Here is a 119,912-nt window from a genome sequence, read left to right as displayed (position 1 = left end):
CTGTATTAAGGAGAGATATTGGATTGTATGACCCTACCTCTTCTGGACCTTTACCCTTCTTATGTATAACTGTAATGAATGCTTCGTCCAAAGTAGAAGGGAGAGCTCCATCCTCATTGGCCTGAACCAACATTTTGTGCAGGTAGGGAGAGAGCATGTTGCTGAATGTTTTATAGTATTCACCAGGGTATCCATCTGGGCCCGGGGTCTTGCCACTCTTTAGAGATTTAATTGTTTCTCGAATTTCATCAAGAGATATTTCCTTATTCAGGAAGTTAGAATCTTCCTGGTTCAGGGCAGGAAGATTACAGTCCTCCAAAAATGTTTGCATAATTAAGGGGTTAGGATCCGTTTTAGATGTATATAGAGTCTCATAAAACTGCCGGAATCTGTCATTGATGTCTTTGGGGAAGAGAGTAATTCCCCAGATGCAGATTTAACTTTGAATCATTCGGTCACTCACATTTTTTCGAAGTTGTCTGGCAAGTAATTTGTGTGGTTTGTCACCAAACTCAAAATATTTTTGCTTGGCATAGAGAAAAGATTTAGCAATTTTAGCTGAGGGAATCTGATTATATTCAAATTTTAAAGAGGTAATTTTTGTATGTTTCTCCATAGATGGGTGGCTAGCATTCTCGCTATCCAGTAAGTGAATTTGTCCCTCCAGTTCTTCCAGTTTTCTTCCTTTGCCTACTCCTGGCAGCCTGAATGGAGATGATACAGCCTCTCAGATAAGCCTTCAGTGTTTCCCACAATATTGCTGAGGAGGTCTCTGTGTTGTCGTTGGTATCAAAGAAAAATTTAATTTGGTCTTTAAGATATTCACAGAATGTTGGTTCTGTGAGGAGCTGAGGATTCAACCTCCAGATCCTCTCGTTTGGTACAATGTCACCCAATCTCAGGGAGAAGGTGAGTGGACTGTGGTCCGAGATGATAATATCATGATACCTCACATTATAGGTATAGGGGAGTAGTCTAGCATCCAACAAAAAGTAGTCAATTCAAGTGTAAACATTGTGAACATGAGAGTAAAAGGATTATTCCCTACCCGTAGGGTAAGCGATCCTCCATATATCAAATAAATTCAATTTTTTTATGTAGGTATTCAAGAATTCGCTTGAATAGGAGGTAGGGGTTCGCCAGGTAGAGGATCTATCCAAATATTGGTCTAGCACACAGTTAAGGTCCCCTCCAATGACCAGGTTAGTATGGGAGATATCTGGAATCAGGGCAAGGACTATTTTGAAAAAAGAGGGGTTATCAATGTTTGGCCCATAGATATTTAGTAGAGTTACTGAGGTAGAGTGGATTTCTCCTATTACGGTCACATACCGACCCTATTTATCCGCAATAGTGGTTTTATGTAGAAAGGGAATTCCTTTCCATACCAGAATCGCTGTGCCTCTCGTTTTGGCAGATAAGTTAGAGTGATACACTTGCCCCACCCACCTACACTTAAGTCTGCTATGAAAGTTATCCTTCAGATGGGTTTCTTGCAAAAATATAATATCAGACGAGAGTGCTTTCAAGTGGGCTAGGACCTTGCCCCTCTTAATTGGTTCGTTTAAACCATTGACATTCCAGGAAGTGAATGTAAGCCCCGCCCTCCTCTCGTTTGTAGTTCCTATGGTGGCCTGCATACCATGTAACTTAATAAAAAGGTAAGAAAGCGCACCAAACCATCACGATCAGCATATGTAGCACCTAAACCCGAGCAGTATCCAACCCACCCCTCCCCCTGCAAGCACCTTTACCTTTACTTTACCCCTAATTTCCCCAACACTTACCCCCCCCCCATCAACCCACATTTAACAGGCATGCACAAACAGGAGTGAAAAAAAGGAAAAATAAAAATAAACACATTGTCTGGCCGATGCCAAAAAAGCACGGCGCGACCTCGAACAAGAGGTAAATCAAAAATAAAATCCCAACTATACGTTCACCTCTCACGATCCTAGAACTTCTACTAACATATGAACTGAGGAGGTTCCCACGAATTAAATGTTCAGTTGGCATCTAATAAACCTAAACAGAATAAGTTGCAACTTAAACATATTGCGCATTTAAGCGTCATCCTGGGTTAATCCCAGAGATAAGCAAGATATAGCCTCAAGATTATATTGCTAAGCACTGCCGGTCAAAAAATAAACCATCCGCAACTGACATAGTCAGCCGTACCTTTACATACTGTGGGTCAGGAGATCGGAACAAGGATTTACTCAATTTAAAAAAAAAATATATATATATAGATACATACATATACACATACATACACACATATATATATATATATATATATATATATATACATACATACATACATACATACATACATACCCACACAAAAAATCATATATAAAAATATATATTTAAAGAATATGTATATACATCCATATGCACATATACACATACAAACATTCATACCCCAGAATAACAATCTACACTGATTTAAAATATACACATACATAATACTAAAATGCTAAGAGAAAATAGTAATAAAGTACAAATAGTAATTATATGTATGCACACCTACACAGACATAAGCACTACAGAGGGCTGGTGGGACTCTAGTCGGGAGAGCGGCCCACGGCTAGACAAAGGCAGAACGGCACAAAACATCAACTTGCTAACCAGGTGTCTGCGTCTGCCCCTTCCCAACCATCACCCCCAGTCACCTGCAAGCAATACATCAATGGTATGGTAGTAAGAATAATGTAAGGATTGTGAAATAAATAACGAAACAAAACAAAAGTGGGGGAATATAAGTAAATCCATCCGAAGGTGTCAGTGATCAAACCTGGAAGTAAAAATATGCATCGCTCTGAGCACAACCGGGATGAAAGTGAATTTAACGTTAAATGAGAGCTCTGACCGCCATCCATTGGTCGGCTCAGCGTCTTACATGTTCGGTAGCCCTTGTTGAGCCCGTTTAATACGGTTTCACCCAATATGGTATTGTATGGATTCGAGTCCATGAGCAGACCCTAACACGCAATGACAAGGCACTCTAACCTGTACGGGGGATTGGTGTATATCCCCGGATAAACTTCTCTGCGTCCAAAACTGAGGAGAGCCAAATCTTCTCACCGGAAGGCGGGGTAATTCTTAGTCTTGCAGGGAAGAGTAAGGCTGGGCGAAGATGGAGTTTGTAGAGTTTGGTCATGACATCTCTGTAGTCGGCGCGGTGATTTGCCACATCGGGCGCATAATCCTCATAGACACGGAATGGATGCCCTTTATGTGACAGGTTGCCATTCGAGCTTCACGCAGGATAAGATCCTTGGTCTTGAAACTGTGACAACAGATGATTACTGGGCGAGGAAGTTGGCCCGGTCCAGGCACTGGGACAAGGGAGCGATGTGCACGGTCCAGCTGGGGATCTGAATCCAAAACATCCGATCCCATTGCATCCTTCAATAGCTTGGCGAAGAGGTCGGTGGCCGCCTCTACCCCCTCTGCCAGACCAACAACGCAAAGGTTATTACGTCTGGATCGGCCCTCCAGGTCCACCACTTTCACAGAAAGCCTCTGCACACTATCCTGCAATCCTGCTCTGGAAATGCAAATGCGCTACGCTAAATGCTAATAGTATTAGTTAAAACTCAAAAGTTCATTAAAATACACATGCAGGGTATCAAATTAAAGCTACACTCGTTGTGAATCCAGGCAACAAGTCAGATTTTTAAAATGCTTTTCGGCGACAGCATGAGAAGCTATTATCTGATAGCATGCACCAATACACTACAACAGAAAAGCACAGCAGGGGACGTAAACAAAATAATTAGCATTTCGGCGTTACACAAACCGCACAATAAAATAGAAAACAGTCATTACCTTTCACCATCTTCTTTGTTGGCACTCCTAGATGTCCCATAAACACTATTGGGTCTTTATTTCGATTAAATCGGGCCATATAAAGCCAAGATATCGTTATATGTAGACTGTGTGATAAACGAAAAAAACAGCGATTTCACAACGTAACGTCATTTTTTAAAATTCAAAAAGTAGACGATAAACTTTCACAAAACACTTCGAAATACGTTTGTAATGCTACTTTAGGTATTAGTAAACGTTAATAAGGGATAAAAATCATCCATAGGCGATGTAGAAATCATTAGCTGTCGTCTTGGAAAAAATTTCAGGAGAGAGCTCTTCCGGAATGATCTGGGTGGAGACCGGAGGTAAGTCGTGCCCCTCTTTCGGTTCAACCAAGAATCAAAGATGATTCAATTCACAAGACTCTAGACAACATGGGGATGCTGTGGGAGTTGAATGCTCGGTCTTATCTAATTCGGCTCACTGTTAACAATTGCTGGAAGTGGCGCAAGGATATTTATTTCCATTTTCTGTGATCAGGTTTTCCTGCGCTTTCCGATGTAACGCACGTTATGTAATAGCCACAGTCGTGATTTAACCAGTTTTAAAAACGTCCGAGGGTTTCCTATCCACACATTCTAACCATATGAACGTACTATATTCCTGGCATGAGTAGCAGGGCGCTGAAATGTTGTGCGATTTTTAACAAAATGTTCAAAAAAGTAGAGGGTCGACTGAAGAGGTTAAGATCCTCAGCTATAGCAACACGTAGCTCCCCCAAAGCCCGGGTAAGTTCTGTAAGTGTCACGTTGTTGCATGTGCCTCCCGCCATGTCTGTCTCGTTGTTTAGTGTGGAGTAGGCCTCCGCTGTGGATTTATTGTCCTTTGGTCGCTTATTACTCTGCATTCTCATATAAAAAGTTACAATCTTGTATTAGAAAGAAACATTTGTTGTAAAAAGTGCCATAAAGTAGGTTAAATTAGATTATTTCGCAAAAAAGTTGCGGGAGCCTCTCACGCACAGCCGTTCACTCCAACATGCTAGCTCCGCCCTATATATATAATTTTTAATACGTCAAATCATTTGGGGGGTATATTGTAAACTAATTTAATAGGCTATATTGTTTTATGGGTGAAATGAAAAGTTGTGTCATCTCTGCTTTGCTCAACTGAATACAATGTATTTCTTATAATATAATTGTTGTGGTAGGCTGAGGCAAATTAGCTTCATTATCACAGTGGCACCTCCAAGTGCACCTCCAAGTGCCACTCAGACCTTGTGGGAGAAAAGTATCTGGAATTCATATTGTGGTAGTAGATGTGTGTGTATGTTGAAGCTAAATCTCCCATCGTCCCCTGCTTCGACATTTCACTACCTAGATAACAAGGATAGGAACTGCATAACACTGTTGAGATTTGGCCAAGACATGAAAAGTAGCTTTAGTCTCCCCTCGTCCTCTATTGAAAACAGATAGACCTCTATTCAATTTGATCGATTATTAATGTTTAAAAATACCTAAAGTTGTATTAAAAAAGTAGTTTGAAATATTTTGTCAAAGTTTATAGGCAACTTTTAAAATATTTTGTAGTGACATTGCGCATTTTGGAAGCAGTTTTTTTCTGGATCAAACGCGTCAAATAAATCGACATTTTGTATATATATGGACGGAATTAATCGAACAAAAGGACCAATTGTGATGTTTATGGGACATATTGGAGTGCCAACAAATGAAGCTCGTCAAAGGTAAGGCATGTTTTATATTTTATTTCTGCGTTTTGTGTAGCGCCTGCAGGGTTGAAATATGCTACCCTCTTTGTTTACTATTGTGCTATCATCAGATAATAGCTTCTTATGCTTTCGCCGAAAAGCCTTTTTAAAATCTGACACGTTGGCTGGATTCACAATGAGTGTAGCTTTAATTGAGTATCTTACATGTGTGATTTAATGAAAGTTTGATTTTTATATCAATTTATTTGAATTTGCCGCGCTGCAACCTCCTAGAGAGGTTAAGGTGGTCTCTAGGTCTTGGTTGGCTCGCTCTCACTGACCATTAGTTTAGGGATGGAATCCGGATGACAGGCTGGCCGATGACACAATTTAAAAATATATATATTTCACCTTTATTTAACCAGGTATGCTTGTTGAGAACAAGTTCTCATTTACAACTGCGACCTGGCCAAGCAAAAAGGAAAGCAGTTCGACACATACAACACAGAGTTACATGGAATGAACAAACATACAGTCAATAATACAGTAGAAAAAAAAATCTATATACAGTGTGCAAATGAGGTAAGATGAGGGAGGTAAAGCAATAAAATAGGCCATGTTGGCAAAGTAATTACAATATACCAATTAAACACTGGAGTGATTGATGTGCAGAAGGTGAATGTGCGAAGTCAAGATACTGGAGTGCAAAGGAGCAAGATAAATAAATAAATACAGTATGGGGATGAGGTAGTTGGATGGGCTGTATTACAGATGGGCTATGTACAGGTGCAGTGATCTGTGAGCTGCTCAGGCAGCTGGTGCTTAAAGCTAGTGAGGGAGATATGAGTCTCCAGCCTCTTTGATTTTTGCAGTTCATTTCAGTCATTGGCAGCAGAGAACTGGAAGGAATGGCGGCCAAAGGAGGAATTGGCTTTGGGGGTGACTAGTGAGATATACCTGCTGGAGCGCGTGCTATGGGTGGGTGCTGCTATGGTGACCAGTGAGTTGAGAACAGAGAATTGTAGATGACTTGGAGCCAGTGGGTTTGAAGTGAGGGCCAGCCAACGAGAGCGTACAGGTTTCAATGGTGGGTAGTATATGGGGCTTTGGTGATAAAACAGGTGCAGAATGCCTTCCAGAATCCTGATCGTAAACCATGTCTACCGGGAGTCCATGGATCCGGAAGACATGCTGCACCATAAGCTGGGCCGTCTCCTTGGCAGAAGGTAGTTTGGGGAGAGGGATGAAATGGGCGGCCTTGGAGAACCGGTCGACTACCGTCAGAATGACAGTGTTGCCATCAGACGAAGAAAGCCCATTGACAAAGTCCAAAGATATATGAGGCCAGGGACGATGATGAACCGGTAGTGAATGCAGGAGGCCAGGAGCTTGCCGTGGAGTCTTGTTTTGAGCACACACAGTGCATGCGGTGATGACGTCAGGGACCATTGTGGGCCATCAGAAACATTGTCGAAGGAAGGCTAGTGTACGACTGGTTAGCCTGGATGAATGAGCCCATGCCAGGACCTGGGACCGGACTAGGTTAGGGACAAACAGCCAGTTAGCCGGGCCCCCTTCAGGTCCAGGCTGGGAGCGTTGCACCTCGCAAACCAGGTTCAATACCCCCATCCACAGTCGTAGCAAAGCATGATGTAGGGAGAATGGTTTTGGAAGTCGAGGGTGTGGCAGAGGAACTGTATAGGCAGGAGAGAGCATCAGGCTTCATATTATTAGACCCTGGACGGTAGGAATTGGTCAAGTTGAATCTGGTAAACAGGAGGGCCCACCGAGGCGTTTGGCTGAACGGAGATATTCCAGTTATGCTGAATGGCTGTTCTGCTCCTTCTAGCCAGTGCCTCCACTCCTCCAACTCCATCTTCACTGCCAGGAGTTCTCGGTTGCCAACATCATAGTTCCTCTCAGCAGGATTGAGATGATGGGACAGTAAAGCACAAGGATGAAGCACTGGGAAAGGATGGCCCCCACTCCAACATCCGAAGCATCCATTTCCACCACAAAATGACGCGAGGGGTCCGGATGGAAGAGGATGGGTGCTGTTGTGAACCGATGCTTCAGGTCCAAAAAGGCTTTGTTGACAGCGGGAGACCATTTGAACGGTACCTTGGGGGAGGTGAGTATCGAGAGGGGGGCCGCCGGGGTGCTGTAATCCCGAATGAAGCGGCGGTAGAAGTTTGCAAACCCAAGAAACCGTTGCAACTGCATCCTGGACATTGGTTGACGCCAATCCACCACTGCTTTCACCTTTCCAGGATCCATCTGAACATTGCCCTCAGCAGTGACATATCCCAGAAAGGTGATAGAAAAGCAGTGGAACTCACACTTCTCAGCTTTCACAAGCAATTGGTTCTCCAGGAGGTGGTGAAGGACCTGTCTGACATAGAGTACATGTTCTTGGGCAGATCGGCAAAAAAAACAGGATGTTGTCCAGGTAGACGAACACCAACCGGTTTAGTATGTCCTGAAGCACATCATTGACCAAAGCCTGGAAGACTGTGTGAGTCCAAATGGTATGACCTGGTACTCATGTCAACTGGCTGTGTTGAAGGCTGTCTTCCCCTAGCATATCTGAACCAGGTGGTAGGCATTCCGAAGGTCCAACTTGGAAAACCTGGTAGCCCCCTGGAGAGGTTCAAACGCCGAGGAGAGGTAGGGGGTAACGATTTTTGACAGTGATATCGTAAAGTCCCCGGTAGTCAATGCACAGGCCTTATCCTTCTTCTCCACAAAGAAAAACCCTGCGCCGGCAGGAGATGCGGAAGGACAGACGGCCCCAGTGGTCAGAGACTCCTCTATGTTCTCCTCCATAGCTTTGGTCTCTGGTCCGGACAGCGAATACAATCGACCCCGAGGTGGTGTATTGCCTGGGAGAAGGTCAATGGCACAATAATAAGGATGGTGTGGGGGGGAAGGGAAGTAGCACGTGCCTTACTGAACCCTTCCAGGAGGTCATGGTATTCAGTAGGAGTAGCAGAGACATCCACAGTCTTGCTAACATCCTGAGGAGGACAACTTAGGGAAGGCTATGGTCCTTGACAGCAGTGGGAATGGCAAAAAGGACTCCAAACCAGGATGGAGCTTGTGGTTCAGTCAATCACAGGATTGTGTTTTTGTTGTCATGAAAATCCCAACACAAATGGAACATGGGGAGATGCAATGAGGAGGAACTGTATTGTCTCACTGTGGTTACCAGAATCCCGTAATTGAACGGGCACAGTATTATGGGCGACTTCCCCTATAGAGCGGCCGTCCAATGCCCCAGAATCCATGGGCAGAGAGAGAGGCTGAGTGGGAATATCAAGCTCCGAAGCTATCGTGGCATCAATAAGACATTCATCAGCCCCAGAGTCAGTCGGACTTAGATTGGTCTCCCCACAGCACAAGAGCGAAAAGGGGTGTGCGGGTGATGGGAATTAGGGAACTCCCAGTCTGACTCACTATAGTACTGGTACCCACTAGAGACAAGGAGAATGGGGCTGGTAGCTATAAAATGTCCTGGCCCTCCACAGTACAGACAACAGTTATTATTTATCCTCCGTGAGCGCTCCCAAACTGATAGTCCCAACTGCATAGCCTCAGGAGTATCCAACTCACCCGTCATAGATTCACGAGAGAGCTCTGGTGACTTTGAATCCTCTCGGAAGAGCTGTCTTCGGAAACTTCCGGATTCCATAGGAGGTGAACGCACTATATCGGGTGAATGAGTGTGCCCGAGACCAGACCTGCTCTCACTCTTGCTTTCCCTTAGGCGTCCATCAATTTGAATGGTTAAGGTGATAAGAGAGTAGAGATCCACCGGCAGTTCCCGATCAGCTAGCTCATCCTTTACCTCAGATAATCCGTGCAGAAAAGTATCAAAAAGAGACTCCGGATTCCAGGCACTCTCGGCGGCCAACGTGCGAAAGTCCACCGCATAGTCTGCTACACTATGGGAGTTGACGTAAGTCAAGCAGTTTGCTGGCCGCTTTTCTCCCAGATACTCAAAACTTCTCACCTTTGCCATGAATTCCTCCAAATGACAGCAAATGGCAGATTGTTGTTCCCAAACTGCTGTAGCCCAGGAGAGCGATTTTCCCGACAGTAGCATAATTATATAAGCTATCGTCGATCAGTTTGAAGAAAACAAAGATGGCTGTAAATCAAATCAAATTTGATTTGTCACATACACATGGTTAGCAGATGTTAATGCGAGTGTAGCGAAATGCTTGTGCTTCTAGTTCCGACAATGCAGTAATAACCAACAAGTAATCTAACTAACAATTCCAAAACTACTGTCTTCTACACACAAGTGTAAGGGGATAAAGAATATGTACATAAAGATATATGAATGAGTGATGGTACAGAGCGGCATAGGCAAGATACAGTAGATGGTATCGAGTACAGTGAATACATATGAGATGAGTATGTAAACAAAGTGGCATAGTTAAAGTGGCTAGTGATACATGTATTACATGGATGCAGTAGATGATAGAGTACAGTATATACGTATGCATATGATATGAATAATGTAGGGTATGTAAACATTATATTAGGTAGCATTGTTTAAAGTGGCTAGTGATATATTTTACATCATTTCCCATCAATTCCCATTATTAAAGTGGCTGGAGTTGAGTCAGTGTCAGTATGTTGGCAGCTGCCACTCAATGTTAGTGGTGGCTGTTTAACAGTCTGATGGCCTTGAGATAGAAGCTGTTTTTCAGTCTCTCGGTCCCAGCTTTGATGCACCTGTACTGACCTCGCCTTCTGGATGGTAGCAGGGTGAACAGGCAGTGGCTCGGGTGGTTGTTGTCCTTGATGATCTTTATGGCCTTCCTGTAACATCGGGTGGTGTAGGTGTCCTGGAGGGCAGGTAGTTTGCCCCCGATGATGCGTTGTGCAGACCTCACTATCCTCTGGAGAGCCTTACGGTTGTGGGCGGAGCAGTTGCCGTACCAGGCGGTGATACAGCCCGCCAGGATGCTCTCGATTGTGCATCTGTAGAAGTTTGTGAGTGCTTTTGGTGACAAGCCGAATTTCTTCAGCCTCCTGAGGTTGAAGAGGCGTTGCTGCGCCTTCTTCACAATGCTGTCTGTGTGAGTGGACCAATTCAGTTTGTCTGTGATGTGTATGCCGAGGAACTTAAAACTTGCTACCCTCTCCACTACTGATCCATCGATGTGGATAGGGGGATGTTCCCTCTGCTGTTTCCTGAAGTCCACAATCATCTCCTTAGTTTTGTTGACGTTGAGTGTGAGGTTATTTTCCTGACACCACACTCCGAGGGCCCTCACCTCCTCCCTGTAGGCCGTCTCGTCGTTGTTGGTAATCAAGCCTACCACTGTTGTGTCGTCCGCAAACTTGATGATTGAGTTGGAGGCGTGCGTGGCCATGCAGTCGTGGGTGAACAGGGAGTGCAGGAGAGGGCTCAGAACGCACCCTTGTGGGGCCCCAGTGTTGAGGATCAGCGGGGTGGAGATGTTGTTGCCTATCCTCACCACCTGGGGGCGGCCCGTCAGGAAGTCCAGTACCCAGTTCCACAGGGCGGGGTCGAGACCCAGGGTCTCGAGCTTGATGACGAGCTTGGAGGGTACTATGGTGTTGAATGCCGAGCTGTAGTCTATGAACAGCATTCTCACATTGGTATTCCTCTTGTCCAGATGGGTTAGGGCAGTGTGCAGTGTGGTTGAGATTGCATCGTCTGTGGACCTATTTGGAAGGTAAGCAAATTGGAGTGGGTCTAGGGTGTCAGGTAGGGTGGAGAGGATATGGTCCTTGACTAGTCTCTCAAAGCACTTCATGATGACGGAAGTGAGTGTCGTTAAGTCGTTAAGCTCAGTTACCTTAGCTTTCCTGGGAACAGGAACAATGGTGGCCCTCTTGAAGCATGTGGGAACAGCAGACTGGTATAGGGATTGATTGAATATGTCCGTAAACACAGGGGCCAGCTGGTCTGCGCATGCTTTGAGGGCGCGGCTGGGGATGCCGTCTGGGCCTGCAGCCTTGCGAGGGTTAACACCTTTAAATGTTTTACTCACCTCGGCTGCATGTTTTCGTTGCAGGCCGTGTCAGTGGCACTGTATTGTCCTCAAAGCGGGCAAAAAAGTTATTTAGTCTGCCTGGGAGCAAGACATCCTGGTCCATGACTGGGCTGGTTTTCTTCTTGTAGTCCGTGATTGACTGTAGACCCTGCCACATACCTCTTGTGTCTGAGCCGTTGAATTGAGATTCTACTTTGTCTCTATACTGACGCTTAGCTTGTTTGATAGCCTTGCAGAGGGAATAGCTGCACTGTTTGTATTCGGTCATGTTACCAGTCACCTTGCCCTGATTGAAAGCAGTGGTTCGCGCTTTCAGTTTCATGCGGATGCTGCCATCAATCCACGGTTTCTGGTTAGGGAATGTTTTAATCGTTGCTATGGGAACGACATCTTCAACGCACGTTCTAATGAACTCTCACACCGAAACAGCGTATTCGTCAATGTTGTTATCTGACGCAATACGAAACATATCCCAGTCCACGTGATGGAAGCAGTCTTGGAGTGTGGAATCAGCTTGGTCGGACCAGCGTTGGAGCCTCCCGTTTTAGTTTCTGTCTGTAGGCAGGGATCAACAAAATGGAGTCGTGGTCAGCTTTTCCGAAAGGAGGGCGGGGCAGGGCCTTATATGCGTTGCGGAAGTTAGAGTAACAATGATCCAAGGTTTTTCCCGGCCCTGGTTGCGCAATCGATATGCTGATAAAATTTAGGGAGTCTTGTTTTCAGATTAACCTTGTTAAAATCCCCAGCTACAATGAATGCAGCCTATGGATTCCAGTTTGCAAAGAGTCAAATAAAGTTCGTTCAGAGCCATCGATGTGTCTGCTTGGGGGGGAATATATACTGCTGTGTTTATAATCGAAGAGAATTCTCTTGGTAGATAATGCGGTCGACCTCTTCTTACCAGAAAGATGTTTGTTTCTGTCGGCGCGATGCGTGGAGAAACCCGCTGGCTGCACTGCCTCCGATGGCGTCTCTCCAGTGAGCCATGTTTCCGTGAAGCAAAGAACGTTACAGTCTCTGATGTCCCTCTGGAATGCTACCCTTGCTTGGATTTCATCAACCTTGTTGTCAAGAGGCTGGACATTGGCGAGAAGAATGCTAGGGAGTGGTGCACGATGTGCCCGTCTTCGGAGTCTGATCAGAAGACCGCCTCGTTTCCCTCTTTTACGGAGTCGTTTTTTTGGGTCGCTGCATGGGATCCATTCCGTTGTCCTGGTTGAAAGGCAGAACACAGGATCCGCGTCGCGAAAATCATATTCTTGGTCGTACTAATGGTGAGTTGACGCTGATCTTATATTCAGTAGTTCTTCTCGGCTGTATGTAATGAAACCTAAGATGACCTGGGGTACTAATGTAAGAAATAACACGTAAAAAAAAAAAACTGCATAGTTTCCTTAGGAACGCGAAGCGAGGCGGCCATCTCTGTCGGCGCCGGAAGTACAAGCTGTAGCTCAAAAATAAGTGAGCATTGAGAAAGAAAACCCCAGCAGGTATCAGGATTCCCCGAATATCGCTCTAGAGGTGGTATGGGGAATCGGTATAGGCTGTACAAACTGACCACAGATAGGGAAAAAATGATTGGGTATTTCAGAGGTGGCAGACAGTCTGAACTAACTTCCGGATTTGCTCCATAATAGCCTTTAACACATGGTTGTGGTGTCCCGTCAAGGCATTGAGCCCTTCCAAAAGGCCATGGAGCAACTCTTGATTTATCCCAATGGTGGCTCCCTGCAGGGAGACAGCTTGGTGGAACTGGTCCAAGTCTGCTGGGTCTGTCATAGCCAGTTCATACTATCATGACACTAGGCAAGACCCAAATGCAGACACAGTAGGCAGATAATAAATCCAAAGGGGATAGGCAAGATAATTGTTGTGGACAGGCAAAAGGTCATAACCAGATCAGTCCAGGAGGTAGAGAGTGACAGGCAGGCTCGAGGTCAGGGCAGGCAGAATGGTCAGGCAGTCAGGTAAAGAGTCCAGAACAGGCAAGGCTCAAAACCGGGAGGACTAGGAAGAGGCAAAGCAGGAAAACGGGGAAAACGCTGGTAGGCTTGGACATGCAAGATGAACTGGCACAGAGAGACAGGAAACACAGGGATAAATACACTGGGAAAACAAGTGACACCTGGAGGGGGTGGAAACCATAAGAAGCACAGGTGAAACCGATCAGGGTGTGACTTTGGGAGCGATTACAGCTGTGTCTGGGTACGTCTATAAAAGCTTTCTACACCTGGATTGTGCAACATTTGCCCATTTTATTATTTTCAAAATTCTTCAAGCTCTGTCATATTGGTTGTTGATCATTGCTCGACAATTTTCAGGTTTTGCCATCGATTTTCAAGTGGATTTATGTCAAAACTGTAACACGGCCACTCAGGAACATTCCCTGTCTTCTTTGTAGGCAACTGGTGTGTATATTTGGTCTCCTATGGTTTAGGTTATTGTCCTGCTGAAAGGTCAATTCATATTTTCTCTAGGATTTTACCTGTGCTTAGTTCCATTCCATTTTTTTCTTATCCTGAAAAACTCAGAATACAAACATACCCATAACATGATCACCACTATACTGGATATGGAGAGTGGTACTCAGTAATGTGTTGTGTTGGATTTGCCCCAAACATAACACTTTGTATTCAGAACAAAAAGTGAATTGCTTTACCACATTTTTTGCAGTATTACTTTAGTGCCTTGTTGCAAACAGGATGCTTTTAAAAAATATATTTATATTCTGTACAGGCTTCCCTCCTTCCCCTCAGTCAATTATGTTAGTATTGTAGAGTAACTACAATATTGTTGATCCATCCTCAGTTTTCTCCTATCACAGCCATTAAACTGTTGTATCGAAACTAGTTGAATCTGTGTTTGAAATTCACTGCTTGACTGCAGAACCGTACACATAGTTTTGTGTGTGGGTATAGAGATGAAGTATTTCAAAAATCATGTCAAATATTGTTGCACAAAGTGAATCCATGCAAGTCCCAGACACCCTTGTTAAGCACATTTTAACTCCTGAACCATTTTAGGCTTGCCATAACAAACGGGTTGAATACTTATTGACTCAGGACATTTCAGCTTTAAATTTTAATTAATTTGTACACATTTTTATTTTATGCAGGAAAACTGAAATCCTGTTTTTTCGACTTTCTACCAGCATGTCACTTATGGAACTAGAGGGGGAAAAACTCTAGATTACTTTTACTCCACACACAGATGTGCATACAAAGCTCGCCCTCACCATTTGGCAAATCTGACCATAACTCTATCCTCCTGCTTACAAGGAAAAACTCAAATAGTAGGTACCAGTGAGGCTCTCAATACAGAAGTCATCCGATGAAGTGGACACTAAGCCACTTCATCATTCAGTCTACCACATTAGTCAACAGCTTCATTAATAAGTGGATCACAGGCATTGTCCCCACAGTGACTGTACATATGTACATATCCCAACCAGAAGTGATGGATTAAAGGCAACATCCTCACTGAACTAAAGGCTAGAGCTGCTGCTTTCAAACAGTGGGACACTAATCCGGACGCTTATGAGAAAGCCCGCTACACCCTCTGACGAACCATCAAACAGGCAAAGCAACAATACAGTACTAAAGTCCAATCCTATTACACCACCTCTGACGCTCATTGGATGTTGCAGGGCTTGCAAACTATCACGGATTAGGATTACAAAGGGAAACCGAGCCGCGCACTGTCCAGTGACGCGAGCCTACCAGACGAGCTAAATACCTTCTATGCGTGCCTTGAGGATAGCAACCCTTTACTATGCATGAGAACAGCAGCTGTTCCGGACGACTATGTCATCATGCTCTCTGTAGCCAATGTGAGTAAGACATTTAAACATGGCCGCAGGGGCAGACGGATTACAAGGATGCATACTCAGTGCATGTGCTGACCAGCTGGCAAGTGTCTTTGCTAACATTTTTCAACCTCTCCGTGACTCAGTCTAGTATCTACATGTTTTAAGCAGAATTCCCAAGAACTCCAAGGTAACCTGTCTAAATGACTATCGCGCCGTAGCACTCACATCTGTAGCCATGAAATGCTTTGAAATGCTGGTCATGGCTCACATCAACACGATCATCCCAGACACCCTAGACCCACTCCAATCTCTATTGTACTCCACACTGCCATTTCCCACCTGGACAAAATGAACACCAATGTCAGAATGCTGTTCATTGACTACAGCTCATCATTCAACACTGAGAGCCCCTCAGGGGTGTGTGCTTAGTCCCCTCCAGTGCTTCCTGTTCACCCACAACTGAGTGTCCACGCACAACTCCAACACCATCATTATGTTTACAGACAACACGACAGTGCTAGGCATGATCACCAAGTACGATGAGACAGCCTACATGGAGGTCAGAGACCTGGCAGTGGGATGCTAGGACAACAACCTCTCCCTCAACATCAGCAAGACAAATGAGCTGATCATGGACTACAGGAAATGGAGGGCTGTGTACACCCCCGTCCACATCAACGGGGATTTTGTGGGACAGGTCGAGAGTTTCAAGTTCCTCGGTTTCCACATGACTAAAGAACTATCATGGTCAACACACATCAGCACTGTTGTGAAGAGGGCATGATAACGCCTCTTCCTCTTCAGGAGGCTGAAAAGATTTGACATTGCTCCTCAGATCCTCAAAAAGCTCTACAGCTGCACCATTGAGAGCATCTTGAATGGCTGCATCACCGCTTGGTATGGCACAAGGTGCTACAGAGTGTAATATTGATGGCCCAGTACATCACTGGGGTCCAGCTCCCTGCTATCCATGACCTAGATACCAGGCGGTGTCAGAGGAAAGCCCTAAAATTAGGGGACACCAAAGTCATAGACTACGGCAATCGGTACCAATGCACCGTCTGGAACCAACCGAACCCTAACAGCTTCTACCCCCAAGCTATAAGACTGCTAAACAGTTAGTTAAATAGTAAACCAATAGTTACCTGGAATATCTGAATTTACCCTTTTTATATACACTTTTTATATACACCGTTCAAAAGTTTGGGGTCACTTAGAAATGTCCTTGTTTTTGAAAGAAAAGCACATTATTTGTCCATTAAAAAAAAACATAAAATTGATCAGAAATACAGTGTAGACATTGTTAATGTCGTAAATGACTAGTGTAGCTGGAAACGACCAGATTTTTTATGGAATATCACTCCTGTGTTCCAATGGCACGTTGTGTTAGCTAATCGAAGTTTATAATTTTATAAGGTCAATGATCATTAAAATACCCTTTTGCAATTATGTTAGCACAGCTGAAAATGGTTGTTTTGATTGAAGAAACAATAAAACTGGCCTTCTTTAGACTAGTTGAGTATCGATTACAGGCTCAAAATGGCCAGAAACAAATAATTTCTTCTGAAACTCGCCATTCTATTCTTGTTCTGAGAAATGAAGGCTATTCCATGCAAGAAATTGCCAAGAAACGAAGGATCTCGTACAACACTGTGAACCACTCCCTTCACAGAACAGGGCAAACTGGCTCTAACCAGAATAGAAAGAGGAGTGGGAGTCCTCGGTGCACAACTGAGCAAGTGGACAAGTACATTATAGAGTCCTCAAATGGCAGCTTCATTAAAACTTCTTATGGCTGCAATCCCGTTAACGTTATCGATATGACAACAGCCAGTGAAAGTGCAGGGCGCCAAATTCAAAACAACAGAAATGTCATAATTAAAATTCATCAAACATACATTTATCTTATACCGTTTAAAGGTAATCTTGTTGTTAATCCCACCACAGTGTCCGATTTCCAATATGCTTTACAGCAAAAGCACCACAAACGATTATGTGAGGTCACCACCAAGCCACAGAATAAACACAGCCATTTTTCCAGCCAAAGATAGGAGTCACAAAAAGCACAAATAGAGATAAAATTAATCACTAACCTTTGATGATCTTCATCAGATGACACTCATAGGACTTCATGTTACTTAATACATGTATGTTTTGTTTGATAAAGTTCATATTTATATTTAAAAAATCGGAGTTTACATTGGCGTGTTATGTTCACTAGTTCCAAAAACATCCAGTGATTTTGCATAGCCACATTGATTAAAACAGAACTATTCATTTTAAATGTAGATGATAGTACAAGTTATACACATGGAATTATATAAATATCTCTCTGTCACGCCCTGGTCGAAGTATATTGTGTATGTCTTTATTTATTTGGTCAGGCCGGGGTGTGACATGGGTTTATTGTGGTCTGTTTTGTCTTGGGGTTTTGTTAGGTATTGGGTGTGTGGCTTAGTGGGGGTATCTAGCAAAGTCTATGGCTGTCTGCAGTGGTTCTCAATCAGAGGCAGGTGTTTATCGTTGTCTCTGATTGGGAACCATATTTAGGCAGCCATATTCTTTGAGTGTTTTGTGGGTGATTGTTCCTGTCTTTGTGTTTGCACCAGATAGGGCTGTTTCGGTTTTCACATTTCATTATTTTGTAGTTTCTTCATGTATAGTTTTTTCCTTCATTAAAATATCATGAATCATCATCACGCTGCATTTTGGTCCGACTCTCCTTCTCCACAAGAAAGCCGTCACACTCTCCTTAATGCAACCGCTTTGTCAGATTTTTAAAACTTTACGGAAAAAGCAAACCATGCAATAATCTGAGACGGAGCTCAGAAAAATTAGCCGCCATGTTGGAGTCAACAGAAACCAGAAATTACGTAATAAATATTCCCTTACCTTTGATGATCTTCATCAGAATGCACTCCCAGGAATCCTAGTTCCACAATAAATGCTTGATTTGTTCGATAATGTCCGTTATTTATGTCCAAGTAAATACTTTTGTTAGTGCGTTAGGTATACAAATCCAAACGCTCGTGCAGGTTGAGCATTACATCGGACAAAAACTTCAAAAGGTTATATTACAGGTCGAAAAACATTTCAAACTAAGTATAGAATCAACCATTGGGATGTTTTTATCATAAATCTTCAATAAAGTTCCAACCGGAGAATTCCTTTGTGGCTAGAGGAGCAACGGAACGCAGGTCGATATCATGTAGATGCGCGTGACCAGGAAATGGCTCTCTGCCAGTAACCTGACTCATTCAGCTCTTATTCAGTCCCAAAACACAGTAGAAGCCTCAATCAAGTTTTGAAAGACTGTTGACATCTAGTGGAAGCCCTAGGATGTGCAACTGCATTCATACCCCACTCTGAATTCAATAGGGCCTGGGTTGAAAATTGACCAACCTCAGATTTCTCACTTCCTGTTTTGATTTCTTCTCAGGTTTTTGCCTGCCATATGAGTTCTGTTATACTGACAGACATCATTCAAACAGTTTTAGAAACTTCAGAGTGTTTTCTATCCAATAATAATAATATACATATATTAGCAACTGAGACTGAGGAGCAGGCCGTTTACTCTGGGCACCTCTGGGCACCTTTCATCCAAGCTACTCAATACTGCCCCTGCAGCCATAAGAAGTTAAAGAGTATACGCTAAACACAATTTTCAACGTCAGCAGCGAAAAGGCGAATTCGGGATGCTGGCCTTCTAGGCAGAGTTGCAAAGAAAAAGCCTAACTGGAGTAACTGGAGGCAGGAAAGTCATACACAGGAGAGCAGAACTAGGTAATAGCCGAGGAAGTTTAATTGCAAAACCAACAGCATAAAGGAATAGCAAACATGAGTACAAAACCCGACGCCCACCAGTAAACATGTGCACAAGCACTTACAACAAACAATTCCACACAAAGACATGAGGGAACAGAGGGTTAAATACACAACAATTAATGAGGGAAATGAAAACCAGGTGTGTAGGAAAACAAGACAAAACAAATGGAAATGAAAAATAGATCGATGCTGGCTAGAAGACCGGTGACGCCAAACGCCGCCTGAACAAGAAGAGGAACCGACTTCCATGGAAGTCGTGACAATCTCAGACTGGCCAATAAAAATAAAAGATTAAGATGGGCAAAAGAACGATGAGAGAAGTGCTACACCTGCTGGAGAGAGATTGTAAGACAGAAATAGTCGCTATATGCGTGCTGTACGTTATGGCATGACACATCATGATGTAACGGAGGGTCCGTTTTTTCAACTTTTCTCCAATACTATAGAGCCATTACCATGTTGATCAACACTTGAATAGAAACATAGTTCACACCCCAGATTTTGAAGTCAACACAGTCGCTACAGTCCCATTCATTTTCTTTGCAGCCTCGTTTGAAAGTCGCGGTTACGCACATTTGTACGGAATTGGGTGAGTTTACATTATACTTGATGCACCATGTAAACCTCCTTCAATATGGCAGTCTGCCTTTGTGACAACATATTATCCAAGGCCAGTGGTTGATTGGATTGCGTTCACTCAAACTCATGCTCTCTCCTCCCTGTCAAAGTCTCCCACACTATTATCAAAACTAATGTGAAAATTCTTACACAGGGACACTCGAAGTCAATCTTGAAATGAATCATTGTTTATTGTCAGTGCGCTGGAGAGGTTCCAACCAACTCAATGCACCATAGTAGACGTGTCAATCAGGAGCTCTGCCTGGACAGTCGCAGCAGTTGTCTTATATAAAAGTCATATTTTCATGATTTTAGCATATTTAATTCATCATTACCGTTGTGTTTCGTTCATGTGACAGACCAATACTGGTTAATAACATGTGACAGACCAATATCTCATGAGGATTCTTCTCTCTAAGGTGAGACCTTGAAACTGAGATATATTTAGTTTGTTCTCAAAACAAGGTCAGAGCGTTCTGCCAAATTGCAGCTACTGATAGTGAGGATTTGTACAGTCATCCACTTGCATGAACACAGAAATTAGTTATAAGAAAAGCACATGGTCTTCTTCAGATAGTGTTTCAGTTCGTGTTTTTAATGTTCAAAGTGGATGGCCCTTGATAATGTCTCTCAGCTGAGCCGCCACTGTCCTATACAGTCCATTATGTCTTGTCCATTTTACCACCAGTACACCAGCAGCATGAGAGAAGATGGGACAGAATCTCTCCATGCTCACTCCAAGTGGACTCATGTCGCACTCCTGAGAGAAAAGGCGGTTAATAGCTTCGACTGCTGTGTACAGGTTGCTGGCTCGGACTCAGGTCTCAGGGTAGAAGTGGTGAAGGCTGAGCGCCATTTTCAGCCAGTTAGAGGGGGTGTTGAGGTTCAAACTCTGTTCTCGACCGAATTATCTTTCATGCATCTAGAGACCATCTCTGGTCACCTTCGCCATAACCTCGAGAGAGGACAGACCAGAAGAATAGTTTGGTTTAGAATAACAACACATAGATGGCTTATATTGGCTTATATTCCCCTATCATCTTGCCAATCTCACTGCAGCGTTATAGTTTAGGGAGTCAGAGGGCTAATTCTTAGGGACAAAAACCAACCATCCAGCAGACCCAATCTGGTGAGATTTGCTATTGAAGCAAGAGAAAAACAAATGAAATAAAATAAAACAACAGCAATACAAACAAAACAAAACAACAACAGCAATACACATATCACTCGAAGTGGGGAAAACTTGAAGTAATTGTCATCCATTACAACATCTCTTTTTTTCCTTTTACAGGCAGGCATGTGAAGAAAATCAATTTGCATATTTACCAAACGGCCCCAGGGGACTGGTAATTCCCGCTTTGGACTCATGACTCACATCATGATTCATGCATCCTAAAAAAACAACAATTAAAAAATCAACTAATTGGAATAACAAATCAAATTACAGTTGAAGTCAGAAGTTTCTATACACTTAGGTTGGAGTCATTAAAACTTGTTTTTCAACCACTCCACTCTCTTGTTAACAAACTATAGTTTTGGCAAGTCGGTTAGGACATCTACTTTGTGCATGACACAAGTCATTTTTCCATCAATTGTTTACAGACAGATTAATTCACTTATAACTCACTGTATCACAATTCCAGTGGGTCAGAATTTTACATACACTAAGTTGACTGTGCCTTTAAACAGCTTGTAAAATTCCAGAAAATTATATCATGGCTTTAGAAGATTCTGACAGGCTAATATACATAATTTGAGTCCATTGGAGATATACCTGTGGATGTAATTCAAGGCCTACCTTCACACTCAGTGCCTCTTTGCTTGACATGATGGGAAAATCAAAAGAAATCAGCCAAGACCTCAGAAAAAACATTGTAGACCTCCACAAGTCTGAAGGTACCACGTTCATCTGTATAAACAATAGTATGCAAGTATAAATACCATGGGACCACACAGCCGTCAAACTGCTCAGGAAGGAGAAGCGTTCTGTCTCCTAGAGATGAACGTACTTTGGTGTGAAAAGTACAAATCATTCCCAGAACAACAGCAAAGGACCTTGTGAAGATGCTGTTCAAGAACATTTTGTGAAAATGTGTTTTTCAGTACAAACCGTTCCCCAATGTAACAAACGTTCAAGAGAACTGAACACACCCCTGATGTGGTGCATAGTTGGAACAAAATCCTGCAGCAAAATCCTGCTCTAGGGTCCTGTGGAGAAACAACCTCTGTTAAATATTGTAAAACAGCGTTCTTCTAGGGCCCATATTCTCAAAGCATTTCAGAGTACGGATAGTGATCTAGGATAACCTCCCCCTTGTCAATGTAATTGTACTCAGTGTGAAGGCAAAACTGATCCTAGAATCATTAGTCCTACTCTGAGATTATTTGTGAATTTGGGCCCTGGCCTGTGTCGTGGAAAATTGCAAGATTATGTTTAATGCTTGTATTACATTATAATAGTTGTTACATTTGACAGAATACAGTATTGTGTGTGTGTGTTCCACTGAGTTTGGGCCTCTATGAGATAGCACTGACAGAAGAGATGTACGATGTCTTTGGATAATAAAGCCTAAAGAGCATTCCAGATAACATGAGGTAATGTTATTGTGCTATACCGTACCAAGGTGAGAACGGGTTCCAGTTTGGAGTAGGAGGGGGCCAGACACTGGTCTTTACAATGAGAACTGTTGACACAGCAGTAACTGTCTGCTATGTTTTATAGATATATTTCATACAAATCTGAACCTTTGTGAACCGTTCCTAAGATCTGTGGTTCGTTATGTAAGTTGAGAGGGGTGTATCTTGGCTATAAAAGATCTTTGTACTTTTCTGGTGGTACTTTTCAATGGTTCATTAGAGATAGCGCATCATTGAAAGTCAAAGGGCTATTGCAAAGCTCTTATTAAAAATATGTAGTTTAAGTGTAACTCTGAATGCTGTGTGAAGTTTGTAACTCTCTCCTCATTTGGTAAAGCAGAAAAATGCCACGACATTTGGCGACGGGGATGGGACGTGAATCTTCACTCGGTGACTCCTCCTGAAGATCTGGGCAAATCATGCACGAGGGATCCCTCAAACTTGGGATCTCAGGGAAACCACACTTCAGGAACGAAGCAGATGGACCCACCTTTGATCTGAGAGGCAGCGAGCCCAGTGTATAAAACATCTCAAACTTAGTATTTTTTAAGAAAGAGGTGAGCGAACCGCACTTGAAGTCGAGTTTTTAAATAAGCCTCTGTTACGTATGCTCTGAGTGTGTATTCCTTTGTGCTGGGGGCACCTTGGAGGCGTAAGCAGGGCCGAGTCAGCGGAGGATGATCTGAGAGTCAGTCGACTCAAAGCCACCTATCATTGGTCGGTTGCAGGCGACCTAGAGCCGTCCGGACACTGAATTGATCACAGTGGGGATTTGTGCGGTCTGTGGGGGTGATGGGCCAGGGTGACTGTGCGTTCTGTGTGAAACACGATACTTGGTGAAGCCCTATTTGGAAGAAGGACCTCGTTCTGAAAGTGTCTGTGTGACTATCTAAGTGACCCTCAGAGGTGGTGAATTCCAATTATTTTAAATGTTCTAGCCAGGTATGCCCTGGGTTACTCTGTGTGAGTATTTTGTTATGGGATCACTCGGTAATCTTTGTAGGAGCGTTCTGTGTGAGCGCGGTAGGATGACTGTGTGAGTAACCTTTTAATTATGTTCTGATGTTCTGTGTGGACATCTGACCAGTTCTGTGTGAACCTTAAAAGGTCTGTGAGTACCTAATAATTTCTTACGTTTTATATGGATTCTGAGAATATATGAAAACATGATAAATTGTATGTGTGTAAAGTGATAACGATGAAAGTAATGCTGAATAAACAAAAACATGAATAACAATGTACTTAGTCAGTAACTTAATTAACTAGCTAATGAAACACTCATGTAAATGTGTACAAGCCTAATCAGCCAAAGTATATGAAACCAATACGGCCTTTTGCAGGGAAATTAGGAGGAGCATTTTTTCAATACATCAATAAACAGGCAGGGTAAATTTTGGGAGAACAAAATTTTTCAATAGTCAATTACTAGCTAGTCTTTAAAATATAGCTACCAATTATGTAGTTAGTTATTATTTTCTAGAAACCTAGCCACATTCCACTTAGCTAGCTAACTAAGCATTTCGCTACACTCGCAATAACATCTGCTAACCATGTGTATGAGACCAATGAAATTTGATTTGATTTGTGCTAGCTAAGGTGAACTCTGATGGTGGGAGTAAGCTAATATTAGCTAGCTTTCTCCCAGCAGTTTCAAGATAGCTGGCTAGTTAAAGCATTGAGGACATACTGTATGCGCAGTACAGCCTTACCTATGAATCTTGGTCCATTATATGGGGTATCTGCCTATTTATTTTTTTACCTTTATTTAACTAGGCAAGTCAGTTAAGAACAAATTCTTATTTTCAGTGACGGCCTAGGAACAGTGGGTTAACTGCCTGTTCAGGGGCAGAACGACAGATTGTACCTTGTCAGCTCGGGGGTTTCCGGTAACCTTCCGGTTACTAGTCCAATGCTCTAACCACTAGGCTACCCTGCCGCCCCAAAATGAAGGTAGTCGGGGCGGCAGGTATCAGCCTACTCGGACACCCACAGAACACCTCTGTGAAGAGTGTACACTTATACAGTGCCTTCAGAAAGTATTCAAATCCCTTGACTTATTCCACATTTTGTTGTGTTACAGCATGAATTCAAAATGGATTAAATAAACATGCTCACACATTACCCCATACACGTTATCATTTTTTTTGCACATTTATTGAAAATGAAATACAGAAATATATCACACCTCTGAGTCAATACATGTTAGAATCACCTTTGGCATTGATTACAGCTCCAGCAGGTATATTGCACTGGTCATCCACAAAGCCAACACTTACTTTGGCCGCCTTTCCTTCCATTTATCTGCTGCCAATGACTGGAACGAATTGCAAAAATCTCTGAAGCTGGATTCTTATCTCCCTCTAACTTTAAGCATCAGCTGTCAGAGCAACTTACTGTACCTGTACACAGCCAATCTGTAAATAGCACACCCGTCTACCTCATCCCCATAGTATTACTTACCCTCTTGCCCCTTTGCCCCCCAGTATCTCAACATGCACATCATCATCTGCACATCTTTCACTCCAGTATTAATGCTTAAATAAAATATGCACAATCGCAAATACCACTCAAATGGACGGCAGTTCATTAACAACATATTGCAAGCGGAACATGGCAAATGCCGAGTGTCATACTCCAAAAATCCTAAAGGTGTCAAGCGCGCTCCACCGTTGGATTTCATATGGGAAATGGTCACAAAGTCAGGTCTCAAGGGTGAAATCTTCAAAATCCCCCCCCCAAAAATTGCGATTTCATTTTTAGTCAATTATGCATATGTAGTAAACATTTGGACATACATTTGTATTATTTTAATGATTTTGTCCATAAGGCCTATGTTTTGTGCATTTGCCATGTATGATCATAAGAAGTCAGCCAGAGCCCAAAAGTCAGTGAACCATGTCCAAATGGCATAAGAAATGTCCAAATGGCATATATAAGTGTTGAAAGTACAAAATCAAGATGTTATGTCCATTTGCCATATTTGATCATAGGAAGTCGGCTTCTGAACCCAAAAGTCAGTGAACCATGTACAAACAGCATATTTAATTTCGATTGGAATAATGGCTCTCTCTGTATTTTACGCGACAGTCACTATGGGAGCCATCAGGTGACTACTTGCGCAATGTAGCCGCTTACAGGTATTCTTCAACATAAATGCGTAAAACTACATCACAATGCTGTAGACACCTTCGGGAATACGGAATACGGAGAAAGAGTAATCTGGTTGATAGCCCATTCACTGCTCAATAGGGACACATTGACAACCTGCAAAATCAAATACTTGTTCTCCCCACTGTATATGTTGATTTCATTCCGTCGCTGTTTGTAACTTCCCTGGTAGGTTGACTGATAACCTGAACCAGGTTGCAGGTACTAGTTTCAGTTGGAAGCTTTTTCTTGAGTGGGCAGCTTCATAAAAGCCAGAAAATATACCTCTCTGTTTATATCACGTACATTACCAAGCATTTCACACGTTATCCCGATACTGACTGTTAGCACTTGGTCTATAGCAGCTTCCCACCATAATGGGATTTAGGTGAGGCAGATGAACCTGTAGCCATATTACTTCAACAGTATTTAACATGAGATCCATTAAGCTTTACAGGAATGTAGTTCTGAATATAAATGGCAACACCTCCACCTTTGGCATTTGTGTCTTTTCTGTAGATGGTATAACCATGTATTGCTACCACTATATCAAAGGTATTATGTAAGTGAGTTTTTGAGATTGTCAGAATAGTAATGTGATCTGTTACTAACAAATGATTGATTTCATGGACCTAGTTTCTAAAGATACATATGTAAACATGGGCTATTTTTTAGCACTAAACTGAAATGCTTGATTGATACTTTTCGGAGAAATGCCCTCTGGTCTGATGAAACAAAAATATAACTTTTTGGTCATTATGACCATCATTATGTTTGGAGAAAAAAGGGAGAGGCTTGCAAGCCGAAGAACACCATCCAACCGTGGAGCACGGGAGTGGCAGCATCATGTTGTGGGGGTGCTTTGCAGCAGGAGGGACTGGTGCACGTCACAAAATATATGGCATCATGAAGATAGAAAATCATGTGGATATATTGAAGCAACATCTCAAGACATCAGTCAGGAAGTTAAAGCTCGGTCACAAATGGGTCTTCCAAATGAACAACGAATGGATATTATCCAAATGGATAATGACCCCAACCTTTTACAGGCCCACGAGAAGCAGATGGAGATGACTTCCTTGGCAGGCAAATTCCAGGTAGCACACGCCATTCGGGTTAGGACAGATGACAAGGCGGGGATACATTGGTCAGGCCCAAGCGGTGTCCAGCCAAAGGAGTTGAGAAAGGGAAGGTTCTAATTTGCGATTTCCCCATAAGTTTGAATAGAATTGAAATTTGCTTGCTAATGACAGCCATTTCTATAATCTTCCGCAAGAAAACAATTGGAACTCCGGATTGTCAATATTGACCCGGACAAGAGTGTAATAAACACAGCTTCTACGGTGCTGGAAACGTTCGCTAGCTATTCCAGGTGAAGTGGGTTCCATTGCAACCTAGCTAGTTAGCTAGCTAGTTGGTAGCAGGTGTTGACACGAACAGTAATGACCAAAATAGAACTAAATAAACACAGGCTGAAACAACAGGTCGAGGCGCAGGTGGTTACCAAATTCATGACAGGAGTTAGTGGAGTTCGTGACAGTAAATGACGTCGACATGGGAGAAGGAGAGAGTGTAGATGAAGGGAATGAGACAGGTGAAAATAGGATTTTAAAGCCTTGAGAAAATTGAGAAATGGATTGTGTGTGTATGTCTGTTACGAATCCTTCTCCCCCAATTGCTTAGTTTGGCTGGGCGGCCAGCTCTAGTGTTAGGAATCCCTTTGGCCCGGCAGTCTAGAGGGGATGGTAACGAGACCCGTAACATAACTCATGCAAAGTGTAACAGTGACAAAGTAACTGTGAGAATGAAATAACCACAGACAACTATGTTACCGTCAAACACTCAAGGTTTATTTCTAAACACACGGTAAAGGGGGGCAGGAAAAGGGGCTGAGCTGGACCCAAGGAAAGGAATAATAAGCATCCAAAAATACCCTTAAGCTAGACTAGCCTACTTCAATACAGCTAACTAAGTAACCCAAAATACAGTGGGTGGTCCACTCAGTTCTAACTAGTGATTTTAAACAAAGTTTGTTTCATCAAACAACATAACAAAAATAATACTCATAGGTGGGGACAAAGTGACATGGAGGTGCTCAAACAAAAGAGAGCTCAAAACATAAAGAGAGGGAGATTGAGAGACATAGTAGGAGAGAGTGAAACACAGACAGATGGCATTGACCGAGAGATTGAGCTCTAGAGGAAACATGGGACAGGGTTTTTAAACCAAGGGAAGGGGATGTGATATGGTAATGGAAACAGGAGGAGGTGTGTCTTCTGATTGATGATTGATTGGTGACTGATTGGGGAGTGATGATTGCCACCTGTGAGGGGAGAAGGAGAGAAAGAATACACACACAGGATACACACAGACACGCAGGATAACTGTATCCGTAACAATGTCTTTCAGAGGGTGAATGGGCAAGACAAAAGTGCCTTTGAACTGGGTAAGGTAGAAGGTGCCAAGCGCACCGGTTTGGTGCATCAATAACTGCAACGCTGCTGGGTTTGTCACGCTCAACAGTTTCCCATTTGTTTCAAGAATGGTCCACCACTCAAAGGACATCCAGCCAAATTGACACAACTGTGGGAAGCATTGGAGTCAACATGGCCAGCATCCCTGTAGAACGCTTTCAACACCTTGTAGTCCATGCCCCAAGAATTTGAGGATGTTCTAAGGGCAAAAGGGGGTGCAACTCAATATTAGGAAGGTATTCCTAATGTTTTGTGCACTCAGTGTATACAACAGAGAGAGATGGGAGGGAGGAGAAAGAGGTAGGGAGAGAAGGGGAGAGTGAGGGAGGGAGGGAGGCAGAGAGCGATAGGGAGAGAGAGAGATCAAACTAACCTGTGCTCATGTCAAACTAATTTTGCCTCTGGGGGGCATTCAGTCTTCAACGAGGTCCGGAGGGCCGCACTGAAAATGTATTATTATTATTTTATACTCAAACCACCCGCAGCCTGGATTGGAGCCCTTCACGGGCTCAAACTCTGTCAGACTTTCACTCTGTGACTCTGAACCCAGCTGGAAGCCGGGCAGTTCACACACATCATTCTTTCTCTCAGATCTCGTTTACAAATGTTGTAATGTTGTCGACAAACACACAACTGTCACAATCTCTTTCCTGTTGTGTACAATAGGTAAATGTACATCACATCTCACCAATGTGCATTAATTCGGTATAGGTATTGACGGATCAGTGAATCTCCACAGAGTGGTAAACCAGCATAGCAGCAGTAGTAGCAAGAATGTGGTTGCCATGGAGATCCGGCAGGCCAATGAAATTCACCGAATCCAAGCTAAAGAAGGGAGCTAAAGACAAGCGATGGAGCCAAAGCAGGTGGCTGCACTATGTTTGGGGAGAGAGACAGCTCTGAAGTGTAAATTATAACAATCCAGGCTAGAATCCTGCTATTTTGGCCCCCCAAAACACTTCTCCCATTCTCTCTTTAAACAGTGGTGTAGTAAAGGAAGTAAAAGTAGCTCAAATAAGAGTGGAAGTAAAATGGGGTATTAAAATTGTATTTGTCACATGCGCCAAATAAAACAGGTTTAGACCTTGCTTACTGGGGTACAATTGATGTGCATATCAATGTTCCAAAACATGAGACACTGACTTTATCTGATTATTAATCCCTTGATCCCAAATCAACCCCTGCATCTGAGAAGGTTGGGTAGATGTAAGCAACATTGTGGTAGCCTCTGGTAGACTAGGTGGATTTGTTGCCATATTGCAGACACCTATCCAGTCATACACATAATATAAACAAGTGACTGGGGGGTAGCGTCAAGGGCTTTATTTGGGAATCTACACTATATGGTCACTACATAGTCTACTCATACAACCTATATTCTATGACATATATTTTCTCTTGTGAAAATGATGGTTTTCATTGATGTCGCCAATCACCTTTATCATTCTAAATGTAATGCCATGTGATGCACAGGCCAGACCTACTGCTAGGCTTTCTCTTACACTGTCCATTGAAGTGTAGCCTACTTTATGTAGGAAGAAGAACGTTTGGAGTGGCGATACAGTGCTTCTGTGTTTTCTACTTTTTAAAACACTTATAAGTTTTATATTGTTAAGACACACATGTTATACCTTTAAAACATTTTGTTTTAAGTGTCCATGGTGTTAGTGCAGTTCTTAGCACACCATTTTTGGCTGGATTTTACTGTCTCCTGGAGATAATGTTAGTATGCTAGCCCAGGCTAGGTCTGACTCACGTAGCCGGGACCGTCGTTTCTGACCCGAGTATAAGCATGTCGGACTCCTGTGATTTGGAGTCGAATCTGGAAATAGATGGTAAAGCCATAAAATGTGAGACCTGTGCTATGTTCACCGTAGTGAAAGAGGAAGAATTATACACTTGGGAAGTGTACACAACTCGTTGTCTCAAAAGACTGGATCATTTAATTACAGAGGAGAGCAGCTTTAGCCTGACTCAACTCAACTGATTGCAAAACCCACACTAATGTAAAAAAAAAAAATCCAGCAAAATCCTCACTTATTGACCGAGTTCTGACAAATAGCCCGCACAAGTACTTGTCCAGTGGAGTTTTCTTATCATTTTGGGGGGTGGATCTCAGTGATCACTGTCCTATTAGATACCAAACAGATGAACACTTATCCTTGTAAAGTATGTATTACTCAGATGTGTCCTCTATCAGCTGCAAGCTTGACCCTGAATTAGCTCTAGAATTGTTATCATCTATTTGTATCTCTCTGGCAGACAAACACCTTTAAATAGAGCAAATCCCTGGTTCACTATAGAACTTTCAGATCTTGTTATGATGAGAAATTAGCCCTGAGCCAAGCTTAGAAAAACTTGACTGATTGGCAGCAGCTTTTCAGGCAATTGACAAATATATGCACCTCCTCAATGAAGAATTCTAAATCATGCTACTTTCTAAGTTCTATCTCAGACTCTGCTGATGATCCGTCTCACCCTAATGCACTGAATTGTCGAAATTAATCTCACTCCCTGCCTAAGCAAGTTATGTCAGGGTCTAGCATCGTTACTGAAAAAAAGGAGATAAGTGCTGCTTTTAATTAACATTTTATCTCTGCAGACCCTTTATTTGAATTAAATTGTGTTTTATTTGACCCTGATCAGTCAATCGACTGCTCTTCCCTCTCTCATCCTCTAGTTGGTATGATGGAAGATCTGTCAGATTCTAGTGAGTCTTTGTTTTCATTTCAAGAACTCTCTTCTTCCTGACACCCTGCTTTAACATGTCAATCAGCAGTTGCTGCATCTATTTTTCCCCAATGTTTGTAAACAAAGTAAATATAAAGAAACGTTGTCAACCCTCAAAACATGGTTAAAAGTATAATGTTGATATCATGGATGGTCAGTCCTTGCATCCATAGCTCTCTCTATTAATGCGAGTGTTACATTTCTCCAGTCCCATCCCTCAGCTGTTTACTGAAACCAGGTGGGGAGGATGCTTTGTTATTTTTATACTGCTGATGGGCACTTTAAGATTTATGTAATCAAAGAAATCCACTGGGGCTGATTGACTTGATCCTTTCTTGTTGCAGCTTTCTGCTCCCCTAATTGTGGAATCTTTGACACATGTTTAGCCTGACAATTATCTCAGGTGCTATCCCTAGGGTCTGGAAGGCTGCCCTTGTGATCCCTCTCCACAAAAGTGGTGACCCCTCTGGCATAATTATTGCTTGATCTCTAAAGTGTCTGGCCTAGAGAAAATCTGTGAATCTTTTTTTGAAATTGGCCTGGGTTTGGCAGCCTGCATTTGTTTAGAAAACAACCTGACAGACCGGACACAATGTGTTTCTTCTGATGGTGTTAAGTCAGGTTTCCTTGATATTACTAAAGGTGGCCCCAGAGGGTCAATTTTGAGCCCTATACTTTTTACTGTCTATGTAAACAATTTTGGTTTGTCTGTAAGAAACTGTAACCTCCACTTGTATGCGGATGATACCATTGTCTATTATGTTGCCCCTTCTGTTGACAAGTATCTTTCAGAACCACAATCTGCCTTTTCTACTTTGCAGAAAGCCATTGTTGAACTGTAATTGGTCATTAATTAATGCATGTAAAACTAAGTATATGTTATTTTCCAAAAAGCATATATCTGATGATTTCTGCATACACTTATGGGTATCTGTATTGACGAAAATCAAAAAAATGTCATAATAAGTCAGTGAAGGATGTTCTTCGAAGCATATGGAATTGTTTTAAGATGGTCATACTATGGATCATTCAGCTATTTGATTTAGAATTTTAGGATCGCTGCAGCTATCCCCCCCCCAAAATATAAAACAATTATTTGATAAAGTATTGCATTTAGGCTTTACTACAATAGCCCATAGAAACACATTCATACATTTGATAAACAGACAGTCCCCCAAAAATATAAGTAAAAAGGTTTTCAATTGTCTGTCCTATATCTAGGAGCTGTAAGAAAGCTCAGGAAATATTTTAGTTTTTGGGACACAAAACGACCTCCATACTTCCGTTACGGGTTTACCTTCAGGTGAGTTCCGTGACAGTTGTGGGGAGCGAGAGTCCATTCGGACGCTACAGACCTTTCCGTGAGAAAAACAACCTTTCCTGGTCTGACAAACAGTGTTGTAGCTCTGCCACTTTCCACCGCAGATGTGTAAGACCGACATAAGCAGAATGGGTGGATTGAGACGCAGCCAAGCAAAAAAACGTATAACTTTTAAACTGACAGATTTTGATGGGGATTTTGTTATTATTATTATTATGTTAATGAGATTATTGACACACAGGTGTGTCAATAGACTCTTAGGGATGTAAGTTAAGAATTAAAATGGTCTTCCTTTATACCAGGTATTCCCAAACTGGGAATGCCGTTGGTGGTACGCCAAATAAAAAATGCACATTTAAAAAAATATATAATAATAAAGTCTTCACATTTTTACACAGTACATTTATATTTTCCAACGGGGCTATACATTTGGGTGAGGTTTTTTCTCTCACCTGAGTAGCCTTGTTTCACTGCCAGAAATAAAATTAAACCATCTAGTGTTCAGCGAAATAACAACACAATGTCAAATACAGGTAGCCTAGTCAAATAATTAACATCCAGTCACATTAACCGTTACTCTCTCGTGGAAAACCTTCACTCTTGCGCAGACATTTAGAAACTAAACATGACAATTTGAAAAATAAGCCACGTGTCACACCTTGATCTGTTTCACCTGTCCTTGTGATTGTCTCCACCCCCTTCCAGGTGTCGCCCATCTTTCCCATTATCCCCTGTGTATTTATACCCGTGTTCTCTGTTTGTTCGGTGCCAGTTTGTCTTGTTTGTCAAGTCAAGCAGCTTTTTTGTTCTCAGTCTCTTTTTCTTGCCCTCCTGGTTTTGACCCTTGCCTGTCCTGACTCTGAGCCCGCCAGCCTGACTACTCTGCCTGCCCCTAAGCATGATGACCTGTACCTCTGCCCCACCTCTGGATTGTTGACCTCTGCCTACCCTGACCCTGACCCTGCTTGCCGTCCGGTACCGTTTCCCCACCTCTGGTTTTCTGACCCCTGCCTGCCTTGACCTGTCGATTGCCTGCCCCTGTTGGAACATTAAACCAATTCAACATGTCTGCATCTGGGTCTTACCTTGATTCCTGATACCACGGGAGTTTTTTGAGCGAGAATAAAGATGACTTTCGAGTAGTAAGACATGTATAAAAGCAACAGATACCATTAATAAGAAGGGGCTAGAGGCGTCTTATATGGTGAGCTACCGAGTGGCTAGGACAGGCAAGCACCATACTATTGTGGAGGACTTAATTCTTCCTGCTGCCGCGATATGGCTGGGACAATGCTGGGGGAAAAGTCCCAAAAATCTATACAGACAATGACTTCATCAAACAACACTGTTTCACCACGCATCAGTGTTATGGCAGGAGGTGTTTAGAAACAATTACTGCTTCGCATACAAGCCAGTGAATTATATGCATTACACATGTATGAGTCAACAGATGTGGCGAGCCTGGCACAGTTCCTGGTATATATCTGTTACGTTTATGGGGGGTCAATTAAGGAAGACATCCTCTGCAAATCACTGGAAACCAGGACAACACGAGAGGATGTTTTTAAAGTACTGGACAGCTTTGTGACATCAAATGGACTTTGGTGTTCAAGATGGGTTGGTATCTGTACTGATGGCGCAAAAGCCATGACAGGGAGACATAGTGGAGTGGTAACGTGTATATTGTATTTCAATGTGTGTTGTTGTATTATACAGGGCTCATCTGAAAAATAGATCTTGGTCTCAGCTTTGACTCCCTGTCAAAATAAAGTAAAACACTTTTTTCCCCCAATTGTTTCCAATTTATGAGTGTAAATACTGTCCAATCCCGATCCCTTTCTATATGGAGAATAGCATTTACACACCAATCGCGCAAGGGTGACTTTGTTCGTATTGGCATTTACTTGATGCCATTAATCTCCCCATATTTGTTACCAATACAGCCCTGCAAATTATATAATAAGTCAAAACCGGTAATGGCCTTTACTCATCATTCAATTTATGCACTCAAAACCCACTCTTCAGTTGACAATATATTGATATCAGCTTGTATAAAGAAATAATATGTCAGTGGCAAAGTGGTTGAGAGAGAATCAATCTAGCAATCTCCGCTTGTCGATCACACCATGTCGAAAATCTATTAATATGTTTCTGTATTTTTATAGGTGGTATTTGCTATTAGCATTTTCAGCACTGTGTTCCTGGCTGTCCACATGTATTCTAAGCAATCGACAGCAAACATTTTACTCTAAACCATAAACACTGTATATGTAGAGAATCAACCAGTGAGATTCATACCTCGGGCAAAATTGTAATGAAACCCAGTAATATGTTAAGTACTTGGAGTACACAACATGTAGAGTTAGACTGACTCTTTCCCTGTCTTCAACTTATAAATATGGTGCTCCAGATAATTGAGAGACAGTTAATGTGTGTTTAGATCTATCTTGTCTCTGCTTCATCTGAATCTCCGACACTGTGATTGGTCTAAATTTAGAACATATGAGAGGAGGGCAAATGAGTTTTCCGTCTCTTTAAAAAGAACAGTTGGAAACAACTTAAAAGGCTGCTTCTCAGCGTGTTTGTTGTGTAACACTGACTGACAAGCCTCTTTGCATTTAGTGTTTAATGCTAACTCTGTGTGAATGAGTCACGGAGAGGACAGTCTGAAATGATGAAGTCCTCACCCGGGATGACAAATCCTCTTGTTTTGGCTTTGAGAAAGTCACATTCAAGTCCCACAAAATGTTTGAACGCTGTATGGTTACTAACTGGATTAAAACAATGCAACCCTCACCCAACAAAAATAGATTTTGGATTATTGAAAAAATATTTCACAGGGGTGTAGATGGTACAATGATTATCTATTTTGCTTGTTTATTGCTTGTTGTGTCAAATAAACTGAAATCAGGCAAATATTTTTGAATTTATGAAAATAGGAAGTGCCTGAGGTGTTTCTACATTTTGCTTCCTTTAAAATTGTAAGTAACATGTAAAGGTGTGTTATTATGGGTGTAATGTTGAGATTTGAGTTCAACTCCCAGCTGAAGAAGGGATGGAGTTGAGTCGGAGGGTTGTTGATGCAGCTGCTCCTCTCCATATCTTTCTGCCTCGCTCTGCTGCCTGTATCAGCCAACCAGACCGAATACTAATGATGATGTCAAGTCAAGTGTTATCAAGTGTTAATCAAATGTTATGCTGCTGTGGCAGTACTATTATGGAAAGCCATTTTACCATATATTAATGTACTTTCTATGTCAATAAAAAAAATGTATCATCGAATTATTGATAAATTATACTAAAGTATTCAATGTAGTATTGTTGCACACTTTATTGTGGTATACTGTAGTATGCCTATTTACTGCAATGTTTTTGCAGACGTTACTGTAGTATGCTGTTGTGTTTTAGTGGACATGAATTACTATAGTAATTTTGTTTTATTATCTTTGACATAGAAGTCGGGGCTTTCTCCTTGAGCAAACCTAATGGACAAATATTAAAAGAGCACATTTTCCATAACTTGTAAGTAGGTACATGTAGGAGTCTGAATAGATAGGTTCAACGCTTCTACTTTGTTTAATAACCTGCATTAAATATGAGCATCTATACAGTGTGTAGTATAGTATTCTACAGTTTAATAAAGTTTACTACATAATTCTAAAGTAAGTATTGTACTATTCTATAGTAAACTATAGTATTTTTTATGTGGGTATGAGGGTGTTAAAAGTGATTTATTTACATACATAAAATTATCTTATTCATGGAATGATTTCCAGCTTTCCACTGTGACACATCCGATTTGTTCAATAGGTTCCTATTTACAGTACAACACATCAATTTTGTACATGATTGTCATTGAACAGTAGATAAATAAGTTATTATAGCCCAAATACATTTATTTGTAGGCCTACCATAGTACACATCACGGTATACTATGGTAAACTATAGTACGTACACTCTGGTAAAATTTGTTATTAGACAGTCTATTGCAATTTAGTGCAAAATTCTATAGTACAGCATGTGCTATTCCAGTTTCTCAATCGTGCAGCAAAAAGAGTTCACAAGACGCAGAACTCTGTGGTCATGTGCAAAACGATAAATGCATTTTCAAAATGTAGTTGCCTTCTCGAAACATAAATACATTAATCAAAAATATATTATACAATAAGAATTGCAAATGCATGAATCAAATTAACACAACTGCCAGCAAAAATATTAACACAACCATACTTACAGACGTAGGATCTTAATTTGATCACTCTTTTGTTGCTGAGAATTTTCCTACATAGAACAAAATGCTAACTTGTAATGTATTCAAGGTTTAAAAACGATTTTAAAGTTTGTAATTTCCACTTTAAAATGTCAGACTTGATTTGCCCTAACGAAAACTGGATCATCCCCTGCAAAGAAATGTCCATTAATTATAATCTACATAATAATTTACATTTCTGGTTTGCTGCAGGATTATTTTCCTGCTGTAGCAAACTGGTTCAAATTAAGATCCTACATCTGTATCTCTTGAGTCCATCTAGACAAAACAGAAAGTAAATCAGTGTTTTAAAAATTCCAGGATATCAATACATTTTCTTTGCAGTCACTAAATTATGTAATAAAAATTGGAACTACAACTATTCAAAAAGGTGTAGACTTATGGGAAATTACTCTGCTTTTATGCATATTTCACCAAACAATTTCAAACACATCAAATAAATTATTATTCCTGATATAAAATACAAAATAAGTACATTGTGTGCAGGATTCATTCATAGGTATCATCACAATCCAATTACAGGTATTCAATACAGGGGAAGCAGGGTAGCCTAGTGGTTAGAGCGTTGGACTAGTAACCGGAAGGTTGCAAGTTCAAACCCCCGAGCTGACAAGGTACAAATCTGTCATTCTGCCCCTGAACAGGCAGTTAACCCACTGTTCCTAGGCCGTCATTGAAAATAATAATTTGTTCTTAACTGACTTGCCTACATTTAAGTCATTTAGCAGACGCTCTTATCCAGAGCGACTTACAAATTGGTGCGTTCACCTTAAGACATCCAGTGGAACAGCCACTTTACAATAGTGCATCTAAATCTTTTAAGGGGGGGGGGTGAGAAGGATTACTTTATCCTATCCTAAATAAAGGTAAAAAAATAAATGATAGTGATGCACCGATATTACATTTTTTGCCGATATCTGATATTTTCCTTGCCCAAAAACCCGATACAGATACCGATACCGATAACCGATATTTACAATTTTAGCGGCCTTTTAAGCATTCTAGAACAGTTAAATAGTTAACACACACACATGGACGCAGCGGTCTGAGGCTTCACTACAGTCCCTGGTTCAAATCCAGGCTGTATCACATCCGGCTGTGATTGGGAGTCCCATAGTGCGGCGCGCAATTGGCCCAGCGTCGTCCGGTCCGTCATTGTAACTAAGAGTTGATTCATAACTGACTTGCCTTGTTAAATAAAGGTTACACACACACCACACTGACCAAAAGGTTATTTTGTTGGCATTTACGCATGTCCCCATTACCAGTAAAACATAATCAAAACCTATTTATTTCACTTACTTGCTGTGCTGTTTCAGTGTTCATTTGTTCAGTCATTTCATTCTCAACCAGGATTTCCATGGAACGCCGTTTGGGGCTTTGTATGTCAAAAAAGAGTATTTGGCATGTCAAATAACATGACACCTGTTTCAGTAGCTATAGTTAGCTAGCTAACTAGCTAACTATATAGCTTGGTGTCATCATCTAAAATAACCCTAATTTATAAGATAGATCTTATTTGATTAATGGTGGTCGGACCCATCTATGTGAAGCTAGCCACAAAAAGGATTAGTCACAATAGTGGATAGCCTTCAAAATAAAAGTATGGCACATCACTGTCAATTACACACTTTATTTTGAAGGCAAACCACAAATTCCACTATTGTATCTAATCCTTATTGTGGCTAGCTTCACACCAAATAACACACAACACATACTTAGGAGTAACCCAAAGTTACGTAGAAGTAACCCTTCATTTTCTGCATGTCTGCATGTTCGCAATATTACTAAAAATCATAACAATTAGACAGTCCCTATTGTCACGCAAAATCATCCCATCATCCCATCATCCCAATATTTTTATGATGAAACATTTTAATAAATGTTTTATTTAACCTTTATTTAAGCAGGTAGTCTGAGAACCACGGTCTGTTTTGCAGAATCCGTACATGAACACATCAATAAACAACAATTACGCTATAAATAGCCTATCTATATACACATTAATTACACAATACATGAAAAGCAAACAAAATATGAAAGCAAAACCCAATCATATGAAACAACACGTTCTTCAGCAAAAAGAAAGGTACTACAGTGTGGAGTGTATTCTACAGTATAGTATAGTGTAATCTATAGTATAGTACAACATTTTATAGTAAGCACTACACAATCAAGGGATACTACAGTGTGGAGTAGAGTATTCAACAGTATACTACAAAACATGACAACATCAAGATGACTTGCAGACAGTGGGTTCATAACAACAACAAACATTGTGTACAAAAAAATATAGATTATGTTTCAGGAAACTAGGCGTATGTCACGTGTCACTACTTCACAGGATAGGCATTTGAACCTAAAAGTTGTTGTTTTTTAATCAAAATACGTTTTGGGGAATAAAATTGTAACATTACGAGCCCAGTTGGTTTAGCCACGGAAAAGTAAGGAACCTTCCCTCTAGCCATGATTGGCTGAGATAATGGGTGGGCTGGAAATTCCGAGAGATGAGTTCGGATTGGTCTGCCAAGTAGCATGCTTCTGTCTATAATATGAGCTGGTCAGCATGTGTAGGTAATCCTTTTTCTAACGATATGACTTAGTTAAACTGTGAAAGTGTTGGTCTCCACTCTCCGGAGGAACGAGTTTTGAAATCAGTGGAATTCCCAGTGGAATTACAATATGATATAGCTAAGGAGATGGAGAAAATTCTGGCATTTGATTGAAAATATTCAGAGAGTATTGAAAAAAGAACACATAGAAGGCTGTTGTATAAAACACCTGTCTCCGGATTACATCTTCAAACTAAGGATAACCATGGCATCCGTGACAGAGGGGGAGAAGTGTCCATCCATGTATATATGTAAGAGACTAACTACCTCCAGATATTATACGTTTGTCAGAAAGTCGTTTTCATTTCAAGTTATAACAAATGATAGTCCCCACTAAGTGCAAACCAGATGGGATGGCGTATCGCTGCAGAATATTGTGGTAGCCATGCTGGTTAAGTGTGCCTTGAGTTCTAAAATAAATCACGACAGTGTCACCATCAAAGCACCCCCACACCACCTCCTCCATGCTTCACTGTGGGAACCACACATGTGGACATCATCCATTCACCTACTCTGCGTCTCACAAAGACAAAGCAGTTGGAACCAAAAATCTAACACCCCCACACCATCACACCTCCTCTTCCATGCCTCACGGTGGGAGCCACTCATAAGACAAAAGGACAGATTTCCACCGGTCTAATGTCCATTGCACGTGTTTCTTAGCCCAAGCAAGTATCTTCTTCTTATTGGTGTCCTTTTGTAGTGGTGTCATGGAGCAATTTCCTCTGAACAATTGTTGAAATGCCGACCGTATTACCTCCCAAGAGAATTGTCTTCGGGTTATAGTCACAGCCATGTATATTCCCCGTCAAGACGATTCCATGATGGCACACAAAGAACTACATTGGACTTGTTGCAAACTGGAAAACACATATCCTGAGGCAGCATTTATTGTAGCTGGGGATTTTAACAAAGCAAATCAGAGGAAATTGCTACCGAAGTTCGAGCAACATATTGACTGTAGTACTCGCACTGGGAAAACATTGGACCACTGCTACTCAACTTTTCGAAACGCCTACTAGGCCCTCCCCCGCCAAGTCTGATCACGACTCCATTTTGCTCCTCCCTTCCTATAGGCAGAAACTCAAACAGTGTCACGCCTTGGTCATTGTATTTTGTGTTTTGTTAATAGTTTGGGTAGGCCAGGGTGTGACATGGGTTTATATGTTGTGTTTCGTATTGGGGTTTGTAGTAATTGGGATTGTGTTGATTAGGGGTGTGTCTAGTTAGGCTTGGCTGCCTGAGGCGATTCTCAATTGGAGTCAGCTGCTTATCGTTGTCTCTGATTGGGAACCGTATTTAGGTAGCCTGAGTTCACGTTGTATTTCGTGGGTGATTGTACCTGTCTTTGTGTATGTCACCAGATAGGCTGTAATTTGTTTCACGTTCCGTTTGTTGTTTTGTATTCTCCCAGTTATTTCATGTATCGCTATTTCCTTTATTAAAACACATGAGTAACCTACCCGCTGCATTTCGGTCCGACTCTCTTTCTTCCACAAACGAAGAACGCCGTTACAGAATCACCCACCTCTCACGGACCGAGCAGCGTGTTAACAGGCAGCAGGAGAAGCGAAGAGAGGACGTTATGGATATCAATGGCATGGAGTATACTACCTTGGGAAGAAATCGACAGGTGGGCGGCCGATCCAGAGCGAGTGCAGGAGCCCGCCTGGGATTCCCTACAGCAGTGCGAAGAGGGCTACAGGCTAATGGAGTCAAAAAGGAAAACACGGCGACGCAGAGCGAAAACCGAAAGTAACGGGGGAAAGCGCAGAGAGAGAGTGGCTGAGTCAGGAGTCAGACCTGAGCCTACTCTCCCTGTTAATCGTGAAGAACAGTTGCAGTGGGAGAGACTGCACCATTTGGAGATTTGGACATGGGAGGAGGAATTAGACGGTAAAGGACCCTGGGCGCAGCCGGGAGAATATCGCCGTCCCAAGGAGGAAATAGAAGCAGCTAAAGCGGAGAGGCGCAGGTATGAGGAAGCAGCACGGCGACTCGGTTGGAAACCGGAAAGTCACCCCAAAAATGTTATTGGGGGGCTAGAAGGGAGAATAGTTATGCCAGGTAGGAAACCTGCGCATACTCCCTGTGCTCACCGTTGGGCTAGAGAGACCGGGCAGGCACCGTGTTATGCTATGGAGCGCACGGTGTTTCCAGTGCGGGTGCAGAGCCAGCTGCGACACATACCAGCTCTTCCTATTGGCCGGGCTAGAGTGGGCATCGAGCCAGGTAAGCTTGGGCAGGCTCGGTGCTCAAGAGCTCCAGTGCGCCTGCACGGTCCGGTCTATCCAGAGCCACCTCTACACAACAGTCCTCCGGTAGCAGCTCCCCGCACCAGGCTTCCTGTGCGTGTCCTCGATCAAATACCACCAGTTCCAGCACCACGCACCAGGCCTTCAGTGCGCCTCGCCTGTTCAACACAGCCAGAGCCTTCCTTCCCTCCTACGCTGTTGGAGTCTCCCGCCTGTTCAGCGCAGCCAGAGCCTGTCTCCTCTCCTGCGCCGCCGGAGTCTCCCGCCTGTTTAGCGCAGCCAGAGCCTTTCTCCTCTCCTGCGCTGCCGGAGTCTCCCGTCTGCCCAGCACCGCCAGTCTATCCAGCGCCGCCTGTGCTCCCAGTCTGCCCAGCGTCGCCAGTCTGCCCAGCATCGCCAGTCTGTCCAGCGTCGCCAGTCTGTCCAGCGTCGCCAGTCTGCCCAGCGTCGCCAGTCTGCCAGGATCCGCCAGAAGTGCCAGTCTGCCAGGATCCGCCAGAGGTGCCAGTCTGCCAGGATCCGCCAGAGGTGCCAGTCTGCCAGGATCCGCCAGAGGTGCCAGTCTGCCAGGATCCGCCAGAGGTGCCAGTCTGCCAGGATCCGCCAGAGGTGCCAGTCTGCCAGGATCCGCCAGAGGTGCCAGTCTGCCAGGATCCGCCAGAGGTGCCAGTCTGCCAGGATCCGCCAGAGGTGCCAGTCTGCCAGGATCCGCCAGAAGTCTGCCAGGATCAGCCAGGATCTGCCAGGATCTGCAGAGAGCCAGTCAGCCAGGATCTGCCAGTCTGCAGAGCTGTCAGTCTGCATAGAGCAGCTAGATCCGCCAGCCAGCCAGGAGTTACCGGAGCCTACTACCTGTCTGAGCTTCATCTCAGTACTGGGCGTCCTCTCAGTACTGGGCGTCCTCTCAGTACTGGGCGTCCTCTCAGTACTGGGCATCCTCTCAGTACTGGGCTTCCCCTCGGTCCCGGGCATCCCCTCGGTCCCGGGCATCCCCTCGGTCCCGAGCTGCCTCTGTTCCGAGCTGCCCCTCTGTCCTGAGCTGCCCCTCAGTCCCGGGCTGCCCCTCTGTCCTGAGATGCCCTTCTGTCCCAAGCTGCCCCTCAGTCCCTAGCTGCCCCTCTGTCCCGGGCTGCCCCTCTGTCCCGGGCTGCCCCTCTGTCCCGGGCTGCCCCTCTGTCCCGGCTGCCCCTCTGTCCCGAGCTGCCCCTCTGTCCTGAGCTGCCCCTCTGTCCCGAGCTGCCCCTCAGTTATGTGGGGATCAGGGTGAGGACTATTAGGCCATGGTCGGCGGAGAAGGTGGATTATCCCAGGACGCGAAGGGGAGGAACTAGGACATTCATGGAGTGGGGTCCACGTCCCGAGCCAGAACCGCCACCATGGACAGACGCCCACCCGGACCCCCCCTATGCCTTTGAGGTGCGTCCGGGAGTCCGCACCTTAGGGGGAGGTTCTGTCACGCCTTGGTCATTGTATTTTGTGTTTTGTTAATAGTTTGGGTAGGCCAGGGTGTGACATGGGTTTATATGTTGTGTTTCGTATTGGGGTTTGTAGTAATTGGGATTGTGTTGATTAGGGGTGTGTCTAGTTAGGCTTGGCTGCCTGAGGCGATTCTCAATTGGAGTCAGCTGCTTATCGTTGTCTCTGATTGGGAACCGTATTTAGGTAGCCTGAGTTCACGTTGTATTTCGTGGGTGATTGTACCTGTCTTTGTGTATGTCACCAGATAGGCTGTAATTTGTTTCACGTTCCGTTTGTTGTTTTGTATTCTCCCAGTTATTTCATGTATCGCTATTTCCTTTATTAAAGCACATGAGTAACCTACACGCTGCATTTCGGTCCGACTCTCTTTCTTCCACAAACGAAGAACGCCGTTACAAACAGGAAGTATTCGTGCTAAGGTCTATTAAACGCTGGTCTTACTAATCAGAATCCATGCTTCAAGATAGTTTTGATCACGTGGACAGGAATATGTTCCGGGTAGCCTCTCAGAATAACATCGACAAATTCACAGATATGGTGACTGAGCTCATCACGAAGTGTAAAGGAGATGTTGTACCCACTGTGACTATTAAAATGGACCAAAACCAGAAATCGTACAGCATTCGTGCAAAACTGAAAGCACAACCCCCCACATTTAAAGGCAAAATGTCAGTACAGAGACAAAGTGGAGTCGTAATTCAACAGCTCAGACACAAGACGTATGTGGTAGGGTGTACAGACAATCACAGACTACAAAAGGAAAACCATGGCTAGTTAATATCACCTCTACCTTACCTGACACCCTAGACCCACTTCAATTTGCTTAAGGCCCAAATAGATCCACAGACGATGCAATCGCCATCGCACTGCACACAGCCTTATCCAATCTGGGCAAGAAGAATACCTATGTAAGAATGATGTTCATTGACTATAGCTCAGCATTCAACACCATAGCACCTTCCAAGCTCATCATTAAGCCACAGCTGGGTCCTGCACTTCGTGAAGGGCCGTCCCCAGTTGGTGAAGGCAGGAAACAACACCTCCACTTTGCTGATCCTCAACACAGGCGCCCCACAAGGGTCCATGCTCAGCCCCCTCCTGTACTCCCTGTTCACCCCTGACTGCGTGGCCACGCATGCCTCCAACTCAATCATCAAGTTTGCTGACAACACAACAGTAGTAGCCCTGATTACCAACCATGACGAGGCAGCCTAGAGGGAGGAGGTGAGGGCCCTGGGAGAGTGGTGCCAGGAAAATACCCTTTCACTCAATGTCAGCAAAACAAAATGAGCTGATCGTGGACTTCAGGAAAGCAGAGGGAGCACACCCCTATCCCCATCGACACTACTGCAGTGGAGAAGGTGGAAAGCCTCAAGTTTCTCGGCGTACACATCACTGATGATCTGAAGTGGTCTACCCACACAGGCAGTGAGGTGAAGAAGGCGCAACAGCGCCTCTTCAACCTCAGGAGGCTGAAAAAATATGGCTTCGCCCCTAAAACCCTAACTAACTTTAACAGATGCACAATTGAGAGCATCTTATCGGGCTGTATCACCGCCTGGCCCACAACCGATGGGCTCTCCAGAGAGTGGTGCAGTCTGCCCAACGCATCACCGGGGGAAGATACCTGCCCTCTAGGACACCTACAGCACCCAATGTCACAGGAAGGCCAAAAAGATCATCAAGGACATCAACCACCCGAGCCACAGCCTGTTCACCCTGCTATCATCCAGAAGGTGAGGTCAGTATAGGTGCATCAAAACTGGGACTAAGATTGTGTATTGTTGTGAACTGTTAGATACTACTGCACTGTTGGAGCTAGGAACACAAACATTTCGTTACACCCGCAATAACATCTGATAAATATGGTTATGTGACCAATAACAATTGATTTGATTCGAGATGTGTCTGTTTCTTGAACACTGTGAAGCATTTATTCTGGCTGCAATTTGAGGATGGAGTAACTCTAATAAACTTATGCTCTGCAGCAGAGGTAACTCTGGGTCTTCCTTTCCTGTGGCACTCCTCATGAGAGCCAGTTTCATCATAGCGCTTGAAGATTTTTGCAACTGCACATGAAGAAACTTTCAGTGCTTTAAATTTTCTTGACTGACTGACCTTCGTGTCTTAAATTATTGATGGACTGTCATTTCTCTTTGCTTATTTGAGCAGTTATTGCCATAATATGGACTTTGTCTTTTACCAAATAGGGCTAAATTCTGTATACCACCCCTACCTTATCACAACCCAACTGATTGGCTCAAACGCATTAAATATTACCTTTAAAAAGGCACACCTGTTAATTGAAATACATTCCAGGTGACTACCTCATAAAGCTGATTGAGAGAATGCCAAGAGTGTGCAAAGCTGTCATCAAGGCAAAGCGTGGCTACTTTTAAGAATATATGTGTCACGATCGTTTAAAGATGGATTGGACCAAGGTGCAGCGTGGTAAGCGTTCATGATTTTTAATACTGAACTGTGACAAAACAGCAAAATACAAAACCGAATGCAAAGTTCTGCATGGCTAGACAGCAACTATGCGAAAACACGAACAAAGTCCAGGTATTGGAGTGGCCATCACAAATCCCTGACCTCAATCCCATAGAAAATGTGTTGGCAGAACTGAAAAAGCTTGTGCAAGCAAGTAGGCCTACAAACCTGATTCAGTTAAACCAGCTCTATCAGGGGGAATTTACTTATTGTGGGAAGCTTGTGGAAGGCTACCCAAAACGTTTGACCCAAGTTAAATAATTTAACTTTAATTGAGTGTATGTAAACTTCTGACCCACTGGGAATGTGATGAAAGAAATTAAAGCTGAAATAAATCATTCTCTCTACAATTATTCTGACATTTCACATTCTTACAATAAAGTGGTGATCCTAACTGACATAAGACAGGGACTTTTTACTAGGATTAAATGTCAGGAATTGTGAAAAACAGAGTTTAAATGTATTTGGCTAAGGTGTATGTAAACTTCCGACTTCAACTGTAGCTCAAGTTGGGGAGGGGGGTTCACACCTAGCTTGGCTATTAGACAATTCTTTAGTAAAGGTTGAATAGTCTATAGTTTAAAACTTCTTAGGGCTGCTGTCCCTGTACAGGGATCAACATCAGCGGAAATTTCAGAGTGACAACTAATAGTACTCGATACAATTCAAACTTTCATTAAAACACACATGCAGGGTACTCAATTAAAGCTACACTCGTTGTGAATCTAGCCCACATGTCCGATTTTTAAAATGCTTTTCGGCGAAAGCATGAGAAGCTATTATCTGATAGCATGCAACCCCCGGAATACCCAAAGGGGACGTAAACAGAATAATTAGCGTAGCCGGCGCTACACAAAACGCAGAAATAAAATATAAAACATTCATTACCTTTGACGAGCTTCTTTGTTGGCACTCCTATATGTCCCATAAACATCACAATTGGGTCTTTTTTTTCGATTAAATCCGTCCATGTATACCCAAAATGTCCATTTATGAAGCCCGTCTGATCAGGAAAAAACTGCTTTCAAAAACGCAACGTCATTTTTTTAAATGAAAAAAGTTGCCTATAAACTTTGACAAAACACTTCAAACTACTTTTGTAATCCAACTTTAGGTATTAGTAAACGTTAATAATCAATAAAATTGATCACGGGGCGATCTGTATTCGATAGCAGCAAATCATGGTCCAAATCGCCCTTTCATAACTTCCTCTGAGGGACCCGAAGACAGGAAGTGCCTATTCCTCATCTAACCAAGGATAAACGTAAACTCAAATGCCGGTACTGGCGACATCGTGTGGAAGCTGTAGGCATTGTAAACGGCACGCTATCTATTTTCCCTTGCCATAGACAATACAGAGACTGGCGGAGGGATATTTTTTTTGTGTTTTTTTGTGAACAGTTTTCCTTGGGATTTTGCCTCCTACACACGTTCTGTTATAGTCACAGACATGATTTAACCAGTTTTAGAGACTTCAGAGTGTTTCCTATCCACACATACTAATCATATGCATATACTATATTCCTGGCATGAGTAGCAGGACGTTGAAATTTTGCGCGATTTTTGACAAAAAGCTGCAAAAATTCGCAGCTTCCTTGGGCTAGAATGTTGAGGGTTCGAAACCTGCTCCCTGCTTGTTTCATTACATTATTATGCTGGTCTCAAAGCAAATAGCCTGGATTGTTACTCCCATCTCATTCCTCGCCCTCTTCCATGTGTCATTTCCCGCCTGAGTGGCTCGCTTGTTGGAGTGCTGGCAGGATATGGCAGCACCTTCGATTGTGCGTCAAGAATTCAGCATAGCAAGTTTGTATGAAGGTCTGGTTATTCACAGGCGAATAGTAATATGCTCTAAACCGCTCTGGTGAAAAACAAACTTTGCTGCCCTGTTCTCAATCGTCCACATGGCTGGGAGAACCTCCTCAGATTAATGAAGATGAAGGGAGTTAGATATGCATAGGAAGTGTACTGTTTTCTTCTGTATATATGAATTACAAATCAGCCTTTAGTTAAATCATGTTTCTAGTCTATTGCATAGTTACAATGTGTAATCATTGATGTCCCAGGAGCGGTAAGCGATTTTCGGGAAATTAACTTAACGACAAAAAATATGCACAATAGATTGTCTCTACATTAACTAACATATTCTTTTCAATTGTAAATGTTTTGATTGACTCGTTATGACATTATAATAACTCACATTTGCTTCCACCGTATTGTTTTGTCAGCCATCTTTGCTGAAGAAAGTCACCAGTGGTGGGTGGCTCACGTCAAATTCGTCATTGGAACCACTCAATGTGATTGTCATATAAAAACCTTGGGACCCAAATGCATAATGAGTGCTCTAACTTCCCCTTGCGGTGGTCTGGTGCAATGACGCCGTGACGCTGGCTACCTCTATGTCCCGCAGTGTAAGCTCGCATCTTTTAAAGGAGGAACCACTGTAATCACGTCACCAAATAATTTATTAAAACACACTGTTTTGCAATGAAGGTCTACAGTAGCCCCAACAGCACTGTAGGGTAGCACCATGGTGTCGCTGAAGGACAGCTAGCTTCCATCCTCTTCTGGGTACATCAATACTTCAATACAAAACCTAGGAGGCTCGTGGTTCTCACCCCCTTTCATGACTTACACAATAAGTATGCTCTTGCAGCAGGAACTGACATATTGTCCTCCCAATCAAAGCATTAGAGGATAATCTAGTGTTGAAAGCTTAAGCTACAGCTGGCTAGCACCTACATTGCATAAAATGTGGTGAGTAGTTGACTTTAAAAAAGAGAAAGACAATAGCAGAACAGTTTTGAACAAATGCAATTTTTCTAAAATGAAGAAGCAAGAGAGAGAGAGAAACAGCAATATTTTGTGTTTATTTTCTATTTCTGCTTACTGCTAGCTAACTGTACACTGTACTGCGTGATTGTAGCAGGTTTACTGACGCGTTAGTTATAGTATCTATGTTGACTTGAAGTTAGCTAATATGGTGACAACCATGTAGGCTTTGTGTAGCGGTTAGTAGTTATGATATGAAGGTTTGGCTCTGAAAGGTTTTTTCACCTGGTCACAGACTGATGTGTTGTGCACTAAAGTCCACAAGTGAAGTGAAAAGATTAGAGGAGAGCGTGTAGATGCAAGAAGGAAATATCCAACGAATAAAGGGATAATTGTAATGGTTTTCCTGTGGTGAAGTAGAGGCGGACCAAAACGCAGCGTGGTTATATTGATTCATGTTTAATAAAAACAGATAAACATTAACACTACAAAACAATAAATGTCGAAAACCAAAAACAGCCCTATCTGGTGCAAAACACAGAGACAGGAACAATCACCCACAAACACACAGTGAAACCCAGGCTACCTAAGTATGATTCTCAATCAGAGACAACTAATGACACCTGCCTCTGATTGAGAACCATACTAGGCCGAAACATAGAAATACCCAAAACCTAGAAAAACAAACATAGACTGCCCACCCAACTCACGCCCTGACCATACTAAATAAATACAAAACAAAGAAAATAAAGGTCAGAACGTGACAGTACCCCCCCCCCCCCAAAGGTGCGGACTCCGGCCGCAAAACCTGACCTATAGGGGAGGGTCTGGGTGGGCGTCTGTCCACGGTGGCGGCTCTGGCGCGGGACGCGGACCCCACTTCACCATTGTCTTAGTCCGCCTTATTGTCTGCTTCCGTGGCCTCCTAACCACGGCGACCCCTCTAAATGACCCCACTGGACTGAGGGGCAGCTCGGGACAGAGGGGCGGAAGCTCTGGACAGAGGAGCAGGGGCTCTTGACTGAGGGGCAGGGGCTCTGGGCTGAGGGGCTCTGGCGCCTCTGGGCTGAGGGGCTCTGGCGCCTCTGGGCTGAGGGGCTCTGGCGCCTCTGGGCTGAGGGGCTCTGGCGCCTCTGGGCTGACTGGCGGCACTGGCGGCCCCTGGCTGACTGGTGGCACTGGCGGCCCCTGGCTGACTGGCGGCACTGGCGGCCCCTGGCTGACTGGCGGCACTGGCGGCCCCTGGCAGACTGGCGGTACAGGCGGCCCCTTGCAGACTGGCGGTACAGGCGGCCCCTTGCAGACTGGCGGCACAGGCGGCGCTGGGCAGACGGGTGGCTCAGATGGCGCTGGGCAGACGGGTGGCTCAGATGGTGCTGGGCAGACGGGTAGCTCAGATGGCGCTGGGCAGACGGGAAGCTCCGTCAACGCTGGAGAGGAAGGCTCTGGCAGCGCTGGACTGAGTAGCTCTAGTGCCTCTGGAATGAGGGGCGGGAGCTCTGGTAGCACCGAACAGGAGGGAGACTCCGGCTGCGCTGGAGAGGAGGGAGCCCCTGTAAGGATGAGCCGGAGAGACAGCCTGGTGCGGGGGGCTGCCACCGGAGGGCTGGTGCGTGGAGGTGGTGACGGATAGACCGGACCGTGCAGGCGCACTGGAGCTCTGGAGCACCCAGCCTGCCCAACCTTACCTGGTTGAATGGTCCCGGTCGCCCTGCCAGTGCGGCGAGGTGGAATAGCCCGCACTGGGCTATGCAGGCGAACCGGGGACACCGTGCGCAAGGCTGGTGCCATGTAAGCCGGCCCAAGGAGACGCACTGGAGACCAGATGCGTAGAGCCGGCTTCATTGCACTTGGCTCGATGCCCACTCTAGCCCGGCCGATACGCGGAGCAGGAATGTACCGCACCGGGCTATGCACCCGCACTGGGGACACCGTGCACTCCACCGCATAACACGGTGCCTGCCCGGTCTCTCTCGCCCCGGTAAGCACAGGAAGTTGGCGCAGGTCTCCTACCTGGCTTCGCCACACTTCCTGTGTGCCTCCACCCAAGAAATTATTGGGGCTGCCTCTCGGGCTTCCTTGCCAGCCGTGTTCCCTCATATCGCCGGCTCCTCTCTCCAGCTGCGTCTGCTCTCCTAGCTGCCTCCACCTGTTCCCATGGAAGGCGATCCCGTCCAGCCAGGATCTCCTCCCAGGTGTAGCAACCCTTGCCGTCCAATACGTCGTCCCATGTCCATTCCTCTTTGCGCCGCTGTTGCTGTTGCCCGTTACAACGCCGCTTGGTCCTGTTGTGGTGGGTGATTCTGTAAGGGATTTCTTCCATTGACGGAGAGGCGGACCAAAGCGCAGCGTGGTTGTTTTGATTCATGTTTTAATAAATCACTTCACATGAACAAACTAACAAAAACAAGAAACGTGAAAACCCAAAACAGCCCTATCTGGTGCAAAACACAGAGACAGGAACAATCACCCACAAACACACAGTGACACCCAGGCTACCTAAGTATGGTTCTCAATCAGAGGCAGGTGTCATTAGTTGTCTCTGATTGAGAATCATACTTAGGTAGCCTGGGTGTCACTGTGTGTTTGTGGGTGATTGTTCCTGTCTCTGTGTTTTGCACCAGATAGGGCTGTTTTGGGTTTTCACGTTTCTTGTTTTTGTTAGTTTGTTAGTTTGTTCTTGTGAAGTGATTTATTAAAACATGAATCAAAACAACGACGCTGCGCTTTGGTCCGCCTCTCCGTCAATGGAATAAATCCCTTACAATAATGGTGTTTATTTGTGGCTGCTATGAAAGTGAACTGTGTTTATGTGTGATTAGGGCTGTATTCATTCCTCTGATTCTGTTGAAAAACATTTCTTAAATGGAATGAAACAAAATGGGGATAAACATACCTGCATTTGTCCCATAGAAACTCTAGTTTGCAACTCTTGGACTATGATTATGATTACACCCTAGATCAGCTAGATGCAGGCAAGATTGTGCAAGGTAGTTTTTTGAATGTGTGTGTCACCTTGATTACTCAAATTTCTCTGGACCTATGCACCTACGTTGTAAACTTTCATTCAAAAGTTAGGTTGTAGAAAACTCATGATGGGTATGTATATGGAAAATGTGAGTGTCTTGAATGGTTAGAGGGAAAATGTTTCTATCATATAGTAGCCTTAATTAACCTATCAATGTAACATTGAGCTGTGTGAATGGAATATGAATGACAGTCATCCAATATTCATGCTCAATTTTTTTTTAGCACCCTCCCTCCTCTTAAACGGCACCAACCTCCACTGGTGTAGATGAAGGGGAGGAGACAGGCTAAAAAATGATTTTTTATGCCTTGAGATAATTGAGACATGTATTGTATATGTGTGACATTCAGAGGATGAATTGGCAAGACAAAAGATTTCAGTGCCTTTGAACGGGGTATGGTAGTAGGTGGCAGAAGTACAGGTTTGTGTCAAGAACTGCAATGCTGCTGGTTTTTCAGCCGTGTGTGTCATCAATGGTCAACCACCCAAAGTTTATCCAGCCAACTTAACACAACTGTTGGGCCAGCATCCCTGTGGAACGCTTTTGACACCTTGTAGTCCATACCCCAACGAATTAAGACTGTTCTGAGGGCAGAAGAGGGTGCAACTCAATATTAGGAAGGTGTTTCTAATGTTTGGTGGACTCAGTGTATATTACATGACTGCTCCTGTAGGCACACATCTGTCCCGTAGGCTCTGTATCTGTCCTCGTGCTCCTAGACCTTAGTGCTGCTTTTGATACCATTCGATCACCACATTCTTGGAAACCCAAATGGGTCTACACGGACAAGTTCTGGCCCGGTTTAGATCTTATCTGTCGGAAAGATATCAGTTTGTCTCTGTGAATAGTTTGTCCTCTGACAAATCAACTGTAAATTTCGGTGTTCCTCAAGGTTCCAATTTAGGACCACTATTGTTTTCACTATATATTTTACCTCTTGGGGATGTCATTCGAAAACATAATGTTAACTTTCACTGCTATGCGGATGACACACAGCTGTCCATTTCAATGAAACATGGTGAAGCCCCAAAATTGCCATCGCTAGTAGCCTGTGTTTCAGACATAAGGAAGTGGATGGCGGCAAATGTTTTTCTTTTAAACTCGGACAAAACAGAGATGCTAGTTCTAGGTCCCAAGAAACAAAGCAATCTTCTGTTGGATCTGACAATTAATCTTGATGGTTGTACAGTTGTCTTAAATAAAACTGTGAAGGACCTCGGCATTGCTCTGGACCCTCTCTCTTTTGACGAACATATCAAGACTGTTTCAAGACAGCTTTTTTCATCAGAAACTTTCTGTCCAAAAAGGATGCAGAAAAATGTGTCCATGCTTTTGTCACTTTTAGATTAGATTACTACAATGCTCTACTTTCCGGCTACCCGGATAAAGCACTAAATAAACGTCAGTTGGTGCTAAACACGTCTACTAGAATCTTGATTAGAACTAAAAAATGTGATCATATTACTCCAGTGCTGGCCTCTCTACACTGGCTTCCTGTTAAGGCTAGGGCTGGTTTCAAGGTGTTACTGCTAACCTACAAAGCATTACATGGGCTTGCTCCTACCTATCTCTCTGATTTGGTCCTACATACCTACACGTACGCTACGGTCACAAGATGCAGGCCTCCTTATTGACCCTAGATTTTCTAGGCAAACAGTTGGAGGCAGGGCTTTCTCCTATAGAGCTCAATTTTTAAGTCTTTATTGAAGACTCATCTCTTCAGTAGGTCCTATGATTGAGTGAAGTCTGGCCCAGGGGTGTGAAGGTGAACCGAAAGGCACTGGAGCTACGAACCGCCCTTGCTCTGCCTGGTCGATTCCCCTTTCACCACTGGGATTCTCTGTCTCTAACCCTATTACGGGGGCTGAGTCACTGGCTTACTGGTGCTCTTCCATGCCCACCCTAGGAGGGGTGCGTCACTTGAGTGGGTTGAGTCACTGATGTGATCTTCCTATCCGGGTTGGCGCCCCCCCTCGGGTTTGTGTTGTGGGGGAGATCTTTGTGGGCTAAACTCGGCCCTGTCTCAGGATAGTAAGTTGGTGGTTTGAAGATATCCCTCTAGTGGTGTGGGGGCTGTGCTTTGGCAAAGTGGGTGGGGTTATATCCTGCCTGGTTGGCCCTGTCTGGGCTGTATCGTCGGACGGGGCCACAGTATCTCCCGACCCCTCTTGTCTCAGCCTCCAGTATTTATGCTGCAAAGGTTTATGTGTCAGGGGGCTAGGATCAGTCTGTTATATCTGGAGTATTTATTCTGTCTTATCTGGTGTCCTGTGTGAATTTCAGTACATTCCCTTTAACTCTCTTTCTTTCTCTTTTTTCTCTTTTAAGACCTGAGCCCTAGGACCATGCCTCAGGACTACCTGGCCGGATGACTCCTTGCTGTCCCCAGTCCAACTGGCCGTGCTGCTACTCCAGTTTCAACTGTTCTGCCTGTGGCTATGGAACCTGACCTGTTCACCGGACGTACAACCTGTTTTCAAATCTCGCTCTCTTCCGCAGTCTCTACTGTCTCGAACTCTGAATGATCGGCTATGAAAAGTCAACTGACATTTACTCCTGAGCTGCTGACCTGTTGCAATCTCTACAACCACTGTGATTATTATTATTTGACCCTGCTGGTCATCTATGAACGTTTGAACATCTTGGCCATGTACTGTTATAATCTCCACCCGGCCCAGCCAGAAGAGGAGTAGCCACCCCTCAGAGCCTGGTTCCTCTCTAGGTTTCTTCATAGGTTCCTGCCTTTCTAGGGAGTTTTTCCTATCCACTGTGCTTCTACATTGTCACGCCCTGACCTTAGAGCCTTTTTTATGTCTCTTTTTGGTTTGGTAAGGGTGTAATTTGGGTGGACATTCTATGTCCTTTATTTCTATGATTTGTGTTTCTATGTGTTGGCCGGGTATGGTTCTCAATCAGGGACAGCTGTCTATCGTGGTCTCTGATTGGGAATCATACTTAGGTAGCCATTTTTGCCTTCTTTCAGTGTGGGTAGTTAACTTTGTTTGTGGCACTTAGCCCTGTTAAGCTTCACGGTTGTTTTGTTATTTCTTGTTTTGTTGGCGACATTTTATTGAAATAAAATGTACGCTCACCACTCTGCACTTTAGTCCACTTCCAACAACACCCATGACAGAACTACCCACCACCAAGGGACCAAGCAGCGTGGCCAGGAGGAGCAGGGATCCTGGGCCCGGGAGGAGAGAGAATGGAGGACATCTTGGACATTGGAGGAGGTTATGGCAGAGGACAAGACCCTGCCATGGAAACAGGCTGAAGTAGCGAGGGAGGAACGACTTCACTACCAGTAGTCACGGCAACGGAGCAGGCACGAGAGGCAGCCCCCTTTTTTGGGGGAGGCACACGGGGTGATTGGCGGAGTCGGAGTTTAGACCTGAGCCAACTCCCCATGCTTACCGTGGGCTGGTCAGGCACCGTGTTATGGGGTGATACGCACGGTTTCTCAAGTGAGCATTCACAGGCCGGTGTGCTGTATTTGCCGGGTCGAAGTGGGCATCCAGCCAGAACAGGTTGTGCCAGCTCTGCGCTCGAGACTGCCAGTGCGCCTTCACGACCCAGTGTATCCGATGCCCGCCCCACGCACCAGGCCTCCTGTGTGTCTCTCCAGCCCGGTGAGTCCTGTGCCTGCTTCAAGGACCAGGCCTCCTGTGTGTCTCCCCAGCCCGGTGAGTCCTGTGCCTGCGCCCAGGAAGAAGCCTCCAGTGATGATCCATGGCAAGATGCCTCCAGTTATGAACCATGGCAAGAAGCCTCCAATGATGATCCATGGCACAAAGCCTCCAGTGATGATCCATGGCAAGAAGCCTCCAGTGATGATCCATGGCACGAAGCCTCCAGTGATGATCCATGGCACGAAGCCTCCAGTGACGGTCTCCAGTCCGGGGCCCGCAGCGAGGGTGCCCCGTCTGGGGCCTGCAGCGAGGGTCCTCACACCAGAGGTGCCACCAAAGAGGGGTGGTGGAGCGGGGTCTATGTCCCGCACCAGAGCCACCACCGCAGATAGATGCCCACCCAGACCCTCCCCCATAGGTTCAGGTTTTGCGGCCGGAGTCCGCACCTTTGGGGGAGGTGTACTGTCATGCCCTGACCTTAGAGTTACTTTTATATGTCTCTTTTTGGTTTGTGTCTTATTATGTCTCTTATTTCTATGATTTGTGTTTCTATGTGTTGGCCGGGTATGGTTCTCAATCAGGGACTATCGTTGTCTCTGATTGGGAATCATACTTAGGTAGCCCTTTTTGCCTCCTTTCAGTGTAGGTAGTTAACTTTGTTTGTGGCACTTAGCCCTGTTAAGCTTCATGGTTGTTTTGTTATTTCTTGTTTTGTTGGCCACATTTTATTTAAATAAAAGAAAATGTACGCTCACAATGCTGCACCTTGGTCTACTTCCGTGACATACATCTGCATTGCTTGCTGTTTGGGGTTTTAGGCTGGGTTTCTGTATAGCACTTTGTGACATCGGCTAATGTAAAAAGGGCTTAATAAATGCATTTGATTGATCATAAAGACCTTCTCGAAGGCTCTCAACTTAGCATACTTAATTGTCTGCTGATGGTTGATGGGCTCCTAATTGTATTAAAACTGGTTAGAGGTAGGCTTAGACAACCAGAGCATTCACATGCCCCAATGGGGAATCAACAAGCAGTTGTCTGGACTTCAACAGAGCCTTGGAGTCTTCTTTTTCAAACACTTTGGTGCACAAGTATGTGATATATTTTCACAATCTTAGCACAAAATCAAAACAGATCAGAATGCTCATATTTCAAAACTGTAAGCACATTTTCAATAGACTGAGTATAACAAACAAATTCACAAAGTCATTTGTTCATTGTACCAAATCACTTTCAATTTGGATACATGTTCACTCTCAGTATCTGCAGATTTTCTTGTCATACAATTAGCTATCACTTGCTCAAAATGGATAGCTACTGAACCCAAATGATGTAGTACCTAGTTACTGTTTGTAGTTTGATAACTGCTGAACACTACATTTCTATATTTTATACCTCATAAATGTATCAAATGGACATCAATTTATGTTTATATTTTACTGTTACATTAAACTTTTGCTGTTTGGGGATGCTTTCATTTATACATAAAAGTTCATTCGCAGGTTAAATGTCAATATTAGTTTCAAGTTTCAATGTCATATTCACAAGTACAGTGAAATGCCTTTCTTGCAAACTGAAAACCCAACAAGGCAATAATCAATAACAATGTATTACTAGACAAAACATGAGAAATGAGAATAGGAAATAGACAAAGTAAGTAATTAAGCATAGTATATACAGGAAATATCATATTTACACTGGATTGGCAGCAGGAGATCAGAATAACAGAGTAGCAGCAGCTTGTATGTGAGTGGGTGTGTGTAGAGTCAGTATAAATGTATGTGCATATTATATAGGCAAATGATGGAGTGTTTGTGTGTGTTGGACTGATACTGTGTCAGGCCCTTGTGAGTGCAAATTTTGAAATAAAAGGTCAATAAAGACCCAAGGTTAACGTTTGGAGCCACTTAAACATATTGTGTGTGTTGGACTGATACTGTGTCAGGCCCTTGTGAGTGCAAATTTTGAAATAAAAGGTCAATAAAGACACAAGGTTAACGTTTGGAGCCACTTAAACATATTGTTTTCTTATTTACAATAAGAGTTACTAAAATGACACAGTACATTATTTAACGTTAAATTCAATTGGGCACAAAATAATCTGAAACGCAACCAAAACAAACTGAAAATGCATCCAACAATTTTGTCGAGTCACAAGCGTGATTTAGTCATTGCATGCTAGGACATACTAAACTTAACTAAATGTGATCCCTTACTGAGAAAACAGGTTTCTGGAAAACAGTTGTGCCAAATTAGTTTTGGGGCAAACTGTTGCGATACATTTTGTGACAACTTGTGAACTTCTGGCAAACAATTCTGTATGAATATGCAAACATGTTCAGGTTTTTGGTTACTGTGTGTTAAACAACATTGAAATGTATCTACATGAACTAAATCATATAACTTTAAAATAAACATACTTTTCAGAGAAAAAAAACCCCACACTAAATGTAGTAAATATATTCAACAACATGTATTCAATGTCTTTAACCGATTAAAATGAATCCAATAAAATTTGAAATCATCAGCATGGTAATGAAGAAAATACTGGATATTTCCCATATAAATTGTTTAAGCTACAACATTTACATGACAGAAATGTGAACAGTATGGGGATGTTGACCTTTAACCTCTTAAGATCCCAATACCGGGACAATTGTTGCTAACGTGCGCTAATGTGACTAGAATGACGTTGTAAGTAACAGCAATCAATGCAAGGTATAACCAGGGCTATAGTCATTCAGAGGAGTGACTCACTTGATGGATTCAGAGGGAATGGAAAACACAGGGTACGTTTGAACAAGGCTTCATGGGCTTTTTAGTGAGAGGAGTGTGTACCATTGTCATACTTAGGCTACTTAATAATATCACATTATTAAGTAGTCTAATTTGATCTAGAACTGGGCAGCCCAATCCTGGTTCTGGAGAGATTGAGATTGATTGACCTGAGAGAGATTGACCTGATTCGACTAATTAGCTGCTCACCAGGACTTTGGTTAGCTGAAACAAGTGTATCTACTCCTCCGGTCCCTTCTCTGTCAGCTGTAGCTTGTGGAAAACAGAACATTTGGGATGTAAAGAGAGGGCATTGGAGTGATCATCTACTGCCATCTAGTGGAATATTTAGGGTCCCCCTTCAGAATACTTCAGTGCTACAGGACAAAATAAACTGGTATCTGCTCCCCATCATTATAAATATCTGTGTATTTAGTCAAATAATGTATTACACTTGGAGTTAACACTCAACTACAAACTGTGAAAATAGACCATAATAAAGGAGGGGAAGCCACTTGAGATTGAACCGTAGACACCCAGACTGCAATAACCTTAGCCAGCAAACCTGCATCAATAAGCTTACAATCATGGAGTACATTTACATGCACACTAATAATTCGATATTAAACTGATTATGGCAGTTTTCCGAATATTGAAATAACCGTAAATCGGTGTAATTTCAGAATTGAAATAAGCATACGCTGATTAAAACACCTGGTTAATCTTTAAAATTATTAGGACATGTAAACAGTATATTAATCGGTGTTCCAGCAGTGTATTTGATTTGCGCATGTGCCAGCTTCAGTAGCGCAAGCCTCCCTCTTATGCATGAGTGAAGTATATTCAGAAAAACTGAAAGTATGCATCTTACAAATAGTTTTCACGTACAAACGTTTTATGTCCGGAATCAAATAGCCTTCGCAAACTGAACATGTTCACTGTGGTAGAGCATTGGTTTTGATTGCCGAATTTCTTCATTTATTTAAATCCCATCAGGTAGCCTCATTTCAGATGTATCCATGTAAACAGGATTATTAGTGATTTTTGCAAAGCTGACTATCAACAATACTTTTATTATCATTGAGCTGAGAATAATGTTACCAGTGCACTCCTCTAGTGCTAGAATGTTGAATAAAATCAAAATAGTTATTTCCCACTGGGGAACAGACAATTTAATATCTATTCCACATTGGTTCAACGTTGTTTCATTGAAATGACGTGGAAACAATGTTGATTCAACCAGTGTGTGCCCAGTGGGTTGGGAGGTGATTCTCACAGGACTCATTTGAGTTGTTAATTTCCCTCATCACAATGAACTAATGCCTCACTATCATCAGAGACAACACAAACGGAACGCATCTATCCAATAGGTGGCTCAGTCAGCAGCAGCCTCTTGCACTCTACGCCTACTAATTTTCAATGAAGTGATTGATCCTAGATCAGTTAGCCCCATTGCAGCGGATAGAATTTGTGTTTTTAAAAGCTCTCAAAGCAGTCAAAACAATTAGGATGTTTTGTGTAGATTAGGAGATGATATTTAGAGCCCCGTTTAAACCTGGTGCTAACAAGCACAATCAGAATGTGGACCCTGGAAAGATCAGGAAAGGTTACAAGTTAGAACCAGGTATAAACAGGGATAAAAGAAGAAACTCCAACATGCCAACTTTATATTTTCTATTGAAGTGATGTTTTGATCTTACCACCATTGTCAGACACTTATTGAAAACCTGAACATTTTGGCAAAGGGTAGGTAGGGGGAATTTTTAGCAAAGTTAACAAATTTTTGCAACTCTAAATGCCTGTCTCTGTAGACAACACTCCTGGGAGATGGGTGTCATGCAGGTTCACAATCCAGTCCGGCTCTAACACACGGTCCAGCTACTTACGTCTGAGCAGAAAATAAACTGCAAGGGCAAGGATTGTTGTATGAATGTCAAGCACTGACAAAATAAAAAAGTCACCAGACACAAGTTATCTATAAAAAATTAAACTCCTTTATTGTGTTCTCTTATATAAAATAAATACAAAACAGAAACATTGACACCAGGCAAGGGGTTAGGGTGTATAGTAGGCAGAACATTGAATTGTCAGAAGGATAGATAGATTGATGGCTGGACAGATGGATGAATGGACAAATCGATGCAATGAGGGCGGATGAAAACAGAAAGCACAGTCCTGTCAAGTCCCCCTCCCTCCCTGCCTTTTTGCAGTGGGCCTCTTCAGGGCAACTCAGTCTTATCTGCCACTTCGGCATGGCCAACCTCTGCCCCCCCAGGGGCCAGCAACGTCCTCCTGTTGTAGTGGTGATGGCCCTTCATGATGCCCGAGTTGTTGTTCTCGTTCAGGATCTGCTTCTGCTTTTGTCGGTTGAGCGACTGGACCAGGCCCAGCACCACGGCTGCCAGCGAGTACTGGCCCTGGAGCTTGCGCGGCTGCATGACGAGCGGGTTGGGCTGCACACGGCCCATCAGGAAGTGTGTGCGGATCTTGCCCTCCTGCTCGCTGATGCCCTTCACGTAGATCTCGCCACGGTACTCAAAGGCAAAGCCTCGCTCCTTCAGGATCAGGTAGGTGTCCTCAGGCACCTGGATCTTGCCACTCACGCCTGTGCTGTCCATGCGGCTCGACAGGTTCACTGTTTTGCCCCAGATGTCGTACTGGGGCTTCTTGGCGCCTATCACACCCGCCACCACCGAGCCATGTGCCATGCCTGCGAAAAAGAAGGAGGGGGAAGATGACGAAAATGAAGAGAAGGGGATGGAAAAGGAGGAAGAGGAAGAAAAATAGGAATATGAGATGATTGAGTGGAGAAGGGAAATCGAGAAGAAAGACGAGTGAGAGTTGTAGAAGAGTTAGCTCCAACTAGAGACAAAACTACAGTGTTAATGAATTTCATAGTCTATTCATTTTGAGTGGTTTCCAGGGAGGGAGCACTTGGGATTTCTTACCAATTCTTAGCTCAAAGTTGTTGAAGGAGTGCTTGTTGATCTCCTGGATGCTCTCGTTCAGGGCGATGGCAAAGTCGGCCAGCTCACACAGATGACCCCACTTGTCCTCGCATTGCTAAGAATCAGAGTGACATCAGAGAGAACCCAAACCAGATTGACAGTGCAAACTGAATCACAGATTGAGATTATCGTGTTACCAGTGTCAAATGGGGTCAGAATTACAGATTGAGATTATCGTGTTACCAGTGTCAAATGGGGTCAGAATTACAGATTGAGATTATCGTGTTACCAGTGTCAAATGGGGTCAGAATTACAGATTGAGATTATCGTGTTACCAGTGTCAAATGGGGTCAGAATTACAGATTGAGATTATCGTGTTACCAGTGTCAAATGGGGTCAGAATTATGCCACACACGATGATGTACAGATAAAATATACCCCCTCTTTAGAAATAAGGGTCAAGTTCTGCGTTTTATGTCTTGTTACACCTTGTGCACAATTTGTCCATACCTTTGTACTGCACCTACACATACAGCATGTACAAGGTAACAGCACAAATCAATGGTGTCAGTGTTAATATATAGCTTTTATGCAAGTCAGGATATGGCCACGAATTACTAAACCACACAATGTTGATTTTGCTCACTTGTTTTTCTGGTGACAGTCCGGAGACTGCCATGTATGTGCTGCCGATAGTCTTAATCTTCTCAATGTCCTGGAAACGTTCCTCACCAAGCAGCTACACAAAGACAAAGACCAACAGGGGAGAGAAGAAACACAAGTAGTCCATTGTTAATTAACTGTGCTCAATATCGCATCACCACACCAAAGGGTAAACAAGATTTGGTCAATCAATCGCGTGATTGATTGACAGAGTAAGCAACTCATTATACCAAACAACCCATTAGCAACTTATAAAGCAATGCCATATCACATAAAAGTGTTTCTTCATCCATCCACTGTGCAGCTTTGCAGCTGCTACCTAAATATGTGCTGTATCTTGGGGCAAGTTTCAAGTCGGGAAAAGGCACGTCTATTCCTGTCCAAAGAGGCGAGGCATTAGTCGACTGCAGCTGGTTTGTGTTCTGGCCTCGTTTGGTGACATTGACACCGTCCGTGAATAACACGGTTCTATGGCAGATTTAGAACACAATCTCATTGTCAGATACCACCCATTCCACCAGGATTCTCTGTAAAACTATATGAATAGATTAGTGAAAGCTCTCAAACAAATTTTTGTACTCTGTCGAAGCAAAGTGATACCTTTCATTTAAAACATTTCATACCATTGCATCTGACTAGCACAACTGTCAACTGCAAAAGCCCAAGAACATTTTTGAGTGGCTGGCCTTCCCTGCTTATTTTGATAGATTGACTAGCGAGGACCCATGCCAAATCTTTTCACTCCTGAGGGGGAATAGGAGTTGTTGTGTCCTCTTCACGACTGTCTTGGTGTGTTTGGACCATGACAGTTTGTTGGTGGACACCAAGGAACTTGAAGCTTTCACCCTGCTCCACTATAGCCCCGTCGATGAGAATTGGGGCGTGTTTGGGCCTCCTTTTCCTGTAGTCCACGATCATCTCCTTTGTCTTGATCACGTTGAGGGAGAGGTTGTTATCCTGGCACCACACTGGCAGGTCTCTGACCTCCTCCCTATAGGCTGTCTGATTGTTTTTGTTGATCAGGCCCACTGTTGTGTCGTCGGCAAACTTAATGATGGCGTTGTGGTCGTGCTTGGCCATACAGTCATGGGTGAACAGGGAGTACAGGAGGAGACTGAGCACACACCCCTGAAGGGCCCCTGTGTTGAGGATCAGCATGGCAAATATGTTGTTACCTACCCTTACCACCTGGGGGGCGGCCCGTCAGGAAGTCCAGGATTCAGTTGCAGAGGGAGTTGTTTAGTCCCAGGGTCCTTAGCTTAGTGATGAGCTTTGAGGGCAATATGGTGTTGAACGCTGAGCTGTAGTCAATGAATAGCATTCTCAAATACAATGCCTTGCAAAAGTATTCATCCCCCTTTGCGTTTTTCCAATTTTGTTGCATACCAACCTGCAATTTAAATTGATTAAACAATGTTTTTCATGTAATGGACATACTGTACACAAAATAGTCCAAATTGGTGAATTCAAAATTTAAACAATTACTTGTTTCAAAAAGCCACTAAATAAGATCTGTTGCAACCAATTACCTCCAGAAGTCACATAATTAGTTAAATAAAGTCCACCTGTGTGCAATCTAAGTGTCACATGATCGGTCACATAATCTCTGTATATATACACCTGCTCTGAACGGCCCCAGAGTCTGCAACACCACTAAGAAAGGGGCACTACCAAGCAAGCGGCACCATAAAGACCAAGGACCTCTCCAAACAGGTCAGGGACAAAGTGGTGGAGAAGTACAGATCATGGTTGGGTTATAAAAAACAATCTGAAACCTTGAACATCCCACGGAGCACCATTAAATATGTTATTGACAAAATGGAAATATTATAGCACCATAGCAAACCTGCCAAGTGAGGGCCGCCCACCAAAACTCACGGATCAGGCAAGGAGGACATTAATCAGAGAGGCAACAAAGAGACCAAAGATAACCCTGAAGGAGATGCAAAGCTCACAGCAGAGATTGGAGTATCTGTCCATAGGAACACCTTATTAAGCTGTACACTCCACAGTGCTGGGCTTTATGGAAGTGTGGCCAGAAAAAGGCATTGCATAAAGAACAAAATAAGCAAACACGTTTGGTGTTTGCCAAAAGGCAGGTGGGAGAATCCCCAAACATATGGAAGAAAGTACTCTGGTCAGATGAGACTAAAATTGAGCTTTTTAGCCATCAAGGAAAACGTTATGTCTGGAGCAAACCAAACACCTCAAATCACCCCGAGAATATCATCCCCACAGTGAAGCATGGGTGCGGCAGCATCATGCTATGGGAATGTTTTTCATGAGGGAAACCTGTTTCAGTCTTCCAGAGATTTGAGTTTGGGATGGAGGTTCACCTTCCAGCATGACAATGACCCTAAGCATACTGCTAAAGCAACACCCGAGTGGTTTAAGGGGAAACATTTCAATGTCTTGAATGGCCTAGTCAAAGCCCAGACCTCAATACAATTGAGAATCTGTGGTATGACTTAAAGATTGCTGTACAGCAGTGGAACCCATCCAACTTGAAGGATCTGGATCAGTTTTGCTTTGAAGAATGGGCAAAAAAAATCCCAGTGGCTAGATGTGCCAAGGCATACAGCTGTAATTGCTGCAAAAGGTGGCTCTACAAAGTATTGACTTTGGGGGGGGGGGGGGGGGGGGGAGTTATGCACGCTCAAGTTTTCCGTTTTTTTGTCTTATTTGTTGTTTCACAATAAAACATATTTAGCACCTTCAAAGTGGTAGGCCTGTTGTGTAAATCAAATTATACAAACCCCCAAAATATATTTAAATTCCAGGTTGTAAGGCAAAAAAAAATAGAAAAAATGAATACTTTCGCAAGCCAATTTAGGTGTTCCTTTTTCCACTTTCTTATTGGCTGCTTGCGTTACTTAAATAATTACATGTAATCTGTTATAGCACACATTAATTATGGGATATTGAAACTAAATACCATAGATGCTGTCAGCCTTCCAAGTAAAGACTTCTAAGGTAAGATAAGAATGATGTGAGTGCTAGCTTCAACTGTTCAAAACTATTTGTATGTTAGTGGGATAAAAATACACAAAAAATATATTTTTATTTGCATTTCAGAACTGTTTAGTTAAAGCTGCAAAATGTACATTGTTGGGCGACAAGACCAAATTCACATAAAAATGTTGAGTTATAGATCATTCTTACTGAAAGCAAGTCTAAGATGCGGTATCATTTTTGCATCTTTTACTTTCGGTTTTGTACACCAACTTCAAACAGCTGAAAATATTATATTTTTGGTTATGGAAAATATATATTCACAGCAATTTAGATGGTACAATGATTCTCTACACTACTGTATATTTGCTTGTTTTGTCACATAAACTGAAATTAGGCAAACCATTTGAATTTTTGCAACCAGCAAAGTGATTTCTGTATAGTGCAGTGCAGAGTACCTGGATACAGCCCTTAGCTGTGGTATATTAGCCACATACCACAAACCCCCGAGGTGCCATATTGCTATTATAAACAGGTTACCAACAATTTTTTTTTTTTTGTCATATCCGTGTTATGTGGCATTCGGCATTCAGGGCTCGAACCACCCGGTTTGCCACTGGCAGTGCTCCTCCTGCTCCTCCTTGCACAAAGGTCAGAGGTAGCGGTCCTGCTGCTGGGTTGTTGCCCTCCTACGGCCTCCTCCACGTCTCCTGATGTACTGGCCTGTCTCCTGGTAGCGCCTCCATGCTCTAGACACTACGCTGACAGACACAGCAAACCTTCTTGCCACAGCTCGCATTGATCTGCCATCCTGGATGAGCTGGTCACCACAGACCACTTTTTTGAGCAGTGTATATAGTCTCTTCACCCTGTCTAGCCCATTTACGATCAATGAAACAAAAAAAGTACTTTTTTGCGGGACAGTGAAAAGGACAATGTTGCAGTTCCCCACCTCGTCAAAGTCGGCAATGATCTCGTTGAGGAGGCGCAGACACTCCACTCCTTGGTTGTTCATCTCTGTTTGGGAGTAGAAGTCGGCAAAGCCCGGGATGGAGGCGAACATCACACCCACAGCATCGTAAGACTGGGAGTAAAGCTCCTGTGGAACAAAATGCAGACAATGTATGTTTAAAGAAAGAGGGACAGGGAAAAAGCCATTGAAAATTACATATAATGGAATTCTAACAACGTCAGGTAGTTATATACACTTATTTGGAAAAGGTCAAGGATGGAGGGGACATGTGATTTGCACCATAAGTTAGTGAGTAAACTCAGATATGACTAAGGAGTTAAACAGAGCAATTTTTCCATAAATATACTTTTACAATGGTAGAATTTTAATGGCACATCATGCCCCAAAAAAATGGCTGTGTTGGTTCTTGGTTTAACATTTTACTGCAGTGGGCTAAATCAGGGTCACACAGTGTTTCTTGGTAGTCTTCAACAAATCTACTTCGAAACAAAAGTGTAAACCTCACACACATGGTAATGAGAGTGTGTGTACCATGTCAGATATAGAGATATATGCTCATTTTTGAGTTTGCATCCCAATATGACATTTTATATACATCAAAGAAGACTGAAATATAACAAAACCGTTCGACAATGAAACACTGGATTTGTAATCATTAATTATAAATCATGAAAAGTATGAATGACATTCCACCCATGAGGCGATTTGGTAATTTGACTGCAGGAAAGGGTCTAAGTTCATTTAAGTTAGTCTTGTAGATTAACCAGTTATGCATTAGGGCATGCATTATTAATATTATTATAATAAAAATTTTGGGATGAAAAATGTTCCCGTTTTAAACAAGATATTTTGTCACGAAAAGATGCTCGACTATGCATATAATTGACAGCTTTGGAAAGAAAACACTCTGACGTTTCCAAAACTGCAAAGATATTGTCTGTGAGTGCCACAGAACTGATGTTGCAGGTGAAACCCAGATAAAAATCCAACCAGGAAGTGCCGCATTTTTTGAAACAGCCTCATGCCAATGACTACTTATAATCGCTGTGAATGAGCTTACGTTTTCCACGTATTCCCCAAGGTGTCTACAGCATTGTGACGTCTTTGTAGGCATTTCCATTAAAGAATGGTTGTAAGGGACCATATATAGCATGTGGTCACATGGTGTCTCCCGCAGAAAATCTTGCGTAAAATACTGAGGTAGCCATTTTTCCAATCGCTTCTATGAGAAACCAATTGCCTCGACGGATATATTATCGAATATATATGTTAAAAACACCTTGAGGATGGATCCTAAACAACGTTTGCCGTGTTTCTGTCAATATTATGGAGCAAATTTTGAAAAAAGTTTGGCATTATAGTTGCAGCATTTTCCGGTCGATTTCTCAGCAAAGCATGATGAAGAAACGGGAGCTTTTTCGCCTACAAAAAAATAATCTTTTTGGAAAAAAGGAACATTTGCTATCTAACTGGGAGTCTCCTGAGTGAAAGCATCTGAAGTTCTTCAAAGGTAAATTATTTAATTTGGTTGCTTTTCTTATTTTCATGAAAATGTTGCCTGCTGCCAGCAGAGCCTAGCATAGCATTATAAAATGATAAACTTACACAAATGCTTGTCTAGCGTTGGCTGTAACGCATATTTTGAAAATCTGAGATGACAGTGTTGTTAACAAAAGGCGAAGCTTGTGTTTGAATATATTTATTTCATTTCATTTGCGATTTTTTGCGTATTTATGTCCGCTGCGTTATGCTAATGCATTTGAGGCTATGATTACGGTCCCGAATACGGGTTTGCTCATCGCAAGAGGTTCAATACTTAGTCACACATCTAGTTATTTTTTGTATTTTTTTAAAATGTAATGTTTAACTTGCTCACATGGTGGCTCCGAGAGAGATTCTCGTGTAAAATACTGAGGTAGCCATTTTTCCAATCGCTTCTTATGAGCAACCAATTGCCTCGACGGATAACTGAATATGTTTGAGTGCATGCATGGCACTATTTACCTGTGTGTGTGTCCGTATGTGCACATGTGTGCATTTGATGAGAGTGTGTGTATATGCACGTGTACAAACACCTGCACGGCATCAGGCTCAGGAAAACCGGCATTAGCTGTAAAAACTAAATCTGCAGAGCTTCAATGATTGAATGCTCCAAATATTCAACATTATGTTGGTGGCAAGAATTCTATATAATTATTTTAGCTGAAAAGCACAAAGTCTTGAATTTTCAACTCATACACCCTGTACTGTGGAATCGGTACATCAACAATCTCTTCCCAACTATTTTGCAATCTGTATGACACAGCTGTCAACATCCTGGTCCTCTAATTAAACTGATATAGTTTCCTATTTATGATATTTTTATTCCTCCGCCAGTTTTGTTTCCTTATATTTGGCAGACAGACTAGTTCCCTGCCTCCACCGTCTGCCACCTGCCTCCTCCATTTTTGGGGTAATGCTGTAATCAATTGGTTGTACTCTGGGATTGAGCAGACATTCCCATACAATTCTGATAACTCCATGAAGGACATAACTCTATCATTCCAATTTACAATATCATTTAAAAACCAAATACCCTTATCAAACATATTTCCCATAAATACAGGTATTTTATCAACCAGCACATTTGAGTTCAGCTATAATATTTATTGTAATATTTGTTCAATCTTTTCAGGGGGATGAAACTGAAATTATAGCCAGCTCTGCAATGCTTGTTTGAAAGAGAGATACTTTTAAAAAAGTATCATTTTCAATTAATCAAAAATGAGACATGGCAATCTGCACAAAGGCAAAAAAGGCATTTTTTAAACAACAAATTAGCTTTTCTTAGTAATCTACTTGAGAACCATTTAGGGTACAAGTAAAACTTTTGAATAAGTGAAGCTTTTAGAGAGAGGTTTAGTGCTTTTATATTTGATCATCTCAACCCACCCAATTCATATTCATTATATAGATAGGCACGCTTTATTTTGTCAGTTTTATAGATTTATTTTGCTCATATGATTTGAAAAACAAATCAAGAGTGGGCAGCACCATAAGTAAGTGAGTAAACTGAGATATGACTAAGGAGTTAATCAGGGCAATTCTTACATAAATAGACAGGTATTTACCTCTCCATGGTTGCAGGATTGTCTATTTTTACACCATTTATATTGAAATTCAATGTGGAGAGCTCATATATATTTTGTGATATGAATACCTTGTATTTCTACTTCACCGTTAGCCCATTTTATAGGTAAACTGCAGGGTAATGTAACATTTGTATTTTTAAAAGATCCAATACGTAATATTGTACACACACATAATTAGGTTTTAATCCAGAGTCTAGAAGAGACATTGCAGGGATCTAGCTAATATAAAACTTGAGTCATCGGCATACATGGACACCTTTGTTTTTAAGCCTTGGATTTCTAATCCTCTAATGTTGCTATTTGATCTGATTTTAATAGCTAACATTTCGATGGTCATAACGAACAGAAATGGTGACAGCGGACACCCTTGTTTAACTCTTCTTGACAATTCGAAATTCTCTGAGAAGTAGCCGCAATTTACTATTTTACACCTGGGGATATTATACATTACTTTTACCCATTTTCTTTTTCCTGTCGGGTTAGAATTATTTTGTGAGGTAGCCGGATCTTTCCACGATGGAGTATGTTGTACCTCCATAGCATAAAGCTGTTGATACTTCCCTCGGGATTCGATTTCCCTCAGGATTTCTTTAGTATCCAGGTTGGCTCTGAACTGCAACCAGTTGTTTACAAACGTTTTTAACGGTGCGTCTTTTCCACGACAACCGAATATGTAATCCCGAGATACAAAATGCAACAAAGCTGTTTTGTTTGTAATCAACATGGCTGTGATGAAAGTTTAAGTTAGTGCTTCCTTGAATACTTGCACGGAAAGCTCAATGTTTTCCAGTCGTATGCTAAATCTGTTTCACAAACTCATCTAGTTCTACCCTTGCCCCTAGCAGGGATGCAAATTATGAGGGACTGTCAAATCATCACCACTAGGGTGCAATGTTAATACATCACAAATATGCTAGTTGAGGTAGGCAAGGCATTCATTCAGATAGAATAATACGTAGACTAAAAATAGCTATACAAGTTAGCAGTCCTTTGAATGATACTACATTCACAATTCATTTATGCAGTAGTGGGTCAAAGTTCAAGCTTATTAAACAATGGTACTGTAAATAATTTTGTTAACTTAGTAACAGGTTATGTATATTTTTCATACGTGGGCAATTGAGCAATTATGGTTTAATTAATTCATCTCTGGCTGAATGAGTTTAATTATTTAGTGGATGCTCTTTGCTCCTGTGCATAAAGGTTTTAGATATACTATACCATTTTGCTCTAAATTAAAACTTAACTATTTGTCTTTTATTTGTCTGATACCCCCAAAAATGTTTTTGATTGAACTGATTAATTGATACATAGTTTCTCTCTCTATCAATTAATCAATCATCCATAAAAACAACCCATTGAGTTCCATTCGTGACTCCCTGGTTTATAGATTTGCATCTAGGGGAAACTTCACGCCAGGGACATAATTATGTCTTCTTTGCAGTGGTGACACATCATTCAGAGCAACCACTATCCAGCAAATGCTGCTGTTTTGCATATAATTCTGACATTCACTCGCATCACAATATTATATCATACCAGTTAGCAAATAATGTAAACAAAATCATTGAATTCTGATAACAAAGAAGCATACTCAACTCCTCCATATCATATTATTGTTTTGGTAAATTGTCTTTGCGTAAGGCAGCTTCAGAATGCAGCTGTTTCAGCCTCCCTCCATGCCTTCTGGGCAGCCAGAGAAACCACAGACCGTTGGCGTTGTTGACCTTCTCTGTTTTCGTGTGATTTGCTTAAGGGTGATGTCACTAACAACACAGCAGCACCTACTGGGAGAGCTGACTGAGGACCAGGCAGCTTCTGCCTGCTTGGGTGGCCCTTGGCAGTGCCAGTCCAAGAAGGCTCAAGGTCATTGGTCACAGATAAATAAACATATTTTCTCCGGTAACTTTGATTGGACTGATGTGTGTCAACTTACAGTAGCTGAAAAGATACCATGAAAGATTCACAGATTCAACTGTGGTTGGAAGCAGTGGCTAAGATCTGTTTTGAGGCAGATATACGCCGACGTGTCTTGTTGTTAATGTTTGATGTCAGACTGTAATACCCATGAAACTGGAACTATGCAACAGATGGAGCGAGGGGGTGACTTTATAAACTTTGCTGCTTTATTCTTAACCGGAGAAGCTTGGTCCCAGAACGGTGTTTTGGCTGTGTCCCAATACTCTACAATGTAGCAATATTGTAGACCAGGGTTCGCCAACTGGCACCCGTGGGTGGTTTTATTTGGCCCCCCAACCAAAGTTTTCGGAGAAAAAAACTACGTCATTTGTTTATTTATTTTTTATTTAAAGTGTTCATTGTTGGACATAAAATACTGTAAAAACACCAGGAAATCAGCTCTAATTGATTTGAATTGAGGAAATCTGTTCCAAAGTATTCCCACGCATAATAGAAAGATGTGATCGTATACATATTTAAGCAAGGTTTGAAATGAAAAAATAAAATAAAATAAACAAATGACGTAGTTTTTTTCTCCGAAAACTTTGGTTGGGGGGCCAAATAAAACCACCCACGGGTGCCAGTTTGAAATGATTATGTTTTAGACAAGATATGACTAAGGAGTTATATATCTGTGTGGGATTCTTGCAGTTAACTTGCAGTCTACAAATGATTTGTTATTATGTTCCGGCCCCCCGACCATCCGCTCAAGAAAAAATCAGCCCGCGGCTGAATCTAGTTGATGATCCCTGTTGTTGACCCATGCTGAATTTGACTATGGGAAGTAGCATATACAAACTGATCATTACCAAATGTTATCTATATATTGCCATAACCAGAATGTTATAACCTTTGTGTGTGTAGAGGTTTCGATTAGCTTTTTTGATTGAGTTTGCCAAACCAATATTTTCATGTGTAAATCAGAGACACTACATTTGGATGATATGTTACGTTTCGTATGGTATGTATTTGTGGATGTTACAAATTATAAATTTTTATTTTATGTTACGAATTTACAAAACATACAACATGTTACAAATCTGGAAAACTTACAATATGTTACGAATTTGCTAAATGTATGATACGTTAAGAATTCTAGCTAGGTGGCTAGGTCAGTAACGTTAGCTAGCTCGATAACTTTAACTAGGCTAGGGGTTAGGAGTTAGGTTAAAGGGGAAGGGTTAGCTAAAAGGTTTAAGGTTAGGGTTATCTAGCATGCTAAGTAGCTGCAAAGTAGCTAAACAGTAGTAAGCAGTTGAAAATGTGCTAATTAGCTAAAATGCCAATCTCCCTTCTTTCATTTTTGCCTTAAGTAACCATCTTATGTAACCATATCATACATAGAATATCATATTAAATGGAGTGTCACAGATTTACATACAGAATTATATTAAACCAGGTTGTATGTATTTATATGTATTTTTTTGTATGTGTTTTAAGGTTAAAATTCAAGCGTGAATTCAGAGGTAAACCCTGTAAATAAATAAAAACGTATCTTCTTCAAAACTTTCCTTTCACATTCGGAAGCCTTCAACACTGAGTCCCTGACTCATATATGGGGATATGTGGAACAATGGGTTATCTCCCACCAACTGACATGTTACTACCATCAAATTAAAAGAAGGAAACATGAATAAAAGTGTGTCTTGTTTTATAAAGCTTTAAGGCTGACTGAATCTACTCTCTCTGCACTTCGTGGAAGCATCCTGAAGGCCGACCGTTCAGACCACCGCCACCCTTTTCTGCATTTCGGTCTGAAGTTTGTCGGAAAATCAATTATGGCTCTCAATGGGCATATGTAATTAGCATACATTGAGGTTTATGGAACCAATTGTGATAAATGTTTGACAACAGCTCTTGATAGGTAAATATGTCAATAATATCATTTTGGTTGAGTAAAAAAGTGAAAACTCCTCTTCATGCTCCAAATCACAAATGTAACTTGAGTTTGGTTCAAGTAGAAGTAAAACAAATGAAACTGGGTTGTGTATGACCCCAACACTGAAATAATATTTCAAAAGCAACTTACAGCAATGCTCTGCATATATTTTCATATGAGTGGCCCCAGCATGAAACGAACCAACAACCCTAGCATTGCAAACACCATGCTCTACCAACTGAGCTACACAGGACCACACAAGTCTTTAGTTATTAAAAATACCATAAATACGGTACATTATTAATTAAGTTGAACATACCCCGAACAGTCTATCAGACGAAAATAAGATAGGAATAATTCCAGCTGACCTCATTATCCCGATCCTTCTCCAGGAAATGGCGGGCAACGTGACTTGGCAGAATATTCCGGAGCATGTTCTCATTGTGTTCCCGGAGCTCCTTCATCTCGTTGATCTCCTCCTTGGCCTGGACACGCCAGAGGAAATCCAGCCGGGCAGTGTATTCCAGCTATGGGGGAAAAAATAAATATCAGTGCCACAACAGGTACAATGTTAAGGAAAGTTCAGATAAAATCACAAATTATTCTGCATCTTCATCAAACCTTGAATAATATTTAACAGACACTTTTATCCAAAGCGACTTACAGTAATGCGTGCATACATTTTCATGTGCACATGAATCGAGCTCACGATCCATAACAGTCCATTTGTCACGCCCTGACCACAGAGAGCCCTCGGGGTTCTCTATGGTGTTGTAGGTCAGGGTGTGACTAGGGGGGTGTTCTAGTTTTCCTATTTCTATGATTGTTTTGTTGTATGGTTCCCAATTAGAGGCAGCTGATTGTCGTTGTCTCTAATTGGGGATCATACTTAAGTTCTCCATTGTTCCCACCTGGGTTGTGGGATATTGTTTTATGTATGTGCATGTAGCACCACTGATGTCACGTTTCGTTGGTTATTTATTTGGAAGATTCTCTTTATTAAAAGATGTGGCACTTTAATCACGCTGAGCCTTGGTCCGTCTCTCATACCGAGCGTGACACCATTGTTGCTCTACCAACTGAGTCACACAGGACCACCACTGAACTGAATTGCATTGAATAGAAAAATAATGTCTCCTCATTCTGTCACCATTTAGTAGGGAAAACTTGGTTTGTGGGGTTAAGGTCAGGATAGTTAGAATGTCATGTGATCATGCCATACAATAGAACTGTGTTATGCCTCAAGAATACAGCATATCACAGAAGCCAGAAAAGAGGACAATATATAATGAGGAATCACTATTAATTTATTAATACATTTATGTGAGGTAAAGATAAAGTGGATACAAAAAAAACCATTAAAATAAACATTTTAGGGTGACCCAAGAAATTACAGTGGAAGTTTACATACACCTCAGCCAAATACATTTACTCAGTTTTTCACAATTCCTGGCATTTAATCTTGGTAAAAAATCCCTGTCTTAGGTAGCATCAGGGACATAGCAGGATATTTTTTGAAACAATTACTGCTTCACATACAAGCAAGTGAATTCTATGCATTACAGCTGGATGAGTCAATAGACGTGGTGGGAGTGGCACAGCTCCTGGTACATGTCCATTCCGTTTATGGGGGATCAAATAAGGAGGACATCCTCTTGTGCAAACCACTGGAAACCAGGACAACAGGAGAGTATATTTTTAAAGTACTGGGTAGCTTTGTGACATCAAACGGACTTTGGTGGTCAAGATGGGTTGTTGGTACAGTGGTTCCTCCTTTAAAGGTTGCGTCATACTGCAGAAAAAACCTTGTGGGCTGCTGCAGCATTCAATGGCACGTATTTACTTGTGAGAAATGTTTTACGTTAATGCAAGTTAGTGCTAGTTTGACCACCAGAGGGCATCTTTGAGAAGCATTTGATAGTCTCCCATACTGGTTTTACTAGAGAATTTAAAACCTTTTATGTAATAACATAGTACATGGGATTGATTTTAATAAATTTGGCTGAATAAATGTGATGAATGTTATGGTGTTTCTATTCTGAGAAAAAGGAAAAAAGGAAACCCTCAGTGTTGGAAAATATGGAGCTGTACAACGTGATGGTCGAGAGAAGGCTGCAGCATAAGAGGATTGAAGGATTCTAAATTGTTTTCCTTCATAAACTTCTCTGGGATAGGGGACAGCATTTGGAATTTTGTATGAAAAGCGTGCCCAAATTAAACTGCCTTCTACTCAGGCCCAGAAGATAGGGTATGCATATAATTGGTAGATTTGGATAGAAAACACTCTAAAGTTTCCAAAACGGTTAAAATAGTGTCTGTGAGTATAACAGACCTGATTTGGCAGGCGAAAACAAGAGAAAAATCCATTCAGGAAGTAGGATTTGTTCATTTTTGTAGTTTTCTATTCAATGCCATTACATTGACTTAGGACTCAAATTGTAGTTCATATGTAGTTCATATGCCTAGATGTCAACAGTGTTTAGAAATGGTTTCAGGCTTGTATTCTGAAAGATGAGGGAGTAAGAGCAGTCTGAATGAGTGGACCCTGCCGTGTCACAGAGCTTTTTCATGTGCGAGACCGAGAGAGTGCCTTTCTTGTTTACCTTTTATATTGACGACGTTATTGTCCGGTTGAAATATTATTGATTATTTAGGCTAAAAACAACCTGAGGATTGATTATGAACTTCGTTTGAAATGTTTCTACCAACTTTATGGATACTATTTGGATTTTTTGTCTGCCTGTTGTGACTGTGTTTGAGCCTGTGGATTACTAAAGAAAACGTGCGAACCAAACGGAGGTTTTTGGATATAAAGAGACTTTATCAAACAAAAGGAACATTTATTGAATAAATGAATGTCTTCTGAGTGCAACCATATGAAGATCATCATTAATTTTCTCTCTATTTCTGACTTGACAATCTGGATAATCTGGACCCTCTATTTCTGAAACTATCCGCCGCCATTGTCGGAACCCCTATTACCAGCCTGTTCAACCTCTCTTTCATATCATCTGAGATCCCCAAGGATTGGAAAGCTGCCGCAGTCATCCCCCTCTTCAAAGGGGAGACACCCTGGACCCAAACTCTTACAGACCTATATCCATCCTGCCCTGCCTATCTAAGGTCTTCGAAAGCCAAGTCAACAAACAGGTCACTGACCATCTCGAATCCCACCGTACCTTCTCCGCTGTGCAATCTGGTTTCCGAGCCGGTCACGGGCACACCTCAGCCACGCTCAAGGTACTAAACGAAATCATAACCGCCATCGATAAAAGACAGTACTGTGCAGCCGTCTTTATCAACCTGGCCAAGGCTTTTGACTCTGTCAATCACCATATTCTTATCGGCAGACTCAGTAGCCTCGGTTTTTCTAACGACTGCCTTGCCTGGTTCACCAACTAAATTGCAGACACAGTTCAGTGTGTCAAATCAAAGGACAGGTTGTCCGGTCCTCTGGCAGTCTCTGGGGGGGTGGGGTTCAATTCTCGGGCTGACTCTTTTCTCTGTATATATCAATGATTTGCTTTTGCTGCAGGCGATTCCCTGATCCACCTCTACGCAGACGACACCATTATGTATACTTCCGGCCCGTCCTTGGACACTGTGCTATCTAACCTCCAAACGAGCTTCAACGCCATACAACACTCCTTCCGTGGCCTCCAGCTGCTCTTAAACGCTAGTAAAACCAAATGCATGCTTTTCAACTGTTCGCTGCCTGCACCCGCACGCCCGACTAGCATCACCACCCTGGATGGTTCCGACCTAGAATATGTGGACATCTATAAGTACCTAGGTGTCTGGCTAGACTGTAAACTCTCCTTCCAGACTCATATCAAACATCTCCAATCTAAAATCAGATCTAGAGTCGGCTTTCTATTCTGCAACAAAGCCTCCATCACTCACGCCGCCAAACTTACCCTAGTAAAACTGACTATCCTACCGATCCTCGACTTCGGCGATGTCATCTACAAAATAGCTTCCGATACTCTACTCAGCAAACAGGATGCAGTTTATCACAGTGCCATCCGTTTTGTTACTAAAGCACCTTATACCACCCACCACTGCGACCTGTATGCTCTAGTCGGCTGGCCCTTGCTACATATTCGTCACCAGACCCACTGGCTCCAGGTCATCTACAAGTCCATGCTAGGTAATGCTCCGTTCACTGGTATCTCAGTTCACTGGTCACGATGGCAACACCCACCATAAGTGAATGCACGCGCTCCAGCAGGTGTATCTCACTGATCATCCCTAAAGCCAACACCTCATTTGGCTGCCTTTCTTTCCAGTTCTCTGCTGCCTGTGACTGGAACGAATTGCAAAAATCGCTAAAGTTGGAGACTTTTATCTCCCTCACAAACTTCAAACATCTGCTATCTGAGCAGCTAACCGATCGCTGCAGCTGTACATAGTCTATCGGTAAATAGCCCATCCAATTTACCTACCTCATCCCCATACTGTTTATATTTATTTACTTTTCTGCTCCATCTGATCATTTATCACTCCAGTGTTCATCTGCAAAATTGTAATTATTCGCCTACCTCCTTATGCCTTTTGCACACAATGTATATAGACTCTTTTTTTTCTACTGTGTTATTGACTTGTTAATTGTTTACTCCATGTGTAACTCTGTGTTGTCTGTTCACACTGCTATGCTTTATCTTGGCCAGGTCGCAGTTGTAAATGAGAACTTGTTCTCAACTAGACTACATGGTTAAATAAAGGTAAAATAAAAAATAAAAACAATTGTGTAACTCTTCTACTTGGCTGGTCACTGTTTGTAATGATTTTTCTGCTGGGCTATGTTCTCAAATAATTGTACGGTATGCTTTCACCATTAAGCATTTTTTTTTAAATCTGACACCGTGGTTGGATTCACAAGAAGTGAATCTTTAAACCTATGTAAAATATTTGTATCTTTTCTGAATTATTATAATGAGTATTTCTGTATTTGAATTTGGCGCTCTGCAATCTCACTGGATGTTGGCCAGCTAGAGAGGTTAAAAAACTTTATTCCAATATTTCTGTAAATCAGTGATATTTATTCCCATAGTAATTCGTTATGGATCCACAATTAAATCAACATCTGCATATTGAAAGAGTATTTTTATCATAATTTTATTAACGAAAGCATAAATATGCTGATAAAGAAATACAGTACTGTACAGTATATGCTTTTAAATTTGGATAATAAAGCATTTAAAGGCTTTTGAATATATAAGCCACCTGCATTTGTTTATTAGGACACTATGCAGTCTGATAAAGTAAACAGCCAACAATACATACTGTAGTAAGCATGGGAAAGTGCCTAATTCCTTACTTAAAGGAGAGCAGAACATGTCTATACTAGAGAACGCGGGCACGCAGGAGACAGGGGTTCGGTTCCCCGAAGGGGAGAAAGGAGTAGGCTGTCAAAAATAAATAAGAATTTGTTCTTAACTGTTTCCATATATGTTATTTCATAGTTGTGATGTCTTCACTATTATTCTACAATGTAGAAAATTGTAAAAAATAAAGAGAAATCCTGGAATGAGTAGGTGTGTCTAAACTTTTGACTGGTATTTGCTTAATTAATCAGATTAATATTATGGTGTTTCTATTCCAAGAAAATTGAAAAACCCTTTGGGTTTCTGTTAGGATGGTTCGGATAATATGGAGCTGTACAACGTGACTGTTGGCAGTACAGTACTGGGCTATTTAGCTAAAGAATCCCGTGTCATGTGGGCACGTGGGAGACCGGGGTTCAATTCCCCGACAGGGAGGAAGGAGTAGGCTGTCCTTGTAAATAAGAATTTGTTCTTAACTGACTTGCCTAGTTAAATAATGGTTACACTAAGAGCATAACATTTCTGCACCCTAATTTTCTAATTATAGTGTAATACCCTTGTTTGAACTAGGTATTGAGTTTATTCTTGTTAAAACCTGTTTTGACTGGGGTAGTATTTTCATTTTTGGAGAAAAAAAACGTTCCCGTAGTAAACGGGATATTTTGTCAGGACAACATGCTAGAATATGCATATAATTGACAGCTTAGGATAGAAAACACTCTAAAGTTTCCGAAACTGTAAAAATATTGTCTGTGAGTATAACAGAACTGATGTTGCAGGCGAAAGCCTGGGAAAATCTAATCCGAAAGTGCCTCCTGTTTTGAAAGTGCTGCGTTCCAATGAGTCCCTATTGAGCAGTGAATGGGCTATCAACCAGACTACTGTTTCTCCGTATTCTCGAAGGTGTCTACAGCATTGTGACGTAGTTTTACGCATTTATGTTGAAGAATACCCGTAAGCAGCTACATTGCGTAAGTGGTCACCTGATGCTCCAGAGAGATTCTCGCGTAAAATATAGAGGTAGCCATTACTCCAAACGGTCCTACTGAAAAACGAATTGTCCCGATGGATATATTATCTAATAGATATTTGAAAAACACCTTGAGGATTGATTATAAACAACGTTTGCCATGTTTCTGTCGATATTATGGAGCTAATTTGGAATATTTTTCGCCGTTTACGTGACTGCAATTTCCGGGCGATTTCTCAGCCAAACGTGAAGAACAAGCGGAGCTATTTCGCCTACAAAAATAATATTTTTGGAAAAAAGGAACATTTGCTATCTAACTGGGAGTCTCGTGAGTGAAAACATCCGAAGCTCATCAAAGGTAAACGATTTAATTTGATTGCTTTTCTGATTTCCGTGACCAAGATACCTGCTGCTAGCTGGACAAAATGCTATGCTAGGCTATCGATAAACTTACACAAATGCTTGTCTAGCTTTGGCTGTAAAGCATATTTTGAAAATCTGAGATGACAGGGTGATTAACAAAAGGCTAAGCTGTGTCTCATTATATTTTCTAGGGATATTTATGTCCGTTGCGTTATGCTAATTAGTGTCGGGCGATGATTACGCTCCCGCATGCGGGATGGGGAGTCACTAGAGGTTAAAAGCAAGTAGAGTTCATTTGTTAGAATTAATTGGCATTATATTTAAAAGGTGATTGAATTGCTCCAAAATTGTAATGTTAATGCACTTCTTTTTGAAGAAATATTTATTTAATGTGAAAGTGAATAGTTTGGTTTACTTTTAAGTTTAGGTTTTGACCAATAGGGTCGCTTGTTAAGCTGTAGCCAATGGGAGAGTGGACCTGGTTAACGGGAGGCCTGGGGGAAAAAAGAGGGAGAGAGACATTGAGTAAAGGATGGACTTTTACATTAGGACCGTTGGTGAAGAAAAGGATGAAAGAAGACGACAAAACTAGAACAGAACCCATACCTACTAAGATATGAAATACAGATTTTATTTTATAAAAGAGTTGTTATAATTTTGTTGGCGCAGGAAGAAATGGCAGCAGTTTTACGGGCGCCCAACCAATTGTGTCACGCCCTGACCTTAGAGAGCCTTTTTATGTCTCTATTTGTTTTGATCAGGGTGTGATTTGGGTGGGCATTCTATGTCCTTTATTTCTATGATTTTTGTTTCTATGTTTTGGCCGGGTATGGTTCTCAATCAGGGACAGCTGTGGCACAATAGCCCTGTTAAGCTTCACGGTCATTTCTTTGTTTCTTGTTTTGTTGGCGACATTTACAATAATAAAGGAAAATGTACGCTCACAACGCTGCACCTTGGTCTCCTTCCGATGACGGACGTGACAAATTGTGCTATTACGTGTTTTTTTTCACGTTATTTGTAACTTATTTTGTACATTATGTTTCTGCCACCGTATCTTACTGCAGGATATCAGGACAGCGATCACTCACCTCGGATTAGGCAAAGATTTCTTCAACAACAAGCAAGATTTACATGATATTCTCCAAACACCCGGCAGGTCCGACATCCCAGTTATTTGCAAGAGGAAGTGACACAGGTACAGTGGACAAAGAGCCGGACGCCTCGTCAGGACCCGCAGAAGGCGAGTAGGAAAGCTGCCGTTACCGTCAATATTACACACGAACGTGCAATTATTGGACAATAAATTAAATGGGGTACGATCACGAATATCCTACCAATGGGACATCAAAAACTGAAATATCCTATGTTTCACGGAATCTTGGCTGAATGACGACATGGATATTCAGCTAGCAGAATACACGCTGCACCGGCAGGATAGAACAGCACACTCCGGTTAGACGGGGGGGGCGCGTCTGTGCATATTTGTAAAAGACAGTTGGTGCATGAAATCTAAGGAAGTATTTAGATTTTGCCTGCCTGAAGAAGAGTATATTGTGATAAATTGCCACACTACTTGCCTAGAAAGTTCTCAGCTATACTTTTCGTGGCTGTTTATTTACACCCACAAACAGATGCTGGCACTAAGACCGCACTCAGTCAGCTGTATAAGGAAGTAAGCAAACAGGAAACCACTCACCCAGAGGCGGGGCTCCTAGTGGCCGGAGCCTTTAACGCAGGGAAACTTAAATCAGTTCTACCAAATCTCTATCAACATGTTAAATGTGCAACCAGAGGGAAAAAAATTCTAGATCACCTGTACTCCACACACAGAGACGCGTACAAAGCTCTCCCTTGCCCTCCATTTGGTAAATCCGACCACAACTATATCCTCCTGATTCCTGCTTACACGCAAAAATTAAAGCAGGAAGCACCAGTGACTCGGTCCATAAAAAAGTGGTCAGATGAAGCAGATGCTAAACTACAGGACTGTTTTGCTATCACAGACTAGAACATGTTCCGGGATTCTTCCGATGACATTGAGGAATACACCACATCAGTCACTGCCTTTATCAATAAGTGCATCGAGGACGTCATCACCAAAGTGACTGTAAGTACATACCCCAACCAGAAGCCATGGATTACAGGCAACATTTGCACTGACCTAAACGGTAGAGCTGCCGTTTCAAGGTGTGGGACTCACTGACATTTTCAACATGTCCCTGATTGAGTCTGTAATACCAACATCTTTCAAGCAGACCACCATAGTCCCTGTGCCGAAGAACACAAAGACAACCTTCCTAAATGACTACAGACCAGTAGCACTCACGTCCATAGCCATGAAGTGCTTTGAAAGGCTGATAATACCTTACATCAACACCATTATCACAGAAACCCTAGACCCACTCCAATTTGCATACCACCCAAACAGATCCACAGATGACGCGATCTCTATTGCACTCCACACTACCCTTTCCCACCTGGACAAAAGGAACACTGATGTGAGAATGCTATTCGTTGACTACAGCTCAGCGTTCAACACCATATTGCCCTCAAAGCTCATCACTAAGCTAAGGAACCTGGGACTAAACACCTCCCTCTGCAACTGGATCTTGGACTTCCTGAGGGGCCGCACCCAGGTGGTGAGGGTAGGTAGCAACACATCTGCCACGCTGATCCTCAACACTGGAGCTCCCCAGGGGTGTATGCTCAGTCTCACCCTATACTCCCTGTTCAACCACGACTGCATGGCCAGGCACGACTCTAACACCATCATTAAGTTTCCAGACGACACAGCAGTGGTAGGCATGATAACCGACAACAACGAGACAGCCTATAGGGAGGAGGTCAGGGACCTGGCCAGGTCATGCCAGAATAACAACCTATCCCTCAACGTAACCAAGACTAAGGAGATTATTGTGGACTACAGGAAAAGGATGACCGAGCACGCCCCCATTCTCATCGATGGGGCTGTAGTGGAGCAGGTTGAGAGCTTCAAGTTCCTTGGTGTCCACATCAACAACAAACTAGAATGGTCCAAGACAGTCGTGAAGAGGGCACGACAAAGCCTATTCCCCCTCAGAAAACTAAAAAGATTTGGCATGGGTCCTGAGATCCTCAAAAGGTTCTACAGCTGCAACATCGAGAGCATCCTGACCAGTTGCATCACTGCCTGGTACGGCAATTGCTCGGCCTCCGACCGCAAGGCACTTCAGAGGGTAGTGCGTACGGCCCAGAACATCACTGGGGCTAAGCTGCCTGCCATCCAGGACCTCTACACCAGGCGGTGTCAGAGAAAGGCCCTAAAAATGGTCAATGACCCCAGCCACCCCAGTCATAGACTGTTCTCTCTACTACCACATGGCAAGCGGTACCGGAGTGCCAAGTCTAGGACAAAAAGGCTTCTCAACAGTTTTTACCCCCAAGCCATAAGACTCCTGAACAGGTAATCAAATGGCTACCCGGACTATTTGCATTGTGTCCCCCCCCCACCCCTCTTTTTACCCTGCTGCTACTCTCTGTTTATTATATAAGCATAGTCACTTTAACTATACATTCATGTACATACTACCTCAATTAGGCCGACCAATCAGTCCTCCCGCACATTGGCTAACCAGGATATCTGCATTGTGTCCCACCCACCAACCCCTCTTTTATGCCACTGCTACTCTCTGTTCATCATATATGCATAGTCACTTTAACCATACCTACATGTACATACTACCTCAATAAGCCTGACTAACCGGTGTCTGTATATAGCCTTGCTACTGTTATTTTCAAATGTCTTTTTACTGTTGTTTTATTTCTTTACTTACCTACACACACCTTTTTCGCACTATTGGTTAGAGCCTGTAAGTAAGCATTTCACTGTAAGGTCTACACCTGTTGTATTCGGCGCACGTGACAAATAAACTTTGATTTGATTTGAGTAGAGACTGAAGCTACCGTCTCATCGTCGAGGTATGTGACAGCCTTGAGGTTAGCCTAGCATCATGTGACACCTAGAGATAATAGCATGTGGTAGATTAACGTGTTCATGTTTCCATGGAATATCGGTTACTGCTAAGGAGTACTGTCTGCATTGATAGCTGTGCTTGCAGTGGATCTTGTCAGGAAACCTGCAAGGAACATCTACAAGTAATGAGTAATCACAACTGTGGGGTCCTTCTGGACTTTGCGTTTCGTCATTTTTCTTTAGCTCCAACATGCGCCAACGGGTTATTAAGCAAGCTTGAAATAATTTGGACATGGGTTGTGCACGACTCATTGAAGTTTATTATTTTTATTTATTTTGATGTGCTATGAAAATTTAATAATACACATACTGAACCTTATGTCTGTTGCCTTGGTGGAGTCATTTAATATTTCAAATTAATGTAATGCATGGGATAGCCTATCCTGATACAATAACAGAAACCTATAATCACTTCATCTGAAGTTAATACCCTATTGTCATCACCCTAGATAGTTTACAATAGGGATTCTTATTGGAGATGTCCTTCTCAGCTAACATCCCATGCTGTTCAGATATTATACATAAGGTTATATCGTGAGAGTCAAATTCGAGCCTGGTGAGAGTGTTACACTAGTTTTACCATTACACAAAAGGAGATTCAGTGAAAATACAAATCTCATTGATTTATGAAAACTTTTTGGATCTCTCTGAGCAGCGAGAAACAGTGCTGAAATAGACATCCATGCGGAAAGGCTATATATGATATTTTGGAGATTATTTTGTGTTTTCAAAAACATGACTGTAATCTGAATAAAGGCCAAAATAGTAAACCCAGGAAAAAAAAGAAACGTCCTCTCACTGTAAACTGTGTTCATTTTCAGCAAAAAAAAGCATGTGTAAATATTTGTATGAACATAAACAAGATTCAACAACTGAGACATAAACTGAACAAGTTCCACCGACATGTGAGTAACAGAAATGGAATAATGTGTCCCTGAACAAAGGGGGAGGGGGGGGTCTAAATCAAAAGTAACAGTAACAGTCAGTATATGGTGTGGCCACCAGCTGCATTAAGCACTGCAGTGCATCTCCTCCTCATGGACTGCACCAGATTTACCAGTTCTTGCTGTGAGATGTCACCCCACTCTTCTACCAAGGCACCTGCAAGTTCCCGGACATTTCTGGGGGAATGGCCCTAGCCCTCCGATCCAACAGGTCCCAGACGTGCTCAATGTGTTTGAGATCCGGGCTCTTCGCTGGCTATGGCAGAACACTGATATTCTTGTCTTGCAGGAAATCACGCACAGAACGAGCAGTATGGCTGGTGGCATTGTCATGCTGGAGGGTCATGTCAGGATAAGCCTGCAGGAAGGGTACCACATGAGGAAGATGTCTTCCCTGTAATGCACAGCGTTGAGATTGCCTGCAATGACAACAAGCTCAGTCCGATGATGCTGTGACACACCGCCCCAGACCATGATGGACCCTCCACCTCCAAAATCGATCCCACTCCAGAATACAGGCCTCGGTGTAACGCTCATTCCTTCAACAATAGATGCAAATCTGACCATCACCCCTGGTGAGACAAAACCGCGAATCGTCAGTGAAGAGCACTTTTTGGGGTGACCATTTGAAAGAAAACACTCTGAAGTTTGTGTACATGTGAATTGAATGTTGGAGAATATAACACAATAGATCTGGTTTAGATAAAACAATGAAGAAAACCATACGTTAAATTTTTTTATTTTTGTATCATCATCTTTAAAATGAACAAGATATAACAAACATTCAGATAGGATGATGGGGACAATTGCAGTGAAAAATATAAGAGGGCACCAGTACTTGTGCAAAGTTTCAGAATGATAACTTCCAAAATGAGTGTGCTACATGACATTTATCATGAAGTCAACCAGGTGTCCCACACAAGTAGCCCAAATGTACTCAAGTGGCCAAATTGTTGAAGGTATACATTTTGAAACAAATAACTATATACAAAATACCAAAATGGTATTCTAACACACCCCCCCCCCCCCAAAGAATTGAGAAAAAAAAATAAAAAAAATATAATAATTATTGATTAAAAAAATATGAAAAGAATATATATATATACATTTACAAAATAACATGGGTAACTATTTACACACTTTCAATATTTGAAAGACCCTCAGTCCTCTATCAAATCAAATATATTTATATAGCCCAGCCTAAAACTCCAAAAAGCAAGCAATGCAGGTGTAGAAGAACGGTGGCTTGGAAAAACTCCCTAGAAAGGCCAAAACCTAGGAAGAAACCTAGAGAGGAACCAGGCTATGAGGGGTGGCCAGTCCTCTTCTGGCTGTGCCGGGTGGATATTACAGTGATTGTAGAGGGTGCAACAGGACAGCACCTCAAGAGTAAAAATTAACAGTTTAGAGTTCCATAGCCGCAGGCAGAACAGTTGAAACTGGAACAGCGGCAAGGACAGGTGGACTGGGGACAGCAAGGAGTCATCATGCCAGGTAGTCCTGACGCATGGTCCTAGGGCTCAGGTCCTCCGAGAGAGAGAAAGAGAGAATTAGAGAGAGCATACTTAAATTCACACAGGACACCGGATAAGACTCCCATTCGGAGTCAGTGTCCCTGTGAAAGAAAATGTTCAGTTAGAATAGTTTCACATATGAGCCCTGTATCAACAGGTATAATAAACAGATATATATAGAGAGTTGAAGGTTGAATATATTAGGTTGAATATATTATATTATTATTACCTGCTAGATCTACTGTCTCTTTTATATTATGACATTTCAGCTAGATCTACTGTCTCTATTATATTATGACAGACCGGCTAGATCTACTGTATTTATTATATTACAACAGACCAGCTGTATCTACTGTCTCCATTTCACTTTTGCCATTGATGTGGTCCTGCCCTCTCCTCAACAGCCTCAAATAGGCTATTTCATGTGGGATGGGGTGGGGCGGCAGACACACGCATCTCACATTTCATGACATTACATGTTTATATATTGCTTCTAAAAAAAATTAAAATTCAAATAATATTTTATATTATTAAATTCAAACAAGGGCATTAGCATGATAAGAACTTACCAGTCCAAAACGATGTCCTCTCCCGTTCAAAAAATATTCCTCCACAATCGCTAAATGAATCATCCTACAAAAATCGGTCTCACCTTCCCAATCAATTTATTATAAAATTGTGTGTACATCTGTATATTTAGACTTAGATTTAGCTTTCCCTGACTTAGTCGCCATAATGATTGATATATAAACAGCTGAATCTGCGCGTTCACCAAACAATGCAGTGCGTAATATTTGTTTCTCCTTCCGGTATGAAACTTCAATAGCGAATGACTCACCCTACGCTGGAGCTTACTACATGGGTTGGTCTTGCAACACATAAACATGGCATATTGCCGTTTAGCTCAGCTCATTGGTTATCTACCCCGCTAGATTTCAAGACGATCAGTGGTCATTGGGTTAAAAGACAGTCAATCAACGAAACAGCAGGCAAATCATTGGTGCACAAAGATGTCATGACTTGTTGTCTTCAAATTGGTTTCTTTCAGTCAATACGTCCCGCGAAATGGCCCATCAGGTCTGATTGTGTTACAAAGAAACCAGTTGATTGCAGTGAAACCAAACATGACTGGAAAAGTCACGTTCTGTGTGGGTTATTTATCTGGAATGTGTCATCGAAAATGGAATGAGACGGAATTCACGACACAAGCGGTTCACAAAATGTTTCGTGTTAGGCTATAAAAACGGATTTTATCAAACAAAAGATCATTCATTGTGTAACAATGAGCATTGGAATTGCAAACAGACGAAGATCGTCAAAGGTAAACTATTTATTTTAATGCAGTTTGTGGTTATGTTACGCCTGTGCTCGTTAATTTATTTTTATTTTTATGGGGCTCTATGCTCAGATAATCGCATCATATTCTTTCGAAGTAAATCCTTTTTTAAATCTGACAATGCAGTTGGATTAGCAAGATTCTAGGCTTTCGATACATGTGAGACACTTGTATTTTCATGAATGTTTAATATGACTATTTATGTAGCGATCAACGTATGTTGTGGAATTTCAGCGGGTTCCGTGCGCAGAGGGGTTAACAAAATGATACTAACTCTTATAAAAGAAAATTAGTATTTCCCATCAAAACTCAGTAGGTATGGGTTTTGTTCCATTTTTATCGTCATCTTTTACCATTTTTATTCACCAACGGTTATAATGTAATGTCCATCCTTTTCTCAACGTCTCACTCCCTCTCTTTTTCCCAGACCTCCCTTTAACCAGGTCAACACTCCCATTGGCCGCAGCTTAATAACAAGCAACCTTACTGGTCAAAATGTTAACTTAAAAGTAAACCAACCTATTCACTTATACATTAAAGAAATATGTCTTCAAAATAAATGCATTAACAATATTACAATCCGGGAGCAATCCAATCACCTTTTAAATCTAACACCAATGAATTATAACAAAACTCAATACTTGGTTCTAACAAGGGTATAACATGTAGAAAGGTAGATACAAATGATTTGTTGCAAGTTGGGGAGGAGGGTTCACACCTACCTTGGCTATTAGACAATTCTTTAGTAAAGGTTGAATAGTCTATAGTTAAACTAATAGCCCATCCTAGAAACACTATTAGCAGAATTCACAGCCTGCTACTCTTGTGAAAAACAAATAATAATACTTTGTCCCCTTTCCACATGTTAAAGATTCCAATTGATAAAGTGTTTTTAACCACAATCGGACCCAACCCCAATTAATACATTTGGGCACAGTCGATAGCATACTGGACTTTGGGCTAGAATGTTGAGGGTTCGAAACCTGCTCCCTGCTTGTTTCATTACATTATTATGCTGGTCTCAAAGCAAATAGCCTGGATTGTTACTCCCATCTCATTCCTCGCCCTCTTCCATGTGTCATTTCCCGCCTGAGTGGCTCGCTTGTGGGAGTGCTGGCAGGATATGGCAGCACCTTCGATTGTGCGTCAAGAATTCAGCATAGCAAGTTTGTATGAATGTCTGGTTATTCACAGGCAAATAGTAATATGCTCTAAACCGCTCTGGTGAAAAACAAACTTTGCTGCCCTGTTTTCAATCGTCCACATGGCTGGGAGAACCTCCTCAGATTAATAAAGATGAAGGGAGTTAGATATGCATAGGAAGTGTACTGTTTTTTCTGTATATATGAATTACAAATCAGCCTTTACTTAAATCATGTTTCTAGTTTATTTCATAGTTACAATGTATAATCATTGATGTCCCAGGAGCGGTAAACCCTGTTGAAGTGTATAATTGCAATGCATACATGTAGGCAAAGCATCATTCAAATAATTGCATTTGATACACCTGGTATTGGATGTGACTGAAAAAAACTAGCTAAATAGCGATTTTCATAAATTAGATTTATGGCTAAAAAATATTCACAATCGATTGTCTCTACATTAACTAACATATTCCTCTCAATGTAATTTTTATTTTATTTGACTCATTATGACGTTATAATTACTTACATTTGCTTCCACCGTAATGTTTTGTCAGCCATCTTTGCTGAAAAAAGTCAACAGGGACGGGTGGCTCCCAAATTCCTCATTGGAACCACTCGATATGATTGGTCATATAAAAACCTTGGGACCCAAATGCATAATGAGTGCTCTAACTCCCCCTTGCGGTGGTCTGGAGCACTGAAGCCATGACGCTGGGTACCTCTAAATCCCGCAGTGTAAGCTCGCAACTTTTAAAGGAGGAACCGATGTATCTGTACTGATGGCGCAAAAGCTATGACAGGGAGACATAGTGGAGTGGTAACACGTGTGCAAACAGTTGCTCCTGACGCCACTTGGGTACATGCAGCATCCATCGAGAGGCTCTTGCTGCCTGACAGCTTGAAAGACTTTCTGGACACACAGTGAAAATGATTAACTTTGTTAAACCAAGACCCCTGAACTCTCGTGTATTTTCTGCATAATGCAATGACATGGGCAGCGACCATGTAACGCAAGAGGTGTGCTGGTTATCAAGGGGCAAATTATTGACATGTTTTTTTTAATTGAGAGACAAGTTTAAAGTTTTATTTACTTACCGATATCTTAACAAGAGAGCCTCAAAATTGCAACAAGCTGTTCTGTGAAAATTGAATTTAATCACAAGCCAGTGCCAGATTTCTGGACAGGGCTGCGCTCAGAGTTTCTAGCCTTGGCAAATCGCACCGTTAAGACACTGATGCCCTTTACAACCACATACCTATGAGAGAGTGGATTCTCGGCCCTCACTAGCATGAAAACTAAACACAGGCACAGACTTTGTGTGGAAAATTATTTAAGACTGAGACTCTCTCCAATACAAACCTACATTGCAGAGTTATGTGCATCCTTTCAAGCACACCCTTCTCATTAAGTTATTCACAATTTTTGGTGAACAAATAAGGTTTTATATGTAAGATTGCTAAATAAATAGCAAAATGATTGATTATTATTATATTATTATTTGTGCCCTGGTCTTATAAGAGCTCTTTGTCACTTCCCACGAGCCGGGTTGTGACAAAAACCCACACTCGTTCTTATGTTTAATAAATGTATCGTATAGTGTGTGTGTGTGGCAGGCTTACAATGATGGGTCTAGAGTTTCAAGTTTATTGGTGTCCACATCACCAACGGACTATCATGGTCCAAACACACGTGAAGAGGACACGACAAAACCTTTTCCCCCTCAAGATTTGGCATGGGTCCCCAGATCCTCAAAAAGTTCTACAGCTGCACCATCGAGAGCATCCTGACCGGTTGCATCACCGCTTGGTATGGCAACTGCTCAGCATCTGACTGTAAGGTGCTACAGAGGGTAGTGCGTACAGCGCAGTACATCACTGGGGCCAAGCTTCCTGCCATCCAGGACCTCTATAAAGGTCAGAGGAAAGCTCATAAAATTGTCAGAGACTCCTGTCACCCAAGTTATACACTTGTGCTGCTACCGCACAGCAAGCGGTACCGGAGCTCCAAGTCTAGGACCAAAAGGCTCATTAACAGCTTCTACCCCAAGCCATAAGACTGCTGAACAATTAATCAAATGGCCACTAGACTATTTACATTCACCCCCCCGCCCCCATTTTTTGTACACTGATGCTACTCACTGTTTATTATCTAAGCATAGTCACTTCACCCCTACCTACATGTACAAATTACCTCAACTAACCTGTACCCCCGCACACAGACTCTGTACCGGTATCCCCTGTATATAGCCACGTTATTGTTTATTTATTGTGTTACTTTTTATAATTTTTTACTTCAGTTAATTTGGTAAATATTTTCTTAACTCTTCTTGATCTGCACTGTTGGTTAAGGGCTTGTAAGTAAGCACTTCACAGTAAGGTCTACACTTGTTGTATTCGGGCATGTGACAAATAACGTTTGATTTGATTTGATTGAACTTCTGCATCATGAAACAGTATTTCATAAACTATACAGTGGAAAAATAATATGTTGATATGCTTCAGTTTGCTGCCATATGACTGGTTTTACATTTGTCTCTAGCAATATTAAGGTCAAATACATCCATAACAAGTGTCATTTATATTTACAATTCCCTTATTCTAAGAGATTACTAATTTACCTAGGTCTAATCAATTGATTGATTATTTTTTATTTATTTTACCATTATTTATTAACTAGGCAAGACAGTTAAAAGAACAAATTATTAATTTCAATGACGACAGTGGGTTAAAAACTTCTTAGGGCTGAAATCCCGTTAATGGGATGATATGACAACAGCCAGTGAAAGTGCAGGGCGCCAAATTCAAAACAACAGAAATCTCATAATTAAAATTCCTCAAACATAAAATGCATTTTATACCATTTTAAAGACACTCTTGTTGTTAATCCCACCACAGTGTCCGATTTCAAATATGCTTTACAGCAAAAGCACCACAAACGATTATGTTAGGTCACCACCAAGCCACAGAAGAACACAGCCATTTTTACGGCCAAAGATTTTCCAGCCAGAGTCACAAATAGAGATACAATTAACCTCTTGCCTCTACTTGGGACGCTTGCGTCCCAACTAGAGCTCTGGAAATGCAAATGCGCTACGCTAAATGCTAATAGTATTAGTTAAAACTCAAAAGTTCATTAAAATACACATGCAGGGTATCAAATTAAAGCTACACTCGTTGTGAATCCAGGCAACAAGTCCGATTTTTAAAATGCTTTTCGGCGACAGCATGAGAAGCTATTATCTGATAGCATGCACCAATACACTACAACAGAAAAGCACAGCAGGGGACGTAAACAAAATAATTAGCATTTCGGCGTTACACAAACCGCACAATAAAATAGAAAACAGTCATTACCTTTCACCATCTTCTTTGTTGGCACTCCTAGATGTCCCATAAACACTATTGGGTCTTTATTTCGATTAAATCGGGCCATATAAAGCCAAGATATCGTTATATGTAGACTGTGTGATAAACGAAAAAAACAGCGATTTCACAACGTAACGTAATTTTTAAAATTCAAAAAGTAGACGATAAACTTTCACAAAACACTTGAAATACGTTTGTAATGCTACTTTAGGTATTAGTAAACGTTAATAAGCGATAAAAATCATCCGTAGGCGATGTAAATATCATTAGCTGTCGTCTTGGAAAAAATTTCAGGAGAGAGCTCTTCCGGAATGATCTGGGCGGAGACCGGAGGTAAGCGGTGCCCCTGTTTCGGTTCAACCAAGAATCAAAGATGATTCAATTCACAAGACTCTAGACAACATGGGGATGCTGTGGGAGTTGAATGCTCGGTCTTATCTAATTCGGCTCACTGTTAACAATTGCTGGAAGTGGCGCAAGGATATTTATTTCCATTTTCTGTGATCAGGTTTTCCTGCGCTTTCCGATGTAACGCACGTTATGTAATAGCCACAGTCGTGATTTAACCAGTTTTAAAAACGTCCGAGGGTTTCCTATCCACACATTCTAAGCATATGAACGTACTATATTCCTGGCATGAGTAGCAGGGCGCTGAAATGTTGCGCGATTTTTAACAAAATGTTCAAAAAAGTAGAGGGTCGACTGAAGAGGTTAATTACTAACCTTTGAAGATCTTCATCAGATTACACTCATAGAACTTCATGTTACACAATACATGTATGTTTTGTTTGATAAAGTTCAAACTTATATCAAAATCTGAGTTTACGTTGGCACATTACGTTCACTAGTTCCAAAAACATCAGTGATTTTGCATTCAACATCGATTCAATTGCTATTCCCGGAAAAAGCAAACCATGCAATAATCTGAGACTGCACTCAGAACAATAGTCAAATTAGCCGCCATGTTGGAGTCAACAGAAACCAGAAATTACATGATAAATATTCCCTTACCTTTGATGATCTTCATCAGAATGCACTCCCAGGAAAACATGTTTTGTTCGATAATGTCCGTTATTTATGTCCAAATTACTTATTTTGTTAGTGCATTTGGTATACATATCCAAACGCTCGTTCTGGTCGAGTGTTACTTCGGACAAATACTTCAAAAAGTTATATTACAGGTCTATGTTTCTATGAAATATTTCAAACTAAGTACAGAATCAATCATTAGGATGTTCTTATCATAAATATTGATGAACGTGGTACCTTCAAGCATTTGGAAATTGCTCCCAAAGATGAACCAGTCTTTTGGAGGTCTACAATTTATTTTCTGAGATCTTGGCTAATTTATTTTGATTTTCCCATGATGTCAAGCAAAGAGGCACTGAGTTTGAAGGTAGGCCTTGAAATACATCCACATGTACACCTCCAATTGACTCAAATGATGTCAATTAGCCTATTAGAAGCTTCAAAAGCCATGACATAATGTTCTGGAATTTTCCTAACTGTTTAAAGGCACAGTCAACTTATTGCATGTAAACTTCTTACCCACGGGAATTGTGATACAGTGAATTATAAGTGAAATAATCTGTCTGTAAACAAATGTTGGAAAAATTACATGTGTCATGCACAAAGTAGATGTCCTAACAGACTTGCCCAAACTATAGTTTGTTAACAAAAAATTTGTGGAGTGGTTGAAAAACGAGTTTTAATGACCCCAACCTAAGTGTATATATATAGGGGATTGAAAATGTGCAGATAATTACATTGATAGAAGCCACAATCTATCTTCAATATTAAAGCTGATCTACACCCTAAACACATTTCATAAATACAATAAAATAAAATAAAAAGCTGCTGAGGGAAAATCCAGATACATTGTTTGCTGATCATACCCTAATTGGAGAAAATAATACAATCTCTGACCTGCTCTTCTACACTGAGCACACTGCAGTATTCTCTTTGGGCATGTTAGAAAGAGAGGAATGGTCGACATTTTGACTCTGCACCATTGACACCCACAACAATGGCACCGTAATGATTCAAGGCCTAGAAGCTGAACTTGTACTCTATATACATGAGTTCCCATCACTGAAAGAGCTAGCATACACCTTGAAAGAGAATGGCACTCTGATATCAGTTAATTCTAAAAGTCCCCCCACCCTCATATCTAACTAAGTCAACCTAGCAGACATGGAGAGTTACAACCTATCCCATCTGTCCCAAGCCTTTGGGAGTATCTCCCTAGTGTCAGTAGAGGTGAATGAGATTAATGGTGGGGTGACAGTTCTGAGGCAGGATAAGGAGGAGCTGAGAGAGAAACTGGCAATGGTCGAGAGCATCATGAGGAGAGAGGTAGCTGACATCAAGGAGGAGCTACAAAGGAAGTTGTCAGCAGTCACAGAATTGCTACAATACAGAGACACCATCATCCACACTGTAAGAGAACAACTGGAACCTATTACAACCCTCACATCCCCTCATCGGCAGTACAACTTCTTCTCAAAGTGAACCTCAGGAACTCACACAAGAGGTCAGTAACCAGACCCAGAACAACTCATCCTCCCCAAGATTCTCACATCACAGCCCCAGAGCACCAGCGCAAGCAGGTGCCATGCCAGGAATACAACAGAAGGCCACCTGTGGTCTCCACCCCACTCCACCCAAAGAACATCACTCCAGACACTACATCCCACAACAGCAGCACACAGGCAGAGCACTCTATGGCCTTCATTTAATGACAAATTGCTATTCCCTGGTATGTTAGTCAGAAAGCTATAGTGCCGAAACAGCAAGTGCCATGAAAAGTCTGTCAAGCAACAAATGAAATGGCACCAAACATATTATAATTCACACAGGTGCTTATGATTTGATGGCACTGAGAGGAGAAGTAGCTCCTGCAATGCAACAAGTGGCAGCTCGAGGTGCAAAGATGCCCTTCCACATTATACAGAGCAACAACGCTGAGCTGTCTAGAGGCTTTGTCACAGTGCTGTATCCCTCAGGGCAGTTGCATTGGGCCGTTACTCTTCTCTATTTTACAAATAATTTGCCACTTGTCTTACATGAACCTAAAATGATGCTGATGATTACACACTTTACACATCAGCACCTACAGCCAGTGAGCTCACTGAGACTCTTAGCATGGAGTTACTATCAGAATGGGTAATTAACAATAAACGGGTCTTACATACATCTAAAACCAAAAGCAATGTGCTTGGAACAAAGAATTCTCGTAGACCTACACCTCAACTGGAGTTGTGAATAAAGTGAGTGACCATTGAACAAGTTGGAGAGGTTAAACTCCTAGGAGTAACATTGGATGGTCAGTTATCATGGTCAAGTCATGTTGACAAAGTTCTTGTGAAGATGGGGAGGGGTATGTCTGTTGTAAAAATATTTTCTGCATTTTTGACACAAAGATCAACTGTACTAGTTGTTCAGGTTTGATCTTGTCCCATCTTACTTATTGTCATACTGTAATATGATCAGGGGCAGCAAAGAAAGACGTAGAAAAGCTGCAGCTGGCTGAAAACAAAGCAACACACCTTTCCCTGAACTGCACACACAGAACTAACATCAACAACATGCATGCCTGTCTTTCATGGTTGAGGGTTGAGGGGTTTCTTCACGGTACCCAAACTAAAAACAGATTTAATGCGTCGCTCAGTTACGTACTTTATAGAGCCATGTCATCGTGTAATGCTCTGCCATCAGCGGTTACTCAGGCCAAAAGAAAGTTTAACATTAAAAAAACAGATAAAAAAAAAACACCTTGTATCACAGCGCCTCTCCTCTCTAAAATTCTAATTTAACAGTTGAGCTGACAAATGTTTTGCACTGTTTCACTATGGCGTTAGTCATCAATATAGCAAAGGGAAATATTTTATTAATGCAGTCATGTGTCCGCCACCCCCTTAGAAAGCTATGACCTTTGGCTTTCACCTGGAATTGTTTGTCTGAGAAGAAAACTATTTTCAACCCATATGATCTAGTACACAATAAAAGTATCATAAAACATATACAAATATGAGGATATGATTACACACTTTTTTTGGAAAGAAAACATTTTCATACTTTATAAAATGTCCACACTGTATATAGTTCTTGATACCAACCATATCATGACATTAGTAATAGTCAAAATCGATTAAAATTGTGAACGTTTAAATCAACATTTGGGCTATTTAAAAAGCATGCGCCCCTCCTATAGATACGGGGAGAAGGGCTTTGTAAAGAGCTCGATTTTTTTCATTCTGAGCATAAGCAATGCGTCTGCAATGTTTTACTTCCACACAAAATTACTTTTTTATCGTAGAGTTATTAAAGTTTTATATTTAGATCTGCCTGCTCGAGACAAATTCGGCAATTGCTTTGCCATGTCTGTATCGTGAAGCAGTTGAGCTGGATAAATGTTTTTCTATGGACTGCTCCTTTGACGTAAAGTTGAAGTGAAGCGCTATAAATCGATGTAATGATGCTGCTGGCCACCAGAGGGATGCAAATACAAGTTTATTCGACAGAGGAACTTTAAATGGTCATAGGAAGATCTGAATGGTTGTCTTCTGACAAAATGGTGTGTTTTGGGTCATTGTCCTGTTGAAAAACAAATGATAGTCCCACTAAGCGCAAACCAGATGGGATGGGGTATCGCTGCAGAATGCTGTGGTAGCCAAGTTGGTTAAGTGTGCCTTGAATTCTAAATAGATTACTGACAGTGTCACCAAAAATGTATAATTTGAACTCATCAGACCAAAAGGACAGATTTCCACCTGTCTGATGTCCATTGCTTGTGTTTCTTGGCCCAAGCAAGTCTCTTATTATTATTGGTGTCCTTTAGTAGTGATTTCTTTGCAGCAAATAGACCATGAAGGCCTGATTCTCCTCTGAACAGTTGATGTTGAGATGTGTCTGTTACTTGAACTCTGTGAACCATTTAGTTGGGCTACAATCTGAGGTTCAGTTAACTTTAATGAACTTATCCTCTGCAGCAGAGGTAACTCTGGGTCTTCCTTTCCTGTGACGGTCCTCATGAGAGCCAGTTTCATCATAGCGCTTGATGGTTTTTGCAACTGCACTTGAAGAAACATTCAAAGTTCTTGAAATGTTCCGGATTGACTGACTGTTTGTATTTGCTTAATTGAGCTGTTCTTGCCATAATATGGACTTGGTCTTTTACCAAATATCTTCCTCACAACACAAATGATTGGCTAAAACGCAATAAGGAAAGAAATTCCACAAATCAACTTTTAACAAGAGTTTATTAGCAGGGGCTTATTAAGCCCTGGTCTGTGGTCTGTGTATAAATATCCAGCTACCTTAATTATAGTGGAGTAACGAAGCTGGTACATCTGACTACATTCTGTCCATATTGATTTCATCTACATGTAAGTTTATCTAGAATTTGACAAAAGGTATTGATTTATTTCTATAAGAATATACAACCACATACAGTATATAATTTTTTTAAATACTGTGATTATTTTTCTTATCAAAGATTCCTTTTCATTTGGCACACAGACCATACCGATCATATGTATAACTTTACATGTGAATCCTTCCAGTTTTTCAGGTAGAAGCTGTCCTGTAAAGCATCAATTCCGAACCCACGACTTTGTCTCTCTGCCTTATCCATGCATCTAAAAACGTAACAGACGCTTTGACTCAACAAACCGACAAAGCGCTAAAATCAAAGAAAGCCATTGACAAGAGTGTCTCAATGACATTGAAGATCTTCAAATGGGGGCATTTCTTTTTTTCAATTTCATATGGCGACAGTACAAAGGACTCATCTCCCATCTGTCTCTGACCAGCGCAGACCAAATGATCAAAGAGATCAAAGGATGCTATTCAGTAGATTGAGCTCAAAAGAAATGTGTCCTCCTCATCAGCTGCTGACTCTGTATATACCAGGAAGCACTTTTTCACATCTATCACACCCATAGTGCATAATTGGTTCTGTTGCAAACCCATAACAGCTAATGTGTCTTTATAATAGGATTAGCTAATAACTTAATAATTACATTAGTGAATATGCAAAAATCATCTTACCTGCTGCCCGTGGTAAAATACAGCAAGGAGGAACATAGCCATCAGAAGCAAGGAGGTCTCTTTAGTCCCAAGGAAGTTTCTGTGGAAACAAAACAGTTTCTATTGCAACAATACGTTTTCAAAATAATTCTACTTAGGGAAAAAAGTTACAGAATAGTTCAAGTAGAGTAGCCAGAATGCAATCCAAGACGTATTGTAAAATAGCAAAAGAGTAGGTAATGTTCCCGACGTTCACAGGGAATCGCAGTCACAGTAAACACTATGCGGATGTCGGCTCAAGTTAAAGCCAAGTGCTGTCCGTTTCCCTACAACGCGGCTGTACATTTAGTGTGTTCACTCAGGCCACTACTCCACTATCACATATTTACAGTACAACATCCATGTGTTTGTGTGTTTAGAATGCTTGTCTTATGTGTCTGTGTGTGTGTGTGTCTCCCCACAGTCCCTGCTGTTCTAGAAGTTGTATTTGTATCTGTTTTTTAAAAATCTGATTCTACTACTTGCATCAGCTACCTGATGTGGAATAGAGCTCCATGTATCCATGGCTCTATGTAGTACTGTGCACCTCCAATGGTCTTATCTGGACTTGGGGATTGTGAAGAGACCTCTGGTGGCATGTCTTGTGGGGTATGTATGGGTGTCCGAGCTGTGTGTCAGTAGGTTAAACAGACACCTCGGTGCATTCAGCATGTAAACACTTCTTACAAAAACAACTAGTGATGAAGTCAATCTCTCCTCCACTTTGTGTACATTTAATGGCTAGCCATATTGCCCTGTTCTTAGCCAATTGTAATTTTCCGAGGTCCACCTTTGTGGCACCTGACCACACGACTGAACAGTAGTCCAGGTGAACAAAACCAGAACCTGTAGAACCTGCTAAACTTACTTCTCCCCATCGTAGCTACTGTTGTATCAACATGTTATCACCATGACATTTTACACTCCAGGGTAACTCCAAGGAGCTTAGTCACCTCAACTTTCTCAATTTCCACAATATTTATTACAAGATTTAGTTGAGGTTTTGGGTTTAGTGAATGATTTGTCCCAAACACAATACTTTTAGTTTTTGAAATATTTAGGACTAACTTATTCCCAGCCACCCATTCTGAAACTAACTGCAGCTCTTTGTTAAATGTTGCATTGATTTCAATAACTGTAGATGCTGAAGTGTATAGTGTTGAGTCATCTGCATACATCGACACACTGGATTTACTCAAGGCCAGAGGCAGGTCATTAGCAAAGATTGAAAAAGTAAGGGGCCTAGACAGCTGCCCTGGGGAAATCCTGATTCTACCTGGATTATGTTGGAGAGGCTTCAGTTAACCTGTATAGGGGGCAGCATTTTCACTTTTGGATAAATAGCGTGCCCAATTTCAACTTCTTGCTACTCATGCCAGGAATATAAGATAGGCATATTATTAGTAGATGTAAATAGAAAACACTCTGAAGTTTCTAAAACTGCTTGAATCATGTCTGTGAGTATAACGGAACTTATGTAGCAGCAAAACCCTGAGGACTAACTGTTCAGATTTTTTTTGTTGCCTCTGTCTGTTCCCTGAATTGTCATTGCCATGGGATATTTCTTAGGAACCTTTTTCAGTTCCTACCACTTCCACTGGATGTCACCAGTCTTTGGAATTTGGTTGAGGTTATTCATTTGTGCAATGAAGAAGAAGCACATCCAGGAACAACGTTACACTATTGAGAGTTGCACAAGATGTAAACAGCAGCATGGTTTGTTAATTTCCTGTATTGAAAACAGATTGCGCCGTCTACAATTTGATCTATTATTAATGTTTAAAAATACCTAAAGTTGTATTACAAAAGTAGTTTGAAATATTTTAGCAAAGTTTATAGGCAACTTTTGAAATGTTGCGTTTTTTGGAAGCTGTTTTTTTCTGGATCAAATGCGTCAAATAAATGGACATTTGGATATATATGGACGGAATTAATCGAACAAAAGGACCAATTGTGATGTTTATGGGACATATTGGAGTGCCAACAAAAGAAGCTCGTCAAAGGTAATGCATGTTTTATATTTTATTTCAGCGTTTTGTGTAGCGCCTGCAGGGTTGAAATATGCTACTCTCTTTGTTGACATTGTGCTGTCATCAGATAAGAGCTTCTTATGCTTTCGCAAAAAGCCTTTTAAAAATCTGACATGTTGGCTGGATTCACAACGAGTGTAGCTTTAATTGAAAGTTTGATTTTTATATCATTTTTTGAATTTGCCACGCTGCATTTTCCCTGTTTTTTTTCTCCAAGTGGCACGCAACAGTCCCCTATATCATAAGAAGTTAAAGAACACCCTCTATGTTCTGTTAGACATGCAACTCTTTGTCCACAATATAGCAGGGGGTGTAAAGCCATAACACGTGTTTTTCCATCACCAGATAATGTCAAAGGCCGCACTTAAGACTAACAAAACAGCTCCCACAATCTCTTTATCATCAATTTATCTTAGCCAATCATACGTAATTTGTGTAAGTGCCATGATTGTTGAATGTCCTTCCCTATAAGTAAAGTCTGAAAGTCTGTTGTCCATTTCTTTACAGTAAAATAGCATTGTATCTGGTCAAACACCCTTTTTTACAAAAGTTTACTAAGGGTTGGTAAAAGGCCGATTGGTCAGCAATTTGAGTCTTGGGTAGAGGAATGACTTTTGCTTCCCTCCAGGCCTGAGGGCACACACTTTTAGTAAGCATAAATTGAAGATATGACAACTAGGAGTGGCAATATCATCCACTATTATCCTCAGTCATTTTCCATCCAAGTTGTCAGACCCCGGTGGCTTGTCATAGTTGATAGACAACAATAATTGTTTCACATCTTCCACACTTACTTTACAGAATTTAAAATGACAATGATTGTCTTTAATAATTTTATCAGTTATACTTGGATATGTAGTGTCGGCGTTTGTTGCCAGCATGTCATGCCTAAGTTTGCTAATGTTGCTAATGAAAATATAATTAAAGCAATTTAAAATATCAGTCGGTTTTGTGATGAATGAGCCATCTGATTCAATGAATGATGAAGGTGAGTTTTCCTTTATACCCAAAATGTCATTTAAGGTGCTCCAAAGGTTTTTGCTATCATTCTTTATGCTTTGTTTCATAGTGTAGATTCTTCCTTTTCATTCAGTTTAGTCACATGATTTCTGAATTTGCAGTATGTTTGCCAATAGGTTCTGCAGCCAGACATACTTGCCATTCCTTTTGTCTTATCCCTCTCAACCATACAATTGTTCAATTCCTCATCATTCCATGGGGATTTAACAGTTTTTCAGTCATTTTCTTAATGGGTGCATGCTTATTAGTAACTGGAATAAGCAATTTCATAAATGTGTCAAGTGCAGTGTTGGGTTGCTCCCCAGTACACACTACAGACCAGCAAATATTTTTTACATCATCAACTTAATACAAAACATATTGCATGACCTCTTATACACTATATTAGGCCCAGCCTTTGGAACTTTGGTTTTCCTAGATAAGGCTACTATAATGTGATCACTACATGGGTTTGGATACTACTAAATTTCTGCAACATTAGTAAAGATCTGACCAATACATGTTGATGATTTCATTCCTGTGCTGTTTGTAACTTCCATGGTAGGTGACTGATAACCTGAACAAGGTTGCAGGCACTAGTTAGAGTTTGAAACTTTGTCTTGAGTGGACAGCCAATCAATATTTAAAATCACCCAGAAAATATACCTCTCTGTTGCTTTCACATATATTATCAAGAATTTCACAAATGCTATCCAGATAGTGACTGTTAGCACTTGTTGGTTTATAGCAGTTTCCCACAATAATGGGCTTTAGGTGAGGCAGATGAATCTGTAGCCATATTACTTCAACAGAATTTAACATGAGATCCTCTATAAGCTTTACATGAATGTGGTCTGAATATAAACAGCAACACCTCCACCTTTGGCATGTCTGTCTTTTCTGTAGATGGTATAACTATGTATTGCTACCACTGTATCATCAAAGGTATTATCTAAGTGCATTTCAGAGATTGTCAGAATATGAATGTTATCTGTTACTAGCAAATTATTGATTTCAAAAACCTTGTTTCTTAAGCTATATGTTAACGTGGGCAATTTTCAGCACTTTTCTGGCATACCTGATTATTTTCATTGCATTACTGGGAAATGTAGCAGACATTCTCATGTTATTTATGTTAGTGCAGTGTGAGCTGCATGCAGTGGACATCCTACTAGGGCACACTGCCTCAATTATAACAGTATAACTCTGGTTCACATGATTACTGCATACAATAGCTATAGGATCAGCAGAGACATTCAGGGAAGTAAGAGGTACAAAAATTAGGTTACTTACATTCCATCTTCCAACGCCCCTGGGATAATATACATTTGCTGAAGTATTGTGACAACTCAGCAACACAATGGAAGGGATTAACTGAGCTGGGCTTGGGTCATTGATAAGTCATTGTCTCAACACAGCCTTATAATGCTGTGAAAGGATCCAGGAACCCAAATGATTTGGGTGGATCCCATCCTCCTTATAATATGAGCTTTGTTTCCAGAAGGTATCAAAATTGTCATTAAATGTTACACCCACAGAGCTGCAATAGTCTCGTAGCCTGTTATGAAGGGTAAAAGGTCTGCTGAAACGTTGAATGCCATAATTTAGGCAGGTCACAGGCCAGATATTATGGGGCATTTGTTGGTGTCAAGCAGAGACCCAATCAGTTCTTGAAAATCCATCTTCAGCTGTTCTGAGCTGCCCTTCATAATGTAGTTGAATCCTACATGAACTATGACAGACTCCATTTTCTTATATCAATCTGCTTTCAAACATCTTGCAGACACTCCAGTTCGCTTAGCAGCATGCCACTGCCTTTGGTTTGTACAACTTGTGACATGGGACCAGTGCTGATTGAAACAATCCTCTTGCTGTTCTCCATCTACTTCACTACAAGATGGAGGAGGAGAAGCAGGTGGAGATGACTTCTTTGGCAGGCAAGATCCAGGAAGCACAGGCCATTCGGATAAGGACATATGACTCAATTGCAACCTAGCTAGTTGGCAGCGGGTGTTGACACAAACACTTATGAACAAAATAAAATCAAACAAATAAAAACTTTGGAAACAACAGGCCAAAACAACAGGTTGAGGCGCAGGAAGGATCGGAGCTCGTGACAGGAGTTCGTGGAGCACATCAACAGTCAAAGATCAAAATATTGTATGTAAGGCCTCTATTTTGAGATATTCAAAGTTTCTGATATGCCACCATGCCATAGTAGAGCTTCAGTGTTTTACGGACAAATACTTGGAAGAAGTGGAAAAAGATTGTAACTCAATGTCTGAGAGTCATTTAGAAGGGAGCTTTTAGCCTGCTGTCGCAGACTAAATGGCCTCTTGGAAAATAAAAAGATGTATGAGTGTGTTACTTCACTAACTAGCAGATGTAGAGTGGAGACACCAGGAGCAAGGTTGGGCAACTGGCAGCCTGCGGGCAGCATGCGTCCCAAGGGTCCCCCTTTTGTAGGCCCTAATTCACTACTGCTCAAAAGTTTGGGGTCATTTAGAAATGTCCTTGTTTTTGAAAGAAAAGCACATTTATTGTCCATTAAAATAACGTTAAATTGATCAGAATAGAAACTGTTGATGTTGTAAATGACTATTTTAGCTGGAAACGGCTGATTTTGAATGGAATATCCACATAGGCGTACAGAGGCCCATTATCAGCAACCATCACTCATGTGTTCCAATGGCACGTTGTGTTAGCTAATCCAAGTTTATCATTTTAAAATGCTAATTGATCATTAGCAAACCCTTTTGCAATTATGTTAGCACAGCTGAAAACTGTTGTGCTGATTAAAGAAACAAAAAAATGGACTTCTTTAGACTAGCATTTGTGGGTTTGAATACAGTCTCAAAAAGGCCAGAAAGAAAGGACTTTCTGAAACTTGTCAGTCTATTCTTGTTCTGAGAAATTAAAGCTATTCCATGCGAGAAATTGCCAAGAAACTGAAGATCTCATCAACACTGTGTACTACTCTCTTCACAGAACAGCGCAAACTGGCTCTAACCAGAATAGAAAGAGGAGTGAGAGGCCCCGGTGCACTACTGAGCAAAAAGACAAGTACATTAGAGTGTCTATTTCGAGAAACAGAGGTCTTACAATTCCTGAACTGGCAGCTTCATTAAATAATACCGCAAAACACCTGTCTCAACGTCAACAGTGCAGAGGCAACTCCGGGATGCTGGCCAATTTATCAGCAGTGGATAAAGATGGAAAAAGTGAAAAATGGAGACTTGCGAGGTAAAATGGTACAGGCGGTAGACAAGAAAGAGGCGTTGAATAAAAAACTGGGCGTATCTGAAGGGAATGCCCATATATTAAATTAATAAAAGCAGGAATTGGCTATTGCGCTAGAAAAGAGTCAAAACCTAAACCAGGAAGTCCTTGAGGACAGACAAAAACAAATAAAACAACTCAGGGTTGCGCTTCAACAGTATCAAAATATGTGGAGGAGTATATGCCTCCGCCGTTCGCTATAAGGTGACAACAGGTCACATCTTGAAGCCACCATTATACCTCTCTCTTAACCTCTTAAGTCGACCCTCTACTTTTTTGAACATTCTGTTAAAAATCGCGCAACATTTCAGCGCCCTGCTACTCATGCCAGGAATATAGTATATGCATTTGCTTAGTCTGTGTGGATAGAAAACACTCAGACGTTTATAAAACTGGTTAAATCACTGCTGTGGCTTTACCAGAACGGCATTTACATCGAAAAGCACAGGAAAAACTGATCACTGAAAATGGGAAAATATATCCATGCGCTACTTGAACCCATTGATAAAGGTGAACCACAATTAATTGACTGAGGTTGCAGTACCTACAGCTTCCACACGGTGTCTAGAGTCTTGTCATTTCCCTTCGAGTTTTTTCTTGGTCAAACACAAGCAGGGCACCGTATCTCCTATGGTCTAGGACCGGATATTTTCGTTGAGTTTCTAGCCGGACATTTTTCCAGACGGACAGCTAATGATCTTTACATCGCCTCCTGATGAATTTTATCGCTTATTAACGTTTACTAATACCTAAAGTTGCATTACAAACGTATTTCGAAGTGTTTTGTGAAAGTTTATCGTCGACTTTTTGAATTTTAAAAAATGACGTTACGTTTTGAAACAATGTTTTTTTTCGTTTATCACACAGTCTACATATAACGATATCTAGGCTTTATATGGACCGATTTAATCGAAATAAAGACCCAAATAGTGTTTATGGGACATCTAGGAGTGCCAACAAAGAAGATGGTGAAAGGTAATGAATGTTTTCTATTTTATTGTGCGGTTTGTGTAACGCCGAAATGCTAATTATTTTGTTTACCTCCCCTGTGGGTCTTTTTGGGTGTTACATGCTATCAGATAATAGCTTCTCATGCTTTCGCCGAAAAGCATTTTAAAAATCTGACTTGTTGCCTGCATTCACAACGAGTGTAGCTTTAATTCGATACCCTGCATGTGTATTTTAATGAACTTTTGAGTTTTAACTAATACTATTAGCATTTAGCGTAGCGTATTTGCATTTCCAGAGCTCTAGTTGGGACGCAAGCGTCCCGAGTAGAAGCAACAGGTTAAAGAGAAAAAAAGACCTGTATGGGTTGCGAGAGGCAGAGGACATGTGCATTAAGAGTCCAGATATAGTAGTCCCTTACTGGATAGTGGATCAGCATGATCTAGGTTATCATAGAAATGTGCGCCCAGTACGAACACACTGTTACATTTTATCCGGGACAAATTGTACCATGGGAGTATAACCCTATTCCCGATGATGCATATCCCCAAGTACGGATCAAATTTCAGCATCATCAGCCACTGAGCATGAGCGAAATGCATAATATTATGAAAGAGGCACCGGATCCAGTAAAAGAGGGATTTATCAGTTTCCTGAGGAAAGAGGGATGAATTTTGGGGTTTCATGCTGGTGATTATGATCATATTGAATACTCGCTTTGCCAGGAGCCGTGTTGCCAACACTCGCACAGGAACATCGAATGTCGGCTTGGTCCTCTGTACACGAAGCATGTGACTCGGGGATAGCAAATTACGAAATTGAGGGATTCTTAACCACAGGTGGGAATATATTGTTTCGAGTGTGAGTAAAATTAGTAACTGTACACAGGTTCCGACAGAAGGATGATTATGTGGATCGGATGGATGATGCATTATGTACTAATATGACAATGGGGGATAGATACGGTCAAAATGTAGGAATTTGTACGTCTGCTTTGATGTCAGGCTTGAAACATGTCATTAAAACAACTATTGTGGGGTTAGTGGACCAACATGCGATGAAATAGTACAGGCGGCATTGAGATGGGAATCTATTTCCGCTCACTTCGCAGCCGTGTGAGTGGTTAATACAGCCACAGTGAAAGTCACTAACAGTAGTTTCAATGGCTAATGTAAGACAAAGAAACAGAGAGAAAAGGGTAGCGACCTTGTGCTAAAACACTAGCTCCCTGTGGGGCCATCAAAAGCAGTCTAATGTCAAGATAAGTCCAAGTACCACGACATTTGTCGTGTATCCATCTACGTACTGTATAACAAATTCCCAAATGATTGGTAAAGGTACGCACCATCTTAATTGACTAAATTATTGTAGATAATGCCTATATTTGGGAGCAAACAATTGAAGGCATTTTGGTGTTAAGATACACTGTAATGTTACATCACTCACTCTGTGTTGTGGTGGACATAGTCGTAGCGTAAAAACAGGGAGGTGTAGAAGGCTTCAGTGAGTAGGGAGTAGATAGCAATCATGACCAGGAGCACAGCGAGCTTTAGGACCGAGTTCAGTCGCAGGAACACCGCGCACGTCACCATGGCGAGCACCCCCGTGAACACAAAATACTGTGGAGGAAAACATTGACACACACAACACTTACAGGGGTAATCTGGAATTGGTACATACATTTTTGGACTTTTAAATACATTTTATATAGCCATTCGTTCTTGAAGAATATAACTATAAATGCCACATGAGCTTAGTTTGGTTTGTGATGTTGTACTGCACCTCAAAGGCCAAAATATAAGCACATTTTACTCCATTGTTTGTAAACAGCCATAGCCGAGGGTAGATGTTGCTGAGATAAAAAAAAACATTTGCAGGACTAGTAAAGGCCCAGTGCAATACTTTTGTAACTAAAACAAATATATAATCAAATGATATATACAGTGCGTTGCAAAAGTATTCATCCCCCTTGGCTTTTTCCCTTCTTTGTTGCATTACAACCTGCAATTTAAATGGATTTAGATTTAGATTTCATGTAATGAACATACACAAAATAGTCCAAATTGGTGAAGTGAAATGAAAAAAATTAATTAATCTGGTGCAACCAATTACCTTCAGAAGTCACATAATTAGTTAAAGTACACCTGTGTGCAATCTAAGTGTCACATGATCTGTCACATGATCTCAGTATATATACACCGGTTCTGAAAGGCCCCAGAGTCTGCAACATCACTAAGCAAGGGGCATCACCAAGCAAGCATCACCATGAAGACCTAGGAACTCTACAAATAGGTCAGGGACAAAGTTGTGGAGAAATACAGATCAGGGTTGGGTTATAGAAACCATTCAGAAACTAAATCCATTATTTAAAAAATTGAAAGAATTTAGCACCACAACAAACCTGTCAAGAGAGGGCCGCCCACCAAAACTCACGGACCAGGCAAGGAGGACATGCAACAAAGAGACCAAAGATAACCCTGAAGGAGCTGCAAAGCTCCACAGCGGAGATTGGAGTATCTGTCCATAGAACAACTTTAAACCGCACACTCCACAGAGCTGGGCTTTACGACAGAGTGGCCAGAAAAAAAGGCATTGCTTAAAGAAAAAAATAAGCAAACACCTTTGGTGTTCGCCAAAAGGCATGTGGGAGACTCCCCAAACATAAGGAAGAAGGTACTCTGGTCAGATAAGACTAAAATTGAGCTTTTTGGCCATCAAAGAAAATGTCTGGCGCAAACCCAGCACCTCGCATCACCCCAAGAAACCCATCCCCACAGTGAAACATGGTGGTGGCAGCGTCATGCTGTGGGGATGTTTTTAATTGGCAGGGACTGGGAAACAGGTCAGAATTGAAGGAATGATGGATGACGCTAAATACAGGGAAATTCTTGAGGGAAACCTGTTTCAGTCTTCCAGAGATTTGAAACTGGGACGGAGGTTCACCTTCCAGCAGGACAATGACACTAAGCATACTGCTAAAGCAACACTCACGTGGTTTAAGGGGAAACATTTAAATGTCTTGTAATGGCCTAGTCAAAGCCCAGACCTCAATCCAATTGAGAATCTGTGGTATGACTTAAAATTGCTGTAAACCAGCGGAACCCATCCAACTTGAAGGAGCTGGAGCAGTTTTGCCTTGAAGAATGGACAAAAATCCCAGTGACTAGATGTGCCAAGCTATAGAGACTTGCAGCTGTAATTGCTGCAAAAGGTGGCTATACAAAGTATTGATTTTGGGGGGTGAATAGTTATGCAGGCTCAAGTTTTCTGTTTTTTTGTCTTAGTTCTTGTTTATTTCACAGGAAAAAATATTTTGCATCTTCAAAGTGGTAGGCATGTTCTGTAAATCAAATGATACAAACCCCCCAAAATATATTTTAATTCCAGGGTAGGAGAATTCATACAGCTATTAACATAGCCGTGGGAAGTAGGGGTGCAAAGGGTGCTGAAGCACCCCTGGAGAATCGGAATGAAAAAATTACAATAATATAAGAAATACAGCGAAAGTGGAAAAATGCCAAGGGGGTGAACACTTTCGCTGTATTTCTTATATTATTGTAATTTTTTCATTCCGATTCTCCAGGGGTGCTTCAGCACCCTTTGCACCCCTACTTCCCACGGCTATGTTAATAGCTGTATGAATTCTCCTACCCTTCCTTTCAGCTGTCCCAGATTTCCCCTTTAATGAACATTATACAGTAGAAGGGCACAAAAACAGTTAAGTTCAGGAAATTAAATTGTTTTATTTAATGAGCTGGAAATTGCCAATTCATTTATATTGGGATTTTTATTTCAATGTTGTGAATTAAAGTCCTATACATTTCCTGAGTTGAAATGGCATTGACGCAAGCCACGGACTTGAGTGATGAGAAGATATACACTACATGACCAAAAGTATGTGGAAACATGCTTGATGAACATCTCATTCCAAAATCATGGGCATTAAAATATGGATTTGGTCCCCCCTTTGCTGCTATAACAGCCTCCGCTCTTCCGGGAATGCTTTCCACAATATTTTTGGAACATTGCTGCGGGTACTTGCTTCCATTCAGCCACAAGAGCATTAGTGAAGTCAGGCACTGATTAGGCCTGACTTGCATTCAGTGTTCAAATTCATCTCAAAAGTGTTCAATGGTTGAGGTCAGGGCTCTGTGCAGTCCAGTCAAGTTCTTCCACAGTGATTTTGACAAACCATTCTGTATGGACATAGCTTTGTGCATGTGGGCATTGTCATGCTGAAACATGAATGGGCCTTCCCCAAACTGTTGCCACAAAGTTGGAAGCACAGAATCGTCTAGAATGTCATTGTATGCTGTAGAGTTAAGATTTCCCTTCACTGGAACTAAGGGGCCTAACTCGAACGATGACAAACAGCCCCAGTCCATTACTCCAAATTGTACAGCTGGCACTAAGCATTCGGACAGGTAGGGTTCTCCTGGCATCCGCCTAACCCAAATTCGTCCACCAGACTTTCCAGATGCACTGTTAGCTATGAATTCTATCTGAGGGTGTTTGCATGTTTCGGTAAAAATTCTAATAATGTCCCGTTTGGAATATTGGCAAGTAGAGGGGCTCCCCAGTGGGTGGGCCCAGGCACACATGTGCCTACGTGGCTGGATAACATGTTATCTTAGTTGCACCCTGTGAAGTGTTCCCCTGAAATACTAAATAATGCCATGTTAATACCATATTGTTAGTACTGTAGTTAGTGTTACTACGCAGGTATAAAACCAACTTAATGTAAAGTATTACTGTCTAGTACAGTTACCTCAGGGTAGAAGCAGATGTCAGGGATGGGGGTGGATGTGTTGAAGGTCTGGTTGCTGAAAGTGCTGGACTTGTCAAAATCACACCACAGCTGCAAGAGAGGAATAGAGAGAGGTCAGTGTTGTACATTATTGTCTCTATAAATAATCAGTGTATGCATACTCGATCAGTGAATGAATACTCAAATACAGGCACGTGCAGAGAGCACGAGCACCTGCCCTACCACTCATCAAGTATATATATTTTATATACCATTGTCATTGTTGTTAGGAACACACTGCCCACAAGTCATCGTGACATTGTCAAGTTCACCACCCACATCCCTACCCCATCCTGGTCAGCCCTGAATGGAGCTCCCAGGCACCCAGTTGTGCCTTTTTTCCCAGCTTGCCCTGTACGGAGATTACGGAGATATCCAAACATGCATGGCTTGATATACGGTCTCCAGTCAAGTGTCTGTAGCAAGCCACCTATAGTTGAAGTCGGAAGTTTACATACACCTAAGCTAAATACATTTAAACTCAGTTTTTCACAATTCCTTACATTTAATCCTAGTAAAAATTCCCTGTTTTAGGTCAGTTAAGATCACCACTTTTTATTTCAGCTTCTACTTCTTTCATCACATTCCCAGTGGGTCAGACGTTTACATACACTCAGTTAGTATTTGGTAGCATTGCATACATTTTTTAAAACTTGGGTCAAACATTTCGGGTAGCCTTCCACAAGCTTCCCACAATAACTTGGGTGAATTTGGGCCCATGCCTCCTGACGGAGCTGGTGTAACTGAGTCAGGTTTGTAGGCCTCCTTGCTCGCACACGGTTTTTCAGTTCAGGTGATTTTAATTTGGACCCTCACGTTCTAAGCAATACAAACACAAAACACTGTAAAAACACCAGCATATCAGCTACAATGTACGTGATAGTATACAAATGAAAGGTTTGACATTGTGTTTTAGTCAAATATTGTATTTGTTTGTGCTTCTTGTGGTCAACTTCTTGCAGTCAATGTGCAGTTTACAAATTATTTGAAATTATGTTCAGGCCCCCTAACCATCCACTCAAGAAAATAGTTGATGATCCCTGATTTACATCATCAATATTCGGTATTACATTTACATTTAAGTCATTTAGCAGACGCTCTTATCCAGAGCGACTTACAAATTGGTGCGTTCACCACGGTATGGCTGGCTGATAGCCTACATGCAGCAGAGAGGCAGAAAGATTTGGGGGGAAATTCTGACCCAAGTTATGAGTGAGTAGAAGGAACTTCATTCCTTTTTATGCACTTTTCTCTCTCTACACATATTCTGACCTTGAACTTAAGCAAGGTTTTACACATGTGCCAGACAGATATTCCGTTTGGAGTGGAGTTTACAGAAATGGAGGTATGTCTACAGATATGCTGTATTCTGACCCTGACTTAATTCCACCACCTTTACACATGAGGAAACCATGAATAAGGTTGAGTGAACCTGTTGGTTCCAAGTAGAAAAACATCTACTTGCTGTTTTTCCCCCAATATAAGTTACACACAGTCATTTATAAATTGATAAGAGCAAGGTAAATGAATAAACAGCAGAATGTATTAGTTGTCCTGCTTTCCCTATTTCACCATGTTCATGCTGCTTTTCTTTATTCTACAGCTACAAAACTCTTTCTCAATCAGTTCACTGTTGTGTGCCTCTAGGCTGTATGTGCTAAAAGCATACAGTACTTAGACCTTGCAACCTCGCAGACTAATGATGAATATTTCACAAGCTTTGATGGAAGTAATGACTTGCAAGCAATGTTGCTCTGATCCTGAAAAGAGAAGAACATTGCCTGCAGAAGGTAAATTGCGGTCAGTAGGGTCAGCTGTGAATCTATTGCTGGGCAAAGAACCATTCGTAGAATTGAACTGGCCCAATACCATTGAGAACCCCTTACCAAACCAGCTCTGACTGTGCTGTAAAGCTGTGACGTTGTGAGGTTGGACACAGGTGTAGAGAAGAGACCAGGCAAGGAATCAGTGGTTAAGGATAAACATAAATACTTTACTGATAAAGCAGCTTCAGGATCACAGTACACTGAAAAAAACAAAAAAACACTAAGTCTCAAACTCACTCAGGAAACAAACACACATGGTAAACAATTCAAGCTACTGCAAAGGAAACCAGAAAAAACACACCTCGTTTAAAAGGGATATCATAATGAGTAATAGGACACACCTGAGTGTCGTTAATGTCTCTAGGACGGTCTCTGCCGCCCTCTGGTGACAGGTGGAACCATGACAGTACCACCCCTTCTAGGAGCAGCTCCAGCCGTGGAGCCAGGATGACCACCATGTAGTTTGTTGAAGTCCCAAACAAGTCCCGGATCCAGTTTGTCCCGGGCAGGCACCAAAGCCCGCTCCTCAGAACTGTAGCGCTCCCAGTCCACCAGGTACTGCAGGGTGCCTCGAACCTGACAAGCCTCCAACAGATGCCGGACTGTGTAGGCTGGGCGGCCATCCACAAGTCGAGGGGGCTGAGGGACAGGTGTGGGGGGAGAGAAGGGACTGATCCTTACCATATTGAGACAGGAAAGGATGGACAGACCCTCATAGACCTGGGAAGCTGGAGACGATAGGTGACCGACCGGGTTGGTGCAACTCAGGATCTTGAATGGTCCTATGTAGCGTGGAGCAAGCTTCCGCGAGTCCACCCTTAAGCGAAGATCACGGGTGGAGAGCCACACATGTTGACCCAGTCGGAGGAGCCAAACAGGCCTTTGGTGCCGGTTTGCCTGGCGTTGGTGTCGGGCAGAAGAGTGGAGCAAGGAGGATCACGCTCTGATCCAGGTGCGGTGACATTGTCGAATTAACGCCTCGGCTGATGGCACCTCCGTGTCGGCCTCTTGTTCAGGAAGAGGCCGAACTCACACTCGAATGGCGACAGTCCAGGGGACGAGTTCGGCAGTGTGTTATGTGCATATTCCGCCCAGACGAGAACTTGCTCCAGTTGCTGGCCTGAGTGGAGACGAAACTTCTCCAGCTCTTTATTGGCCTGTTCAGTTTAACCATTAGAACACAGAGGAGAGACTCAACGACGCCCCCAACAATGACCAGAAGGCCTTCCAGTTCGTGTGACGCACAATCTGAGACAATGTCCTGGGGAAGTCTGTGTAGTCGAAAGACATGGGTAATAATGAGATCAGCGGTATCCTTCGCTGAGGGAAACTTGGGTAAGGCGAGGAAATGGGGAACCGATCCATGACCACCAGAATAGTGGTAAGCCCTTGGGATGGAGGTAACACTGTGATAAAGTCTACGGACAGGTGGGACCAGGGCCGGCTCGGGATGGGCAGAGGTTGGAGCAACCCAGTCGGTCGCTGTAATGAGGACTTGCTTTGGGCACAGGTAGAACAGGATCTCACATCCTCAATCATGTTGGGCCTCCAGAATTTATGCCTCAGGAACTCCAGTGTGTCACGCCCTGGCGTTAGTTATCTTTGTTTTCTTTATTATTTTGGTTAGGTCAGGGTGTGACATGGGGGATTTATGTGTTTAGTCTGGTCTAGGGTTTTTTGTATGTTTATGGGGCTGTTTCCTTTCTAGGTAGTTTGTAGGTCTATGGTTGCCTAGATTGGTTCTCAATTAGAGGCAGCTGTCTATCATTGTCTCTGATTAGGAACCATATTTAGGCAGCCATATTCTGTGGGTATTTTGTGGGTGATTGTCTTCTGTCTTTGTGTCATTGCACCAGATAGGACTGTTTCGGTTTTCACTTTTGTTGTTTTATAGTGTTCTCGTTTATCGTCGATATTAAAGATGTTGAACACTAACCACGCTGCATTTTGGTCCTCCTCTCCTTCAGCGGAAGAAAACTGTTACAGTGTCTGATTAACCCCTGGATGCCCAGTTAATTTAGAGGAGTGTCCCCATTGTAGCACTTGAGAACGGGCTGATCATGGAACATAAAGTGGGACCCATGCTGGAGTCAGGTTCTTGGGTCCCGGCTTGTCGTACCGTGGTCCCAATACTCCATATCACAGGGGCCACAATGCATGAGCTGGGGATGTTGGGCTCGGAGTTCCTCTCCTCGTTAAAGACATTGTGTTACCGGGACAAGGTGTCTGCTTTCTGATTCTTGGATCCTGGGCGATAGGCTAGTGTGAAATCGAACCTGTTAAAAAAACAACTTTTGGCTTCTTGAATGGAGACCAAGTTCTTATAGTCCGTCCAGATCATGAAAGGACCTTAATCATATAGAAAATGTGTGGGCAGAATTGAAAAAGCATGTGCGAGCAAGGAGGCCTACAAAACTGACTGTTACCCCAGCTCTTTCAGGAGGAATGGGCCAAAATTCACCCAACATATTGTGGGAAGGTTGTGAAAGGCTACCGTAAATGTTTGACCCAAGTTAAACAATTTAAAGGCAATGCTACCAAATACTAAATGAGTGTATGTAAACTTTTGACCCACTAGGAAAGTGATGAAAAATCTGAAATAAATCATTCTCTCTACTATTATTCTGACATGACCTAAAACAGGGAGTTTTTACTAGGATTAAATGTCAGGAACTGTGAAAAAACTGAGTTTAAATGTATTTTGCTAAGGTGTATGTAAACTTCCGACTTCAACTGTATATAGCATCTTTATTGTTCTTATATTGAGTTACTCTGTATTTTTTATTTTTTTTTAAATTTAGTAAATATTTTCTTAACTCTTTCTTGAACTGCATTGTGGTTAAGGACTTGTAAGTAAGCATTTCATGTTAAGGTTACATCTGTTGTATTCGGCGCATGTGACAAAGAACATTTTACTTTATTTTATTTGACTTTTTTTAAACTTATTTGAGAATAGAGAATTATGTTAGTAAATTGCAAATGTGTCAATATATTTGCCCACAACTGTATACTGTGCAAATGCAGATCTCTTTTTTTTTATAGAACAGTAACGGAGAGCAAGCTACAATAAACCTAACTTAGGAAACAGGCATTTGTGGTTAGAGAATGGAGGCCGGCCACCATCTTTATGCACATATGCTGTGTAAATGTCTGGCTAAACTCACAATGTTGATCATGGCCGCCAGGAAGTTGATGAGGATGGATACAAAGACGATGACGTTGCGGGCCATGTAGGTCTCATTGATCCAGCAGCAGGACTTTCGCAGGACCAACGGCAGACACTTGTAGTCCTCCGCCGTGGTCACCAGGACTAGGAATGAGTGCAGGACGATGAGCACGGAAAACTGGATCACCATGGTAACCATCCTGCAGACATGAGCAATGGAAGGTAGACAAAGTGATCCAATCGCAGCCCTGGACAATAACACTAAGGCTGCTGAAAAATGTATGGCGACAGTATAATGTTTCAATTAAATACTGGTGAAAACAGTGAAAAGAGTTGGTGATGTGATCGTTGCAGCAACGTTGAAGGTGGGAAAGCATTAATCACATTATGGGATTTGATTGAACTATAGACGACTCCTGACAGTTCGAGACTGTCGAGACTATGTGCCATTGTCTCTTCATTCTTACTCAACCGCATTGACATGGGTGGAGTCATCACTCTATCTGACGTAAGACAATAGACCAGTGAAACAAACTAGAGCACGCCATTATCTAAACCAATTAAAAATGTTATTGAATTGGGAATGGAAAACTGTAGCGCACTCAAATGAGTGTGCACTTATAAGTCGTATCCTTATTCTAAGTGTATATATCAGGAGTCGACCTCATCCACTTTCCTCTCACCCACCCCTAGGAGTTCAGTGTTGCAATATTCTGGTAACTTTTCAAAAATGCCCAGGTTTTCTAGAAATCCAGGTTGAACAATTCCTGGAAACTTTAGGAATATTACCGGAATTCTGCAATCCTACAGCTGTCCCTCTATTACCTGGCAGAAGGCAGCAGGCTCTGAATGGCCGTGATGAAGATGAGCACGATGAAGGCGCACACCAGGTTGGACTTGAACACTTCGTCCCTCATTTGGGAATACTGCACAGTGAAGGGAAGGGAGAAGAAAAGACAAGAAAAAACAAGAAGAGAGAGGGGTTTAAGAGACATACAAGGCCATATGAAAATCTCTAGCTCCACCTTTCAATGCCACGACAGACAGTCACGTCACGGGTCCACCACAAACGTTAGAGAGATAGAGGTAGAAATAGGAGAGCAGAAGGAGGTTAGCTGGGGATTCTGGGGATGAGGCAGAGGTTGGGTACTGTAAAGTGATTATTCAAGAAGCAAGATACTAAACCACTACAACCACAACTAGTTAAGGTCACTGAACAAAGAGGAAAACTCCATGTACGAATGGTGTTTGGATTTTGTGTGTACAGTTTGTTATGTTTCGCAATACTGTCAAAACAAATGCATTTGCAAGGGCTGTTAGCATTAGCAGCGGTGGCAAGCGATGCTAAATACTAGTAGCATCTGCTAGCTAATATACTGTCCACGCCTTCACATATCGTTGCCGGTGAGTCACCATGCAGAGCTGGCTGACATGTATGAGAAATCTCTGTCCTATAATTACTGGATTTGCCCTTTGACCTCTCGCACCATGACACCCTATTAGGTTTTTATAGTTAACTATTAACTATACCGAACAAAAATGTGAACACAACATGCAACAATTTCAATGATTTTACTGAGTTACAGTTCAAATAGGGAAATAAGTCAACTGAAGTAAATTCATTAGGCCTTAATCTATGTATTTCACATGACTGGGCAGGGGCACAGGCCCACCCACTTGAGAGACTGTCCCACCCCCTGGGGAGCAAGGCCAGCCAATCATAATGAGTTTTTGCCCAAAAAAGAGCTTTATTACAAACAGAAATACTCAGTTACATCAGCTGTCCGGTTTGCTGGTCTCAGGTGCAGATGACGCCAGATATGGAGGTCCTGAGCTGGTGTGGTTACACGTGGCCTGAGGTCGGTTGGACGTACAGACAAATTCTCTAAAATGATGTTGGAGGCGGTTTATGGTAGAGAAATTAACATTCAATTATCTGGCAAAAACTCTGGTGGACATTCCTACAGTCAGCATGCCAAACAAAAATGAGATATCTGTGGCATTGTGTTGTGTGACAAAACTGCACATTTTAGAGTGGCCTTTTATTGTCCCCAGCACAAGGTGCATCTGTGTAATGTTCATGCCGTTTAATCAGATTCTTGATATGCCACACCTCTCAGGTGGATGGATTACCTTGGAAAAGGAGAAATACTCACTAACAGGGATGTAATCAAATCTGGGCACGACATTTGAGAGAAATAAGCTTTTTATGCCTGTGGAACATTTCCGGGATGTTTAATTTCAGCCAACACTACATGTTGCGTGTATATTTTTGTTCAGTATACAACTGAAACTAAAACGAAAAATAATTTTAATTAAAAAAATATATTAAAAAAACATAACATGTTCAGTTTAAAAAATAAAAAATAAAAATTTCTGTTGCGCAAAATTCAAATGGGGTTTTCTAACTATTTTTCGAATGGGATTTTCAAGCTTCTGAATCTGGCACGTCCTATTGAGATTGGACGCGTTTGAATGATAAGGCTCAAGCAACCGACTGTAAACGAAAGTTGAGGAGTGAAATCGGGGGAGGTGCGACAGCCAAAAGTCAGACACTAATGTGGTTTTCCAACAGCAAAGCTTTGATCAAAATGGTATTGCCATTGTTTATAAAAGTACCCCCACCCTAAACTGAAATAATATGTGTGTACATTTTACAATCAATTAGTGAGAGGGAGAAAGACTCAAATATCATATTCATTTGTATCTATCCAGACACAATCACAAACTAAACCCTAAACCCTACTCCCTATGCACTTGTGGAGATTATTCGTCACATGCTTCCTAAACTACAGGTGTTGTTCCAACAGTATAGAGTTAAAGATAAAGACTTGTAAAAATCATTTAAAAAAAGAAAGTGACAAGGAATAAATACACTGCGAATAACAATAACAATTAAAAAAAAACATTGCTATATAGAGGGAGTACCAGTGCCGAGTCGATGTGCAGGGGTACGAGGTAATTGACATAGCTATATACATATAGTAGGGGTATAGTGACTAGGCAATAGGATAGCTAGACAGTAGCAACAGTGTATGTGGTGAGTATGAACGTGTGTGTGTGTGTGTGTGTGTATGTAGCGTCAGTATGCATATGTGCGCATGTATGTAGTGTGTGTGTCTGTATGTATGTGTGTGTATAAGCAACATGGTGAAACTTCCACATAGCCTATCAGAGGGCTATTACCATATTTCTTACACCTGTCAAATCCTCTCAGATCTCCACAAGTGCAAAAGGCATAGGGTTTAAGGGTCTATTAGGGATTGGGCCCATGTCTTTGATCACATTTGCATGGGTCAAACAAGAAAACCCAAATTATTGGTTGACTATAGAACCTCCCACAATGTAAGCCATGGCTGCAAGATGAAGTTGGTGAAGAGCAACTGCAGAAACTTGCAGGCACAACTTCATGACCTTTGATCACATGGTTTTTGTAAAGTTCATACTTGCGCCTACATGTCGACTGTATCTCCATAATGCAACACACTTTGAAAGGCGGTGACCGATTTGACAAAAGTGATCTGCTCGAGCACGCCCATTGACTTTATAATTTAAAGGTGGACTCAACAAGATGATGTTGCCAAGAGCAGCAAAGCAGATATTGGGCAAGTTCGAGCGGATATATTTTGTCTAGTCGGTGACCATCGTTGTTCACTGCCTTTCAAAGTGTCTTGCATTATGGGAATATATATTTTCCAACTTGGGCCTACATGTTGACTGCATGAACGTGACAAATACCATGTGATCAGGTCATGCCGTTTTTGATGAAGTCGCCTTCAAGTCACTACAGTTGCTTCTCACCAACTGCACCATGCAGCCAACGCCTGGTTAGTGAGTCATCATTTGTCAACCAATATTTAGGGTGTTTTTGGTTTACCCATATGGCCAAAGATGTGACTGAAACCGTAACCGCCTCAATTCTAAAGCTACAGGCAGAACAGGGGATACAAATAAAATTATATTCGAGACCTCTCTCTAACCAATTAATTGTACACACATTATGTTTTCAGTTTGTGAGTGTGAGTTTATTTCTACATTTATAAAGAATAACCTTTAAAAACAATAGCAGCTATGTTGACACTGCCTTGTTGGTTGGAAAACCCCTACAGTGTCCGACTTTTGACTGTCGCAGATGCACTTTCCCCGACTTCACTCCTCGACTTTCGTCTAGTTGCCTTCATTAGCGTTACTACTCGAACACACCCAATGAGTTGAGCACAAGACCCTCACAGTCACACAGTATCTGCGCAGGTGAAATGGTGCACTTCACGCTGCTACAACACGGTAGCTCCGGGACCATGAGAGTGGAGAAGTTTAGCCTCTTACTGTGGACATTGACCCACTACTACTGTCTACCTTTAAACCTACCCTATGACCTGACAAATTCCCTTATGCATTACTGCCCCAGAGTGGCAAGATGTGACATCCCCAGAAAAGCAAAAACACATAAATGGCTCCTAGTCACCCACACATAGGCAAACTTTCTGTCCCTAACACTAAAACTAAATAATATAAAAATGAAATAGAAACGTTTTTTTTTCATAAAACTTATACTAAATACAAATTAGTAAATCAGATCTGAAAACAAACTACTTTGTAAATCTTAAAATGAATAGAAATAAAAATATAACAACACAAAACTATTTTAACCTTGACACACTGCCCCCTTTCTCTCTGTCTCTTCCTCAAAGGGTGCTGGGGAAATTAGAAAGAGGATGCTTCATGTTTGTCACAACTAGACCAAAAATAAGGACATTCAAAAGCAACTCACTGGGCATTGGGCAGAAACGAACCGAAAAGGGGTGGGGACTTGAAATGTTTAGCTTAAGATGGTTGCACAATAAAAGGGAAACACGGGTAAGGGGCAAAGGTCAACTGAAAAGGTCAAGGGTGTAGAAAAGTGACTTTAGTCATGGAACAAAAAGTAAGAAGGAAAAATAAACAGTGAAAAAGCTGAAAAAGCTGAACATGAACAACTTTTTCAACAAGGTATTAAAGGAGAACAGGTCCATGGCATGGATATTTGGTCATGAGTAAACTTAAAGGGATTCTTCATTCTTGGAAAAGTCAATCAGCCTTTTGGTAAAAAACACTTTAGCTACCTACCCTAAAATTATCAGTAAAAAAAATGATCAAGTTATTCTCTGAATTATTTAAATTAGATATCAGTCCTTGATCCAAATACACTGTAAGTATAAAATCTGTGCTGTTTTAAAAGGTATTTCTGAATTGAATTATATTCGCCTTTAGGATAGTTTTCAAATAATGTATGCAGATGCTAGATCTGATCTAACAGAAGCCAAAATATGCCATGCTGCAAAATGAGGACTAAAGGCCTGTATTCAAACCAATGCAGATCAACAACATTGCACAGCAATTGAATATTTATACTATATCGGAAGTATAACTGCGGTAACAGAAAAAAATCACAACTCCTACTTTCCCTGGCACTGTTTCCAAATGGAAACGTTTAAGCATTTGTGGCACAAATTCCATTCAAGTCATGGTACCGATATTAGCATATTTAGAGCATCATTTGCAAATCATACGAAGAACTTAACATTTATTGTGAAGCTCAACAAAATCACTTACAGATTTTTTGAACAGAATCTGTGAAAAATTCTAATATCGGTACCAGGACTTGAATGGGATTTGTGCCACACGTTAGCATTTGGAAACAGCAGTTTGTAAATGTAGGGTGGCAGGTAGCCTAGCTGTTAGGGTGTTGGGCCAGTAACTGAAAGGTTGTTGGTTTGAATACCCTAGCTGACAAGGTGAAAATCTGTTGCTGTGCCCATGAGCAATGCACTTAATCCTAAATTGCTCCTGGGTGCGCTGACCCACTATGGCTGACCCTGTAAAACACCACG

The 119,912-nt window shown here is 41.9% G+C and overlaps 1 protein-coding gene across 1 annotated transcript; it reads right to left on the bottom strand.

The window, feature by feature from the left end:
- Nucleotides 1–59,410: 59,410 nt before the first annotated feature.
- Nucleotides 59,411–114,963, bottom strand: LOC115114051 (adenylate cyclase 8 (brain)). The gene is made up of 10 exons (XM_029641975.2): nucleotides 114,868–114,963; nucleotides 114,041–114,242; nucleotides 109,012–109,101; nucleotides 105,690–105,862; nucleotides 96,970–97,048; nucleotides 72,307–72,465; nucleotides 64,949–65,095; nucleotides 61,028–61,120; nucleotides 60,382–60,496; nucleotides 59,411–60,143 (listed from the first exon to the last, which is right to left on the bottom strand). The coding sequence occupies exons 1-10, from the start codon at nucleotides 114,957–114,959 to the stop codon at nucleotides 59,653–59,655; spliced, it is 1,641 nt and encodes a 546-aa protein (XP_029497835.2). The 5' UTR covers nucleotides 114,960–114,963; the 3' UTR covers nucleotides 59,411–59,652.
- Nucleotides 114,964–119,912: the final 4,949 nt, after the last annotated feature.

This window comes from Oncorhynchus nerka, linkage group LG9b (genome assembly GCF_034236695.1).
Source record: "Oncorhynchus nerka isolate Pitt River linkage group LG9b, Oner_Uvic_2.0, whole genome shotgun sequence".
NCBI lineage: Eukaryota > Metazoa > Chordata > Actinopteri > Salmoniformes > Salmonidae > Oncorhynchus > Oncorhynchus nerka.
Note: the sequence above shows the minus strand (reverse complement) of the source record. Positions and strands in the feature narration are given on the sequence as shown.

What these genes read in the sequence shown, in the direction of transcription:
- LOC115114051 (XM_029641975.2), bottom strand. Translation starts at nt 114,959, where the DNA reads ATGAGGGACGAAGTGTTCAAGTCCAACCTGGTGTGCGCCTTCATCGTG. An exon ending in TCATTGCCGACTTTGACGAG is followed by an intron (nt 61,121 to 64,948) that starts GTGGGGAACTGC and finishes GTCTTTGTGTAG; the next exon opens with CTGCTTGGTGAGGAACGTTT. An exon ending in CAACTTTGAGCTAAGAATTG is followed by an intron (nt 60,144 to 60,381) that starts GTAAGAAATCCC and finishes TCTTTTTCGCAG; the next exon opens with GCATGGCACATGGCTCGGTG.